This window comes from Euleptes europaea, chromosome 1, assembly GCF_029931775.1.
Source record: "Euleptes europaea isolate rEulEur1 chromosome 1, rEulEur1.hap1, whole genome shotgun sequence".
NCBI lineage: Eukaryota > Metazoa > Chordata > Lepidosauria > Squamata > Sphaerodactylidae > Euleptes > Euleptes europaea.
The window spans coordinates 72,686,097-72,830,275 of record NC_079312.1 but is presented as its reverse complement, the minus strand read 5'-3'; the positions used below and the strand labels follow the sequence as shown (position 1 = coordinate 72,830,275).

General features: G+C 44.2%; 3 protein-coding genes across 4 annotated transcripts; 2 read left to right on the top strand and 1 right to left on the bottom strand.

The window, feature by feature from the left end:
- Nucleotides 1–31,022: 31,022 nt before the first annotated feature.
- On the top strand, nt 31,023–87,599 carry GRM2 (glutamate metabotropic receptor 2). Of its 2 annotated transcripts, XM_056865759.1 has the most exons (6): nt 31,023–31,604; nt 70,756–71,593; nt 74,313–75,379; nt 83,129–83,297; nt 85,219–85,312; nt 87,539–87,599. In XM_056865759.1, the coding sequence occupies exons 1-5, from the start codon at nt 31,110–31,112 to the stop codon at nt 85,290–85,292; spliced, it is 2,643 nt and encodes an 880-aa protein (XP_056721737.1). In that variant the 5' UTR covers nt 31,023–31,109; the 3' UTR covers nt 85,293–85,312; nt 87,539–87,599. The 2 variants fall into 2 exon arrangements, with proteins under 2 accessions (XP_056721737.1, XP_056721729.1); XM_056865751.1 differs by lacking the exon at nt 87,539–87,599 and having other exon boundaries at nt 85,219–85,371.
- Nucleotides 87,600–95,080: 7,481 nt separating this feature from the next.
- On the bottom strand, nt 95,081–109,748 carry RRP9 (ribosomal RNA processing 9, U3 small nucleolar RNA binding protein). The gene is made up of 15 exons (XM_056865783.1): nt 109,668–109,748; nt 108,467–108,549; nt 107,738–107,844; nt 106,966–107,033; nt 105,437–105,478; nt 104,391–104,517; nt 103,206–103,327; nt 102,858–102,950; nt 101,995–102,095; nt 100,939–101,073; nt 99,446–99,508; nt 99,201–99,346; nt 97,667–97,746; nt 96,672–96,745; nt 95,081–95,229 (listed from the first exon to the last, which is right to left on the bottom strand). Exons 1-15 carry the CDS (start codon nt 109,746–109,748, stop codon nt 95,127–95,129), a joined length of 1,425 nt encoding a protein of 474 aa, XP_056721761.1. The 3' UTR covers nt 95,081–95,126.
- Nucleotides 109,749–111,303: 1,555 nt separating this feature from the next.
- On the top strand, nt 111,304–140,580 carry PARP3 (poly(ADP-ribose) polymerase family member 3). The gene is made up of 11 exons (XM_056865770.1): nt 111,304–111,315; nt 116,003–116,214; nt 117,239–117,364; nt 131,650–131,841; nt 132,743–132,878; nt 133,351–133,577; nt 136,419–136,586; nt 137,333–137,419; nt 138,250–138,427; nt 139,727–139,873; nt 140,375–140,580. The coding sequence occupies exons 2-11, from the start codon at nt 116,026–116,028 to the stop codon at nt 140,542–140,544; spliced, it is 1,620 nt and encodes a 539-aa protein (XP_056721748.1). The 5' UTR covers nt 111,304–111,315; nt 116,003–116,025; the 3' UTR covers nt 140,545–140,580.
- The last annotated feature ends 3,599 nt before the right edge of the window (nt 140,581–144,179 follow it).

The window sequence follows — 144,179 nt, the reverse complement described above, 5'->3', positions numbered from 1 at the left end:
ACTCTAAGGCATTTTTATTTATACTGGTATTTCAAGTTTTTTTGTGTTTGTTTTTTTATTGTATTGGTTTCTTGGATGCACAAGATGTTTATTTACTTCAGCACACTATTAGACTTATATTTAACCTCATGAGGCAGACTGACACAGTCAAAATTTTCCTTCGTTATGGTTCTTTCAGATAATGCTAGTTACCCTGCTAGTGAAGCCCCTTTACTAAAATCATAGACTGAAGCCCTCACAGGTTGTGTGACTGAATTATATACAAGGGGATGCCAGTTGCAAGGGCTTAATTTGAATTCTGAGCCAAGCTGGTTAAGCAGCTTGCAAGTGGGAACTCTCCATGAAACCAAGACTACAGAAGAGAACTATATGATGATGAGGACAGACTCTGAAGTCTCACCATATTTTCTGTCCCTTTAGGTGCCCGTATAAGGCCAGAAAATGAATGGACAAAAGTAACAAATAAACGCCCCCAGCAAAGCCAAGTAAAGAGAGTTCTTAATTTGATTGCTCTAATAAGATAGAAAGTTGTTGTCACATTAACAGCCAATGGAGAGAGATGTGCCCTTCATTTTGCAAATATTCTAGTTAGGACCGCTTGTCTGGAATGATTTTGTCAAAGTTCCTTTTGTCAGAGCCTGATTAGACACAAACATGAAAGCATTGTTAACAGAATTGTCCAAAGCTGTTACCCTCAATGACAGGGCATCTAGAGGTCAGAAATTTACCAAATGACTTGTGTTTTAGCCTAATTTAAATGGTCAAAGCCAGAAGATTCTTTCCTGCAACCTGATCCATTATGGCTAAAACTAATTTTTGGATTACAGAAATCAGCGGAACAAGCACTAGGTCAGAGAGAGTCAATTAATGAATGGAATGGTTGTCATACGACCAGCGGCTTGACAGTCACAGGATATATATATATATATGTTGCAGGGAATTTTTATAAAATATATTGCTATAGCAGGGATGAGTGGAAGAAGCCTCGGGGCAAAGGAGGTTCATCACTAAGGGGCTGAGGTGCTCATTTATTAAAAAAACAAAATGGAAAGTGAAAGCAATGGGAGCTAAACCCTGCTCTGCCCTGCCTTTATCGCCCCCATGAGCAGGAAATCGGATCAGAGCTTAAGTACATAGCTGCGATCCCTTCACTAATACCCCAGAAGGTCTATGCATCCTTTTTTATTTTTTTCCTCTTAATTTGGCCTCCACCAATGTTTGGAATAGTAGACTGGAATGTATTTCTCTAATCTGGGGGCAGAAGGAAAACACTGCATAGCAAATCCCACCACTTCAAAGACAAGATGTAATACTATTACCTCCATGCTTGGGGAAGAACAAATGGGAGCGAGCTCACTCCCTCTTCCCCCCATTCAAAGGTAATAACAGTGTCTCCATTAATTACATTCAGCATTCCACACACTAGGGTTACCAGGTCCCTCTTCGCCACCGGTGGGAGGTTTTTGGGGTGGAGCCTGAGGAAGGCAGGGTTTGGGGAGGGGAGGGACTTCAATGCCATAGAGTTCAATTGCCAAAGCAGCCATTTTTCTCCAGGCGATCTGATCTCTATCGGCTGGAGTTCAGTTGAATTAGCAGGAGATTTCCTGCTACTACCTGGCAGTTGGCAACCCTTCCACACACACTAACAGGATCTGTCCCTGAATTAGGAATGACACATTAACTCATCAGCCTCTGATTCTGATATGTTTATTTCCTTCGTTGTGTTTTCCCTGGAATTCAGTCCAAACAAATGGTGACCATATAACAAAAGCTTATTGTTCCATTTGGACAATAAACTTAAATCCAAGAAGTAACCGATGTCCCCAATTTCCCTCTCCTTGTATCTTACTGAACTACCAATGAGCTTTGAAACTTTTGGCTCCAACCGAATCAGATTTAAGAAGCATCTTATTTCCCCCTATATCTTCACACTTTGGGGGCATATAAATTTAGCCCTCAAAATCCCAGCTTTTGTGTTCCAGCCATTGTGTTCCAGCCACCTTGTCCTCTCCTACACCACTTTCTCCTTCCTCTGACCAACCCTACAGGACTTAACTCACCAGCATAGGCTATTATATCTTTCATTCTCTCTCCCCCCCTCCCCATTTCTCTTTAGACTGTCTTTAAATTCATACTACTTGTTTAGGTTAGGATTCAGTAGAAATTAGGATTTGTATAACATTTCTTCAGTGTGTGTGTGTGCATGCGTGCACATATGTCTCAAACTCTATATTCAGTTTGCTAATTCCCTTTGCTATTATTCTTTTTTTAATAAATCCTTAACTTTAAACCAATACTTGTTTATTCTAAGAATCTCCACACCTGAACCTTGTTATACATCAGGCAAGAAGGTCCCAATAATATTTGCCCTAAGCACAGGTGTGTATAGGCTTCTGGCTCCTTAGAAGGACTGGATGGAGTAAGATGGAAGATGGGCCAGAGTTTTGTTTCCTGAAAGCATTTGTATTGGGTGAAAGGTACAGCTGCTTAATCCTGTTACATTCAATTACAGATGTTGAGAGATCTCATTTCCTGAATCAGATGTTCATCTGCGTGGCTTCTATGCAGTCCCACATTGGGGACTGCGCAGGCACAGGCCAGCCACGGATAAGATTTGTCAGCTTCTAGCAAAATCTAAAAAGAAAGTGCTCCCCCTCCCCTTGGGGCATGCAATCTCCCCGCCCACTGGTCACATGACCCAAGGGGGAGGGAGCACTCTTCCCTCCAGTTCTCTTTCTGCCGCCACGGAGAGAGAACGTGTTAGCTTCGTTTCTAGCCATGGAGCCCAAGAAAGCTCCACTTTTCAAAAAATGTACCTCTTGTGGTACTAAGATGGGGAAGACTGATCCTCACCTTGAATGTCTCCTTTGTTTGGGAGAAGGCCACATTCCTGCAACTTGAAAAAGTTGCTCCAAACTCACCAACAAGGCCCTGAGTGTTCGGTCGACTCGCCTGCTCTCTCACCTCTACAAAGAGTCTCTGCGTCCGTGGGGTCAATCTGCTGAGCCTGGTACTTCGACCGGTAAGCCTCAGTCCGAAGCGGGACCCCCAACAAAGAAACCCAAGAAGGGTGGCCCTTCTAAGAAGCCCTCGTCGGTCATTGTTTGCCGGCAAAGTTTACTGCTCTGGATTTCCAAGATGGCCATGGCCGTGGCTCTTCGCGCCATGCTTCCAGCTCCAGATCACCTTGGCGCCGATCGCCTTCGCGTTCGCTGAAGTCTCTTCGACGCCGATCACCCTCATCATCTCCTCAACGCCGATCTAAAGCCAAGTTGTCTCATCCTTCGGCGTCGATCGCCTCTGAAGTAGCTGCACAGCAGCCCATTACTATCGAGGATTCGCCTCCTCATTCCCTGGCTACCCCCTCGGTTCCGTGTCCGAGCAGGGCCCAGGAAGACTCGGCTGAGTTCAAACAGCACCTCCTTCATCTCTACAAAGATGTGCCTCTGGTGCTTACAAAGTCCCCACAGCCTGGTGATAAGGGGCCTCAGCCAGAATCTGCAGAGCTCCAGGAAGGTGCCATTCAGCCACCCCCTCCTGTGAGCATCCAACGAGACTCTCAACGGTCAGTCGAAAAGACCCAAGTAGAGTCGCCGAAGGGTTCGTCCCATCTCGAACCTGGTCAACGGCCTCGGCGTCGATCGACTTCTCGACGCCATTCTTGAAGTCCGGCTTCGTCCAGATCCAGTTGGCGTCGGTCTACTTCGCACCATCGCAGCCCTACCCGTCGGAGCCGATCCTCTTCTCGGCGTTGTTCTGCCCGTCGGAGTCAATCTGTCTCCTGCAGACGCCAGTCGTCCTCTCGTTGGAGCCATTCTTCTTGTCGGAGCCGTTCTTCTAGTCAAAGCCGATCCCATTGTCAGAGCCGATCCTCGCGTTGGAGCCTTTTGTCTTGTCGGAGCCGATCCTATTGCCGAAGCCGATCAGTTCATCGTTGGCGCCGATCTACTTCTCGCCGCTCCCAATCTCGCTGTTCTTCATCCAAACAGTCAATCTCCGGACATAGTCGTTCACTTCACTCACATGGGCCAGATGTTCACACTCGTCATTCATCATCCAAGCAGTTAATCACCGGACATAGCCGTTCACTTCATTCATGCAGCCCTGTCATTCGGAGGCACCGTTCCTCCTCTAGGAGCCAGTCTCCCTCCCATTGGCGCCGGGATGTTTCTCGACGCCGATACCCGACTCCATCAGTTTACTTGGGTTCTTCGGTCGACCGTCGTCGTCACCATCGCTCCCGTTCACGCTTGCCTTCCGGGTGCTCTCGTCGGCATCGACACACACCGTCTCTCCATCATGATGACAGATCCAAAGATTCCGTCCTTCCAAGGCAAGCGCCACTTCGCAAGCCTCCTCTATCCAGGTCTCCTTTCAGGTCAAGGGACACTGATCATTCCGAGTATGACGCCTCCTTCTCTCCTGATTCGGATGAGGATGAGGAATCCTGCGCTTCAGTTCCCTCACCCGAGGACACTGTCAGGGACTCTAAACCGGTTTCTCCTACGGGAGATGTTTGCTTATACGTGGAACAACTAATCAGCATGGCGAAGGCTCTTAAAATTGAGTTTAAACTGGAGGATTCTGGTCCGATAGATGATATTATGGATATCCTCCATAGCCCTGATGTAGGCCCTGTGGCCCTCCCCATGATAAAAAACATTCTCGAAGTGGTCCGTACCAACTGGGCCAAGCATGCCTCAGTCCCCTTGTCCACCAAAAGAGTAGAGAATCTCTATAAGATTCGCAGGGAAGGTGGAGAGTTCCTTTATCAGCACCCTCCACCTAATTCCATCATAGTGGAGGCCTTGCCTGGTAAATATAGGTCAGGAGCACATTCCTCTCCGCAGGATAGAGAAGGTCGTAAACTGGATACCCTTGCTAGAAAAATTTACACTTCTAGTGCGGTAGGCCTCCGCATTTCCAACTTCCTTGCTGTCATGGCCAGATATCAATACTCCCTTTGGGATCGCGTATCCCCTCAAATTTCCATCCTTCCTGATGACCAGCGTCCTTCGGTGGTAGCCATTCAGTCAGAAGGCATGTCTTTAGCAAGACAGCAGCTCACGGCTGCACGCCACATGGCGGATTCGTCCAGAAAATCCATTGCATCCGCCATAGTTATTCGCAGACACGCTTGGTTACGTCAATCTGCGCTCCCCTATGATACTAGATCATGTATCGAGGACCTTCCGTTTGAAGGGATGTCCTTGTTCAGCAACCAAACGGATACCTTCCTGGATCACTTGAAAAAGAATAAAACAAATGCAAAGTCCCTAGGGATTACCCCTCAGGCGCCCGACTTTAAGCAGCGTTACTTTGGCCGCCACCGTTTTCAGGGTTCTTTCACACAACCTTCCTTTCGCCCATCCTTTCCTCGCCCTCAAAACGAAAGGAAGTTCCAAAACAAACCTAGGGTCCGCAAAGGCCCAAGAGGGTCTCCGGCCCGTTTTAATAAGCCAAAACAGGCATGACTAGATGTGTCCGTTTGCTTTCTTGATCGCCTGTCTGCTTTTTTCCATGCTTGGTTTTCGATTACCAACGATGTCTGGGTTCTGAAAATAATAAATGTCGGTTACTTCATAGAGTTTGATATGTTACCTCCATATAGACGGTTGGGCCGCGCTCCAACACCGGCCCCTGACCTACTTGTTCAAGAGGTTGACACTCCTCTCCAAGGGGGCTATTGCAGAGGTTCCATCTTCCTACCAGAACCGCGGGTTTTACTCCCGCTTTTTTCTTGTGGATAAAAAGGGGGGGGAAAGTGCCCTATCCTGGATCTCCAGGACCTTAATGCCTTTATTAGGACCAGAAAATTCCATATGCTCACACTCCCGGAAGTGCTTCCCCTCCTGGACAGGCATATGTGGTTCGTAGTGCTAGATCTCCACGATGCTTACTTCCACATCGCGATTCACACAGTGTCACCAATACCTGAGATTTGAATGTAACGGAAAATGTTACCAGTACAATGTGTTACCATTCGGGTTGTCTACAAAGTGCCTTGCGGTTGTGGTGGCTCACCTTGCCCTGAAGGGTTGTGTAATATTTCCCTACCTCGACGATTGGTTAATCATGGGTCCATCTCAGTTGGAGTTGGCCATTCAAGTCAATTTAGTCCTTTCAGTCCTTAACAACCTTTTAGTTAATTTCTCCAAGTCCAAACTTGTCCCTGCACAAGTGCAGACCTTCATTGGAGTGTGTTTGGATGCTGAGCAAGCCAGGGCTTTCCTCCCTGTACAAAGAGGTCACGCCATTCAAAAACTGGTGGCTAGGTTCACTAGGAAACGTTTTCAAACAGCCTATCATATACAACAGTTGTTAGGCCTCATGGCCTCTACCACGGCTGTGGTAGAGTATGCTCATGTCCGTATGCGCCCGCTCCAAAATTGGTTCCTGCTGGCATTTAGGCTCAATGTAGATCCCCAGCACAAACGCCTATCTATCCCCAGATAAGTCATTTCCTCCCTACAATGGTGGGCACATGATGTCAATATCCTCTCAGACGTCCCCTTTCATTGTTCTTCCCCTGAGAGGCACCTGTTCACAGATGCTTCCCTTTCTGGATGGGGGGCTCATTGTGGTAACCTTACGTCACGAGGTACATGGTCGCACCTAGAATCCCAGTTGCACATAAATTTATTAGAACTTCGTGCCATCCGTCTTGCTCTATCTTCATTCACAGGGCACCTGGACGGACATCACATTCAGATCGCTATGGACAGCTCCACCACCCAGTATTATATAAGCAAGCAGGGCGGCACAGGGTCCGTTTCACTCTCCAAAGAGGCCAGCGACATTTGGGAATGGGCCATAACGCACCACACTACTCTCATCACGATTCGCATCGCAGGCAAGAGCAACACGTTAGCAGACGCTCTGAGTCGCCTTCCCAATCAGACGCATGAGCTCACCTTGAGCAACGACTGTCTCCACCAAATATTCCTACAGTGGGGTTACCAGCAAATAGACCTCTTTGCCTCACACCTCAACTCCGTGTGTCACAGGTTTTATTCAAGGGCGGGAGCCAGCCCGGGCTCACTGGGGGATGCCTTTCAAGCAATTTGGAACGGGGCTCTCTTTTATTTCTTTCTCCCATTCCCTCTACTTCACAAGGTTCTGGCCAAATTGAACCACGACAAGACAGATGCCATCATTGTCACTCCGTTTTGGCCCAGGAGGTCGTGGTTCGCAGTGCTCGTGTCACTTGCGCAAGGGAACTACATCCTTCTTCCGAAGGATCCCTCCCACTTCCCCCCCCAGACCTACAACTCGCTGCCTGGAGGGTGTGGCCCCAGGGCAGTGGTCTGACAGGGTAGCTAAGGTTTTACTACACTCCCTGAAGTCCCCCACACGGTGGTCCTATGACGCTAAATGGAGACATTTTTCTAATTGGGCTAAGGTCAAAGATGTTTCGCCAATTACTTGCCCGTTATCTACTGTGTTTGATTGTGTCATGGAAAGGGCTAAAGCTGAGTTCACATCTAAGTAGAGCTTTCAACTGGAGATATCCAGGCTCACATTGTTCACACTAAGTAGCCCAGTCAATGTTCTGGCTTCAGTTATACACATGCTTGGCAGAAACATGCTTTAACATTGGAACAGGTGCACAGCTACTGTCCAGATCAGTTTTATACAATCCTCGGTGCCATTTTGGTTTAAGACCAGTCTTATGGTGGTTTGACATCATGGCCTGATCTAGTTTGGGGGGGAAACTGGCCTGCGTGCCTCTTTTTCCCACATGGAGGATCCCACTAAGGGATTTTGGGGGAAGCCTGAGGGGGACATGCCTAAGCCGGGGGCTGCCAGCGACAAACCCAGCTTGGGAGCTGTCAGGGGGGCAGATGCCTGCTGTGGGTTTTCAGAATGGCCTCCCACCAAGTGGCAGGGGACCACACAACTGGCCACCATCCTTGTGGGTCCCAGGCTCTGCCATCTCATTTCGGTCCCAGCAGTCAGGCTGGGAGTACCGCGTCAGCCTGTAGTCAGGCAGGTCAATGGTAAGGATAATGCCCCTATGCCATGCCAATGCCTTGCTGCTTCAATCAATAAAGTTGTGGCCATTTTCATCCAACTTCTGTTGTTGTGTAGTTACCTGCATGCTTTAAGAATAGTTACACAGGGTGACACCAAGTTATGGGTCAAGGTGGGCAGCTCAGGAGCACCCTCACACAATTAGGCACTAGGCTGGCAAACATGCTTTAACATTGGAACAGGTGCATAGCTACTGTCCAGATCAGTTTTATACAATCCTCGGTGCCATTTTGGTTTAAGAGAGAAGGAGAAAGAGGTGGTTGGTCGTCTGATATGGCCCACTTCGCTGGGCAGAGAGGCTGTTTAGCATACAGGACTGCTAGATGCCGTTTACTTTGAAGAGATCGCTCGTTTCAGAACCCCCTATGTCTGCAAAGAACAAACACCACTCATTTCCACAATGTCCCTTTTTCTTTGGAAAATGTTGATATGGAAACCCCATTGTGGCACACTGCAGCAAGACAAGAGAAACTAGTATATCTGTACAACATACAGCAAAACAGGGCAAACTAGGCCAAGAGCCGCAAGTTAACAATAGTTTTTCACTATAAGATTGTAACAGAGCGACACACCGGGGAGCTGTAATTAGGTAGCTTTGCTAGAGAGAAGAAAGGTCAGAGTTCCTTCCTATAGGAGGTTTTATCATCCTGTCTCCTATCTACCTCTTTGTACATTCATGCGTTTTATAAAGAAATGATAGGAGTCGTAGACATTCAATAAAATTGAGAGGCTGACGTCAGCTATTCTCATGATCCAGAAATAAGATTAAATCGTTTTGTATCTTTTTAAATGCCTACAAAGCTAACTGTCTGAGGGTCAGACTCCCTGTGATGCTGGAGATCCATCACTGGGTTGGCTAATGTGTAATTTAGGTGCAAAAAGCAGCCACAGGGGCATGATCTGGATCGGGGCTGCAGCACCAGCAAAGGAGGGGTAACTCTTCCCCTCCATGCTGTTTACCTGCTTGAAATGTCCCCTGGCTGCATTTAGCCCGCTGGTAAAAAGACAGGCAATCACAATAAGCACACATTTTTCCCTTCCAGGGTTTAAGCAGTCGGGAGGGGTCACTTTCCACCAGGGAAATGGCATGAGGGAAAGAATTAAAGCCAGCAATACTATAGCCCCTCTCAGGCCTGCCTGCGGGTACTTCTGCAGTTACGTTGTATATTAGCGGATCCATTCCAGATATCCGACATCATGAGTAGTTTGGCTTTGACTGCCTTGCAGCCTATCTTTATAACTCATTATCTTCTGCATTGTTGGCTTCTATCGAACTTTAGCGTGGGAATTTCCCGTCAGGCGCACTACCTTTCACTCCCATCAGCAACAAGAGTGTATGTTTTTCTCGTTATATATTAAGATCAGTGAAACCATGTTCCTTTGTGCAAACCTTGATGTACATTTTTGTGTTCTACTCTCTATGTATCTAGTAAACAAGTGCCATCCCTCTCTACATTGGGTCTCCTTCATACAGGCATGTCCATCAATTTGTCACCCAAGACTTGATGAATGCAGAAATGAATTCTTTTGAAAAGCATTGTGCCTTTGATCATAGGAAGTCATATGAAAGCCTTCAATACCGTATTCCAGCCCAAACATCACTGGTGCTAAGAACAAAACAGCACTATTAATTCCTGTGTCATTCATTCCTACAAAAAACAGGAAGAAAAGGGGGAAGAAGAAACCCAACCTTAAAAAACCAAGGTTGGGTGGAAAAGATAAAATAATAATAGAGAAATATATTTTATTTTAAGGTGCTATATCAGGATTAAAAACATTAAAAATGATAAAACACGGCACAATGGCATCTTATGATGATAGTCCTAGACCAGATGTGTTTTGGCCCTCAGGCCTTCATCAGTGATCAATTTTTTTAAAAAAGACTGCTTTGCCAGATTGATCCTTGCAGACACTTTCTGTATGGGAGACCAATGCAGCCCAGTACAGAACAACTTGAAGGCACTCCAACTAGAGGGCTTTATAATTTGAAATTTATTTAATACCCTTCATGCATGCCTAGGCTGGTATATAGTTGTCTGCATATGTTGAGATATTTGTATATACTTATGTATGCATTGTATGGGTTTTATTTGACCACTGATGAAGGCCTGAGGGCCGAAACACGTCTGGTCTAGGTCTATCAACCTTATAAGATGACATTGTACCATGTTATATCATTTTTGATGTTTTGATCCTGATATAGCTCCTTAAAATAAAATATATTTCTCTATTATTATTTTATCTTTTCTACCCAACCTTGGGTATTCAGCTTTTCATTCATTCATACATACATACATACATACATACATACATACATACATACATACATACACAGAAGATCTCTACCAATGGCCATTTAGAAGAGTCCTAGAAGTCCCTTCCCTTACTTCTGACTGGACACTGAGCAGTCAAAAAAACTGTCTTGGTTTTGGGGCTCCTAAAGGCCACTGTGAGACATCTATCCTCCCTTTGGTGTCTGCACTGTTAACAGGAGTCCAGTTCTCAATCAGTGCCTCTTCATTGGTCAATGTAGTTAGTGCCAAAGCCTCAGAAACAAATAGGAATTGCAATGTCACTGGAGAAGCTATCTGGCTGGGATCAATCAAATTTCCTTGCTGAATTACATGTTGTTTTCTTAAGGGAAAATCCATTTGACTATCTTATAACTCAATAAGACTTACCTGTTAAAAGATGCCTAACATCACCACTGAAGTCCATGACTTTAGAAAGGTATAACTGCTTAGGATGGTACTACAAATGATAGGAAAGTAGCTCTCAGAAAATAATTTGTGAAACCCACTGACTTAAGTGAATATGAGCCATTTGCAGCGCTGGCTTGCAAGAACTTCTGGAACAGAGATAGAACACAATCTGCTTGGAAATTATTCTGTGTAGGTCCCATTGAATGAATAGGAGCCATGCAAGAGCGGTCCAAAGTGGGCTTGTGCCAGAAGATTTCCCTACAGATTATGCCCATTGTCTGCAAACAACAGAGGAAGATTGTCACCTACATGAACTCCAGAAGCATCTGGGTGTTAGAAGCAGAATGTTGATTCAGCAATACAGTTCCTATGTCAATTACCTTCAGAGGGTTCAGGCCCTGTCACCTCTGAGAAAGGCAATTTCAGCCTCCACCAGAAGCTGAGGTGTCTGTGCAGTGTTATCAAAAGGACAGAGTATAATCTCTCCTCATTTCATCCTCCTTCCCTCCATCTGTCCATCTTTTCTTGTTTATGCTAATGAGGACTAGAACTCCCCCCCATGTGTTATAAAAATATCTATTGCATTTATTCTATGGGGAGAGAGAAAAAAACAGTACAGTTGTCTTGAGAGGAAATCTTTATTTCAAAGGCAGCTTTAAAACATTTCTTTTGTTTGGGAAAAAGACAAGCAATCTCTAAGGAAACTTTATTGCCATTAAAAAAAAGATCTAGAGTGTTGCCAAAGCTTTTGATTCCCCTATAGCCCCTGCACTCATTTGTACAGAGACAGTGTGTTGTGTGTTTAATCCGATATCATTTAATTTTGGAGAAATTAGTGTTTAAAAATTTAAAAAGGAATCAATACATAATCTGGGAAGGCCTTGGGAATGATGAAAGGAAAAGAAAAGAAAGTGATAAAATTGGCCTTGAAAATAAGAACTAAACAAAAAAATCTTTCCACTTCTGTTATTCTGAAATAATTATGTTTGAAATGTAAAAATGTAAAATATGCATGTGATAAACAGGTGTTAAGGAATGTGTGCAATACAGAAACATTCATCTATCAATCAGCATGGGCTATGGCTCCATGGAATATATGTTTGTGAGTAAACCTCACTTGGATGCTGTGTAATGTGAGAAATGGTCACAAACACCGGCCCTTCCCGGGCTGTGTTATAACATAATAATGAGGCCTCCCTCTATACAATAAAAATAACAACTTGGTGGGCTACAGTGGCCACAGGCTTAGGCAGGGGGTGAATTCATTTCCCCCCCCCTTATTTAAGGGCCTCTCATATTGTGAGACCCTAAGACAAAGTACACCAACGTGGGTGCCATGGTACCCGTGAACACCTTTCCTGGCACCCAACAAAGTGTTTTTAGAAAGTGGACTGGGCTGGGTGGGGCTTTTGCCCAGCAAAGCTTCTGATTATCTATTGATCTGACTGGCTGTGCAGACTTTTAAGACGTTGCTTTGGCAGCAGCTGCCAGCACAATACAAAGATCTTCAGTTTATGCTGAAGATAAGCCGTGTGCATGCAAGACAATTTTTTAAAGCAACATGTTAATTTTAAAAGGCATCCTGTTAAGCAGTGCTTCTGAATGAAATGTTGAAGAGCTACTGTTAGAGATGCTGAGGAGTTACTATTGTCCCAGACATTTTGTGGTTGGCTCCCCCTCTTGTGGCAGCCCTTTTGTGCTTGCGCCCCTCCACTGTCAGAATTTCAAAGGTGCCCCCGCAAGCTCAAAAATCCTTGCCCTAAGATGTATTTTATTTTGCTGATCCCTAAATACTAAATACTGCCTCTGCACGACTGCTATTGGATGTGGCAACAAAACAGCTACAAAGATCATTTCTAAACTTTGCATCATTTGGTATTAATACTGACACGACAAAGACATGAACAGTCCATTCCTTCTAGATCACCATTGACTGCCACCTCAGAGTCACAATTACTTCCTGCATTGCCTTCCTTCGTCTCCATCACTGACAGAAGTACATCTTTCGTTATGCAGAATTTAACTCTTGGAGTGATGTAGACAGTGACACGGCCACTTATTCCCACTATTTTCAGTTGAAGTCAACTGTTGTGTGTGTGCGCTTCCGATTCATGGCGACCTTATGAATCAGTGTCCTCCAAAATATCCTAACATTAACAGCCTTGCTCGGGTCTTGCAAACTGAGGGTCGTGGCTTCCTTTATAGAGTCAATCCATTTCATGTTGGCACTTCCTATTTTCCTGCTGCCTCCAACTTTTCCTAGCATTATTGTCTTTTCCAATGACTCTTGTCTTCTCATAATGTGACCAAAGTACAATAGCCTCAGTTCAGTTATTTGAGCTTCTAGGGACAATTCAGACTTGATTTGATCTAGAACTTATTTGCCTTTTTGGTGGACCATGGTAACTGTAAAACTCTACTCCAACATCACATTTCAAACTGATCAACTTTCTTCCTGTCAGCTTTCTTCATTATCCAACTTTCATACCTATACATGGAATAGGGAATACTATAGCATGCATTAACTTGATCTTTGTTGCCAGTGACAAATCCTCACATTTAAGAATCTATATTCACAGAAAGCACCTCATCTGTCACCCTTTAGATGAAGTTAGTAGTGATTAATATATAACATAACCATCATTTTTTATGTTTGGTCCTGGATTCACTCTACTACGTTCTATCTCAATCCATTAATCAAGCCTGTATTAGACTGAAAAAGTCCTGATGTTTCTCCAGCACAAAGATTTTAGACATAAAATGTGAACAAGAATAGGGGAGAATTAGCCTCTGCTAAGGGCAAATTTTTGCAATCATTGTCTTTTCTCTGGCTGGATTTCTAGAGCAGGGGTATGTTCAAATGTGAATGTTTTTCTTCTGCTGTGTAAGATATGTTGTGGTGTAATGCTTGTAATATTTATAAACTGTCATTATGTGGTACTATACTGTCGTCTGCAGCGGTAGAGCATTAATTAAAACAAGGAGATCTTCCTTAGCAACTTCCTGTCTTTCTGCCATTCTTTATGGTAGAGTGTGAGAAACTACTTGTCGACTGTGGTAAGAGACTCCTTGTTTCATAGAAATAAACAGCCAAAATAGTACTTACGTGAGAGGACTTTTCAGAATCAGTGCAGAAAGAAGTATTTTTACTCCCGTGAATTGTAACATTCGTAATGAAAAAGCCATGCGGGATGCTGAGAAGTTGAAATGAATCTATAAGATACTGGTCACCTTACTGATTACTACTAAGCACACTGATAAAGAGACTTCTTCAAGAGACTTCTTGGTCTCCTTCAAAGTCTAGGGATGCCATCAGTTGCTGCTTGCACACAAATTATGGCAGGGTTGTTTCCCCCACATCGTACATTTTTGTGCCTTTGTGAATTATTCATTTCATTGTTTGAGGTCATGCTATACAGTAAATGGAAGACACAAATTCTGGCTTTAACTAACAGCCCTTTCCTGAGCTGACGGCGTACGCAGACGGCGGGGAAGAGGCGCAGCCGTGCCTCCTCCTAAGCCATTTCGCGTACACCGTTAAACAACAACAACAAAAAAGCCGTTTCGCAGCTTTTTTTGTTTAACCGGGGCCTTTCACCCCATAGGGAACAACGAGGCTGCGCCTGCTGGAAAGCTGGCGCAGCATCACCGTTCCTGGTGTCGGTGTACCGGGCCGAACCGGGATAGGAAGCCGCCTAACTGGCAGCTCCTCCCCCTGGCCTGCCCCGGGAATGCCCCCCTGCACCGGTGCGGCCACTGTACACCGTGGCCTGCGCCACAGAGAGGCCGTTCCAGCGGAGGGGCAAGGAGGGGCAAGGCGCGGCTCCACGGCGCTTGGGCACCGGCAGAACCGCCCTTCCCATCAGCATAAGTGCGTGTAATTGCGTGATTACAGGCACTTATGCTGGCAGGCAGGTCACGTCGCCTCCTATTGAGATTCGGCATGAATCTCGGGTATGGGCTGTAAGTCTAATTTATAGATATATAGATGCACAGAGTGATTTTTGCTGATGGTACAGTACAAGTTGCATGCTATAGGAAAGATATGAGTATACATCCATTTTATATTACTCCCTCTCTGTTGAAATGCCATTTAGAGCTGGCTACTAACATAATACATACATGTTGGGTTGCATTAGTTGCTCTGAAGTAACCAACTTAAGGAGTGCATACATGAGCCTTCCTGATACCTGACCATATTCTGTTCCCATCACACCCATGGCTCCCACATTATAGCCATATAAAGTCACTGGGGAATGGTTTTTGCACAGCCAATACACACACAATTGCACAATGTACAGTGTTACATAGCCATAGTTTGGTCCTTAACTCAACAACAGAGTAACCTGCTTTACATGCAAAAAATCCCAGGTTCAGTTTGTGTTATCTCCAATTCGAAGGACCATAGGAATCAGGGCTGGGAAGCTTCTGCCTGAGACCCTGGAGAACTGCAGCCAGTTAGGGGAAAATGTACTAGATGAACCAATGGTTGGGCTCGTTGTAAGATAGCTTTCTGAGATGATATTTAGTAATTTTTTGCTTCCAGGTCATCTGTGCTTCTTCACACTGCCAAAGAGGTCACAGAATCTCCTTGAGTCAAGAGGAAAAGTGGAGTATAAATATTGTAATAAATAAAAGAACGGGTCCTGGGGGGGGGGCACCTGGGCAGACAGGCCTTGTCGTTTTGCTGTTCATCTTGCTTTTTCACATCTGCTTCAAGCAGAGGCCTTTTGAGGCTGGATTGCATTTTATTTCATTTTACAAGTTAAGAGTTATACTTTATTCATTGACCAAGTCTGCCAAACCCTGTATTTCACAATGCCTTGGTGTGAAATTGACTAGGAGCAGTGAGCAAAGTCGTCCCTGCTTGAAGTGCTTCTTCCCTTTCAGCTTGCTTTACATTTCTCCCTGCAGGCCTGGTTGCTTCTTTGTTCTCATCCCTGTCAGAGGGTCAGGCAAATTGATGCTGATCATTATTGTATTCATTCCACTGCTATAAACAGAAGTGCTTTCCTCTTAATGGAGATTTAATTATAGAATTAAACAATTATTATATCATTTTCTTCTACTGATCCTATTAGCAGCAAGGAGACAAAACAGTTCAATCTCACAGGCAGAAAGAAGTGCGCAAGCCTACGCATCTTATTCAGGCAAAGCCACAGGAATACATTCGCCCCCTCACCACAAAGGCACAGAAGTCTGAATGCAAACACAGACAGTCCTGCCTATGTACAGACCTACCATGTAGATGACTATGCATATATACCCAAACCTGTGCATGCAGCAACACGGAAACTGTCGGCATGGATTGACATAAACATACTCAGTGTGCATGAATCCCCTTTGACAAAAATCTGTGCAATGGTGAGAAACACACATGCAAAAATTCATTCCTTTAGATATATTTTATTGGTCTGTTTATTTGGGCTTTTGCCCCAAATAAAGGCTCAGAATGGGTCACATACTGCAATTAATGCAACCCTCATAGCATCACATAAAACATTACAATTTTTGGCCAAAGAAAGGGGATAATATTTTTAATAGCCTCCAGAATCATCTTTACCTTGATCATCATACCAGTCCTTCAAATGAAAACCTCACAATGCTTCTCTCTTCTGGGCACTGGTAGTAAATAAGTATAAAGACTAACACAGCACATTTCAAGCATTAAAGGGAAGGAGCTTCCCAAATGTGGAGTGCTGCTTCATGCATTAACCCTCTCTTATGCTGAAGGTGCTTCCTCATAGGTAATGACCTATATCCAACCACACATTTCAAAGACTTACGGTACAGTCCGATGTAGAGTTAGTCCAGTCCAAGCCCTCTCCTTAGGATTGCACTGGTACAGACATATAAGATTTCTTAAGAGAGGCAGAAATTTCCACAGCACTTCTCCTCTCCTGGCAGACCCCCACGTTGCCTCCTGCGCTGCTGCTGAGGGTCTGCTGATCCCCAGCAACAAAATTCAGGGTCGGGATGCTTTGTGGGCTGCAGTGGGAAAGGTGAGTTGGTGGAAATTGCTGCCTCCTCTTAAGAAAGCTTACCCTTAAGTCCTAGAAACTGCTTGGTTGGATACAGACCAGTAGAACTGTGTGCGAATTATCACATCCTATGGTGGCGCTTAATGCATGCACATGGCTACCCACTGGTGGGTACACACAGAAAAATAAGCACAAGTGATTCTCATATGCGACTGTTTACCTACAGATTTCATGCTGTTTCATGCATAGAATTTATTTATTAATTATTTCCATTTATTACCCCGCTCTCCCCAGCCAAAAACTGGGCTCAGAGCAGCTTACAAGAATATAGATATCTTATTAAATCAGTAAAAGCATTAAATCATTTAAAATAGCCCTATACAATCACATAAACATTATCCTAGTTTACCTAAGGCGCCTCTAAAGTGTAAAGCACAAAACACAAACTTCAACCAGGTGAGCAGGTAGAATAAATACCAGATTGAATTGGGAAAGATATTACCACGGTGGGGGTTAGGGAGGCCAGTCTTTATATGCATAGGAACCGTAGCTGGCCTCAACCATAAGCCTGGCAGAATACCTCTGTCTTACAGGCCCTGCGGAACTCTTTGAGGTCCCTCAGGGCCCTGGTCTCACTAGAGAGGCTATTCCACCAGGCAGGGGTCAGGGCTGAAAAAGCCCTGGTCCTGGTCGAGGCCAGCAGGACACCCCTCGGGCCAGGAGATCCCTCTCTGCAGAGCTCACTAGGGTGGAGGCTTGCAACTTTTTCAACTGAAAAGGTGCTCTTAGTCATCGCCATAATGTGAGGCTGTGAGTGATTTCCAGTCTAGGTGCATTTGAAAACAGAATGCTCAAGACAGGCTGACATCTCTCTCAGAGGAGAGAACCAACCATTGCTCACTTTGCATGATGTCTTAATACATTAAAAATGCATGCGCCCGGCTTTTCTGCCTTCTACATTTATTCGGAGAGAACTAGCTAGGACAGGAATCTCAAACTGCTCCCAAACAGCTGAGAGAGATGCTAAACTTCAGCGCTTGATTGCAGGCAGACTGCAGGGCAACCTCTCCATTGGGTTAGTGTAATAATAGGGAAATTGCAACAATTTGTGAGACGTTAATCTCAAATCTGATTTTTTTTGTTGGCAAAGTTTGATGGTCAGGGTCCGCCTCAGCTCACAAGCACTGGCAAAGTGAAACAGGAAAAGAGGGGGAATGCAAGGACAATTAACAGATACTTAGGGCTATAGGGGAATTCCTCAATCAGCCCAACATGTTGAAATTGGTAGTGCTTCTCCCCTGCTTTGTTTCCCAGGCAGGCTGAAAGCCGAGGAAATCCAAGGATGTTTCCCCTTAATAGTCAAGCAGATTGGTTTCATCTCTCCCTACCACCCCCCATGACAAGATCTGCCAAGCTGTGAAAGACACCCTGGCATCAGGTGGGTGGGAGAAGGTAATCTATCCACAATGCCTTGGACATGACTTGGGAACTCTCGCAATGCCATGAGACAAGGTTGGATAAGCTTGTCATCCTTGGCTGATAATGCAGATTTTTTTAAAAAACTTGCAAATAGCAACAAAAACGGGAGCAGAAAGGCAGGCAAACAACCTCTCCTCTTTATCCTCACATTTGGAGCACTCTTCCCTCCTTGGAGTACTTACAGTTTGCAAAGTGCTTTATTCTTCTCTGCTTCCCGGGAATGTTTTCTCAAGCCCCAATCGCTCTGAAAACAGAAATGTAAGCAGGCTTTAGACCTGTGCCCAGTATTTGCTAGCCAGTGCTCAAGGCCTGCCTGGAGAACAAACTTGATGTCTCAAATGACACTGAGGGATTTTTAGAGGAACACACAAAAGTATTTATTTATTTAGAACATTTCTATGCCATCTTTCCACCCATATAGGGTCTCCAAGGCAGCAAACATCAAAACATTTCAACATTTAAAACATCAGTACATTAAAACAGCATTAAACAATTCAATAAAAACATATACATAACGCAGCACACATACCACAACCAGGGAGAAGGGCCAATAACAGTTACTAGGGATATGCCAAACAAAGCAAAAAAAAAAAAAAGTCTTCACCGACTGGTGGAAAACAATGGTTGAGAGAAACAGATGAATCTCTCTGGGGAGGGAGTTCCAAAGTTTTGGTGCCACAACCAAGAAGGCCCTTTCTCGGGTTGCCACCTGTCTAGCCTCAACCAGTGGGAGCCTGTAGCAGGGCCTCCAAAGATGACCTGAGTAGATGGGTAGGCTTATATGGGATAAAGCAGTCCTTCAAAGTATGTTGGTCCCAAACCAGTTAAGGCTTTAAATGTCAATAGCAGCACTTTGATTTGGGCCCTGAACCAAATTGGAAGCCAGTGTAGATTAAATAAGACTGGGGTGATAATGGTCCCTATGACCTACTCCATTCCACAGTCTGGCTGCAGCATTCTGTACCAACTGTAGCTTCTGGACAGTCTTCAAGAGCAGCCCCACATAGAGCATACTGCAGTCATCTAATCCCGATGTAACCAGGGCATGCACCACAGTGGCAAGATGGGTTATAGCTGGCTCACCAGCCAAAGGTGGTGAAAAGCACCCCTGCTCACTGCTACCAGCTGCTTATCCAGCAGAAGGTTCAGGTCCAGGATCCCACCCCCCAAACTATGTACCATGGTACAGTGGACCCTAGTGGTCAACAAGAGCCCCTGCTCTCTCTCCTCTCCTCTCCTCTCCTCTCCTCTCCTCTCCTCTTGGTTAAGAGCGGTGGTTTGGAGTGGTGGACTCTGATCTGGTGAACTGGATTTGTTTCCCTACTCCTACACACAAAGCCAGTTGGGTGACCTTGGGTAAGTTACAGCTCTCTTAGAGCTCTGTCAGCCCCACTTACCTCACAGGGTGTCTGTTGTGGAGAAGGAAAGGTGATTGTAAGCCGGTTTGAGTCTCCCTTAAGTGGTAGAGAAAGTCGGCATATAAAAACCAACTCTTCTTCTTCTCTTCTCTCCCATCCCTGGGAAAGCACTGCCCTGTTTTGGCAGCTTGGAAAGGTGTTGGTTATACCTTTGTAAGATGCTGCTAGAATGTACACTTTCTGCTTTCAGCCTCCCCTCCCAGGACTCTAGATGTTAACATGAATTTGGTGCACATGTATGCACACATGTGCACACTCACATACACAAAATACTAGTGTGTTGCTTCCTGTCATATCCCCAGTAAGGCACCCTATAGTCTGGCCCAGTCAGTTGCCATAACTGACTGATCAGGACTGACAGCCAGAGCCTGGATCAACTTAAGAGCTGTCCAAGGTAAATGTAAATTGGGTCAGACAATCGGGAGCTAAGCACTACTAGACAGCAGAGGAGCTGTCTGGACAGGTCTTCTAAAAGCAAAGGCGAGTCTGGAAAAATGTTGCATCAGTGTCTGTAAAGGCACAACCGGAACTCTTCATAGTTTGCCTGGCTGCTGCACCCGTCCTGCTGTACTGACGAGGGTCCCTGATCCTGCCTAGACCAAGTGCTCAGTCTCTTCCTCCTGGGCAAAGCTGTCAGAGGGTATCAGGACCTCGTACCTTTAGAAGGCAGTGAATTGCAAAAGGTACAGTCTGTTTATTCAGTCTATGACATTTCAATGCAACGCTCAGCTGGGCACAAGGCAAGCACAAAAACCATTCACGGTAGCAATTATAGGCCGATGATCACAAAATTTTCCCAGTCACAAAATCAGACTAGATATTTCTCTCCTCTACTCATTTGCACGCGATACCCCTGGCTGAAGGAATGTTCCTTTCAGGGAACAAACATACATACAAATCAAGCGAGTAGATGCAGAAGTAGATGGTTACTTCCAGAGTAGGTTGGACTATGTTATTTTTACACTATGCAATTTTACTTTTCAGTAGCTGGAAACTGCAATTGTGGGAACATTAACACTGATTTGATTCAAGCTGGGAATTGTTCTGTAATGCTTGTAAAGTATAAATTGACATTTTTAATTGTAGGCTATCAGCTGGCATGTTAAGAAGACGTGACAGCAGTTATTTAAACTTCCCAGCACACACCTGGTGTGCTGCACTTAAACAGGTGTTTGGGTGCTTTTGACTTAAGCCTGAGGGTATATTTAATATATATATCTTCTACTATAGATCGGAGACTGCTTATTCTCATGAAGTGTACGTATGAGAACAATCATTTGGCAGTGAGATGTAACATTCATGGCCATTTATCACACAAGATACCAGTTAAAAGAGAAGTGAAGCAAGGATGTATTTTAGCTCCACTGTTCTTTAACTTTTATGTAAACTCTATGGTACGATGCTTATCTAACCCTAATTTCCATCCACCCAACATGGCAAACAGACCAATCTCCACACTCTTGTATGCGGATGACACGGTAATCTTAGCGCATACAGAGGTAGGACTTAGAAGAGCCCTTAGAGCTCTGGCGTTTTACTGCAAAGAGGAGCACTTATTAATTTTACTAAGACCAAAATCATGGTTTTCTCTCACAAGACCAGAAAACATAAGTGGCAGATAGACGGCCATGAGATCGACCAAGTCAAGATGTTTAGATACCTTGGCATAACATTTCAAGCCTCTGGCTCATGGTCAGCTCAGCTGTCCCAAGTGTCTGAGACATCCCAGAGGACTGCCATGGCAACTTTGAGATTCTCCCTTACAAAAGGGGGTGCCCATATACCTTCTGCCATGAAAGTCTTCCAGGGGAAAGTGATCCCTCAACTCACGTTTGGGTCACAGATATGCCTCTATAACTGTTTTCACAAATTAGAAGTAGTCCAGTCAAAATTTCTCAGATCCTTATTCGGTGTCCCTCAATGTATTTCAAATGCACTGATTAGACTGGAAGCTGGGATGGTACCATTAGAAACACGAGCCTGGTACCATGCCATTTCTTATTGGTTAAAGATTAAATTATCCTCATCTGGTTTAATTCCCCTAATCTTTGCAGATAATTTCTCCTCAAGATGGATTAATCTAACCGAGGACAAACTCCAACATTTAGGTTTATCAAGTACAACTCTCCTAAATCTTGGCTATCAAGGAGCAAAAACAATAGTCAAACAGAGGCTTTGGGACATTGCCCTTCAAGATGACAGATCAAGGGCTTACTCGGTCCCAGTAGTGGAGAACCGTAAAAAATGTTCGGCCACTCCAAATTATCTCAATACCTTAGAACACCCTAAACATCGGAGAGCCTTCACCTTAGCACGTTTTAATGCCCTTCCATCTGCTCTTCTTGACGGGAGGTATGCCAGCCTCCCTTACAAATTCCGCCTCCATGCCAATCTGGAATGGTGGAAATGGTTGAACATGTGCTATTACACTGTCCATTTTATCAAGACATACGCAAAACGCTCATTGATCCAATTTTGTCTAGCTTCCCAGATAGAGACACAGTTCGCTGTATCACTTTACTATTAGATGATTCTGTTAAAGATATTACCTATCAGGTTGCAAGATTCTGTGATAGGGCATGTGCAATAAGGCAGAAGAAGCTGTTAAAATGACTTTTACGTCAGACTATTTTACCAAGAGCTGTTGTAACTAAATTTACGATTTATTGAGCAAATATCAGACATTCTGTTTTAATTATTATGATATCTCTTTTTGTAAAAACTGGTCTTTGACCATAATAAACAAATGAATGAATGAATGAAAATGAATGAATATATATATATTTTAAAAAAGAATGCTCGTTGCATTTAAAATTCAGTTCAAGGATATCTCTAAGTTATATTTTCCTTATTTTTGGTAAGAAACTGCCCCAAATTGCATTAGCTCTTTTGCTTTTGTTGGTGTGCTCTCAGAGCTTTACTTGAATCAGGGCCATGGACCTTGCTTTCAATGCTCTTGAACATATGAAGTAATAAAGGAGAACAGCACATCTGAGCGTGGACATAGTACATTTTATCCTTGGCAGTGAGTAAACTCACCGTGCTTCTTCTCACACATACTGTGAGACCAGTATTGATAACCCCTAAACATAGTTTCTTGCGGGTCTTTACAGTTTTTGCAATACGTAGAAAACCTCACATTTGTCTTCTTCATGGTCGGGATATCTTGCATGTGTGGTTGAGCAGGCAGTACTTGATGTGTGCTACCATGGGTCTTTGATGGTTAGTAGGGAAGCTGCAAATTTTGCCACAAATGTGTATGACAGCTGAACTTACTGTGTTCAGACATGGCAGTCAGGTGGGAACTGATCACCCAGCCTGTTCTGTACATGCCGAACAGCTACAAATGCCTGCTAAAAAGGCTTCCATCAGGTTATTGCAAAACTGTGCATGCACAAAGATGCTGCCATTACGGTTGCTATGGACTACTTAGGCAAACACCAAAGGGTAGGATTTTATTAAAACACAGCCTTTATTTATGACTGATTGGTATGATTTTTAACTTATCAAATTGTCTAAAAAATTGCCTACTGAGAGGAGCAGTTACATATAGGGCTGTAAAAAAAAAATTCGGTACAGTTCGGATTCTGCCGAATTTGGCCCTTGTGGGTTCGGTACATGCCGAAGTCCGAACTCCCCCACTTCGGATCCGTTCAATTCGGCGGGAATTCAAAGTTCGGAAACAAATTCGGCCGAATAAAGCCATTAAAAACACAACCGCGCCTTTCCGCGGCTCGGGGGGGGGGCATTTTTGGGCTTAGAGGTCCCAATCTTTGGCAGAGCTTCAAAGGACGTTTATTGAAAGACTCCCCAAGTTTTGTAAAGATTGGGTCAGGGGGGGCTGAGATATGGACCCTGAAAGGGGTCCCCCCCACCCTTAATGTTGTGCATCTCTCAGCAGAGCTTGCCGCCCACGCACAAAGCTCCCAGCCCGACAACAGTGGAGAAATTAGCAAAACAACTGCAAACACAACCTTGTTAAACAACACCTTTGCAACACACAACTGAAACCTCCCCCCTCAAACCAGGGAGCGAGAGACTCGAGGGGGAACACACATCCCAGGCAGAACCGACGAAAGCCCCCTTTGGCTTCCCCCCCACCCACAGAAACTGCTCCCTCCCCACACACACACAGACTCTGCTTTCCCCCACACACACACACATACACAGGAGAAAAATTATAGATTGAAGCCCCCAAAGGGGTCTTACTGTGGCTGTCTTCTGTTCCATCAGGACGGGCTGTAATCCAAGATGATTCCAATTAGGCACGGAACGTTTTGCTCTGGAGAGATGCACACAGGATCGGATCGGCTGCCCCATTCATCCCAATAGGGGATAGGGGAAAGGGTAAAGCCCATATCTCGGGACCCCCTGACCCAATGTTCACAAAACTTGGGGGGTTCCTTAAGAAGCTTAATCTAAAGTTCCAGTGAAAGTTTTGTGTCTGCACCCCCAAAAATGTGCCCCCTGCAGCCATGGAAAGAGAAAAGGGGGGAGGCGATATTTCTGCCCCCACTGAACCCATCTTTACAAAACTTGGGTAGTATCTTAAGAATAATTCACTGAAGCTATGCTAAAAGTTTGGGGGCTATATCCCCAAAAAAGCGCCCCCTGCAGCCACATAAATGGAAAAGGGGGGAGGGAAAAGGGGGAGAGCCCATATCTCGAGACCCCCTGACCCAATGTTTACAAAACTTGGGGGGTATCTTAAGAACACTGGTCTGAAACTCCGCTCAAAGTTTGGGATTTGTACCCCCAAAAGTGCGCCCCCCTGCAGCCATGGAAAGAAAAAGGGGGGGAGCCCATATCTCGGGACCCCCTGACCCAATGTTTACAAAACTTGGGGGGTACCTTAAGAAGCTTCATCTGAAGTTCCAGTGAAAGTTTTGTGTGTGCACCCCAAAAAATGCGCCCCCTGCAGCCACAGAAAGGAGCGAATGTGCACAAGCACCCCACACACACACACGAGGATTTCGCTCTCTCTCTCTCTCTCCCTGGCCGGGCCGCACATCAGCTGATTCCTCCAGTACTCAATCCTGACTGATTGGCCAGAAGAAGACCCAGCTTGCCCACCGATTGGCTGGGGGAGGAGAATGCTGCTTACTGACGGTTATGCTGCTTACTGACGGCCGAATTGGCCGAATTTATTCACGAACTCCCGAACTCGCTGAATTCGTCCCCCCCCCGGTTGCCCGCCAGTTTTGAGTTCGGATCCGTCCGAACAGAAAAGCAACGAATCGGGAAATTCGGTTGATTTTCAGTTCAGACCGAACCGAATTGACAGCCCTAGTTACATATCAAAGAGGAGTATGGTAGAATTCAACTGGGCTGTGTGAGAACACTCTTGTGCAAAAAGGCAGTTGCACTGTACTGCACTGTTAGGAAGGAATACATTGAACCAACCTGCTGAACATGTGTGTGTGTGTGTGTGTGTGAAGTTCTGTCAAGTCGCAGCCGACTTATGGCGACCCCTTTTTGGGGTTTTCATGGCAAGAGACTAACAGAGGTGGTTTGCCGAGCCTTCCTCTGCACAGCAACCCTGGTATTCCTTGGTGGTCTCCCATCCAAATACCAACCAGGGCTGACTCTGCTTAGCTTCTGAGATCTGACGAGATCAGGCTAGCCTGGGCCATCCAGGCTGAACATATACAAATGGGTTAATGAACAGTTGAACTGACCAACAAAAACCAGTTCTTTGTTCATGACTGGTGAACAAGATGTGAGTGGAACTGACGTGTATTTAAGTATCTAATGGTTAGAAGTAACTATAATAGGTACTGGGCAACCTCAGCTCAATCTCCATATGTGTGGTTGGAAGTTCCCATGTTATAGATACACAGAGCTGAATCTGGCCTGTCTAATTAATCACTATTTTATATTAGCTTAACTAGGGAGTTGAGAAGGTATTCAGCATAACTGTTAATCCAGTTCAGTTGTAAAGGACTGGGTCATACTTTGAGGATCATGTTTTAAAGCAGTGCCTTTTTTATATAGAAAATGCTCAACCCACTCTTATCCACACATTTTGAACATGTCATTATCCATTAAAATAATTGTTGTGGTGGCAGCATTTTAAAACTAATTATAGCTGACTTTGCTTTCAAACATCTGCAAGTTTGATTGACTGATTAAAGCAAGAATGAAAACACAGAAATACTCCCTGCTATTTACAACTCATGCCGTGTACTTTGAGTAGAAGTCCTTAGCAACGTCCTTAGTAGTGAACTATATTCTTTAGTTTTACATGAAGATGGGTTCTTACTCTGACAAGCTGAAGCTATGAATGTTTAATCAAAAACATTTATGAAAAACACCTTTATGCAGCATTAGAAAAAAAAACCTGAGTACTAATTTTGAAGATTAATTGTTTTATATTGGTTCACATCAGTTCTGCATCTGACTGGTTTCTGTTGAAGACTACGTACTTCCAAGCATGCAGAGTTCTATCTAGTAACATGTGCTAAGTACCACTATTAAATATATTGCAGCCATAAATGAAGGGCGCATTTAAGCAAGCACTTGCATTCAGGCCAGTGTGGGAACAACGGGGGTTACCATCCTGTGCTAACAGCAACTATACCTGTTTCTGAGCTCTGCTTGCTTATGACCCTGGATTCTGATTATTCTCTTGGATCATGTTTTGCTACCTGTTTCTGAACTTTTTGTGCTTATGACCCTGGACTGAACTCTGACTATTCTCTTGGACTATGTTTACTACTTGATACCAAACTCTGCAGGTAACCTGGCCTTGATTTCAGATTGCTCTTGACTCTGCCTCCCTGCCTGGGCCCTGACATGACCCTTCCTTCCCCCATTGTTTTCTCTCTCGCTTTACTCTGGACAAGGGTCTTGGCAATGCTAGTGGTTGGAAGCAAGCAATAGTTCTCCAGTGGGGACAAGATTCCAGAATAGGAAAAGAATGGATCTACAAGAATGGATCTACAATTCACCGCCTCTGTAGTCAGTGACTCACAGGCATGCGCACACTGGACTGTGTGCATCACCACCTAGAGCAGCTGCACATAGACGGGGGACTGGTCAGAGTCAACACCAGGCTTCAACAGCAGCAAGAAGAATCACTGTGTGCAGGGAGGGAGGCACTGTCCTGAAGACAGGGGGGCAGTGAATGGATGAATAGTGGCAACTACTCCTTTGCATTGTTGCTGTTCACTGGGTCACCTGGACAGTGGCTGATGAACAAGCATTAGCAGCTAGAAGCAACCACATTGCTGCTCGCTCACTCATCCCACATTCAGGGCAGCACTACTTTGTGCCTGCTCTCGAGTGGGTTGGGGAGACTGGTTGGCCTACGAAGGATCCCCAACGTCGTAGACATGGCTCTGCAATTGTTCCCCAGCCTTCCCAAATTGGCACCCGTGATTGCTAGTTCTCTCTTTCTCCTCACACCTCTCTGAACACCAAGGTAATAAACCAATGGCAAGCCTGTTACTTCATCCTGATTAGGTTATTATTCCAGGAGTGCTCTTCTGGGTACTTGGTGTGTCCTCGTGGCTTTAGCTAATTTCCTTGTTTTATGTTTAGAGTGTGTCCCTCTAGAGTTTCTGTGGTTTGGATTTGATTTCACACTATGCTTGGGGAGACAGGAGAAGAGAAAGAAAGGAGAAAAGACAGAGGAAGGGGGGAAAGGCAGGGTCTGTAGAAAAAGACAACATAGTGTATGAAGGGTTTTTTCTGCCTAATATGTCCTTCTAATCAAGAAAAAATCTCAGAACTGATGCCGTGTCTTCCTCCAGGGAGGTTTGCTTATGAGCGATGGAGGAGTAGAATGTGGTATGAATTTGACAGGAACCCCCCACCCGGCTGCCTTTGTTTTTCCTTTAGCAGCAGGATCACTCAAACAGCGGGTGCAGTGGCAGTGGGCGAGTATGAGAAATTCTGTCCAGACTGCCTTAGAGTTAAAGCCCCAAGGAACATCACAAGGCACTAAGCTTGGCAACTTTGACACAACTCACAGTTCAAAACATAAAGAAAGGGGACGGGCAGACTAACAGGCTGGCAGGCTTTCCCTGGTGAGAATGCTCAGGGGGAAGGTGTGTGTTATACACACATACCACCAGCCTTAAATATTTTGGAGCCCTGGGTGGAAAGTTAAAATTGCAATTCCCACACCATGCAGATCTTTCAGGCAGAAACTCATAAAGAATACAGACCAATTCAATAGTAGTAGATAAATTTTGTGTTACTCGTCACCATACCTCCTGCAAAGAGCCTCTTGCAAATTTTGCAAAGAAAGTGTTACCCACTGAACTGTGTTGCCCTAGGAAGCCACTTACAGCTGCCTAATGATAGAGCTGGCCCTTCACGCATGTATACATACACAAGCATCTCCCTACCTATCTCTCTCCTGGTTTCTATGGTGACAAGGAATCCTAGAAAACTGCAACCCAGAAGTATCTTCCTTTGAAGCAAGGGTGGCAAGATCAACATCCTTAAAAATACGGAGTAATATGAAGATGTGGACTTGGGAAATTCTGTAATAAGCCATTCATTATGGGTGAGGGGAAGCAGAGCTGCTTGCCTAAAACCCCTGGTTAAGTTTGTTGGTGAGGCGATATTTGAACCTGTGACTTCTGAATCTGAACTCATTCAGCCACTCTGTCACACCAGTCCTTACCAGAACATCATGGATTGTATCACGTTAGTGCTATTTATAGTACATCCCTAAGGAGAGTTACTCCAGTCTAAGCCTATTCATTTCAATGGGCTTAGACTGGAGTAACTCTCCTTAGGAATGCACTGTTAATTCTTCAAGATGGTTTGTACAAGATGTGCACATTTTTCAGCACTTTTTTTTCCTTGACAGGATAAAATGTCTTATCGCAATACTGCAGAATCTGGCCATGGTTCACAGGCCACGAGCCTGTAATCTTGTTTTCTGGATCACCTTCAACTGGATTTAAAGTTACCAGAGGGCTAGAAAAGAAGGATGTAATTAAAAAAAAAACCAAGAGGGGAGAAGGGAGAAATTATTTTGTCAGCAAGGGAGAAAGGGGAGGCAAAGGCAGAAAGGATTTTGGGGGGAGGGAGTGTTGGGTTGCTACCATGTAGCATGAAGAGTGGGCACGCATTTTTAAATCTCCTGGCAGCTGGGGTCATTAGCTTCCACTCCTCCCTGTTTCCTCCACAGTTATGTTCTCCCCCTGCCTTTCCTTCTGATGTAAGCAGGATTCCAGGTGCACAGACAAGGGAGAGTACAGATGACAGGACTGGGGGAGGCAGGGACAGGAAGAGCAACAACTAGAATTTTTTCCTTCTGAGGTATGTATTTGGACTGCCAGCCATCAAGCCTGTTTTAATACTCCTTTGGGATTCTTTTCCTTCCACACAATGGCAACTTTCCAGCAGCTTTAGGGGTATTAGATCAAAATCTGAAAACTAAGGGAAAACTTGGGCTAAATGTGTCATCCTCTGAGCTCTGTGACACTGCGGGGGTTCTGAAGAATGCCCATTAAGTTCCATGCCACAATACATTCTGGAACAAAAGGCAATACTTTGAAATAACCCATGAAAATAAGGGACATCTGGTATCCGCTCTCTACCAGCCTGTAGGAACAGAATGCAAATGACTCAGATATTCATTGCCTGCGTTCTAGTTGTACCTGAGAGGCATATTCCCTGAGGCCATCCCTTGCACACCAGAAAGCCTACCCTAAATGAATACCATTTTCTGTTTTGTTGACAGTGATTTTAATATCTAAGTGCTGGAGAGTGATTTATTTAGGGATTCCCCAATAGGAGTGATAATATCTGTAGAATCCTACAGGTCATCATAAGGGCACTGATCCAGAGCATGAAGACATCTTTTGTCAAGTCCTCTTATGGATTGAGAGCTGGCTGAAAAATAGGAAGCAGAGTAGGAATCAATGGTAAATTCTCACAATGGAAGGATGTGAGCAGTGGGGTCCCTCATGGATCTGTGTTGGGACCAGTGCTTTTCAACCTGTTCATCAATGACCTGGAATTGGGGTTGAACAGTGAAGTAGCCAGGTTTGCAGATGACACCAAATTATGTAGGGTGGTTAAAACAAAATCGGACTGTGAAGAGCTCCAGAAGGATCTCTTCAAACTGGAGGAATGGGCATTCAAATGGCAAATAAGATTCAATGTGAGCAAGTGTAAAGTGATGCATATTGGGGCAAAAAATCCCTACTTCACATATACACTGATGGGATCTGTGCTGGCAGCGACAGACCAAGAAAGGGATCTTGGGGTGGTCGTAGATCACTTGATGAAGATGTCAACCCAGTGTGCGGCTGCTGTAAAAAAGGCACATTCCATGCTGGCCATAATTAGACGAAGAATAGAGAATAAAACTGCTGATATCATACTGCCCTTGTACACATCTGTGGTGAGACCACACTTGGAATATTGTGTACAGTTCTGGTCAACAAACCTAAAAAAGAAGGAGCAGAAAAGAGCAGCCAAAATGATTGGGGACTAGAGAAACTGCCCTATGAGGAACAGTTAAAATGCTTAGGGCTGTTTAGCTTGGAAAGAATCCAGTTAAGGGGAGACTTGATAGAGGTCTATAAAATTATGCATGGTTTGGAGAGAGTGGACAGGGAGAAGTTTTTCTCCCTCTCCCATAATACTAGAACGTGGGGTCATCTGCTGATGCTGGAGGGTAAGAGATTCAAAACAGATAAAGGAAGTATTTTTTCACACATCACATAATTAAATTGTGGAACTCCCTGCCTCAAAATGTGGTGATGGCTGCCAACTTGGAAGGCTTTAAGAGGGGAGTGGACATGTTCATGGAGGTGAGGGGTATTCATGGCTACTAGTTAAAATGGATACTAAATAAAGGAATAATAAAGGAAGCCACAGCCCTCAATTTGCAAGATCTGAGCAAGGCTGTCAAAGATAGGACATTTTGCAGGACTTTCATTCATAGGGTCACCATGAGTCTGAAGCGACTTGACGGCACTTAACACACACAGTTAAAATGGATACTAGTCATGATGCATACCTATTCTCTCCAGGATCAGAGGAGCATGCTGAATATATTAGGTACTGTGGAACACAGGCAGGATGGTGCTGCTGCAGTTGTCTTGTTTGTGGGCTTCCTGGAAGCACATGGTTGGCCGCTGTGTGAACAGACTGCTGGACTTGATGGGCCTTGGTCTGATCCAGCAGGGCTTTTCTTATGTTCTTATGTGTCCTGGCTGTTATATACTATAACAAACTAACAAACTGTCTCCCTGTCTCCCCCTCCCCCGCTCCCGTTCTCACAGGTGCTGTAAGTTTCCTTCTGCAGAGGGGCTGGTAAAAGTGCAGCCACTATCAATACCAATGATTGCTTTCACTGGGATACACCTGAGGATGAATGTTCCACAGGCCACCACTGAGCCAAAGGTGATATTTCCACGAGGTGCCAACTAGAACTGTCTCTCTGGCTCAAGTGCCCACAGCAAATGGTAGGTCAACAGAGACCTTTGCTCTGACTAGGGTGACCTGGTGGTTCAGAGATCCTTATGTTGCCCCCGTCAGGCAACGCAATGGCATTCTCTGCCACCATATGGATTCTGCTGGTCTACCCTCTAGCATGTCTCACCAACAGCCAGAATCCCAACTTCAATGTGGCAGCCAAGAAGGAGATCAGCTTGGAAGGTGACCTTGTTATTGGGGGCCTCTTTCCAGTTCATGAGAAAGGTAACCCCACAGAGGAGTGCGGCAAGATCAATGAACATCGTGGCATCCAACGTCTTGAAGCTATGCTGTTTGCCCTAGATGAGATCAACAAAGACCAACGCCTTCTTCCAGGCATCACACTAGGGGCCCACATCCTAGACACCTGTTCCAAGGACACATATGCCCTAGAACAGTCGCTAGATTTCGTCCGTGCCTCACTCACCAGAGTGGACGGCTCTGAACACATCTGTCCCGACGGATCCTACGCCATCCATGATGATGTGCCCACGGCTATCACAGGGGTTATCGGGGGCTCTTACAGTGACGTCTCCATCCAGGTATTGTGAACAAGATCTAGTGGAGAGGCAGAGTGGGGTGTTTAAAACCAGAAAGCATTATGGTCAAGGTCTTATGATACTTATCATAAGCGTGATGTAGTGGTTAAGAGTGGTGGTTTGGAGCAGTGGACTCTAATCTGGAGAACAAGGTTTGATTCCCCACTCCTCCACATGAGTGGCAGACACTAATCTGGTGAACCGGGTTGGTTTCCCCACTCCTACACATGAAGCCAGCTGGGTGACCTTGGGCTAGTCACACTCTCTCCGCCCCACCTACCTCACAGGGTGTCTGTTGTGGGGAGGCAAAAGGAAGGTGATTGTAAGTTGGTTTGATTCTTCCTTAAGTGGTAGAGAAAGTCGGCATATGAAAACCAACTCTTCTTCTTATATCTCACCCATCATTAGAGTTAAGGCAGCATGTATAACATTTCCTGGAGGTGTCCAGTCCAGGCACTGACCAGACCCAGAGCTACTAGCTTCACTGAGGTTGCCAGATCACATGCCTTCCAACCACATCCTGAGGTTAGCCATGCTGGGGATCTCAAAGAACAGTGCTCTGCCTACGAACCTGGCATGGTGATATGGGAATGCAACAGTGAAACCAGACAGAAAGCATTACATTAGTTCGTTTCAACGGGTTGTAAACTGTAAACAAATTTAAATCTATGTCCATCTGTGAACTTACTAGGTGGCATTAGGCAAGGTATTATCTCTCTTGTAGCCACCACCCCAGTCTATGTAATGGCGATAACACTGTGGCATACTTACAGGGATGTTCTGAGGATTTCTTTTAAAAATATATATTTGATTTGATTTTTCAGGGTATGGGGGGGAAAGAATAGGGAAAAAGGGGAGAGATTATATTTCTGTGTCCAAGTTTAATTAGTACACTGCAAACATACATCCGAAATCAATTTAACTTGAAGTACACCCTGCAATTTCTCTTTTTTACAATAAGATATGTTATATTTCATTTTTATAGACACTTCATAAGTACGTGCTAATAATTTCCCTAGTAATAATATAGATATCCTCTGTTAAAAACTAAAGCTACATATATCATCTTTGTATTTTATGTTTCTAGTTAATACTCTAAAAAGTTGACAGAATTTGGTGATGTAGCATATTTATCATATAGTGGTTGCCAACTTATTAGATGGCATTAGGCAAGGTATTATCTTTCTCTTAGCCACCACCCCAGTCTATGTAATGGGGATAAAACTGTGGCATACTTACAGGGATGTTCTGAGGATTTCTTTGGTGGTGGATGGAAGGATTGTTGCTTATTCCAGTGCATCGCAGCTTCTGTAAACCGTAAAAGAGTCCCCTATTTCAGATTTTACATCTCTAGTATATTGCTAATTTTGGAATTTTGTTCTGTAAACCTAAACTGCCTCCATAAGTGCCCAAAGGTCACCTTGACACTGTGTAGTCTTTTCATGGGAATTTAAGCCCTACAGATTTCAAAGGATTGCAAGCTTTCCCACACTACTAAACAGAAGAGATTTATGGCAAGATGAGGGATTAGGGCAAAGCAGTGTGGGCTATGCCTGAAACGTTCATGGGAAGGGGCTGTGGACGGGTGAACACCTTTGACAGTGATAATGTAAGATGATCAGGTGTATTTGTGAAAATATAGCAGACAGTCATTGAGGATGGTAGCATATGATTTAGGATATGCTGGGAAGAGATCTATTCACATGTAGTGAATGAGTCGAGTGCCTTTTTTTTTTTTTTTGCCTAGGGTCTATGGGTATTTCTCAATGTCCTGACTTAGCTTTACTGACATTTCCTGAGATGCAGTGAATACGATAATCATAGCCTGAGTCACGTACCTGTAGAAGAGCTGAAAACCCTTTTTATAGCCTTCTCTGACCGCCACCTCTGCCTTTTGGTCCATCCCTCCCAACAAACGCTTAGTGGGATGTGAGGCAGGCTAACGCAGGGACCATGTCCCAGAACATTCATATGACAGAGTAATTAGCTGCTGCTCCTGAGAAGCCCCAAGGATGTATTAATGCTATAATTAATGCAAATTAATATATCATTATCACGTACAGAGCCCGTTGCTGAGAGAGAGGATGGAAAGCCGCTGTCTTGCTTGCAAAAAACAAGGCAGAGCCTGTTTCCAGGACTTTGCTGTTAGATCTCTGGCCCACTTCCCCAAACCACAGCATGATAGCACGGCTATTTCTTCCCATTTGGGATTTAACCTTCCAGGGAGACTCATTCATTCAAGAGAGAGGATGTGCGAGGGAGGCCTGCCTCAGCAACCCCAATCCTAAGAAAGAAAGAAAGAAAGAAAGAAAGAAAGAAAGAAAGAAAGAAAGAAAGAAAGAAAGAAAGAAAGAAAGAAAGAAAGAAAGAAAGAAAGAAAGAAAGAAAGAAAGAAAGAAAGAAAGAAAGAAAGAAAGATGCCACCCTTGTGCTGTTCAGGCCATTCAGCTGTGTCTCCTTGAGCTGTGTTTGCTTCAGTCTCAGATTTGACCCGGATTCCTTGGGCAGGAAGGCCACAGGATCCCTTTGAAGACACCTGCGACCAGAGCCATCTGTCACTTCATTTCCTACAGACTCACCAGGCTAAACTCCTCCTCTTCCCCTGCCCTTAATGAAATGCCACTACTGTGCACAAAAGACAGGCTGCCGGAGCCAGCCTTTTGTGATGGGAACAGACAAGCCAGGGGCAGGGCGAGAAGAAAGAAAGCTTCCGTTGTGAGGAAGGATGATGCTGTCTGACTCTCAAAGCAAGTCCTCACAAGTCTTTTATGCATGGCTGTTTCCCCCACGGTCACCCCTCCCACAGCTTCGGGTCTTTGTTTGGATTATGCATTGCCATATCCGACCGGCAGAGCTCGCCTCACTCTTCCCCGGCGTTTCCCTGTATTTTCAAGGACCTGTTTTATCTCAAATTTGAAAACGCCGGGGAAAAGCGGGGAAAAGCAGGGGGAGAGGGAGGCAACCTCTGACGGTTGGAAACAGCATGCATAATCAAAACGAAGACCTGAAGTCATTGGAGAGGTGATTGCAAGGGAAACAGCCATGCATAAAAGGCCACAAGTCTTTTTGTTGGATGATAATTCACAGTGGGTAGCCGTGTTAGTCTGTCTGCAGTAGTAGAAAAGGGCAAGAGTCCAGTAGCACCTTAAAGACTAACAAAAATATTTTCTGGTAGGGTATGAACTTTCGTGAGCCACAGCTCGCTTCTTCAGGTATCTGAAGAAGTGAGCTGTCGCTCACAAAAGCTCATACCCTACCAGAAAATATTTTTGTTAGTCTTTAAGGTGCTACTGGACTCTTACCCTTTTCTACTTTTGTTGGATGGTTTATGCGCCGGCTTTATACACCACATATAGCTGCCTTGTGCTCTTGAGCAGAGGATCCAGATGGTGAAAGGGTCTGAATGCAGCTACACTGGGCTTGAACTGTGCAATGTGGCAGGGTTGGGCTCTGCAGTGGCCCTGCTGGGCCATGATATGAGGGCAGCATCAGCAGAATGCCCTTCCAGGTCCTGCTAGGGTTGCCAACCTCCAGGTACTAGCTGGAGATCTCCCACTATTACAACTGATTTCCAGCCGACTGAGATCAGTTCACCTGGAGAAAATGGCCACTTTGGCATAAGAGTATAAGAAATGCCCTGCTGGATCAGACCAAGGCCCATCAAGTCCAGCAGTCTGTTCACACAGTGGCCAACCAGGTGCCTCTAGGAAGGCCACAAACAAGACGACTGCAGCAGCACCAGCCTGCCTGTGTTCACAGCACCTAAGATAACAGGCATGCTGCTCTGATCCTGGAGAGAATTGGACTCTATGGCATCGAAGTCCCTCCCCAAGCCCTGCCCTCCTCAGGCTTTGCCCCAAAAACCTCCCGTCGGTGGCGAAGAGGGACTTGGCAACCCTAGGTCCTGCCCTTCCTCTTCCCCTCCCTTTCAAATGTAAAGTTGCACACGACTCTTTTCACTGCTGGCTACTTAGGGTCAAACTGCATGTGATGCTGGGAATCTCTGATGAGGTTCTCCCTTTCCTATGGGTCATTTAACTGGAAAGCAGCTGGGGAAGGGTGGGGAAGGGGAAATTAAATACCCCTTTGTTGTTTCCTGATTGAAAATGCTCCCTCCAAGGCTGCTTGAAGCCTCAGGTGTGAAAAAAGGCAGGTTCTCAAATTGACTCCCCAACCCCAACGGCTTATAGCAGTGATGGCAAACCTTTTAGAGACCGAGTGCCCAAACTGCAATCCAAAACCCACTTACAGTGAGGGAAAAAAGTATTTGATCCCCTGCTGAATTTGCCCGTTTGCCCTCTGACGAAGAAATTACCAGTCCATAATTTTAATGGTAGGTCTATTGTAGCTGTGAGAGACAGAATAACAACAGGAAAAACCCCTGAAACCCAGAAGACAAAAGTCAGAGATTGATGTGCATTATAATGAGTGAAATAAGTATTTGATCCCTTTGCAAAAGATGACTTAGTCCTTGGTGGCAAAACCCTTGTTGACAATTACAGAGGTCAAACGTTTCTTGTAGGTGGCCACCAGGTTTGCACACATCTCAGGAGGGATTTTGTCCCACTCCTCTTTGCAGATCTTCTCCAAGATTTCGAGGCTGATGTGTAGCTACTCGAACCTTCAGCTCCCTCCACAGGTTTTCGATGGGATTAAGGTCTGGAGACTGGCTAGGCCACTCCAGGACCTTAATGTGCTTCTTCTTGAGCCACTCCTTTGTTGCCTTGGCCGTGTGTTTTGGGTCATTGTCATGCTGGAATACCCATCCTCGACCCATTTTCAATGCCCTGGCTGAGGGAAGGAGGTGCTCACCCAAGATTTGACGATACATGGTCCCGTCCATCGTCCCTTCGATGCCGTGAAGGTGTCCTGTCCCCTTAGCAGAAAAACACCCCCAAAGCATAATATGTCCCCTTCCATGTTTGACGGTGGGGATGGTGTTCTTGGGGTCGTAGGCAGCATTCCTCCTCCTCCAAACATGGTGAGTTGAGTTGATGCCAAAGAGCTCGATTTTGGTCTCATCTGACCACAACACTTTCACCCAGTTCTCCTCTGGGTCATTCAGATGTGCATTGGCAAACTGCAGACGGGCCTGTACATGTGCTGTCTTGAGCAAGGGGACCTTGCGGGCTCTGCAAGATCTCAGTCCTTCACGGCATAGTGTGTTACCAACTATTTTCATGTTGACTATGGTCCCAGCTGCCCTGAGATCATTGACAAGTTCCCCCAGTATAGTTCTGGGCTGCTTCATCACCGTTCTCATGATCATTGCAACTCCATGAGATGAGATCTTGCATGGAGCCCCAGACTGAGGGAGGTTGACAGTTAGGGTTAGGGTTGTCACCTTCTCACCAAGCTGCTTGGCAATAGTCTTGTAGCCCAGTCCAGCCTTGTGCAGGTCTACAATCTTGTCCCTGACATCCTTGGACAGCTCTTTGGTCTTGGTCATGGTGGCTAGTTTGGAATCTGATGGATTGATTGCTTCTGTCGACAGCCGAACCATAACCCTAACCCTAATCTGGCTGGTTGATAGGGGATCAAATACTTATTTCACTCATTATAATGCACATCAATCTCTGACTTTTGTCTTCTGGGTTTCTGGGGGTTTTCCTGTTGTTATTCTGTCTCTCACAGCTACAATAAACCTACCATTTAAATTATGGACTGGTCATTTCTTCGTCAGAGGGCAAACGGGCAAATTTAGCAGGGGGTCAAATACTTTTTTCCCTCACTGTATTTATCACAAAGTGCCAACACGGCAATTTAACCTGAATACTGTTTTAGTTTAGAAAAAACAACTCATACATTAAAATCCCCACTTCATCCCATTCTAGTGGAGTCGCTCTACACAGGATCGCGCGCCCAGACGGTCTCCAGGAGGCATGCCCCTCACCTTATAGAGCGCGTAGTGCAGGTACAGGTAAGGGGTGCATCGCTGGAAGTCGTGCAGGGTCTTGGCCGGCGAGTAGCGGAGCTGGAAGACGGGCAGGCCACGCTTGCAGCATCGCAGGCAGGAGGTGCGCCGCAGGATGTGCCCGAAGAGCTCCAGCTCAGCCAGCCGCTCGTCCGGCGTGGCGCCAGGACCTGGCTCTCCTAAGGCTGGCTCCCTGAGCCAGGGCTCCCCCGGCACCTCGCTGCCGCACTCCTGGTGGCAGTGCGCCTTACTGTTGTGCAGCAGGCGGTGGAGGCACAGGCTGGCCTCCAGGGCGCGGACACTCTCCTTCCTGCCCTTGACCTCATACTGCTCCAGCGCATAGGCATAGGCGCACTGCAGCGGCAGCATCTCAGCCGCCGGGAAGCCGTGGAAGCTGTACTTCTTGTACTGCACACTGGCCAGGGCGGCCAGTAGCAGTGGCGGCAGCAGCCCCCGGCTTCGCCACTCCATGCTCGTCCTGCTGCCGCTGCCTGCTACTGCTGTGGAGCCGCTTGGCCGCTTGGAAGCCCATTGGGAGGCTCCAGGAAGCAGGGGGGAAAGGTAGGCGGGAGGCAGGCGGATCCCGCAGGGTCTTAGCGTGGCCGGCGGGTGAGGGGAGGGACCAAATGGCCAAAACGCGCTCTCTAGATGTGCTGGGGCGATGGCGCGCCTGCCCACAGAGAGGGCTCTACGTGCTCCTTCTGGCAAGAGTGCCATAGGTTCGCCACCACTGGCTTATAGCTATCTACGGCAACATTGCCCCCTGCTACAGGGCCATGGCCCTAGTCAGTTGGGCAGCTCAGTTACAGACTGGGGCATCTGATAACAGATCTCCAGCATCAAATGTAGTTTGGCCTTCAGAAGTGGCAAGGGAGGGAAGAGTAGACCCAGAACTGACATACTTCCTTGGTCCTCCTATGGGACTCCACCCAATAAATTTTTCCCTTCAAATGTTCCTCCCTATAGGGTCTATTGGTTCCATTCTGAAATCCGTTACCAAAGAACTGGGGCAGAGTTCCCCACACACACTTTAAAAGCCGTGTGCCACTGAGCTATAAAGAGGAACTCAAGAAAAAACACCTCTTTTTAAAGAGGTTACAGGTTAGGTAGAAGAATGTTGATGGTAAATGAAAAAGAACAAAGAAGAGGGACGATTTCAAACAGTGGAGGGAAAGGAATGTAGTGGCAAAGACTGGATGAAAGCTTAAAACGAGGGAAAGTTAACTGGGAAAGGGAGCAAGAAATAGAAAAAGAAAGGGGGGAAAGAAAGGAGAGACAGGAGGGGAAATACGAAGAGACAGAATGGAACTGATTATCAGCAGTGAAATCTGTTTGAAATATCCACAGTGAAAACAAAAAGGTCACCTTGTTTTTCCACTTTGATGGTGCTTGCGGGCAGGCGAAGTGAAGCAAGCAAGACCCCAACACAGAGGGGTAGAAAAGCCCAAAAGAGAGCTGTTTAAATCAAGGAATTATACGCTAAATTAACAGCCCAAAAGGTGGGTAAATACAAAGCAGTGCCGGGAGTCATACAAAGTGAGAGGGGGGCCAGGCTGGCAAGATAATTAGACAGCTTATTAAAAAGATAAGCAGATAAATTGGCTACAGCGGCAGTCCCTCTCCACTGAGCTCTGCCGTGGTGGCACTACAACACAAAGACATTTATTAATAAATCCGGGCTCCTTTCCCTCACCGCTGTCCCCTGTGCTGCGCATCCCCTCCAGGCTGGAAGAAACCAGAGTGCCCTCTGTCTCTGGTTCTCTCCTGCGATCCCCCCTGGGGCTGGCAGAGAAAGCTACAGATTTGATCCAGCTGAGACAACACGTTTCTAAACAGCGCAGTGGATTAACACCTTCCTGCTTCCCTCTCCGCTCCCCCAAGAACGGTGCAGCGGAGGATGTGTGGAAAGGAGAGGCTTGCTAGCAACGGTGGCGCGCTGCATAAATGTATAAGCCCGCACATTTGTCCTCCCTTCCCTTTGCCCGATGGAGCTAATTAAACTAACGAGGTGACTCCAACCTCCTTCTCAAGCAAGCTGCGATTCTTCAGGGCCGCAAAAGGAGCAGAGTTCAGGGTCATGGGAGGACACGGATCATGGTTTTGCACGCACCGCCTGGCTTTTGTTCTGATTCCCATAAATGTTTGCATGTTTAAAAGTTTTGTGAGAATCATTCATCCACACAATGAAAATTAGAGTCATCCAATCTCAGCTGAAGAGATTTTCCGTAAGTACACGGTATGTGGATGACCCATTTAAACAATTTCACACATCTTGGCTCAGGGAAGCATTTCAAGAGCTGGTCATGGGGAGCAAAGTAGCATCATAGTTATGTAATGAGATACCTTGCTCTTGTAAGCAACCACTTGCTCGTTCATCTGTGGTGAATGAGAATCGCCCTCCAGGTGACTAAGTCGGGAAACCTTTAAAGTGTTGGTGCTTCTTTTATTTTAGGCCACAAATGGTTCACATAAGCCAGGCAAACTAGTACAAATTGTTGTGGGGCTGGTAACGTTTCAAGGCTGAACTATAAACCAAAGGGTTAAAGATATTGAGCGACAAGCAGATTTAGCAAGAGTGCCTCTATTTATGGCTCCCCCCCCACTCCAAATTTATCCTTGCACCAGCAGCCTATCCCCGGTTCTTAGAGTTAAACAAATATAGGAGGGCTTTTACCTTGGCTAGGTGCGCAGCATTACCCTCTGCTATGTTAGAGGGGAAATTTAAGAAGATACCCAGGGCGGAGAGACTCTGCCCCTGTAAATCCGGGGATTTAGAAACCACTGAACATGTTCTCCTGAATTGTAACTTTTACACAATACCTCGTTCTAAGTTTATTGAGCCCCTCATACTGAGGATGGGACCTGACAGGGAAAGAGAAAAGATTGAAAAGCTCCTACATGGAGTTAATCCTTCAATCACCTCTCAGGTAGCAAAGTTTTGTATGGCAGCAATGACAATTTGTTGCCATAGAGTAGTCTCTTACTCCAAATGGCAGATGTAACTTGGATGTTATTTATTTTACTATTTTTTTTTAAGTGATTTAAGACTCAGACTGTAAACCTTTGTCTGTAAGACTATTCTAGTCCATGTATTTTGTTTTATCTGGCCAAGGGCCGTAAATAAACAATCTAAAAATCTAAAATCAAGGCTGAACTATTTTGCATAGGATAATTTTGAGATGGTGAGGTGCAGTTTGATCTTTTCTCCTCGGGAATGTGATGGAATTATCATTGTTCTGTACGTCCCATGCTATGGCTCTAGAGGGCGCTCATACATGTGCATGTATGGATCTGTGTTTTAGTTCCAACCACTAGCAAATGATACATTATTAAATGATACATTAGCAAATGTATCATTTAATAATCAATCAATATCCCAGTGCTATGTCTGTCTTCAGCATCCACCAATGAAGCTAGCAGACTTAGGTTCAAGCCTAGACCCTAATTTTTATCCTTCTGCTGGAAGCCCTTTGCTAGCCCCATGCACAGGGACTGGAGAAGGTGTGTGTGTGGGGGGGGGGGTGGCTACTGTTCAACCACAGATCCAGAGCAGGAAAATGTTCAGCTGCATCTGGTCAACCCACAAGTTTAAAATAGCTATTTGTGAATCACTCCTCTGTGTTGCACAAGTCTGGACTGACTCAGAGCAAACCTCGGTTGACTCAGATTCCACCCATTACTTTGAGCTGTTGCCTGACCCCCATGTGTTAATTAGAAGCCACATTTGAGAAAGAGGAAGGAAATGATAAAAACGTGTTTATTTTACCAACTGGGGTTTGTCTCCAAGAACAGACTTTTCTACCTTCAGTGCAGAGTATCGTTACCCAATGATAATTTCAATGTTCAAATTTACACCATGGGTTGGGTTGCTGCTCGAAAGTTTTCTAACTTGTCTCAGGTAGGTGTAGTACCGCCAGTTGTTTTGGATTATTAGGGCTGCCTGCCGATACTTCTTGTACCGGGTTTTCTTGAGCCACATCTTAAATATAGACTGCAGGAGGACGGCAGACTTCTGAGGCCAAATGTACATCACCAATGCCCTTATCCTTCGCCTTTCCTGGAGCCTGCAGAAAACACGGGCCCACCACTTCTGGATGCACCACACACAGATGACAGCATGCTTCAGAGTGCGCCGGACTAGCTGGCCACGCCACCAGGCCTGGAGAGTGACAGCAGACTGGAAGAGAAGTTAAAGGGGGGGGGAGAATGTCACTTTGGGCTATGAAATGGGGAATAAACTGGTTGTCACTATAACACAAGCAAAAAGGCAAACAAAAATGTTTTCCTGATAGATCAAAGAATCAGTGATGTCTCAATGAAGGCCAAGGTAACGAACCGACACCAAGAGGGCATTAAAAATAGGAGAGTCCCAGTCTTGCCATCTGAGATGAACAATTTGGCCACAGCCTTACATTTGAATTAATAAACAATATATATCTGCCATCGTTGCAACCACAGTGTAGACCTGCAGAACTCTTTGGGGGGGAGGGTCAGGTTCTGGTTCTGGCCTGTGGGAAGAGGTAGACTGCTTTGATGGTTTGCTATGATGAGTTTGCTCAGCTCTTTACAGATAAAATTGCCCACATCTGTTCCACCTTGGACTCTGTATTAGCAGTTAAAAGGATTGGATGGTCCCAGGGTGCTGACTTGTATAGTTGTATAGGATACCTTTCAGGATGTGAACAGAATTCTTGGAGGTTTCAGGCCTATCTCCTGCTTGTATGACCTTTGCCCCCCCTGCCCCCGGCTACTTAAATCTCCGAGAAGAGGCTGGCAGACTGGGTCCAGGAAACAGTAGATGCCTCCTTGAGAGAGGGGGTAGTTGCCCCTGTCTTGAAGCAGGCAATGGTGCATCCACTCCTAAATAACTTACTCTCAATCCAGAAGAGTTGAATAAGTACTGTCCAGTCTCAAATGTACCATTCTTGAGCAAGGTGATGGAATGAGTGGCGGCTTCATTCAGCGATTCCTGAATGAAGCAGGTGGTTTGGATCCTTTCCAGTTTGGCTTCAGATCTCATTATGGGACTGAAACAGCCTTGGTCACCCTGGCAGATTACCCACTCCAGGAAATGGACAGGGGTAGTGCAACCCTGTTAATTCTTCTGGACCTCTCAGCAGCTTTTGATATCATTGATCATGGTATCCTTTGGGATTGTCTTATGGGTTTGGGACTAGGAGGCACCATTTTGTGGTGGCTTTGGTCTACCTCAAAGGTAGGTTTCTGAGTGTAGTGCTAGGGGACTACTTGGCTTCCTGGCCACTGCTGTTGCTACCAATATGCAGATGGCACCCAGCTCTATCTTGTACTTCCATCAGATCCCAGGGAGGCTGTGGAAACTGCAAACAGGTGCCTAGAGAAAGTTTTGGAATGGATGAGGACTAACAAGGTTGCACTGTACAAAATGCACTGTTTGCAAACTTATGTGGATACATTATTTAGGACTGTGGTCTATACTGCTGTGTATAGCTTATTTTGAGTAGGGTCCTATGATGTAATTTCTGGCTCGCTTAATCTGTCGTGTTAATAGTTATTAACTATTAGCCTCTTTCTGGTGTTTCCAGGCTTCTAAAATCTTAATGTGTTGTTTATTGAATGTCCCATTCTGTTGATTGTACCAACTTACTTTGTGTAATTCACCATGAGTCCTTGTGAGAAAGGTGGACTATAAATAACACAAATAAAATAAATAAAAGTTAATCCAGACAAAACAGAGGTACTACTGGGGGCGGGGAGTTTGAGCCAGGAATTGGGATGTCTCCCGTTGTGGATAGGGTAGCACTCCCCCTAAAGGAGCAGGTTCGTAGCTTGGGAGTGCTTCTGGACTCAGGCCTCCCATTGGATAAACAAATAGAAGCAGTGCCCAGGAGTACCTTTCACCAGGTTTTGCTGGTGAGTCAGCTGTGGCCCTTCCAAAGCAAAAAGGTTTCTGCCACTGCGTTGCATGCCTAAGTATCTTCTAGATTAGACTACTGCAGTGTGTTCTACATGGGGCTGCCCTTGAATATTGTCTGGAAGCTAGAGTGGTACAAGATGCTGCAGCCAGAAAGCTGACTGGAGTGGGCCATAAGGACCATATCACTCCAGCCTTGTTCCATCTACACTGGCTTGCAATTTCCTTCAGGCCCCAATTCAAAGTACTGGTATTGACCTTTAAAGCTTTATATGGTTAAGGACTAGTATGTTTTATATATATTTGTAGGTTAAATAATATTTTAATGTTGAAAGGTTTTAGTGTTTGGAATATTTTAATGTTTGTCACCTTGGGGACCCTGAGCTAGGTGGAAAGCGGCATAAAATGTTTTTAATTAATTAATTAATTAATGCCCCCATTGAAAACCTGGTAGCAGCAGAGATGGTGGCTGTGGAGGAAAAGTCTGTCCAAGATGGCTCCTGCCAGGCTTCCCTAGTTCATTCCCTCTGGGCTCCCTCCAGAACAGCAAACCATTGTAGAAAGCCTACTCGATGATACCCTATAGCACTGGTTCCCAACTTTTTTGAACCCCTGGGCACCTTAAGAATTGTGACACAGGGTGGTGGGTGTAGTCACAAAATGGCAGCTGTGGGAGGTGGATCCATACACAAAGCCAGAGAAATTGCATGAAAGAAGAAGGGTAACTGAAGCAATACTCTGGAAAAGAGGAGTAAGAGACAGAATAAAAAACAACACTGTGGGGGCAGCTGCTGCTGAAGCAATGTTATTTTAATCTGAACGGCCAATCGGATCTTCAATGGCCAATCAGAAGCCATGATGGGTTAGCGCCCCTCCTGGCCCCACCCACTTTCTGAAAACACTCGGCAGGCACCAGGAAAAGGGCTGGTGTGCACCGTGGTGCCCACAAGTACTTTGTTGTGGACCCCTGCCCTAGAGAACTTTGCCTCTATGGTGTCATTATAAATATTTCAGGGGTAGCATATTTTCTCATTTGAAATGGTAAAAAATGTGTCACTCCAGAAAGCTGCTGCCTGCAGCCAAAATATGTTTCACAGTGGTGTTAGTTTTGGCTCTGCACACTGGTACTTCCTCCTATTTTTAGTTTTCACCTTTTTGACTTGGTTTACTATCCAGTATACTTCTGGCCCAGGCTAGCCTGATCTCGTCAGATCTCAGAAGCTAAGCAGGGTCAGCCCTGGTTAGTATTTGGATGGGAGACCACCAACGAATACCAGGGTTGCTATGCAGAGGAAGGAACTGGCAAACCACCTCTGTTAGTCTCTTGCCATGAAACCCTCCAAAAAGGGGTCGCCATAAGTCGGCTGCGACTTGACGGCACTTTACACACACACACATACTTCAGATCTAGACAGCCTAACCTGGATAGCCCAGGATAGCCCAATCTTGTCAGATCTTGGAAGTTAGGCAGGGTCACCCCTGGTTAGTATTTGGATGGGAGACCACCAAGAAAGTCGCAACGCAGAGGCAGGCAACAGCAAACCACCTCTGAACGTCCCTTGCCTTGAAAACCCTATGGGGTTGCTCTAAGTCAGCTATAATGACAGCAACCCCCACAAAAAAACCTTCAGACCACGTGTCAATCATTTTTTTCAGATCAATGGCAGACCTTCTTTAGTGCTATTGTTTTTCTAGCCCCAGTCATGGATCCGCATATTGATAACTACATATTTTTTGAAAGAGGGGAGGGGTCATACTTATGGAAGTGTGAGAAATAGCCTTGCTGCCTTGTTCACTCTCTTTTTGTAATTTACAAAAAGCCCTAAAGATGTAAAGTGCTTGGATAAAGGTCATCTGAAGCAGCAGATACTTTCCCTTTATCCCCCCAGAAAGGGGGGGGGAAGGGGGGAATAAAAGTCATTAAAATCTATTTAAAAATATATGTAACATGTCCCTTAGATTAGCCTCTGTAACAGAGGACTGGAGAATGACCAATGTTAACACCCATCTATAAAAAAGGTTCCGGGGGGACCCAGGGAATTACAGGCCAGTTAGCTTAACGTCTGTTCCAGGTAAATTGATGGAAAGCATTATTAAAGATGGAATCATCAAGCATATGGAAGGGCAAGCCCTGAAGAGCAAAACCCAACATGGCTTCTGTAAAGGTCGGTCCTGTTCTCACTAACCTTATAGAGTTTTTGAAAGTGTCAATAAGCACGTGGACAGGAATGAGCCAGTGGACATTGTGTACTTGGATTTCCAAAAGGCTTTTGACAAAGTCCCCCACCAAAGATTGCTAAGCAAACTTCATAGTCATGGGATAAGAGGAAAAGTCCTCTTATGGATTGAGAACTGGCTGAACAATAGGAAGCAGAGTGTAGAAATCAATGGTCGGTTCTCACAATGGAGGGATGTGAGCAGTGGGGTGCCTCAGGATCTGTGTTGGGACCGGAGCTTTTCAACCTTTTCATCAATGACCTGGAGTTGGGGGTGAACACCAAATTTTTTAGGGTGGTTAAAACAAAATCAGACTGTGAAGAGCTCCAAAAGGATCTCTTCAAACTGCAGGAATGGGCATTAATGGGCATTAAAATGGCAAATGAGATTCAATGTGAGCAACTTCACATATACACTGATGGGATCTGTTCTGGCAGCGACAGACCAAGAAAGGGATCTTTGGGTAGTAGTGGATAGCTCAATGAAGACGTCAGCCCAGTGTGCGACTGCTGTGAAAAAGGCAAATCCCACGCTGGCCATAATTAGACAAGGAATAGAGAATAAAACTGCTGCTATCATACTGTCCTTGTACAAATCTATGGAATACTGTGTACAGTTCTGGTCACCACACCTTTAAAAGGATATTGCAGAGCTTGAGAAGGATCAGGGGACTAGCGCAACGGCCCTAGGGGAGCAGTTAAAACACTTAGGGCTGTTTAGCTTAGAAAGAAGGTGGTTAAGGGGAGACATGATAGAGGTCTATGAAATTATTAATGGTATGGAGAGAGTGGACAGGGAGAAGCTTTTCTTCCTCTCTCATACTAGAATGAGGGGTCATCTGCTGAGAGAGAGAGAGAGAGAGAGAGAGAGAGAGAGAGAGAGATGTATCAAAGACCTAGGCAGTTGTGCATATTTACGTCTGTGTTGATGTTATAGATCAGGGGTGTCGAACACAATTGTTACGAGGGCCAGATATGACATACCGTATTTTTTGCTCCATAAGACACACATTTTCATAAGACGCACCTAGTTTTTAGAGGTCTAAAAACTTGTCCTATGGAGTGAATGCCCTGGGAGGCGGGCAGGGCCGCACAGAGCGAGCCGGTACACGCCCCCCGTCTCCCAGCTGGGAGACGGGAGGGCGCACAGAGCCGGCTCGCGTCATTCCAGGGCACCAAGCCGGCTCTGTGCGCCCGCCCGCCTCGCCAAGCCAGCTCTGTGCTCCCCCCCCCCCGCTTCCCAGCTGGGAGGCTGGCGGGCACACAGAGCGGGCTGGGAGGCGGGCGGGCGCACAGAGCCGGCTCGCGTTGTTCCAGCGCGCCAAGCCGGCTCTGTGCTCCCCCCCTGCTTCCCAGCTGGGAGGCGGGCAGGCGCACAGAGCCGGCTGGGCGGGCGCACAGAGCCGGCTGGGCACGCTGGAACGGAGCGAGGCAGCTTTACCCTGCCGCCTCCCAGCACGCCCAGCAAGCTCTGTGCGCACATTCGCTCTATAAGACGCTCAGACATTTCTCCTCACTTTTGAGGAGGAAAAAAGTGCGTCTTATGGAGCGAAAAACACAGTAAATGTCACTTGGTCAGGCCGGGCCATGCCTCGCCAGCCCAGATCGAAAGTGGGGGATGGTGGCTGCCTCGGCTGGCTCGCGGGCCGGATAAGGGCTCTCAAGGGGCCAGATCCGGCCCTCGGGCCTTATGTTTGACACCCCTGTTATAGATGCTGGTTATTCATTAGCTAGTTTGGTGCCTTGCCTTCTCTCCAACCATTGGGAAGGAAGGGAAAGCAATGACAGCCAAACACCTTTTGGTACCTGAAGCACAAAATCCAAATGGGACCCCCTGCTCCATTTGTTAACATGGGGTGCTTTCTAAAAGGAATGTGCACGCTTCACTGAAAAGTGCAAGAGCTGCTTAAAAGCATGACTGTGCTCTTGGCAGCTCCTGCACATTTCAGTGAGGCTGATGTAAGAAAACGTTCCACAAAAGTATTCTTTTTTGCCCCCAAGTTGCAGCTGACTTATGGTGACCCTGTAGGATTTTCAAGGCAAGGGACATTCAGAGGTGGTTTGACATTGCCTACCTCTGCGTAGCGACCATGGACTCCCTTAGTGATGATCACTCATCAAAGTTCTGACCAGGGCCAACCCTACTTTGCTTATGGGATATGACCATATCGGGCTAGCCTGGTCAGGACCCAGGTCAGGGCCCACAAAGGCATACAATTAAATAAATTTTGTTAGTCTTTAAGGTACTACTTGACTCCTGGGTAATTTCCCCAATAGATTCCCTGGGGCGGGGGGTCTCCCTTTAATGGCACCCCAAATCTGTCCTGTAAGACAATTCTGCCTCAGCTTGCCCTATTAGAAGATTATATCTGAGGGAAAGTAGGAAACAGAACATCCTGCATTGAGGTGGATTCTTGCTTTTGCCCTGCTTTATATTTCAAGGCCTTTAAAAATCACAATATGTGGCGATCAATTTATTGGCCTTTTGACTGCTGACCCATTTGAGCTATTAAAGCCAGTCAAACATGAATAACCCTAAGCTTTCCTGATTGGAGGTTTTCAGTGGAATCAAAGACTGACTGCTCAAATCCTGACTCTCATTTGTCATGTGCCTGAGGCATAAATTCCACATAGCGTCCAGAGCTTGTCTGTCTTTTTTTTTTTTTAAGTGCATCACAGGATGTACTATGGATCTATTCTACTTTTGATTAAATGTACACAGCATCCTTGATAAGCACCCATGATAGCTGAGGAAATGCATTCCTAAGCAATCTGTGTCTGGGGACTGGAGGGTGGTGTAGTGGTTAAGTGTGGTGGTTTGGAGCGGTGGACTCTAATCTGGAGAACCGGATTTGATACTCCACTCCTCCACATGAACGGCGGATGCTAATCTGGTGAACTGGGTTGGTTTCTCCACTCCTACACCCAGCTGGGTGACCTTGGGCTAGTCACAGCTCTCTTAGAGCTCTCTCAGCCTCACCTACCTCACAGGGTGTCTGTTGTGGGGAGGGGAAGGGAAGGAGATTGTAAGATGGTTTGATTCTTGCTTAAGCAGTAGAGAAAGTCGGCATATAAAAACCAACTCCTACTCCTACTACTCCTCTTCCTCTTCTTCCTCCTCTTCCTCCTCTTCGTCTTCTATTTGCCACTAGCATTGCCACAATTAAGGAGAAACATAATCACCTCCCATTCTGCACAGGTTTTCATTTGTGTGTGTGACAGTTTAAAGCCACTGCCTGACAAAGAGCGGGAATGTTCAAAGGACAATGAGAATGACCACATAACTGAGTACAACCAGCTTACTGCTGGCCACATACAAGCCTGGTACGTACCTTTATTGCCATGTACAGAGGTGGTATTGGTTCAGGATAAGCTGGTTGCTCATTAGCAAAACTTCTTGGATACTTGACACCCAAAGGAAAAGAGAAAAAAACATGGTAAATGTAGAGAAGAGCTTAAGGCTTAAATAGTGAGAACATCCCAAATGAGCCCCATACTACAAGAACTCTGAAGCGGTTAACACATAACAAGACTTCCCCTGTGATTCTGCCATGTACATAAGTTGGATGCAAAGACTTGGAAGAGCGATTGACTAGGCTATGCCACGCTATTAGGTATACTCTGTTCTTCCATTCTAAAAAATGCTCCAGCATTTCAGACTTGTCTAGAAACCACAGCCTTAGTTCAAACTTTCTAATTCCAGACATGTGTGGGGAGCCTTTGGCTACTCAGTGAAGACTGAAATGCACTCTGTATAGGCTGAGAAATTTCCCATGATTACTTCATGTGTTCTGGTTAGAGCTGTGCTCCAACATTCCAACATTAATTCTTTAACTAGACTTCTGTGAGCTTTACTGTGGAGGCATCCAGATTAGCCAAAAGGATCACACAAAAGAAGGATACAGAGGTGGTGGCAGCAATCAATAAAGAGCATCTCATGTACATTTAGGCAGATGCAAAACAACAACTGATGCTCCTAGAAATGCACAAAAGCCAAATTGGGCTTTCCAATGTTCTTTATGAATGATTGCCACAAAACAAAACAGTTTTGCATTAAAAAAGGATGTAGCATGACACACCTTAATGGCGCACCTTGCCCCAGAATGCTTGCTGCAATCCTAGTAGTAAAACTATTTGGGAAATCGAATGTGCAAATGCATTGCCTGTGTCCAATGTATTGATTCTGATTTTTAGGAGGCCTTTATTCCATTTATATTAGGTATAAAGTTGATTACAGTTCATGTTGGCATACTTAGAAATTCTGCAGTTAGAATACAAGAGTACTTGACCATATAAGAAGCTCACCAGCTAATGATTTTCATTTCCCTCTGTTTCTGGTGGGATACATTAAGGACCTGTCATTAGTAAGACACACTGAATAATAACCATAACCAACATAAGTGATTATTATTTTGTTGCCTGAAAAAGCTCACGTTTCTGGGAAAACTGAGGTCAGGAGGGAGGAACACAAAAGAGAATAGTCATTGTTGTCTTCTTAACCTCTCGGTTAGTTCTGTAAAAGATTTCTCCTGGTGGAAATAAATTCAAAGCAAAGCCTGCCAGCAATTAAATCCAATGCTTGACTTTTCCCTCAGGCATGTTCAGGACACTGTTGTTCCATCTCTGGTCTGCATTACTTTTTCTTGAAAAAAAAATGTATGATGGGTTCTTTGTGCTATGTGCTAGAGTTCTCTTTTCATTGCTGTAGTTCCTTCAAAGTTCCCATGACTTTTTTCCTAAGTAGTTCTAGCTCTTTTCAGACGACCAGAAAGTGTGGAACTGAACATATTGGGGGGAAGGTTTGCATTCACCACACCCCCAAGCTCAAACTTTCATACTTTGATCAAATCGGTGCGCAAAGAGCCTACGTATATACAAATTGTATGCTGAGTGTGTACCCTACATTTTACAGGATGCCAAATCACATGGAGAGAGTGTCTCACCTGTATATGTACATAAGCTCTGTACACACAGAGCCAACCAAAGTATGGGGATCAGGGCGGGCTTGCTGCCATAATCCTGATCCTCTTTCCATCTGTTCTTTCTTCAGAAAAGGCTTCTGCCTGCCCTGTATAGATGCAAGGACAACCAGACAGAAGAGAGTCTATTTCTAAGTATGTAATTTCCACAACAAACAGCTATAATACCACTGTACAATCTGCAGTGCTGTAACTAACAGTGCAATCCTATGCAGAGTTACTCCAGTCTAAGCCTGTTTAAATCAATGGGCTTAGATGGGGGTAACTCTTCTTAGGATTGCATTGTAAAAGTGTAAATGCTACTTACACAACATGAGCTTATTGGTTCTCCTGAACAACATGCCCCCATAGTGGACTTTCATTCAGGAATGGCCCATGTTTCAAGGAAAGGTGATATTTGACTTCCAGCAGGTGAAGTGCTCTTAGAACTTGGGTTGTACACTCTGATGTCATAATGAATATGCTGACATCCCCACTCAGAGCCTGACCACCACTATCACTGGTCTAGTTAAGGATGGGTCTGTCCTTAACGACAGTCTGTTGTTGCTAATTGGCTGGACTAGAGAGGAGTCACTCCTGTGTGTGCATGTGCCATGGAAACGGACTGAGGTTTCTTCCTTGTGGAGCAAGTTTCTTAATCAATGGCGAGGCAGTGGAGGCAGAGAGGGAGGCGAGATGCAGGCAAAACCTTAATAGCTTTAGACAGATGTTCATCCAAGCAAGTGATTGCATCTGCCAATAGATGGCATGTTCGCCATTCCTTTCTCCTTCGTGCCTAACTGTGATTAACGGCACATATGGCCGGATATTGTTTTCTTTGACAAATTCATGGCAAACTTCTCCTGTGATTCACGGTATGCAAACACACTACTGGCATTTCCTGAGATTCTGAAAACCACACGCATTGCTTAATCGGCAGCCCCACCGCACATAAAGGTAAAGGTACAGGTAGTCCCCTGTGCAAGTACCGGGTCATTATTGACCCATGGGGTGACACCACATCACAATATTTACTAGGCAGACTATGTTTATGGGGTGGTTTGCCATTGCCTTCCCCAGCTGTCTACACTGGGTAGCCAGGTAGCAAGCTGGATACACATTTTACCGACCTCAGAGGGATGGAAGACTGAGTCAACCGTGAGCCAGCTACCTGAAACCGACTTCTGTTGGAACTCAGATCAGGAGCAGAGCTTTGACTGCAGTACTGCAGCTTACCACTCTGTGCCACTGTGCCCTTCCCATAGCACATGGGAAACTCCTTTTGAAACTGAGGGGTGTTTCTAATGCAGTTTCTGATGTGGCATGGGCAGTATTGCCAACTCATGAAATAAAAGTTCTAGAAAGTGAAAGGGCTGGTGGCAGAGCACCCTGAGACGGCCAGCAAAGAACAAAACGCCTTCAGGGTTTGAACCTCATGGATTTTGACAGGTTCAGAAGTGGAGGCCACTGTAAAAACTATGTATTCCTAAAACATACAGTTAAAAGACATGACTGAGAAGAGGGAATGGTTTTGCTCCTGGCTTTTCTAGTAACCGATCCAAATGCAAAAAAATAAGGCTCAGACACATGCTGGTGTACGTCTGCTGTTAAAAAATAAAAAAAGTTCAATACTTCCACACAAGCCCTCTGTGCACCCCTAAGAATCTTTTTGGATTCCACAGGTTAATTTAACGGCAGAAATGTATCTGAAAAGGAACATAATTGGGCCTCCTCTAAGTAGCTCCTTTCTTTGCCGAGATAACCCTTTTTTCTTTATATCTCCGCAAGGGAAGGGGCGAGAAACTTTCTTAAAAGATGAAAGCTGAGAATTCAGAGAACCTCCTAAGCCTATTGTTGCAGTGCTCAAGTGATATATCGATATTTTAGTGCCGTTTAAAAAGAAATCAGTTGTCTTCGAGGGGGGAGAGGGAGAAGAGTGGTGTGACCATGACATTGAACAGTGGGCTGGTGGGTGGGAGTGGGCAGGACAAAGAAAACCGACAGAAATATTACTCATGAGGGAAAAGCTGGCTCAAATCGGCTCAAAACTTACAGTGAAAAGTAAAGGCACAAAAATACATGTGGAAATCAGGAGATAAACTGAAGCAATATGAGGCCAGAAGAAAACCCCATGCAGAAAAGCCCTAAGTGGGGGAGATCTGGGGTGAAATGCAATCATCTGGAGCCAAAAAAGTCATTTGTGGGAATTACAGCCCACTTGAGTCTATCATATATCATTAGATCCCTTCTAGTTCAAGGTTTTGCTATCCAATTCTACCACTGGGCACAGGAATTTCTAGTGACTACAACCCTTTGAAGACAAATGCACATAAAATGTCTTACCCCGCTAACCAAATGCCTATGGTGCAGTTACTTTGCATTTTGGGAATGTGTCTAAGTGGAATCCCATGATGCATTTGCTTTGAATGAACTCTGATATTCTGTATGAGCAGTGTGATTTGGAGACATTATTCTACCACTGTGATAGTTATCTGGTTTTTTAATACTGATCAGAAATGGATCACTTAGCCTTTAGGTCTCATAAACACACACACACACAAACGCTGTCAGTAAAGAAAGTTATCTCTGAGGAGCCTGGTTAGATTTCAAAGCTGTATTTTGAACAGGAAGACTTCTTCCATCATAAGCATGTCTGTACTTAAAAGTGGTAGATTAAACAATGACTGCAGGAGACCCATTAACAGATTTCCACAGTGGTTTTTAAAGGGAAATAGTAGACATATTGTCAATCCATATGAAGAACATATCATAAAGAAAGCTGGATTAGTTTTAGATGAAGGTGGAGTAAAAATTGGTGGAAGGAACATTAACGGTTTAAGATATGCAGCTGACACCATATAACAGCTGAAAACAGTGAAGACTTGAAACAACTACTGATGAAGGTTAAAGCAGGAAGTGCCAAAGCAGGATTATAGCTGAACATCAAGAAGCCAAAAGTAATGCCTACTGGGGAATTAATCAACTTTAAGGTTGACAATGAGGAAATTGAAATTGTTCAAGACTTTCTATTCCTTGGCTCCATCATCAACCAAAAGGGAGACTGCAGCCAAGAAACCAGAAGGAGATTCAGACTGGGAAGGGCAACCATGAAGGAGATAGAAAAGGTCATTATGTGTAAGGATGTGTTACTGGAGACCAAGATCAAGACAATTCATAATATTGTATTCCCTATTATTATGTATGGATTTGAAAGATGGACAATGAAAAAAGCTGACAGGAAGAAAGTTGATTCATTTGGAATATATATAAAATTTATTGGAAGCGCTATGTCTAGATTAAAAGAGCTTGAGTACCCAGCTCTCATACTTTGGCCACATTATGAGAAGAGTCACTGGAACAGACAATAGTGTGAAGAAAAGTTGAAGACAGCAGGAAAAGAAGAAGACCCAACATGAGATGCATTGACTCTATAAAAGAAGCCATGGCCCTCACTTTGCAAGACCTGATGAGGACATTTTGGAGGTCATTAATTCATAGGGTTGCCGTTAAGTCAGAAGTGACTTGGTGGCACTTAACACACGCACACAGCCATATTGGGTTCTGATTCAGAGTAGAGCTGCAGTAGGCGGGAAAGAGTTTAACCTTCCTCCACCCATGCAATTTAGCCAATTAAAATTTATCTCCTTCTCCACTGAGCTGCTATTAGACTTGGAAGGGGGGGAAAGATGAACAAAGAGTGAGATCCCATCTTTTCCCCTTCTGGGTCTACTACAAGCCAAAGGAGAGAAAGATTGGTATTGATCAGTGAAACCACACTGGGGGGGAATTAAGCAACTTCTCCCCATGATGTCGCAGCCCCAAATTACTATTGCCCTTTAAAGAACACTGGAGAGATCCATTAACAGATCTTCCAGAATCTTAGTGCCCACAAGCTTAAAACAAGAATTAGTTTAATTATCACAAATAATCTCAAAGTACAGGCCCCCGTTTTCCAGAAAGTACTGATTAATGCAATGTGAATATGACATCTGCCTCTTCCAAAGGTACTCATTCACCTGATTGGAGCTTTCCCCAGGATAATAGCTGCTAATGACTGGTTGATGACAAGAGAGAGAATTCTCCTTGCTAAACAAATCCTATTTCATAACTTGCTTTACCTGAACAGATCATTTTACGTTTGAACAAAAGAGTTCGCTTAGTTCTACCAGCTGTTACTGAAACTATCTACCTCAATTGTAATTATGGTGGTTAAATAAACAATGGCCCATTAACAATAGAGAAATGGCTGCATTATTACCGGGGAATTTAAATGGCCTTGAGTGTTACTTGGATTCTTTTAAAACTACACTTTGTGGGCTTTATAAATGACAACATCACACTAATAATTCAGAAATAAGGCCTGACAGGTGTGAAAGATTGTTCCCGTTTCTCATCGCATGTATGGTTAAACATGAGACTAAAGGTCAAATGCCCTTGACATGGCCTGTGGGGAGTCATTGAAGAGTAATTTGCAGTCCCTGGTGCCTTATTGCTGTTATAGAATGTAATTTTCTGCTTAAAATGTTTTTGTGCATGTTAATTATGCAGCAAGGTTTTGACACATCCTGAGCTGTGAAGTGTGTTCTGGCTCTCGACTCGGAAGAGCCTATTGGATTGCAGGGCCTTTCTCTATCCTGCCTCTTTTGTAGTCTTTATTTTTAACAAGCTCATTAGTGGGGATTTTTCTCCTTTGAAGATAATGAGCATTACTGCGGAGCATCTGGAATGAGTGGACAATTTGAGCTGCGGATTGCAGCGGTACCATCCGTCGCTCCGGTGCACATTTTAACTGCTGGCCATTCAATCTGACTTCTCTGCTCGTCAGTTCTTCCTCTGCTGTCAGGGCTCCTATGCCATTAACAGCTGTGCAGCAGACAGAAAGGCAACAGGTGAAGCTTTTCCCCATCATGGTATTTGCATACTGGGGAAAGCTCGAGCTGTGCAATTATGACTTGTGCGCAGCTATGAAATGCACAAAGAGTGTGTCAAGAAAGTGGCAGCAATCTCCTTTATGCTGCCTCTGATATGAATTATATTATAGCACCCGTAGTAGTTGTGATCACTCTGCTTTTTCTGATGTGGTTCTGTTTCAAAATGTAACAAACTGCTGCCTTATTTCTAAGTAAACTAGCATATTTTGCCCTATCCTTAATCAAATAGATTTTAATGCTGTGCTTTATACATTAATGCTATGCGGGGGAGGGGGTGCTTTTGCCAATACCTTCTGGCAGCATGCCACAAATTCCTCTTATTTCTATCATGCCTTATATCATTAAACAGAATATTTTTGGAGTGGTTTGTTCCTGTTGGTACGAAGAGGTAGCTGATGGTCCGAATCTTATTGGCTTTAAAAAAAAACTTTACTCTGAGCACATGATTGCTGGACTGCAGAGCAAGCTAAGTGCAGACAAAGCAGAGCAGCAAACCAAAGAGCCAGAGTCCAACAGAGGAACATCTGGATTTTCTAAAGCGCTTGGGGTAATATGTGACATACATTATGCTGTGCCTGGATCTGTTCTATGCAGATAATTCAATTGTCCCTAGAACACTTTTGTCAGCTAATTTATGACCCCTTCTACTGACACAGCCATGGTTGGTTGCATTAGGATCATGTAGGTTGAAGTGCCAAAGCAGGACTACAGCTGAACATCAAGAAGACAAAAGTAATGACTACAAGAGGATTACACAACTTTAAGGTTGACAATGAGGAAATTGAAATAGTTGAAGACTTTCTATTCCTTGGCTCCACCATCAACCAAAAGGGAGACTGCAGCCAAGAAATCAGAAGGAGATTGAGACTGGGAAGGGCAGCCATGAAGGAGCTAGAAAAGATTCTGAAGTGTAAGGATGTGTCACTGGCCACCAAGACTAGATTAATTCATGCCATCATATTCCCTATTACTATGTATGGGTGTGAAAGCTGGACAATGAAGAAAGCTGACAGGAAGAAAGTAGACTCCTTTGAAATGTGGTGTTGGAGGAGAGTGTTACGGATACCGTGGACTGCCAAAAAAACAAATCAGTGGGTTATAGATCAAACCAAGCCTGAACTCACCCTAGAAGTTAAAATGACTAAACTGAGGCTATCATATTTTGGTCACATTATGAGAAGGCAAGAGTCACTAGAAAAGACAGTCATGCTAGGAAAAGTTGAGGGCAGCAGGAAAAGAGGAAGACCCAACAAGAGATGGATTGACTATATAAAGGAAGCCACAGCCCTCGATTTGCAAGACCTAAGCAAGGCTGTCAAAGATAGGACATTTTGGAGGATGTTGATTCATTGGGTCGCCATAAGTCGGAAGAGACTTGACGGCACTTAACACACAGGTTGAATTTAGGGTTGCCAACCTCCAGGTACTAGCTGGAGATCTCCCACTATTAGAACTGATCTCCAGCTGAAAGAGATAAGTTCACCTGGAGAAAATGGCCGCCTTGGCAGTTGGACTCTATGGCATTGAACTCCCTCCCCTCCCCCAAACCTTGCCCTCCTCAGGCTCCACCCCAAAAACCTCCTGCTGGTTGTGAAGAGGGACCTGGCAACCCTAGTTGAATTCCATTGATGGATTGGAAAGTCAAAGCAACAAGATGAGCTCCAGTGGCACTAGAAACACCCCAGGGGCTGATTGGCTCAGACCCAACCAACAGCAGTACTGAAGAGGACAGGGAGGAAGCACATGCCCAGTGCCACAGCCACAAAGGTTCTACAGGGGCTTGGCTCAGCTTGCTTCTGGTCACCAGTGGCCCTGCAAGACTTTTGTGATAAACTGATCCACTAGGGTTGCCAACCTCCAGGTGGATCTGGAGATCTCCTACCATTACAACGGATCCCTGGACTACAAAGATCAGTTTCCCTGGAGAAAATGGCTGCTTTGGAGGCTGGAGTCTATGTAGGCTTGCCAGGCCCCATAGCTCCACCGGCGGGAGCTTTGCACGGCCATGGCTAAGTTGCGCAATGAGTGAGTGCGCCTGGCACGCACACACACCCCACGTGACACGTCTACATCACTTTCGGGTTTACCCGGAAGTGACGTGGATGCTCTAGCAATCTCAGCGGAGTTTGTTGGAGCATCCGCGTCGCTTCCTGGTAAACCCGAAAGCTGCGTGTGTGCACGCATTGCACGCTTGTCATCAGATGGTCGGTGGGCAGCCTGGTGGATGGGCAGGATTTTACCCGCCACCACCGAGCACTTGGCAACCCTACTCTATGGCATGATTGTACCCTGCTGAGGTTCCTCTCCTCCCCAAACCCCACACTCCCCAGGCTCCATCCCTAAAATCTCCAGGTATTCCCCAACACTGCTGGCAACCCTGCGATCCACCCCTGCTGCATTCAGGCTTCACAAGAAGCCCCAATTAAGCTGAGACAGTGTAACCCTGGTGGTCCCTTCCAACTCTATGATTCTTTTTTTTTTTTTTTTTTTTTTTATTAAATTTTACAATATAAAAAAAAGAAAAGAAAAAAGAAACAAGAAAAAAAAATACATATATAGATATAAAAGGGTATTCACATAACATATTGAATACATTTCATTTTTTAATACATTCATCAAAAGAAAAATACCCTTTCCCCCCACCCACCAAAAGTGACCCATCACCATGACTTCCATAGAAGTGTCCGGTAGCTTTATTTATTTATCTAAATTCTAATATTGCTTAAAGAATAATTTTCTATAGCTCACTAAATAACAAAGTAAAATCCATTTTTGCCAACTTATCCCAATATGAGGTAGCCTTAAACCATGTTAACTTAAATTCTTCCAAATCATTTCCATGCAGAATTTCTGTTAATCTAGCCATCCTCATATATAACCACACTTTCTCTCTCCATTCTGTAATTGAGGGTTTACTTGTTTGTTTCCATACTCTCGCTATCACAATCCTTGCAGCAGCAAAACTATATTGACAAATAATCCTATCCCGATCATGAATATCGTTTGTGGGTATTCCCAATAAACAAAATAATGGTTTTCTTTTCACTTTACTATTAATCAAATTATTTGTTTCTTTTATTATTTTTTTCCAAAAATTTTTGATTTTTTTACAAGTCCACCAGACATGCATATAAGTTCCTCTTTCTTTTCCACATTTCCAACAGATTCCTTTATCTTGACTGTTCATTTTAGATATCATAAATGGGGTTATATGCCATCTATAAAACATTTTATAGAGATTTTCTCTAATTTCATTAGTTATTGTAAATTTAAACTCCCTCTTCCATAAATTTTCCCATTTATCCAAGTCTATATTGAATCCTAAATCCTGCATCCATTTGATCATGACTGGTTTAATTCTTTCTTGTTCTAAATTAATAGTCATCAATAATTTATACATCCTACCAATCAATCCTTTATTTCCTTTATCTAATATCTTTTCTAACTCGGATTTATTTTTACTGAATCCAAGTTTACTATCTTTATTAAAAATATCTTGTAGTTTATAATATAAAAACCAGTCTTTTATATTTAATTCTTCCCTGCTTTTTAAAGCCCATTTACTCTCCTTCCATTCAATAATACCCCTATATATCTCTATATCTAAGTTTAATTGTTTTCCCCTCTTCATATAAGCTTCTATTGGATTAATCCACCCCGGGGTCGTATTTTCTAAAGTCTTCTTATATTTTGTCCAAATTTGAAATAACCCAGCTCTAATAATATGAATTTTAAAATCTCTGTTTACCTTTTCCTTTTCATACCACAGATATGCATGCCAGCCATATCGAAGATTATACCCTTCTAACTCTAATAATCGATAATTTTCTAATTTAATCCAGGTTTTTAACCAGAGAAAGCAGGAAGCCTCATAATATTGTTGCAAGTCAGGTAAACCTAATCCTCCTGTTTCTCTTAATTGAATCAAATTTTTATACGCTATTCTATGTTTTCCTTTTCCCCACAAAAATTTTTGAATATCCTTCTTCCAAATTTTAAAAACTTTGAACCCCTTAATAATCGGTAAATTTTGAAATAAAAAAAGCATCCTGGGTAATACCATCATTTTAATCACCGATACTCTACCCCACAATGATAAGGGTATTTTTTCCCAATTTGTCAAATCGGTATTTATTTGTTGCCATGTTTTTTCATAATTATTTTTAAATAGGTTAAAATTGTTAGGAGTTAACCATATTCCCAGATATTTTACTTTATGTTCTATACCAAAACCTGTTACTCTCGCTAATTCCTGCTGCTGCAAGAGTGTAATATTTTTAACCAATATTTTAGTTTTATTTTTGTTTATTTTAAAGCCTGCAAGTTTTCCGTAAACCTCAATCATTTTGCTCCATTCAGCTATCTGAGTAATAGGATCAGTTAAAAAACACACTAAATCATCTGCATATGCCTTAACTTTATAATGATTTCTCCCTATTTTATAACCTACAATCTCTGCATTCATTCTAATTTTTCTCATCAATACCTCTAAAATAATAATAAACAACAGTGGTGAAAGGGGGCACCCTTGTCTGGTGCCCTTTTGTATTTCAAATTGTGATGATAATTCTCCATTAATTATTAGCTTAGCAGTTTGACAAGTATAAATATTTCCAATAACCTTTTGAAATTTATCACCAAAACCCATATATTCTAACACTTTCCTCATAAAATTCCAATTTACATTGTCAAACGCTTTTTCTGCATCTAAAAATATCATTGCAAAAGGTGTATTATCAAATTCTGCATATTCTAGTAAGTCTAACACAACTCTAACATTTTGATTGATTAACCTCCCCGGAAGGAATCCTGCTTGGTCTTCATGTATAATACTATTAAGAATTTTCTTCAATCTATTCGCTAAAATCATCACAAACATTTTATAATCATTGTTTAATAATGATATTGGTCTATAGTTTTTAACTTCCATTAAATCAGCGTTTGGTTTAGGTATTAAAACTATATTTGCTTTCTTCCAGGTATTTGGAATGGATCCTCCCTGTATACAATTATTCATAACTCTCAATAAATTTGGTGATAGTTGATCCATAAAAGTTTTGTAATAAAGATTTGTGAAGCCATCTTCTCCTGGTGCTTTGTTTAATTTACTTTTCTTTATTACTGATTTTAACTCCTCTAATGTTATTTCTGCATCTAATAATTCTTTCTGTTCCTGTGAGATTTTATCCCATACAAATTGTGTTAAATATTTTTCTATCTCTTTTTCTAAAACTATTCCCTGTGTATAAAGATTAGAATAATAATCTATAAAAGTTTCTGTAATTTTTTGTTTATCTAATAAAATTTTTCCATCCTTCCTTATTTTCAATATTGGCTTTCTCCTCTCTTTATGTTTAAGTTGCCATGCTAACATTTTGCCTGGTTTATTTGAATGTTCAAAAAATCTTTGTCTATTATATAATATTTTTCTTTCTATATCGGTAGTTAATAAAATCTCATATTGTTGTTGCCAAGTTTTTATTTTATCAATCTGTTCTTGTTTAAGTAATTTGGTTTGTGCTTTTCTTAACTGTATTTCCGCCTGTTTAATTTCCTCCAGTATTTTTTTCTTTTTTGACTCTCTTTCTCTAAACCACCGCGAGTTTTGTTGTATTAAAATGCCTCTTATCACTGCTTTCCCCGCATCCCAGACAACATCTTCAGATGTGCCTTTATTTATGTTATCTTAAAAATAATGTTGTATTTCTACTTTTATTTTGTCTGTAATTTTCTTATTTTTTAATAAATATTCATTAATATGCCAAGATTTGTTTTTCTTAATTCCCAAATTCATTTGCAACAACAGTGCATTATGATCTGAAAGAACCTTCGGTAAAATTTCAAGGTCATCTAGTTTGCATATAATATCTTTAGATAGCCAAATCATATCTATTCTAGAGTGAGAGTTATGTCTTGAAGAGTAAAAAGTATATCCCTTTTTATTACCTTTTTTCATTCTCCACGCATCAAACATTTCCCATTGTTCTGTTAAATGATCAAAAATACCAGGTATTTTACCTTCAAATTTCCCCTGTTTTTTTTTTGCTGATCTATCTAAACGAGGATCTGTTACTCCATTGAAATCACCCATCCATAACATATTTTCCGTAGCATATTCAGCCAATGTCGATATTAGATCCATATAAAATAATTTTTGGTTATTATTAGGTGCATATATACCGACTAATACTATTTTTTGGTAACCACACAGAACCTCTACCATCAAAATCCTCCCTTCCCTGTCTTTATACAACATCTTTGGTTCAAATATTAAAGGAATGTACATAGCTATTCCATTAACCTTTTTCTTATCATTACATGAAGTAAACAGTTTACCTAATTTATTTTGTTCTAATCTTAAAACCTCTTTTGTTAAAATATGTGTCTCCTGTAAACAAAAAATGTTAGCTTTTGATTTCTGTAGATGATAGAATATTTTTCTCCTCTTATTTGGAGAGTTTAAACCATTAACATTCCATGATAGTATCTTCATCATTTGTTGGTTAGTAACTCAAATTTTCCCCCAGGTATAATACCCCTTCCCCCCCTCCTCCCCCAATAGTATCCCCATCTCCTTCTCATAAATCCTCAGACCCTAATTCAGTCTGTGTCCTCTTCTTCCGTCAGAGATTTTCCTCCTGAAGCTTCTGCAGCCTTCTCATTCTCTGTAAGATTCTTTTCAACCAGTTCTTTAATTGGTTGTTGTGGTGGTTTACTTAATTCTCCTTCATATCTCCGAAAGAACTGATCAACTTTAGCCATGTCAGTAAGTTTGAACCTCTTTGTTTTGAATATAAATGAGACTCCTTGAGGGTATTCCCATCTATGTTGTATTCCATTATATCTCAGCCTTGCCACCAATTCTGCAAACTCCTTTCTTTTTCTCAGTAGTCTCCCTGGTATCTCCTTCATTAGTCTCACTGGTTGACCTTCTATTGTTAAAGGATTGTTGTAATGTTTATTTAGTATCAGGTCCCGGTGAGATCTTGAAAAAAGCTGTACCAAGCAATCCCTTGGAACTTTGTTTCTGGCTGCATAAGCAGAGTTGACTCTATAAGCTGTAATTATCATCCCTTCCACTATTGCTTCTTCTTCTTGCAAAAAATCAGCCAGGAGCACTTTCAAATATTCTTTCAGGTCAGAACCTTCAGTCCGTTCTTTAAATCCGCGAATACACTCCTCCATCCTTCACCCTCCCTTCAACCAAGGATTCCTGGTTTGAAACAAATTCTGGTTCCCCATGATGTACAAATGCAGGTGCCTGGGTGAACTGGAGTTTGTTTAGTCCTCACAATATGGGACTTTGAACCACAGCACAATCCTGGTGCTTTTACTCAGCAAATGCCTTCTGTAAACAAGAGATAGCCTCCTTTCCACTAGAATTATTGGAAGGATCTCAGACAGAGCAAAGAATATACAGAGGCTCAGTTCCGCAAATCCACTCAGCAAGAAAGAGTTTGTAGTTTTAAAGCTTCTCCATCACCAGAAGCCTAGCAGGATCTGGCCTTTGAATGCTTCCATGATTGTGCAGGGAATGCTTAATTGGGTCTTGCCGTGAAGCCTGAATGCAGCAGGCCATGCTTTAGCACAGCCAAACATTCCCTTCCCACACCATTTGCTGCTGTGGAAAGACACGCGTCGTTACACTGCACTCCTGTGAGGCAAGGGTTTATTTCTAAAGAATAAAAGCACACCATTAATCTATAAAATATAGCTTCATAACAACTAGGAGAATGGCTTCAGTCCACAAGGGAAATAATGACAGGGGGAAATTATGACCAAGATCAACTTATTTCAGCCGTTGGTCATTAATGCTCCAGAGAGAGAACCCAGGCCTTGGTCATTACGGCTTGTTTTAAGCAATCTTTACTGCACTAGCTAATGGATTTGCGTTTCTTCGCACTGAGATATTTTTGACCAGTAATTTTATCGATTTCTTAAAAACATATAATGAGTATGACAAGCTGCAGAAAAATAAAGATACCTAAATGTTTACTGGTTGAGAGAAAAACAAAGAGTAATAAGTGTTCAAATATTCACTGGATGGGTGGGTGGGAGCCAAGATGGTGACTGGCTGAAAGTGCATTTATTATGTGCTTTCATGCTTCTCCTACATCAAGGGCATTCATTGCCAGGCAAGGGTGAAAATAACCCCAGCCCCCTTTTGTATTATTAGAAGGGCTCCAGTGACCAGTGTGGGGAAGAGCAGAGGATTCCTCTGTCTCCTGAAACACTGAAAACACAGAGATTGAAGTGGGAAAATGCCAGCGAGATCCATAGTAAGATCTGCTGTTGTTTAAGTCTGCTGGCTCCAATTAACTGTACTATATATGATATGAAACTTACTTTTACTTTATCTGAAAATTTCAGCTAATAACTTTGAGTAACATTGAACTGTGTTTTGACCTTCATCTTTCCGGTATTATAAAGGGACCAACAGTGCATTCCTAAGGAGAGTTACTCCAGTCTCAGCACATTCATTTCAATGGGCTTAGACTGGAGTAACTCTCCTTAGGAATGCACTGTTAAGTCTGCCAACTTCACCATAGACATCTCCAGTTGACGTTTACTGTGATAACAGCACAAAGAAAAAATTGATTATATAATTTATGAGAATATGATGCACAATGTAGGAAAAATAAAACCCTGGCAAATAGTCAAAGGTGAAGGAAAGAATATTCCATGGTTATTATATCAAATGGTATTGAAATCGAGAGAACTAGCCAAAAAGGCAATCAGTTAAGAAGGGAGACAACTTTTGAACAATTAATCACTGGAGACTCAAGACATTTACTAGGAAAATTTTATAAAATGTTATTGCAATATGATACTGAAACAGAGCAAGTAAAAGATTGCATGATAAAATGGATGCAAAATTTTGGAGAAAACGTACACGAGTCAATGGGAAAATCTTTGGGCTGAAGAAATTAAGTTTACAGAATATCAAATATTAAGAGAGAATGGGTATAAAATGTTTTTTCAGATGGTATATCACACCTAAAGATACAGCAAAAGCTAACAAAGACCATTTATGCAGGGCTATTTCCCTTGCAGTCACCCCACTGACTGCTTTGGGGCTTCCTTTTGATTATGCATGCCTTTCCCAACCGCCTCGCTCTTCGCTTGCATTTCTGTGGGTTTTTCCCGTGTTTTCCAGATGCTATTTTAGCCAGAATCCGCAAAATGCAGGCAAAACACACAGAAAGGCATGCGGAGCATGAAGTGACCTCTGACGGTCAGGAAAGGCTTGGATAATCAAAAGGAACCCCCAAAGCAATCAGCTGCCAATGACTGCAGGGAAACAGCCAATGATTATAATGGGAAGTCTTGCAAATGTCCTTTTATCATATGTGGTGGACATGCAAGAAAGCAAGAAAATATTGGATAGAGATACATGATAAAACGCAAAAGATATTAAAATGTATGTTTGAAATGAATCTGAAAAATATGCTACTAAACAACTTCTTACTAAGTAATATTCCAAAAATATATAGTGAATTATTCAAGTACATGGTGTACAGCAAGAGTAACATATGCAGGAAAATAGAAGGCAGAGAAATACCCAGATTTGAATGGATGAGTAAATTAACTGAATACGTGATTATGGCAAAACTAACATCCTTTATACATAATAGATCAATTTCAGAATTTCAAGAAAAATCCACATCTTTTTAAATTTTATAGTTGAAAATTAAGCATAAAGTTAAATCAAAACAGAATAAGAAAGGTTTAGGTAATATATGCTTCACAATAAATATGTTATTCGATATGAAGATATATTGAAAAGATATAGTAATGTAATTCAAAAAAAGGATATTTCAATAGTAAGCGCCATACAAATTATATGAATGTTCATGCTTTATGTGTATGTTTGTTTTGGGTACTGAAATAAAACTTTTAAAACTTAAAAACATGTTCACTAGATAGGTACCTGTTCTTCAAATAAAGTAAGTGCACAGGACAGCACTTTTTTGGGGGGGGGGAAGGAAAGTACGGGAGAGTCAGTAGATCATCCACATAGTAGTCTGAATATTAGATGGCTGAATTGGAACATCAAACCTCAATTTTGGGGAGGAGTACATATTAAAGATTGTCACTTTTGCGCTGAAAACTTTCACAACAGGTACCAGATTGCAAGGGAAACATGAAAGGCACAATGTCCTGAATATTAAAGTGTTCCCAGCCCCCACCCCCCCGTTTCCACAGAAAGACTCCAGTACCTACCTTCATATGCTGCATTCCCATGCAATGTAAAGCTTTATGGCAGATTCCTGCAGATCAAGCTGTTGTTAAATCGTGAGAGTTTCCCCTGATTTTGGCAACTCTAACCATCCCTGTCTTTCCAGCTTGCTTTGACATGTTTATGACTTTGTGTTTGCTCTTCCTTTCCAGGAAGGTCTTCCTTTTCTGTCCCTGTTCCATGGGTACCCCAGTCCTCATTAGGATACACTTCTTTCTTCCTTATCTCTCTCAGTTTTTGTTGTAGTAGAAAAGAGCAAGAGTCCAGTAGCACCTTCAAGACTAACAAAATTTCTGGGAGCTTTCGTGAGTCACAGCTCACTTCTTCAGTTTATGTTTTGTTGCCGTTCCTTTACAGCTATGGTCTGACCTTTTTTTAAAAACGTTGAATTAACTAATTCCTTATAACACAGTTGAACTGGGAAGTACGCTGCTCAGATCAGCAAATGGCAAGCTGAATAGACACCTGAAGGCCATAGCTTAAAAAATAATAGAGGGGAAAGCAGCCGCCTCACCCTTTGCTTTTCTTGGAACTTACCCCAAAGCAAAACAAAACCTCCTTAATACCAATGTTTCCTGGCCAGTTGTCAACAACAGGTAGGGGTCGGACTCTTTTCAGATTAATGGCAGTTCAGATCTTGACTCTAATGAAACCTGGAATATTATATCCGTTTCATATATTTGTTTTTGTTTTTATTTATATTTCTGCTTATTGATGGGAATATATTGCAAAGTGAGACTTCTTCCTTTCCCGCATTTAAGATCAAATAGGGATTGTATTCCTCACCTCCTTTTCAGGAAAACGTGTAAACAACATGTAAACTACATGTAAACAACAATCAGGCAGAACCTTTGCAGCAGGAACATGTAATGCTGATTGCTACTTTGGAGTAATGAAGGAATTTTCCTCCAGGCCAGATTTGCCGGAGATCCTGGAGGTTTTTTGCCTTCCCCTGGGCACAGAGCAGGGGCACTGGGGGAGTGGGTGGGGGGAAATAGTTGTGAATTTCCTGCATTGTGCAGGGGGTTGGACTAGATGTATATAGCTTGGAATTGGAGGGGGGGCGTGAATTTGCTGGGCATTTTTATAGCATTCTGTAGACAATATTCTAGGTATCCATAAAGGAGAGGAAAAGATTTTACTGGAAGGGAATGAGTCACAGCAAAGTTCAAAAGCCTGTTCTTAGCTGGATTTATGATTGAAATTGAAAAAAAGATTTCATAATAGACACGTATATTTGGGCTTCTGAGGAATAACTGAAAAAACAAATGGAGATGAGGAGAGGAAGATGCCCTCCCTAAATGGTCTCCCTGCCATAATGAAAATTCAAACCGACTACTTAACTGGCATTCTAATTGGGTTGTCAGATTTCTATCAACATTTGGTTTGTTTTAAACAACATGCTTTCTTTGGACAATTCCTGCAAATGTTATGGACATTTGTGCCAATTATGCGCGCAAATAGCCAGAAAGACAGTCCACAGGATGCCATATGCATACATTTACATTTATGCATGTGCAGCCGGGATTAGAAGCGTGACTGTTTATGCCAATTCAGTCTTGAGGCGTGTCTATTTGCCAAGCAAGAGGATTTTACAAATCTAGGCCTAGACAGAAAAAACTGAGAATTGCTTCCAGTGAGGAAGGGTCTATTTTTTGAAACGAGTGCCTGATTCGGCCCAGAGAGTGCAACACAAAACAGATCTGGGTTTGTTTGTCCACTGCAGAAGCTTGGTGTCATTTGTCTAGCTACATACTTGAGGACCCCTTTGCAGTTAAAGAATCAGATATAGGTCAAAAGATACAATGGCGTCATGTCAGAATTTTTATGAGGCCACTATCTTTTATTTGCCACTTTGAAAGTGCAATCCACCTCCCGCAGAGGTGAGCAGCAAAGTGCCTATTGATTTGACCTGAGTTAAACCTCAGGATTTTAGCTGTTAGCAAGGCAGCAAAAATTTCCCAAAATGTCATCCAAGTGCCTGAGTTCACATCAGTTTGAATGAGACTGCAAGATGCCTGTAATAACAGCCTCCGCTAAATACCCTGTTCATCTCAGTGTGGGGTTAATTTGGATGGCCTGTGAAGATAATGTAGGTCATTCCTACACCACAGGCGATTCTGTTGTATCTTGCTTAGATTTATGGTGTCTACACAGCATGTGCCTAAGTCAGCTACTTTGTGGACTCCTGCATATCAGGGACATTTTCTTTTCTGCCCATGGGCTGTATGTTTCAGCGAAGGCTTGTCCTGTCGTTCCCAGATGGCACTTTAACTGTTTTTCACACTTCTAAATCAGCCTTTCGTATTTTTAATACATACCAAGAGTGGAGCCATTGTGTAATGTCAAGCATTGCAATTTTGCATCAACCTTCCCCACCCTACATTCATTCATTTATTTATTCGTTTATTTATTTATTTATTATTTCAACTTACTACCCCACGCTCCTGAGAAATTAGAAAAAATGTTTTTAAAAATGAACCAGGTAAAGAAGGACATAAGATTGACTCCGCTGGATGGTAACACTGCAAAGGGGTTCTACCTGCACTAACTTTAGTGCGTAGCAAGTTGAAGTAGGGAAGCATGCCCCTCTTCAAAACAAAAGCCATTTTTGCACAGTGATGACCCACCCAAAATGTCCAGATGTTTTCTTTCAGACAATACAGCTCAGATGTGTATCACTGATGCTTCAGCATTGCTTTAATGTGCTCTGTAAATCATTCACTCAGACAAGGCCAATTGATGCCAGCTGTGTTATTTGTTAACCTAATTCCCTTTTTAAGAAAGTGAAATGGATTACACATCTGATTAAGAATTCACTTTCAACAGCAAAGAACCTCAATTATATGTTTTTAATATTAGATTGCCAGAATGTCACTCAATGTGCGCTTTTCAGACTTCACAACTGCATCACAGAGTATTGGGCATTCCTCTAAAACTCACAGCTTAAAAAAAATTCTAATTCTCAAAATCACAAAGAAAATTTTGAAAAGTGTCTGCTGAAGGTTCAGCTGCTGGCTTACGTAAAATCACTAGGGAGTAGAGTTCCTATGTCCTTCTCAGCCTTTCAACAGCATCTCATGAAGCAAGATACATTTAAAGACTTGTGGTCAGTGAGCTTTTGTTTAGAATTTAGGCTTAATTCAGACTTTGGTTTGTGCTAAGCATAGTTCAGAGTTCAAGCCATAGTCTGAGTTTCCAAATGTACAACAAGCAAACCATGAATTTATTCTTTTATTTACTTTATTTATCACCCACCTTTCCCACTGAGACTGAAGGTGGATTACACAGTGTAAGACAACGCAATCCAATAGCATGGGCCATCCAACAAGCAATGCAATTGGACTAGAATCACAAAAATTAGCAACAATGAAAAAAGTGTCAGACATGATATGTTATTAACATGGCAGAAATGAAATCACAAAAGTTTAAAACACTGCAGTAAGATAAATGCACACAACAAACAGTGAAACAGAGCTGCTCTGAGCCTGGTCTCAGCCAGGGAGGGCGGGGTATTAAACTGAAATAATAGATAGTTGATAGACAGATAGACAGATAGACAGATAGATAGATAGATAGATAGATAGATAGATAGATAGATAGATAGATAGATTCCTATCCTTGTCTGTGTTTATTCCCCAGCCTCTCAGCCTTTAGCTTTGTAAGTTCATAAATTCACTCCCAGTTCTATGGTGCAGCTGCCTCTAAAGGCAGAGCAATAGTCATAATACTGGCAGGTCCATTCAGATAGCTTGACAAATCAAAGTTATTATCAATCAAGATTTCCCAGACCACTTTAACCATGATTTTAATTTCTGATTAGTCAATGCAAACTCTAAGGATTATCAACGCAAAACTCTAGTTAAGCTTCCTAACCTTGGTTTGGTCTGAAAAACATAGAGCTGAATTGTTTCAGTTAGGAATTAGAGCGGTAGTTTCATTACTGGCACTCTTCCTCCTTTGTGAGAAGCCAACAAGACGTCCTGCCAGGACAATGCATTTAAATGGTAACATTCTAAGACCATAAGAAAGGCCCTGCTGGATCAGACCAAGGTCCATCAAATCCAGCAGTCTGTTCACACAGTGGCCAACCAGGTGCCTCTAGGAAGCCCACAAACAAGATGACTACAGCAGATAGTCAAGATGATTACTTTGCCTTGCCTGTGTTCCAAAGCACCTAATATAATAGGCATGCTCCTCTCATCCTGGAAAGAATAGGTATGCATCATGACTAGTATCAATTTTGGCAAGTAGCCATGAATAGCCCCCCCCCCTCCATGAACATGTCCACTTCCCTCTTAAAGCCTTCCAAGTTGGCAGCCATCACCACATCCTGGGGCAGGGGGTTCCACAATTTAACTATGCGTTGTGTGAAGAAATACTTCCTTTTATCAGTTTTGAATCCCTCACCCTACAGCTTCAGCAGATGACCCCGTGTTCTAGTATTATGAGAGAGGGAGAAAAGCTTCTCCCTGTCCACTCTCTCCACACCATGCATACTTTTATAGACCTCTATCAAGTCTCCCCTTAACCGCATTCTTTCCAAACTAAACAGCCCTAAGCATTTTAACTGCTCCTCATAGGGCAGTTACTCTAGTCCCCTGATCATTTGGGTTGCTCTTTTCTGTGCCTTCTCAAGCTCTGCAATATCCTTTTTTAGGTCTGGTGACCAGAACTGTACACATTCTCATCTTCATAGTGGTCAGAATAGAGAGCCAATGTAGTGTAGTGCATGAAATGTTGGACTGGCACTGGGGAGATATGGGTTAAAATACCCACACTCTTGAAACTCACTGGGTGAATCTGGGCAGCCTAATCTACCTCACAGATTTGTTGCGAGGATAAAATGGAGGAGAGGAGAACAATGTTCTGTGTGTGCCTGGGGGGCTTGGAGGAAGAATGGGAGAAAAACAGTACATAGAGAGAACAGTCTCCCTTGCCTCTTCTCTGTACCGTATTGCTGCTGCTCTGTTGCTGATCAAGTCCCTTTTTTCCCCCTCAGGTGGCTAACCTCCTGCGACTGTTCCAGATCCCCCAGATCAGCTATGCCTCCACCAGTGCCAAACTCAGTGACAAATCCCGCTACGATTACTTTGCTCGCACTGTCCCCCCAGACTTCTTCCAGGCCAAGGCCATGTCTGAGATCCTACGCTTCTTTAACTGGACCTATGTTTCCACAGTGGCCTCAGAAGGTGACTATGGCGAAACAGGCATTGAAGCTTTCGAGCAGCAAGCTCGAGCCCGCAACATCTGCATCGCCACCTCGGAGAAAGTGGGGCGCTCCATGCACAAGAACACCTTTGAGGGAGTGATCAAGGCGCTGCTGCAGAAGCCCAGTGCCAGGGTGGTGGTGCTGTTCACCCGGAGCGAAGATGCTCGGGAGCTGTTGGCAGCTGCCCATAGGATCAATGTGTCCTTCACGTGGGTGGCCAGTGATGGCTGGGGTGCCCTGGAGAGCGTGGTGGCTGGGAGTGAGTCCATAGCTGAAGGAGCGATCACTATTGAACTGGCCTCCTACCCAGTACAGGAGTTTGCGGTGTACTTTCGGAACCTCGACCCCTACAACAACAGTAGAAACCCCTGGTTCCGGGAGTTCTGGGAACATAAATTCCAGTGCAGCTTTCACAACCAAAACTGCAGTCGCCATTCCCTGAAGACAGGCAAGTTTGAGCAGGAATCCAAGATCATGTTTGTAGTCAATGCCGTCTATGCTATGGCTCATGCTCTTCATAACATGTACCAGGCACTATGTCCTAACACCACCAAGCTCTGTGATTCCATGAAGCCGGTGAATGGCAAGAGGTTCTACAAGGAATTCATGCTCAATGTAACATTTGATGGTAAGCCAATTTGTGCTGTGGAAAACAAGGACTTAGTATATAGTAGAGAAGAAACTGCAGGGGGAAATAAGATTTGAGTCTAATTCTATAGCAGTCAGTGAGATCTCAAGATCATTTCTCATGTTACGTTGGGGAGACATGTATTTTCCTTGATGGGTGCATGCAACATAAAGCTGTGATCAACTGCGAGTTCCCTGCTGGGAAACTTTTCCAGCATGCAGCTTCATCTGTTGAATTTCCTCCTATTCAACAGCTAGTTTCAGTCCCTCCCCCCATTTTTAAGAACCTGTACAAATAAAGTGAACTGTACTTCAATCTAGAGATCTGACTGGCCATAATTTGCCTTTCATTTGTTCAGCTTTCATGTTGCTGTGAAGATTATGTAGGTATAAGAAAAGCCCATTTGAAGCAGGAACGGGATTTTATTGTAAGGAGGTTCCATGGCCTCTAACCTGAACACATTCTAAATCACTTCCCAGGTGTATATTATGGAGGAGGATTCTCAGGCTCATTTTCTGGAGCCCAGTTATATTTAGGTCCCAATGTCAGAGGTGCTACAGAAGACAGGGTGATTTCATATCTAAAGTAATTAAGAGTTAGGCATTATCTAAAGTAATTAAGAGTGCAATCCTAAACCCAGTTACACCCTTTTAAGTCCACTGAAGTCAACAGACATTAGTAGGTTGTAAGGACTATCTAGGATTGTGCTGTAAACTTTATAGTTTGTCACTGGGAAGATTAAATTGTCCTCTGGCTAAATCAAACATGAATGTGTTCCTGTGCAGGACAGAAGCTATCATGATTTTTCATGGACTGACACCAGTCTTTCATTTGGTATATCTTCCAGAGCAGAAGGCCCCCAATTCTTGGAGGCTGAAATACAGCAATTGTTTTCTCATCCCATTTAGCTGGACCAGGCATGAAATTTCCGTCTTTCCAATAGTTAATTTATAAAAGGATAGGAAGAATTAGGCACTTTCAAGTGCCATTGATTTCAATGGAAAAGTTAAATGCTAAAACCTCTAACATTAGTATCTATCATACTCAACGGTGGTTAATTTTGTTTGACTGTGCCCATTGGGTGCTCCATGAACACTGAACTGAATCTTATATGCAAGTATGTGTAACCATTCACAATGGCCCTCTCCCTCACTTTCTTTCTAGAAAAAGCAACAGGGTAGAGGTATAACAATAAGGTTTTTTTTAAAAAGTCCAAGTTTATTCTGGCCATAGAATTTAAGGTTTTTAAGTGAAGAATATGAGTGATGCCTGAAAATACTATCTGCATTTTTTGCTTTCTTGGGTACTGAAATGTAGGTAAGTGAAATATGTTGAAAGAATTTAAAATCTGATAAATACTTGAATTATAATTTATGATTCTGTGGTCCACTCCCAGAAAAATATATTTATTTGAATGAATTGCTATAATTTTCACAGCTAAAGTCAGAAATTATGTCACATGTATGCTATATCTTATGAAATGTGGTAGCTGTGCTTAAGGAAGTAACCAGCATTTAATAAGTGGTATACTTTGGAATGCATCCTGCACATCGAAAGCAATTCTGCACAACCTCATACCAGGTTGTTGTTGGCACATACCAGACACAGGGGTCCAGGGCTGCATAATTTGTCCCCACCCTGCCAACAGAAAATAGATCCTATGGTATATATGCAGCAAAACATCAGAGGGGTCCCCTCTGAGTGAGCAGTGCTTTTCTGTTAATGCAAATGTCATTGTGCAAGTGGTAGCACTAAACATTGCAAATGCTTGCACAATTGTGAATGCTTACTCTATCCCACCCTGAAAATGCTTTCTTTTACAGCAATATTAAATTATAAATTTTAATTATTGCAGAATCATATATTTAGACTAACATTCTGTGCAAGCGCTAATCGTCCAACAAATGGAAATAGGATTTTGGATACAATGAAGTTTTCTGAGCACAACAGCTTTCCATGACTTAAAAAAAATTGCCCACACAATGGCCTTTACATTAGTGTAGGTGGACTGTAGGGTACATGACTTTGAGAATATTCAGAACGAATTTCCTTACAGACATTGATCTGCTGTTGCAAGGATGCAAAGGCTCAGTATTACCTTCTCCTAGAGCAACTGATCCCTGCTATCAGAAGCTTGGGTAAAAGTACTCCCCCACACTGCAGTTCCATTTGAGGGTCTCTACATGCTTGCTGAGGATATGTCAGTAAAGCTCATATGGTACAGGCAACAGGCATGTATTTTTAAACACCCATCTGGGATGATGTATTGTGTATTATCAAAACAAGTACCCAAAATAGAAAATGAAAACATGTTCAGGGTAAGGCATGATAAAACAAAAGATTATGACTTTTGGAACTGAAATAATATGGTCACAACAGACAATGAACGACATTTGCCTTGCATTCATTTTTGCAAATGTTGGACATAAATATTAATATTGACTTAAAAAAAAAACAAAATCAAATATTTGTTAAAAATGCATTCTATTGAAACCACATTTTCTGCTGGAATATTTGTTGTTGTGAAACGTTTTGGTCAATGCTAAGAAACAAAAGCAGATATATTTCAAAGACTCTGTGTAGTTAATTTTTTGCAGACATCACTCTAAGAAGAAGAGTGACGGGTGCGTGCAGAGCTGGATTCAATTAAATGCGGAAATCCGGTTTTGTAACGATTTAGTTTTGTCTATAATTTGCATTAGATTTTCCTATTCCGCAGCTCCATTTCGACCACCATTAGACACCAAAAGCACTGTCCGATTTGACCACTGTGGGGACGGGATTGGCCGTTACAACATCTTCAACTACCACAAAGTTAATGGGAGGTATCGCTATCAGAAAGTGGGTTACTGGGCAGAAGGGCTCACCCTAAACATCTCCCTCATCCCATGGGTGAAGTCCTCAATTCCTGTTTCCCAGTGCAGCGACCCCTGCAAGAAGAACGAGATGAAGAGCATGCAACCAGGAGACATGTGCTGCTGGATATGCATCCCGTGCCAGCCTTATGAATATCTTCTGGATGAATTCTCTTGCAGGGACTGTGGTCTTGGGTACTGGCCTAATGAGACATTAAATGGATGCTATGAGTTACCCCAAGAGTACATCCACTGGAAGGACGTCTGGGCTATCGGACCAGTCACCATTTCTTGCCTAGGTTTCATCGCCACTCTGTTTGTTTTTGGGGTCTTTGTTAAAAATAACGACACTCCCATTGTGAAAGCTTCTGGACGTGAACTCTGCTACATTCTCCTTACGGGTGTGTTGATGTGCTACAGCATGACATTCATCTTCATTGCCAAGCCCTCCACTGTGGTCTGCACCTTGCGGCGGCTGGGGCTCGGAACCTCCTTTGCCGTCTGCTACTCTGCTCTGTTGACCAAGACAAACCGGATTGCTCGAATCTTCAGTGGGGTGAAGGAGGGCGTGCAGCGCCCACGGTTCATCAGCCCCACATCACAAGTGGTCATCTGCCTGGCTCTTATTTCCTGCCAGCTAATTATTGTCGTCATTTGGCTCATGGTGGAGACTCCAGGGACGCGGAAGGAGACAGAGTCTGACAAAAGGTACATTGTCATCCTCAAGTGCAACAACCGAGACTCGAGTATGCTAATTTCACTCACCTACAATGTCCTCTTGATCGTCTTATGTACAGTCTATGCCTTCAAGACCAGGAAATGTCCTGAAAACTTCAATGAGGCTAAGTTCATTGGGTTCACCATGTATACCACATGCATCATCTGGCTGGCATTCCTGCCCATCTTCTATGTCACTTCCAGTGATTACCGGGTAAGTGATCGCATGCTGTGAATGAATGGGACCAGAACCTAGTAGTTTGCTAGAAGACCAGAATCTCAGTTCTTCATGTTGGGTTGGATCCAGACTAAATTTTCTGCTCACGGAAGGCTCTTCTGTCAGTGAAACAGAAGCTTTCTGCCTCCACCCCCCTCCTATTGCAGTCCCCCCCCCCAGTCTCTCTGATATGTTGCTCCTGGGGGAGAGGAGACCCTCAGGAGTACCATGAAGGGCAAATCATGGGTCAGCATCAGGAAGAGAGAACTGGCACCTTGCCTTGCATTAGTGGAATAGATAGTCTGGATCCAGCCCATTGTTACAGTCCTCATAGGTTAATTAAAATGCAGGCATCAAGAACTTATAAAGTTTAATGTCAAGTTTAAGTGTAGATCACTGTGGGTAGCCCTGTTAGTCTGTCACTAGCAGTAGAAAAGAGTAGGAGTCCAGTAGCACCTTAAAGACTAACAAAATTTCTGGCAGGGTATGAGCTTTCATGAGCCACAGCTCATTTTTTCAGATACAGCTAAAATGTGAGGTTTAAGTGTAGTTTTGGAAATAGCTGTTGGGACTTGCAGTGAGAAAGTAAAGAATATAAAAACCACAGAAAGCTAACACAAACATGTCCTCAATTTCTGCTGATCCAGCATCACTTAGCTATATTAATGATTCTTTCATCCTGATCAGTAGTCCCATCTCCTTATGCTGTATGTGAACATGGAAATCCTACGCACATTTACATGACTTACTTTTAGGCAAATGTGCGCAGGATGTTCTGTGTCAGTGGCAGGGATATATGAATCTGACAAGTGGCCTTTCTACATTGGTCAGTTATCAGATGTGATTCACCTTTCTGCATCTCTTGCACAACCACATTCCACAGAACACAGCAGTTAGGGTTGCCAACCTCCAGGTGGTGGCTGGAGATCTGGGGTTACACCTGATCTCCAGGTGACAGAGATCAGTTCACCTGGAGAAAGTGGCTACTTTGGAAGGTGGACTCTATGGCACTATAACCCATTCAAGCCCCTCCCCTCCCTAAACTCCACCCTCCTCAGGCTCCACCCCCAAAATCTCCAGGTATTTCCCAACCCAGAGCTGGCAACCTTAACAATAGTTATCACGCTTTTAGATTAGCAAGTCAGTGGAATCTAGAAGAAAGGCTCGTTTTTGGAAGCACATTATCATTGCAATGCAAATACAACGAATCAGCTATTTGGGGGCTGTGGGCCCACACTTTTTTGCCCTGGCTATGCAGCTACTTTATGTAAGACCTCATAGATTGGGTCAAAAATAGAAAAATCTCATTGTTTTCTAGCATCAGGAGGGAATGTATTTTGCTGGCAACAGCACAAAAGATGATCTGCAACTGAGTAATTAGGAGCTGGGAAATAATTACTTCCTGGACCTTCAGGCAATCTCAAAAATAAGCATTTATACGGTTCTCCCCTTCTACTACCTGGGCCACTCTGGACCTGACTTCACCCTTCCCTGCCATATATTCTTTCTCTAGGTAAACAGCGTCACCTGGTGGCCATTACCAAGCTGTGCAACTCTTACAGGTGTTTCAGTCTGAAGCAGAGTTCACTAATACTGCAAGAATGTTAAATTATTAATGATATATGGGAAATAATGGGGTGCTAGGGTTAGATCCAAAACCGCTACTCCACCACTTATGCTAGCAAAACTCCGTTGGTGGAGGAGTGGGCCAGTTTTGTTTATTTCCCCCTCTCGCTGCAAACCCCTGCTTCTCGTCTATGCTCCTGAGGGTCCCCTGACTCCAGAGGAACAGAATGGGAAGAAGGAAGTTCAGTGGGCTGCAGCATGGAGCATGAGGAGGTGGGAAAGTCCTGTTCTGTGAGCTTCATTCTACTCACAGGACTTTGCATCCAACCCCTAGAATTTAGATCCTGATGCTTAGCCAAAAGAAACCTGGTTGTCTCAAATGACTCAGTAAACGACTCTAGGCATGTAACAGGGCATATGATTTTTCATCTACCGGGTGGGCATGGAGGCAGCTTATACTACTCTCCGGCCACTTCCCACCCCTATCCCTACCCTGTTTAATGTTGCAACACAACAGTTGAAACCCAGAAAATATGGAGCTGAAAGTAATGTGGGGGGGTTTGCTGTGACTGCAGCTAGGATTGCCAGCTTTGGGTTGAGAAATATCTGGAGATTTTGGGGGCAGAGCCTGAGGAGGGCAGGGTTTGGAGAGGGGAGTCCAATTGCCAAAGCAGCCATTTTCTCCAGGTGAATTTATCATCTGGAGATCAGTTGTAATATCAGGAGATCTCCAGTCACCACCTGGAGGTTGGCAACCCTAACTGTAGCTAATTATTACAAGGTCACTTGCACTGATCCCACTAGGCCATTTGCCTTGTGGATAAGGGACACATGGAATTAATGTGACTGACAGACCTGTATCTGTGCACTGCAAAGTTGCTGATAGTTTAAAATACCTTGTACATTTGGAGGATTTCCCCCTCCCCCCCGCCCGCTATAGATATGGGTCCTGGTCTTTGGGGAGACATTTGACTGGAGCTGAGGCAATGCCAGCGTGGTGTAGTGGTTAAGAGTGGTGATTTGGAGCGGTGGAGTCTGATCTGGAGAACCGGGTTTGATTCCCCACTCCTCCACATGAGCGGTCGAGGCTAATCTGGTGAGCTGGACTTGTTTCCCCACTCCTACGCACGAAGCCAGCTGGGTGACCTTGGGCAAGTCACTCTCTCTCAGCCTCACCTACCTCACAGGGTGTCTGTTGTGGGGAGGGGAAGGGAAGGTGATTGTAAGCCGGTTTGATTCTGCCTTAAGTGGCAGAGGAAGTCGGCATATAAAAACCAACTCTTCTTCATTCAGGCCTTCAGTGAGTGGCCCTTGTCACTTTAGGGAGGATTGGAATGGCTTTGAGGGGCTCTGAGGAGGTTGTTCACAGGGTGCTGCGAGCAACTTTAGACATATGACTATGAGAAATTTTGCACAAGGGAAGCTTTGTTAGTGCTGTAAGAAGGCTGAGTATGTGGTATTTAGGGAATATGCTGCAAAACTCCCACTACAGTCACCTGGAAGCCACAAATTCCTCCATGAGATGTAGCAACCAGAGCCGTGATTTGATTTGGCCAAGGGAACAATCCTGCTTAGGCTGTTGTCTTCTGAAGTGCTGAGGGACAGGCTCCCCTGTGCCCTCAGCTCCCAGGGCGACTTTAGATGCCCGAGCTAAAGACACTCCAAAGCTGTTTAAACAGGGCTGGTTTTATTCCCCCTCCTTAATTTCTGGTGAGAGGCCAGCTCAGCCTGAAAACATGAGCAGCAGCAGCCTGGGTACGTATCATGGGACTACTACAAAGCTGGCACGCTGTAGGCTTTTCCATTTTGAAAACCTCTATCTGTATCGCTGCACACAAAAAAGTGCCATGATTTTTGCCAACCCCCCCCCCACAGACCTCCAGCTCTCCCCTCATTACGTTCCTGGGGGTTTCCTGGTGTTCCTGGAGTAGCATTTCAAGCATAGTTTGGGGCTACAGCAGGAGGGGGAAGGTAAGAAAGTCCTATGCCACTTATGGGAATCTCTTCTGTCAGCAGAGGTTTACCACAAATCCAAGCCTTAGGATGCAAATATTATTTTGATCACTTCTAATGATGTAGAACCTTAAAAAGAAAAAGAAAAACCCTACATCGTGTACAAAATTATGACACTATATATACTGTGCCAATTTCCACCCAAAATTTTAAAACTAGAATAATGCAAAGAGCGCAAGAGAGGAGTTCCTAAATATTTATGGGCAAAGGTATTTTTGATGTAGTAAGGGGAGTGTCACAAGCTGACAGGCAAACTGTTGGCTGCGATCCAGTTACGTTGGTGGGAAATGCAGGGTATAAATATTTTACGAAATAAAGGGGAGGAAATCTGTAATAAACAATAACGTACCACACTATGAAAAGATGACATTGCTTCCATGCTTCTGGAAGTATAAGGGAAACCTCTACAAAATGCAGATTTTATGTCAGTGAATTTGGGGGTGGGGTGAGGTTTCACAGTGTAGAAGGAACCCCATTTTTGAAAGCCTCCGTCAATTTCGAGTGGGATCTGAGCCTGACTAAATTGTGGTATGCACCTGCTCCCTCCACTCCACTGTGATCCAGCCTTCTCTATCACTCCCCCTGCCCCCACACACAGCTTTTAAAGTAACATACCCTTACCTTTTTGAGAGGGGAGGGAGTAGGGTTGCCAACCTCCAGGTACTAGCTTGAGATCTGCTATTACAGCTGAACTCCAGCTGACAGATTATTTCACCTGGAGAAAATGGCTGCTTTGGCAATTGGACTCTATAGCCTTGAACATATGAAGCTGCCTGATACTGAATCAGACCCTTGGTCCATCAAAGTCAGTATTGTCTACTCAAACCGGCAGTGGCTCTCCAGTGTCTCAGGCAGAGGTCTTTCACATCACCTACTTGCCTAGTCCCTTTAACTGGAGATGCCAGGGATTGAACCTGGGACCTTCTGCATGCCAAGCAGATGCTCTACCACTGAGCCATGGCCCTTCCCTCCCCAAAACCCTCCCTCCCCAGGCTCCACCCCAACAATCTCCAGGTATTTCCCAACCCGAAGCTGGCAACCCCAGGAGGGAGACACCGGAGAGAAGAGCTCAGTAAACACAGCAAAGGGCCTCTCCATCTTGCAGTTACAACGCCTATCTTCCCTTCTGGGGATGATGATCTTTGTGGTTTCTTCTGGCTTCTGAATGGATTCAGAGTAGAAAGAAAACTACAAATCCAATCTCCTTGCCAGAAATTGACCAGGAAAAATGTAATTGCCTACCTCCTGTGTTTATGAAAAAGAAGAGTTGGCTTTTATAGCCCACTTTTCTCTACCTTTTAAGGAGTCCCAAAGTGGCTTACAATCACCTTCTCCTCCCTATAACAGACACCTTGTGGGGTAGGTGGGACTGAGAGAGTTCTGAAAAATTGTGACTAGTTCAAGGTCACCCAGCAGGTTTCATGTGGGGAAACAAACCCAGTTCTCCAGATTATAGTCTTAACCACTATACCGTTCTTAACCACTATACCACGCTGCCTCTTTTTAAAAAATGCTTTTATTTGTTTTTTTTATCAAAGTAAGAGCCACAGATAGCATGTCAAAGAACCACATATGGCTCTTAAGAATATCACTATTATATGGTGTTTAACATAGAGTCGAGGAAAGAACCAAGCTCTGTAGTGGGTACAGAGAGTGGATGCACTAAAATCACTGCTTTTTCCTATGGTACCCCATGATAGATACTGCAGTTTTGCAAAATTAAAAATGAGTCCAGGCTGAAGATTCTTTCAAGAAGTAAAACCTTTACTTAACTTTCCAAACACACAGAACGGATAACTAAATAGGTACAGTACAGAGCTCTATCCTGGTTTGTAGCAGATCCAGCAAGCATAATAGGAGTGAAAGAGCAAAACAGAACCAAAAGAAGAAAGTTCTAGGCCCCAGTTAGTTACTAGGCAACATCAGCCCATCTTTCTATTGAATAACTTTGCAATTGAATTAACCCTGTAATTACCTCTCCACTTTCGTAGTGTGCAATCCATTATTATTGCTATCACAATAGAGCAGAGGTCCCCAACATGTAGGGTTGCCAACCTACAGGTAGCAGCAGGAGATCTCCTGCTATTTCAACTGATCTCCAGCCAATAGAGATCCGCTCACCTGGAGCAAATGGCCATTTTGGCAATTGGACTCTCTGGCATTGAAGTCCCTCCCCTCCACAAACCCTGCCCTCCTCAGGCTCCGCCCCCAAAACCTCCCACCAGTTGCGAAGAGGAACCTGGCAACCCTAGTGATACCAAGTGATTGGACAATCTTGTCATAAATCAGTGACTTTTAAGGATATATACATGTGTCTCAGGAGAGGATTCAACTGGTAGATGACAGCATTGGCTTTCTGTTACTGAGGCTGGCTTTTTTCTTTCCACCCACAGATCCTTGGTAAAGTTATCACCGAGATATATTAATTATTCGGTCTATTGAAAGATTTAAAAAACACTGTGCTGTATATTCATGAAGTTAGCTACATTTCTTGACAGCTACTGAGTCTTTGTTGTGATAACTTTCACCTATGGCACTGTATATATCTTTGAATTGTTTTTTATCAGTATTGGAGAATGTATGCTTGAGGGCAAAACAGTACAAAAATAAGTACGTTGGTGGGATGATATTAGTTTCCTTAGTAATTCAAGAACAGAAGCAATCAACACCCCCAACTCACCCCAGACAGTACTGGAAAGGAAACCAATATGTTATTTTATCTTTTCCTAACCACCCACTTCTTTACATCTTTGTCTTTAAACACTTGTTCCAATTACCCAGCTGTTATTTTCAAGTATTTATTAAGCAGCTGTTCTCTAATACCATAATTTTAGGAGCAAGTACAAAAAAAAAAAATTCAGTTCAGTCTTGGTCCATGGCAGTTTTAAGTTTTTTTTAAAAAAAACACACACATTATATTATAGTATTATAGTTCATTTTCTTTATTATATTATTTCCTTATTCCCACTGTTTCGCCCCTTCCAAACATGGAATCCTGTGCACCTCACCCAAGAGATCCTCACTGCCAACATCTAAGCAGATAGGAGAAAGTACCCCATTGTATAGGCAATTAACATTGGTAGGCATTGTGAGAGTCTATCTCTAAATAAAAATAGAGTGCTTGAATGAAAGGAGATACCACCCCCCATCTTATTTGGTTTGCCCAGTTCCTAAGGGAGAAAAACGCTGAAATCAGCTTTGCAGCAAATCAGGAGATGAAGGGTAAGGGGCGCTGGGTCAGGTTTTTATATCTCCTCACCTTCATGTTTTGTTGTTGCTTACATATAGATGCCCTATCCTTGCCTGAGAATCTCATGCAAGAAAAACTAACATGATGGAGAAGGGAGCAGCAGGGATTGGATTCCTTATCTATATTGCTTTGTTTTCAGTTAATAGTAGACCCCCTCCTTCCCTTCTTGAGGCTCCTGGGAACGAAGAAAAACTCATTCACGTGCCAATATTGGCACTTCTCTCTAATCACCTATTAACTAAGATTTGGTGACTAGTACTGTACATACTATTCCAAGTGTGGTGCACCATAGATCTATACAAGGCCATTAAAATACTGGCTACTTTGTTTTCAACCCCTTTCCTAATGATCACTAGCAGAGAATTTATCTTTTTCGCTAGGCTGAACACTGAGCTGACGTTTTCATTAGGCTTTCCACCACAGCCCCATGATCTCTTTAATGGTTAGTCACCCCCAGTTCAAACTCCTGCAACTCTGTACAGTGCCATGCACATCGAAATGCAGTGCTTACATAACTAAGTAACAAAACAACGAACGTTCTCAGCAATTACTTAGTAGCATATTACTTTTGCCTCCATAGTATAGAAGTCACACCCAGAAAACTGTTTTTCAGATGCACACATATACATCTAAAACTAAGGAAACAGAAGATTTTGAGCCAAGTACAGCCAGGGGCTAGGAATTCTTAATTTTTTAAGTTGCTGGGATGCATAGCCTGTAGGCCTACATTGTTTTGAAGAATGTACTCATAGAAGAAGCTTATGTTTTTTGGCCTAGAGTGACATGCTCCTTGCGCCTTCCTCCACCAGCTAGCAATGTAGCCTGTGCTAGGGTAGTTTTTAGTATGTGTGTACATATATATACATTCCCATTCCTGTCCTTGCCTGCAGCATTGACGTTCTTATTCTTGACCGTAGGTCCAGACCACCACTATGTGCATCTCAGTTAGTCTCAGTGGCACTGTGGTCCTTGGCTGCCTCTTTACACCCAAGCTTCATATCATCCTCTTCCAGCCCCAGAAGAATGTAGCCAGTCTTCGGGTCTCCACTAACCGTTTTAGTGTGACCGCTGCAAGTTCATCGCATGGTGAGTTACAGGGCACATTGTGTTCATTCTCAATGTGATTGACAGGGGCTGAAATTTATTTAACCTGCAGCTGAACTACAGTACCCACACTGAAAAAAGAACTACACATTGGTGAGGGTACTACTACAAATTGTACACCTGGGTAAGGTTGAAGTGTTTTGAAAAAGGGCAAATGTTTTCTGATAAAAATAAAAGTACAAATATGGGTAATGACGGTAATGACAGCCAGGAGATTCAACTTTAGCTCTGTTCAGTTGTTACACTTTTGGCAATCTAACCATCCATCAGGGGAAATAATACCTGCCCAATCCTTTTGATGCACAAAGTCACCATTTTGAGTTAATGGGGCAGCACACATATTTTTAGGGTTTCCAGCTCCAGGTTGGGAAATACCTGGAGATTTTGGGGGTGGAGCCTGAGGAAGTGGGGTTTGGGGAGGGGAGGGGCTTTAGTGGGGTATAATGCCCTTGAGTCCACCTTCCAAAGCAGCCATTTTCTCCAGGTGAACTGATCTCTGTCGCCTGGAGATTAGTTGTAATAGCCTACATATTTTCCAACTCTGATAAACATCATTGAAAACCCGGATTTTTGAGGATACATATTTGCATGTACCAAAGCTGTGTGCAGTTGGATTACCAAAAGTATAACAACTGAACAAGTCTTAAGTTTCTTAATCATCAGGACTGCCATATCAAGGCCATGTTCATGTTCATTTCCCCTGCTGCCTTGTCCGTTTTGAAAAAGGGACAAAAAGTTATCAGACGTTTAAGCATAAGACCCTCACTGGCTCCAAACCAAGCCCAGCAGAGGTTTCCCAGGTGCAGTGATAAAGGTTCAGAGATAATACCCTTCTAAGCCTATTGAGTTCAATGGCTTTAGAAGGATTTTACTCGTCTTAGGATGGCAATGGTAGTGCATGACATCAGGCCACCTTAAGTAAAGGCAGAGCTGTGTCTATTTTGTGATTAAAGAAAAAAAGCAAATTCAAAATTTTGAACACAGGCAACTCAAACTGTATATCCAAATATGGATACATACATTATGTTCATCCCAGCCTGGAAGGCCCGGTTTAAAGTGATCTCATCAGATCTCAGAAGCTAAGCAGGGTTGGCCTTGGTAAGTACTTGGATGGGAGACCATCAAGGAAGTCCAGGATCATTATGCAGAAGCAGGCCACTTCTGACTGTTTCAAAATAACTACTGTATATGGTACTAAAGCCTGCCACCCTTCATTAGCAATCCTGCCCAGATTCCCACCAAGCTTCTGAAAGCTGAGGTTCTCAGGATCCTGAATCCTGTGCTGTGTACTAAATCCACATACTTCTGGATAAAGTATGCAGGCAATGCTGATGTAGTATAAAAGGCAGTGTGAGAGACGTAGAGGTTGTTGTAAGACTACTACAGAATGTGTGGTAGAATGGATTGCAAAATTTCAGACAGCTGGTGAGAAATCACATTTTTAACTGATGTCTGAAGTCCCTGCAAACAGAAAACCAGTGCAATGGACCAGTGACTTGATTAGAGCCTTCCTCCCTGATGTGCTAGTTTTCTATTTGATAGGAATATTTTAATGAATTCATACTAGTATCCCTCTGCCTGCAGTCTGAAGCGACACTGTCCATTCAGCATTCTACTACCTCATCCTGCTGCCCATAGCCTTTGTCAATATACAAAACACACTAGGAACAATTTTGAAAAAATATGGCATTGTTAACAGTAAATGGTAACCCACAGCATAATCCTAAATGGAGCTGCACCCTTCTAAGTCCATTGAAGTCAATGGGCTTAGAAGGTTGTTGATGGCACTATTAACCTCACCAGGTGTGTTAGGTTTGCAGATGGTGATGTTTGTGGCATGTAAGCATGGGATTTTCAACAGCTACTGTTCTTCTAAACCTCCCTCCATTTCTGTGTCCCACAGGGTCATCTTCTCAGTATGTCCCCACAGTGTGCAATGGTCGTGAAGTGGTAGATTCCACAACATCCTCCTTGTGAATGCCCTGTGTGTTCTGCCAGTGAGCGTATGCTGTCTTTGTGCAGACCTCCTATGAACACATGCCTTTTTCTTTCCTAATGGGCCTTTTAAATTCTTTCCATTTTAAACAAAGCTAAGCTGCATATGGTCCTTGGACAATCTTCTCCCGAGAAAAAGAATACTGACACATGAGAACTGAGAACAAACCTATACTCCCAAAGTCCACTGTCATTTCAGAGGTGCAGGAAAACTTTAGGATGCTTGAATGCGCACCTGTAAAAAGTTTCCTTTATAAGACAGAGACACTACTGAACAAGTTGAATTCAGTATCCGATCCCTTGGGAGACATGACAGCTTTCTACAAAGAATGGATATTCGTATTCACCTTCTTCTCTTACCCACAAGCTACTGTACTATTGAACTATCCCATCCTTAAAACTTTCCTTAAAAAAAAGTACAATACTTCTGCTATTAGAAGAGGGGGGAAGGAGAAACAACTGCCACAAACTTGGCAAGACCACTAGGTGCTACAGATTGAAGAGATGGGACAGAATCTAATTGCACAGTACGTACAAAGAACTAGGGAGACACACAGACTTTGGGTAAACAACCCCAAATTTAAATAGATGTGACCTTATTCCCCCCTGTTGATTGGCAAAGGTAATTGCTTAACAAAGAGGGGAGCTTCCTGAAAGTAATGAAAAAGGTGCTGCTAGTGTCTGAGAAGGAAATTTGGGGAGTAGAAGAAGAACATAAGAAGAGCCCCTGATCAACGTTAATGTCTGCCTAATCCAACAGGGTGTTTCCCACAGATGTCCGTAGATGGCCCACAATCAGGACATGAAGGCAATAGCTTCTCCTGCTGTTCTCCCCAGCAACTAATATTCAGGGGCATTCTGCCTCGAAATATGAAGGTTCCATTTCACCACCATGGAACAGAACCAGTCCTGGTTGATCACAGGCTGATGTATGCTGCTCTGCTTAAAAAAACAACAAAAATCAACACGTGGGGCCAGGAAGAAAAAGTAACCAGAAGACCTAAATGTTCGGTCTAGTAATGCTAATACGGAGTGACAGAGAATCATTGGCAACGATAGCAAACTGAAGAAAGAGCTCACAGAGTTTGACCAGCAAGGAGATGTCCACATTCCTCTATAAGTGTGCAATGGTTTGGACCAAACACCCAGGAAGTCTTCCTATTACACCAAGCCGCCTAGGATGTAGAAAGTGGAGAGCTCCAGTACATACAGAAGGCAGTTTGAAATGAGAGCTCCTGAGGGAACAGGAGAGAGATAACCTAAGTACAAAATAAGGCTAAATTAAAGAAGAAATACAAGCAACTTACACCCACCAGATCAAGTACCTCTGCTTCTCTGCATTTCAGTAGGGCTCATTTTTAATCTGTGCAGGAGATTAGGACCTTGTTCTAGAACCTGGATGTGGGCTGCAGACAGAAAGAAAGGAGGACCTTGTCTCTGTGCAGGTTGGGTTGAGGGCTGTTTACAATGAAGTTGAGTAAGGACTGCTGATGCTGACATTGTTCTCAGACCTGCACACTAAAGCAGAGCCCTGCCATTTCTGAATACTGTTAAAGGGCCGTGCTATTTTGCCCCTGGAAATGGCAGGTAAGTTGTAGTTGTTGGGGGTTTTTTTGGTGCCAATTCTCCAAACAGGAGGTATATCCTGGACCCCAAAGGTTGCTGGGTTTCTAAAGACACAGCTGTTATAGAACCTCTGTGATCAATCAGCTCAATGATCTGGCAGGGAGACGCACCCATTTCTCTGAAGACTCTGAGCATTTATGTGTAGCTTGGCTCTAAGCTGCTCTAGCCTGTCAGGGTTTTTAAAAACAAGCACTTCTCATCTTCTTGGTATCCTCCTCATAGAAAACACCTGACCTGCCTCCCTGCTCCTCCTCCACCCCACCCCACTGCAGAAGCAGGGCTATCTTTTGAGGCCTGGCACTTATCCATGCAAGCATAGAAGAGGCACACTGTCTGCTCACGGTGCAGCCAGCGCAGAGCATGACCTTGTGCTAGATCTGGTTTCTGTGCTCCAAGCAACTCGGCCCTGTCACCTCATTCATAGTAGCATTTGTGATTGTGAGGTTTTTTCCTCGAACTGTAAACAGGGGCCTAGTTGTTTAATTAAGATACACAAAAGCTTAAAAAAGACACTCTTCCACATTCAGTACCACAAACATTTGCTGTGATGGGAAGATTTTTTTATCACTGAATGATTATATTTATCAGTCCCATTCATACAGCACCTGTATTAAAGCTCCTGACTTATTCTGGACGTGTTGCTCCGTGGAGGCCCATCAAGATCTCTGAGAACAAGGAGAAGGTGTCATAGATGCTGGAGGACTTCTGTGGAAATCTTCATGCTTAAAAGCTGAAAATGGTGCTGAACATTTTGGTACACTCACATTATCCATGGCTATTGATAATGCTGCTGTCTGGTATAAGCAACTATAGTAAGCTGTGTAGCCTACGTGCTGACTGCACTATAATATCCAGTTTGGGGGCACTAAACTCAGTGTCATTCTTGAAACTTTTCCAGACCTCATTGTGCTGTCAATCAAATTCACTTCTATTCATTTGAAACAATGAGGGGTTGAGGCAAGACTTCCAATTAACAGCCCCCAGAAGACTGCCATAAGGGAAAGAGTAGGAAGTGACAAATGGGACTTTAGCTTGAGTAAGACAAACAAGGTGAGCACAGTTAATAAGAAGCACAGTCCAGCAATGAGGTGGAGGTGAGGGATGAGTGCTAACACAAAAAACCCCTGCAATTAAATATTTTCTCCATAGAATCATAGGAGTTGGAAGGGACCACCAGGGTCATCTAGTCCAACCCCCTGCACAATGCAGGGAATTCACAACTACCTCCCCCCAACACCCCCAGTGACCCCTACTCCATGCCCAGAAGATGGCCAAGATGCCCTCCCTCTCATCATCTGCTTAAGGTCATAGAATCAGCATTGCTGACAGATGGCCATCTAGCCGCTGCTTAAAAACCTCCAGGGAAGGAGAGCCCACCACCTCCCGAGGAAGCCTGTTCCACTGAGGAACCGCTCTGTTAGAAAGTTCTTCCTAATGTCCACTATATCATCAACATAGAAAACAGTCCTGTGTGTACCCATTCTTAGGAAAAGGAAACCATGAAAGGTACAGAATTAAGAAGTTCTCTTCAAGGCTGGGTCTAGATTTTTAAGGATCTTTACACTCCTTGGCCTAGGAGAGCCCCATAAACATATCAGGGAAGGAAAGTAGTGATCTGGCTGGTGAGCATGGTCCCTGAGTTCCCTGCACCATCACATGGAAGTTTGTGTAGCATTCTTACTTTTCCAGGAGCTTGGTAAGGTTGAAAGCAATACTTAGCAGCACAGACCTGGTTTGTCCTTGTGCTATGTACAGAGTTGCCAACCTCCAGGTGCGGGCTGGAGTTCTCCCAATATTATAACTGATCTCCAGACTATAAAAGATCAGTTCTCCTGGGGGGGGGGGTTTGGCAGCTTTGGAGGGTGGACAGTATCCCTGATGAGCTCCTTCTCCTCCCCAAACTTTGCCCTCAAATCTCAAGAACTCTCCCAACTCAGAGCTGCCAGCTCTAGCTGTGCGTGATCCAAAAAGTTAGCACCATTTCTTGACAAGGTGGACCCCCTTGTCAGTTGCCAGGGCTGACCTGTTAAATCCCAGCAATCCCTGGCACTATCACGGGTGCCCTTATTTTACTTCTTTCCGAGGTTTAAAGAAACCCAGCGAGTTTTGAATATCACATTCTGTTACAGGTAGAAATAAGTGATGCCTGTCCTCGTTTGCTGGAGGACTGCTAAGGCTGGGGTAGACCTGTTTTTAATCAAGCTTTTTCATGCATTGATGTTCTTGTGAAACATCTCTGTTCGATTCTGATGCCTGACAATCACTTTGGAGGAACCTTCTCTTTGTGAATGCTTTAACACCTGTGTCCTAACCGGTGAAGAGAACAGCAAGCCTCCCATGTAAGTCTCATAGAAATAGGGACATCATGACTGCTATTGCAGTAAATTATCAAATATGTTCAGAAAAAAAAGCACAGCACATAGGGTCATGAAGGAGAATACTTCAAGTCCTTAGTCATTCATGAGAAAAGAAAGCTAAAACCAGTGTTAGAAGCACAATTTTGCTGCTATAAAGCAATTCAGTAATAAAACAATTCTGTATAGTTTTGCTATGTGGCTTCTAAAACCAGTACAAAGCATGAAGCTTAGGGAACAATTCCCAGCATGCAGGCAGCCACCTCTTGCCTCTGAATAATTCTCCTCCCCAGTTTTGGAGAGGGAAGGTGGAGCTACCTCACAATCCCCAGAAAACCATTGTTTCCAGAGACAGGATTTTTTGAGGGGGGGGGGCAGTCGATGCTTGTGAACCTGTGAAGTGCTGCAAAACTGACTCAGAGGCTGACCCACCTTGCCCGCCTCTCCAAGGCCGTTGCCAGCCTGAACTTCCTGCTGAGAGCTGTCAATGAAATGGCAACCACAGTATTCAATGGTGACTTGGGTGTGTCTACAAAGTGTTTACAATTTGCAGTATTTTCTATGTAACCATATACGTGTTTGAAACTGACAATGTATTCTAATGTGTTGTGGCAGAGTTTTTTATGTTTATTTAAAGGCAAGACTTAAGAATACCATTAAAATGTTGTGTCAGTGCCACTTTTTTTGTTTTTTTTGCAGTAGGCCTGTGGGCTGTACTAGATTTCTGTCACAAGTGAGTATCTGAGGCATCTACAGTATAATATGCATCTGCCTCACCTGCGCCATCCATATTGGAAACGTATGTGAAATGGTGCATGTGCCTCCCTGCCAGGGCACGCATGTACCGTAGCAGCATGTTGAATCCTTCCCTACCCTGAGATAGGGCATCTACATAGTTTCAGAGGGTAGCAATGTTGGTCTGCAGTAGAACAGCTAGATTAGAGTCCATTAGTACCTTAGAGACCAACAAGATTTTCAGGGTGTGAGCTTTCCAGAGTCAAAGCATCTGAGAAAGGGAGCTTTGACTCTCAAAAGCTCCTACCCTGAAAATCTTGTTGGTTCAGAGGTGTTGCTGGACTTGAATCCAGGTATTTACACAAATACCCCATTACTACAACACCCAAGCTCGCTTTTTTTTTTAATTCAGAGATGGGCAGGATCCCTCTCCCCCTTTTCAAGATTAGCATTGTGCACACAAATTCAGCACCATGAGCTTGACATGACAAGAAATTTAAGGACACAGAAACAGAGATAATTAATTTTTGGAACATAAAGCTTTTCCATTTTAATAATGGAAAATGCAGCCACGATACTCAGGAGAAAGATAAGGAACAGAATGTACAGCTAGTGTCCCCAATGTAACCTGGTCACAGGATGAAATTGCAGTTTTGAAATATTCAGATTAATATCGGAATAGCATTTCGCCTATTGTCGTGAACTAAATATCCATTCAAACATCAAGGTTACTGGCTGTATTACTGTGTCCTGGGGCATCAGTTTGCAAATCAAGGGGCCGGGGCCGGCTTCCTAACTGCTAATCTGGTACTTAGTATTAGTATCCTCTTCTACCAGCATGGCCCCTTCTTATTATCTTGAAGCACAGAAATTCATTTTCACTTAATGCAGGGGTGGGGAACCTTTTTCATGCCAAGGGCCATTTGCACATTTATGACATCATTCAGGGGCCATACCAGGTGTAGATCTCCCAGTGGGGGGGAGAGGCTAGGGTTGCCAGGTCTCCAGCCACCACCTGGAAGTTGGCAACCCCAGGGGAGGCCACACAGAGAAGGCCTGCAGGGCGCCCCTGCTCCCCCCCTCCCAGGCGGGAGAACAGCCAGCGGCGGCCCAAGCAAACAAAGTGCCAGGGGGGCACAGCCCAGAGTCAATCGGCAAAGGAGGAAGGGAGGAAGGAAAACAGAGAAAGAGGGAAAGGGTGGGAGGGAGAAAGAAAGAGAAAGGGAGAAAGAAATGGAGAGAGGGTGAGAAAGAAAGAAAAGGACGGAGGGAAAGAATGAAAAGGACGGAGGGAGACAAAGAAAGAGACAGAAAAAGAGGGAGAAAGAGGGAGAGAAAGGAGAAAGAGGGACAGAAAAAGAGGAAGAGAGAAAAGCCTTCCCATACACACACACCCGCGCACGCCGGCCCCAAGCAACTGGGGCCCAGCCTCCCCGCCTCCCCTGCCCCCCCCACACACACGGCAGTGCACAGAGCCCCACGCGACCGGGCCCCAGTCTCCATACTCTTCTCCCCACAGTCCACAAAAGCCCCTTCCCCCCGAAGCCCGATCGGCTCCTGCATGCATGCTCTGCCACTGGGAGCCGCTGGCCTCTTCCCCTCCCTCTTGTTGCTCAACAGCCGACAGGCAGCGAGAGGGGCTTACAATGTGCTGCGGCATTCCTGCACGCCACGGCTGTAGGGGGCAGCCTTGGGGGAAGGGTCCCTCCCCCTCCCCTCTCCTCTCGCCAACCAACCGCTGACAGTCAGCAAGAGGAGGTCCAAAGGGCGCCGCAGCGCCCCTGTAAGCCACTGTCCCAGGAATACCTTTGGGGAGGGTTGCCCTGCACCCCGCCTCCGCGGCAGGGCCCGGAGCTCCCAAGGGCCACAAAAAATGTCCTCGGGGGCCGCATACGGCCCCCGGGCCTGAGGTTCCCCATCCCTGACTTAATGCATTCATTTTCACTTCCTGCCTTCTCATAATATGCATATTAATGTTGCAGTAAGGGGTGTTAGATAGAAGGGGCCTGAAAAAAACTACTGAAGTTGGGGATAGTCTTTTCAGCGATTGGGGAAGAATATCAGCAAACTTGCCAGGATGTTACCTTGACAAAAAAATTTTTGCTATGTTTTCAGTAATATTTATGAGAGCCAGTGTGGTGTAATGGTTAAAGTGTTGGACTAGGATCTGGGAAACACAGGTTTGAATCTCCACTCATGCCATGGAAGCTTGCTGGGTGACCTTGGGCCAGTATTTGGATGGGAGACCTCCAAGGAGTACCAGGGTTGCGGCGCAGAGGCAGCCAATGGCAAACATCTCTGAACATTCCTTGCCTTGAAAACCCTACAGGGTCACCATAAATCACCTGTGACTTGACGGCAAAAACAATTTTTTAAAAAAATCAATAGTAATTAAGTGCTGCCATGTCTGAACCAGCTTTGGATGATCCCTCATGGGGTTTTCAAGGCAAAGGATGAACAGATGTGGGTTCCTATTGCCTTCCTCTGGGCTTCCTTGTCTCCTTTTTTTGCCATAAAGTCACAGATGTATGGGAACCCCATGGGATTTTCATGGCAAGAGGCATTCAGAAGTGGTTTGCCACTGCCTGCCTCTGCGTCACAACCCTGGTATTCCTTGGAGGTCTCCCATCCAAACACTACCCAGGGTCGACCCTGCATAGCCTCTGAGAGCTGATGAGACCAGGTTAGCCTCTAGCTTGTCTAGGGTATTCGGGCTGCTTGGTAATATTTATGTTACCCAAATCAGTAATATTTACAGTACCATAACCTGTAGAATTGTTAGGCTACACACACACAATCTAACTCCATAGCCTTTCACAGCAGGCTGCCAGGTACAACTTTAATCCAAGACGCTTTTTCCACACTTGTTTGTGCCAAGAGTTTCATCTTCTACTTTTACAATATTGAGTTGTTGTTACAGAGACTTAAGAGGGAGCCAGTAAATCTGAGTTCTAAATCCAGACCTGAATAGAGCCAATCCAGCTGTGGTCACTGTAGGACAGGTGTGAATGCCTAACACCAGGTACAAAGGATTAAAACTGATGTTCCCTGATGGAACAGTGTGATCCAGCTTAGCTCAGTTGCAGGCAAAAGAAGCATTTAGCCTGCAGCTTTGAAAATACAGAACATGATAAAAACAGAATTTCTGTACACAATTACAGCTGTTCTACCTCCAAACCAAACATTCCAGAAGCTAGCCACTGGACTTTTCCTTCTACATTGTCTCAATTTCCAGTCCTCCAAGAAACCCTGGGAAAAGATGCATTTCTAGTCTGTTTTCTAAGATCTGAGACAGGGGGGTGGAGCCCAGTGCATTTCAGGATTTTTTTTTGTGTTAGTGTATTAGTAGGAATGTACTTCAAAAGATGAATTGTAGGGCTACTGTATTAGAAAATCAGAAAAGTATCCAGAGTACTACAAGGTGCTTTGTTGCACAACTGAAATACGACTGTTGTAGTTCCTCATAGGAAAAAGCATATGAGGTGCAGAAAAGTTCTTCCTATTTCATTTTTCGTGAGCACATTTGTGCCAGACTAAGCTCTCAGACTGCCTATCACACTTTGTGTAAAAATGACTACTTAACCATTCACGGTTTCTTTTGCCCCTATAATGGAAAAACATTGCCAACAACCGTGAGAAAACATGAAAGGTTTTTTGGGACCAAATGACAGAAAGGGAAGTCTAACTATGTATCTTTTGGTATTTTTAAATTTTATGTACTTACAAAACAAGGGAATGGGGGGCGGGAGTGGGGAGGGACGGGACAGTGCTGCTACAAAAAATAATGGCTCCAAAACAGAATGTGAATTTTGTTTGAACTAAAAAGTGTTACTGTGATACGTTATTTTAAAAGGGTGATTTTTTTTCTGTGAACAAGTTTGTGATCTTTTTTTGTAATTTATGTAAATAAAATGCTTTTTATTATTTGAGTCTTTATGGTAATCAAAAAGCATCTCATCTGACTTGGAGGCCAGTTGTGCCCCTGTGAAATAAAGGAGGTAGAGTTGGTTGAGCCTGTCATAATTAGTCTGCACTCAGATTCTAGCTAGGTACTCAGAGTAGGCCATTAACAAGTGTCCTGCCACCTAAACATAGTGGCACAAAAAAGAGCTCTTAAGGGAAAAGAACAAGCAGCCCTGTGCCTTCTGAGAAACCAATGACTTTATAGTGGCATAAGGGCAAGAAGGACAAGAAAAATGAGTAGCAAGACAAAAGACATTGGGAGAACATACTCATCTCCCGATACGTACTGCAGCTGACCTTGGAGTCATCTTCCTTCAACAAAAAGATTTCTAATGGTAGTCATTGCAGGCTCAGGGGTTGGAGGGGGGTATCTTCCTTGTTGTAGAAATAATAATAACTTTAGATCTTAAATTAGTGTAGCAAGAAAAAAAGAAAAAAGAGAGTAATGGGTGCAGTGACTGCTGAATGCCAGGCTCCTATGACAGCAGAGCTGTCACCATGTTAGAGTTTTCACCACCATTATTATTTTAGGCCATGAAGGGAAGAAAACTGGAATATAGCTACTTGGGCACTAGAATCCTGTAAGCAAGCATCCTGCCTGGACTCAAGATGGGCACGAAAAGAGGACAGGGAGAAGAAATGCAACAGGATACATTACCTTCCTTTTTTTAGATAGTCACACACTGGGCCCCAAGAGAGCTCAAGAAGGCCAACCGTGGCCAGTGGAGGAGACTACAGTTTACAGGTTTGATTGACGGCCCTGGTTCGGCCCAGGTAATGGGTTTGAAGTACCATATATTCCATTTCTGAAACCAAACAGATCTGGGCCCAGTTACTACTAGAGTTAAGCATAACCCCACCCTGACATTTTGTGGTCGGCTCTGCCTTCTGAGGCAGCGGTTTTGGGGCTGCATCCACCACCCGTGTCAGAATTGCAAAGGTGCTCATAGGCTCAAAAAAGCTCTGCCATGGAACATAATGGTCGTTCTTTATTTCAGGAAGCACAGCTCCCCTGTTGTTGATATTCTAATTGACATCTGAGAGGATAACAAACTTCCACTACTCTTTTACAAAAAAGAAGGTAGTTTTTAATATACAGGTTAATTTAAGAGTGTCCTTCAAAGGAAGTGGACAAACATTAGGAACCTTCCACAGGTATTTCTGTGTTGCCTGCTGCTGTCTTGAGTGGAATAATGCAGATGCTATTCTTGGCCTCTTTGATCCTCCACCAACGACCCAATCTGTAAAACAAACCCAAAACAGAGATGCTACTCATCACTGGAGCTAAAGCAATTAATGTGACCTAGTAAACCTTTCGGGCCCTTTCCATGGCTTTACAAAATAATTCACAACTCCCACACATGGCAAGATGTTGTCATCAATGCACATGAATAAAACCAAGACAACAATGTACTGTCAACAGGCCATAATGCAAGACAGTGGTAAAGCAAGTGCTAGACTGAGAAGACTTTGTTCCTTACATGCTTTGTCCAGTTAACCAAGAAGAAAAACAATTTGGTTCAGAACAGAAGGCTGTCCGGTTGTCTTCTGCTTTCCATGCCTCATCTTCATGCCATTCCTTGTTCTTCAGCATGTTCCCCTATCCCACCCACACCCCAATAGCTTAAAAACATTAACAGCACAATACTAAGAGTGGTTTGGAGCTTCTAACAGTGCATTCCTGAGCGGAATGCCTGTGCCGGGCTTAGGCGGCAACGCGGCCGAAACCTCTTCCTGGCACAAAAAATCCGTGCAACCCTCATAGGGTTGCACGGATTTTTTGTGCCAGGAAGAGGTTTCGGCCGCGTTGCCGCCTAAGCCCGGCACAGGCATTCCGCTCAGAAATTGCATAGGGTTGCACGGGAGATACACCTCACAAAACCCTCATAGGGTTGCACGGAAGATACACCTCACAAAAAATTAAAAAGGGGCGTTCCCAGGCTGAAACGGCTTTGGAGGCTGCCTAAAGGCGGCACAGCCCCCAGTCCGGTGCCGCAACACCCCGGGATCGCCTTCCAGGATGCTGTTATGCCCTAGGAATGCCTCCCAGGATGTCGGTACGGCCTTTGCCAGCATTCGGACGCTGGTGGAAAGTTCTGCCAGCGTCCTGGGCTGGCGCTGCCGTGGCCCACAACCAGAGTCCGGGCCTTCCCACCGATGTATGGGCTGCTTACGCCAGCGTTAGCTGCCAGGATGTCGGTGCACCACCTTCCTGGCCTCCTAAGGGCTTTTGCCCTGGAGGCTCAGGAATGCGCTGTAAATCCACTGAAATCATAGTCTTTGAAGCATGTAACTCCGCTTAGGATTAGTCAAACAGGATTTAATGGTGGTTTGTTACTGCTGTTGCACAGCAAGCTTTCCAATGATATAAATATGGATGCTGCCCATAATCAGTCTAGCATGCTAAACTTGGAATGACCTCCATGTAGCTGGGGGGTGGGGGACAAAAGTGGTCACTTAACAGAATCTATGTGCATCTGCATGTTAAAGACTTTTGACAGGAGTCACTGTCTGGAGTTCTACCCTAAGGATGCTAAGAATTTTGTAAGAGAACCCTATACTGCCATCAAACCCAAGGCAGTTTTAATCAAGGTTTAGAGTTGGTAGCTCGTATACACCTTATGCTGCCACCCCTAGAAACCAAGTACAGGGCATAATAAAATGGAAAAGACGGCTGGAATACCTGTGTTCTTGTCCTATTCCAGCAACTAGAAAATTTCCAGTGTTTGAGAATTTCAAACTATTAACAAAGCCAACCTAGGAGGGAAAAATAGACCAAGTTAGGCACTAGACACTGGTCAGCAATTTAGCCACCAACATGTGACAGCACCGGAGTCCTTAGACATCTGTACACGTCCCCTTTGTCACTTCTAGGCTGCAAGAGCCAAACAGCAGAAAGGTATCAGCTGAACCAGTCACACACCCTGCATGCCATCCCAATTCAAAGTGTGAAAATGATCCAACTGCTGGCTGGATTTAAGATGCATATGAGGCACACAGAAGTACTCAACATATTCCAGGTTCCTCCAATTTTTTTATTCAAACTAGGTCATTACTTCTAGTGCAACTTTACTTACACTCAAACTTCGTCTTGCCCTGTGTCCCCACTTATGCATTATAAGCCATCGTTTCTCTTGTCAAGCTACCAGAGTTTTCTAGATTTTTCTACAGCTGCAATCCTGGCTACTATCCCAAAGCTGGTCTCACATTTGAAATTGTGATCAGTCAGCTCTACTCCCGAAGCATCTCGATAAAGAAAGTTAAGCCACCAGCATTTCACAAACATGAAGAGGTGCCATTTTTATTGTAAGGTTAGAAGTCCTGAGATTTGGGAAATTTTACCAGGACACTGGTTTGGTACAGAGTAGAATGACCATGTTTTCAATATCTGTAAAAATTAATCGGAAGAGATTCTATGTTGCAGCTTAACACAACAGTTAATCTAGTTTTTATGAATTGCTTTGAGGAAAATGCAGCTGCACAAAAAACAAGCATTTACGTAGTATTTTACAGCAGTGCGAGGGTCAGGGAGATGCAGGTTCAAATTCCCACTCTGCCATGGATGCTTGAAGGTAGATCTTGGGCCAGTCACTCACTCTCAGCCTAACCAACCTATGTCTACGGGGAAAAAAACACATTTCCACAAGGAGCCACGCTCCACCAATGTTCTTTTCTCACCAAGGGAATATCAAAAAGAGGTTCCAGCCTCCGGAATCCTGCTCCACACTTCCACAACTTCACACTGGCATTGTGAGAACCTGGTGAAGAAAAAGCATGTGAGGGCTTGGTTTCATTTCTGGATCCAAAGAAAGAAAAGTTTTTTTTCCTAGGTGAGCTTTACGTTCTAGGGTGCAAAGTTAACTTGTAATCTGTCAGCCACCTCACTTGAGTCAATGAAAAGGTTATTCCTTGTTATAGCCCCACCCTGGCTTGGCATAATTTGTTCATTCCTGTGCTGTGCTTGGACTCATCTTTGATAGATGTAATATGGGCAAGTCTGTAAACTGTTGACTATAACTGGAAATCTAAAACAGAATCTGGATCCTAATTAAGAAGTTATCATTTGGACATCTTACACATATTAAAAAACCCTTGCCATAAATACAGCAACATTTGCTATTTAACTCAGCAAAAGTTGCCCACAAATATCAGGATTTAAAACCTATGGTTTCTCCAAAGCAGCCAATTGCATCCTCTGCCATTGCAAGCAGCAATATCAGACTTAGAATCATAAAGTTGGAAGGGACCACCAGGGTCATCTAGTCCAACCCCCAGCACAATGCAGGAAATTCACAACAACTTCCCTCCCACACCCCCAATGACCCCTATTCTGTGCCCAGAAAATGGCAAAAAAAAAAAAAAGGTTTCCAGTATCCCTGGCCAATCTGGCCTGGAGGAAAACTGTTTCCTGACCCCAAAGTGGCGATCGGCATTACCCTGAGCATGTAAGAAAGGTCCACAAGAGCCAAACATTGGCGGAACCCTTCCTGCCCTCCCTCTCATAATCTGCCTAAGTTCACAGACTCAGCCTTGCTGACAGATGACCATCCAGCCTCTGTTTAAAAACCTCCAAAGAAGGAGAGCCCACCACTTCCCAAGGAAGCTGTTCCACTGAGGAACTGCTCTTAAATAGCTGATTCATTTGAAAGTATAACAAAGGTTCCCTCCTCCATCAGAAGCCCAACACAGCTAATTGGTGCGGTAACAGTAAGAGAATGAGGAAGACCATTTGGAGAATATTTGCATCTTAACAAGAATTTTGAAACCAACATTACAGATATCAGGTGGGATCCAGAGTAAATTTTCCATCTGCTGAATGGAATTTTCCAGACGCCCCCTTCCTACTGCAGCCCATTGACCGCCATGAAATTCCACTCTTGCTGAATAGATAATCCTGAGGAACAACATGGGGGGGTGCAGCATGAAAGGGGAATTTGAGGAAATTGCCCATCCCAACCGTGGAAAGTTTAGTCTGAGTCCAACCCGCTAACTTGTCTCCAAATCAGCACCTGTGAGGTCAGAATTACCTCACAGACAAATCAGTGTGGAAGACAGTTTTATACACATCCTTTTCACACAACCATGTGTACCACAAGGACAGAATCATACATGTCTAGTTTCCATGACATGCCTTAAAATAAAGGCCCATCCACCTTCCCTCTAGCCCCCCACAAGAAAAAGGACAAGGCAAGAGTCTCACAGCACGAGGCACCTGTGGCTACAATGTCACTGTTGAGCAAGGCAGCAACAGAAGTGATCCAATATGGCTGTTCCAGGCCTTGTGCACCCTGGAAACCATGGGCCCGCTTCACTGTGCTTAGTGGTTTCTTTTTTGAGAGACCCCAGAGGGCTATTGACCTTCAATAGGAGAAGAAAACAGGTGGTTACATCACACAGAAGAGCCATTGGGCAAAACAATGGTGATGTGGCAGGATCAACCTTTCAGGCTTTACTCACCCATCATCTGCCCCAGATACCATATGCTCCTCATTGATCAGCTGGATACAGTCAATGGAACCCCTAATACAAAAGAGGAGCAGACTGCTGTTGTATGTACTTGTTTTCAAAAGAAGCAACCTGAAGAATTTCGCAGGCAGCAGAAAATACTGCATAATTCCATGACCAATACTTGCAAAATTTAGGAAAAAATTAAGAAGAAGAGTTGGTTTTTATATGCCGACTTTCTCTACCACCTAAGGAAGAATCAAACCAGCTTACAGTCACCTTCTTTTCCCCACAACAGACACCCTGTGAGGTAGATGAGGCTGAGAGAACTCTAAGAGAGCTGTGACTAGCCCAAGGTCACCCAGCTGGCTTCATGTGCAGGAGTGGGGAAACTATCCCGGTTCACCAGATTAGCCTCCACCACTTGTGTGCAGGAGTGGGGAATCAAGCCCGGTTCTCCAGATCGGAGTCCACCGCTCCAAACCACCGCTTTTAACCACTACACCATGCTTGCTCCCTAGTTAACCTAGTTTCAGAAGGTAGCCACATTGGTATGCAATAGAAGAGCTAGGTTTGAGTCCTGTAAGCACCTTAGAGACCAACAATATTTTGGGGGTATGAACTTTCAATATTGGGTATCTGATGAAGGGAGTTTTGAGTCTCGAAAGTTCATACCCCAGAAATCTTGTTGGGCTCTAAGATGCTACTGGACTTGAATCTAATTTTAACCTAATGTATATAAATGCAGGACAAGAACAGACAGACATCTCAGTACCATTTTTACTGAAACAAGAGACTTATTTACCCAAATTATTATGTGAAGAGTCACAAGAATACAAGTTTAATTGGTCAACCTGATGGGAAGATCTTCCCGTGAAGAAGTCCAAACATATTAGGTGGTGTCCTCAATAAGGCTTAGACTAAGAATATCATTCTCCGCAACTGCAGAGTTACGCCACCCAGTTAACCTGCACTGGATGCTGTTTTGTTGCTAGCAATTGTCAATGCAATCCTAAAAAGTGTTAACCTCCTTCTAACCCCAATAACTTTAACTGATGTAGAAGGTGATAATTCTGCTTAGGATGTAACTGTGTTCTCCAAAAGCAGCAAGCTCATGGATGTCACATGCCTCAGATGATGCATTTATTTAAACCTTAGCATCAGACTTTCAACTTAACAATCCAATCACTAGATTGTGGATACAAATAACTACTCCTGCATCCAGGCTAACAAGACAGGATTAGAAAAAGGTGCAAGTTCAAAGGCAGAGCCCCAAAGAAAATTTGAGCAGTTAAATGAGGCAGCCTTTTGCTCCAGCATAGAACTTAGCCACCAAGAGCCAACAGCAAATATATTTAGTTGCAAATGATGGCAGGGCTGCAGTGCAAAATGTGGCAAAGGCTTGTAAGGCATAACTCATTGTGCTGAAAGCATAGGGGTCTCCCTTCCTACTCCGTATAGCCTGTGTAAATAAATTCCTGGACAGGGACTGCTCTTGTACCTACTGGTGCCCGTAGAACACAAGTTGGGATTCATCAGGGATCTTCCAGACTCTGACAGTGCCATCCCTCCCCCCTGATGTGACACAGCACTCCCGGCTCAGGCTGTCCAGTCCCGTGATCACATCCTGATGGCCAAACCTAAAAAGCAAGAGAGCAAAGGAGATTCCACATGGAGCTGCGTGCATTTAAAGAGCCAGCATTTCTTCTGGAAACATTTAAAGCATCTCCTAATGTACAACTCCTCAATTGTAAGACTGAACACAGTTTGCTTTATGTGGCCAGACTAGCAACTGGCATTCAGAAAATGAAAGGTTTGCCCTGAGAGTTTGCACACTCAACAGGAATCCAGGCTCCTCCGCTTTTCAGTTCTGAAAGAAAATAGTGGCGACACAAACACACCCACCACAAAATACAGTGATGGTAAAAGCATCCAGGGATCTCCATGCATCCCTGACATGCCTGCCAGTCTGCTTCTGACATACAATGACCTGGATCAAGTGGGGCTAACCCGCTAGGAAAGGCCAGTAGTTGAAGACAGGGTGGTTGTATGAAGACATTGTTTCTCTTGGTGTAGACAATTACAGTTGATGAAATCAACAGCCTTCAGAGGCAGCCAGGCAGATTCTTTGCTTTTCACTCCATCTTTGCATCTCAATAAGCAAAGGTCACACTGTAAAGCCATTAGGACCGGGGTTCTAATGCAAGCACTTTATACAATTGTGCACAGCAGCAGCAGCCACACAGTATTTGCATCTCAATAAGCAAAGGTCACACTATAAAGCAATTAGGAATGGGGTTCTAATGCAAGCACTTTATACAACTGTGCACAGCTGCAGCAGCCAAACATACATAATTTGGAAGCTGTTGGCCAATTATTCAAGAAACACAGTAGCCATAAAGAACACCACGGATTATGGAGGCCCACCTACCCCATCCCCATGAGCAGTGCCATAACCTGCAGAGGGGTATGTGACATTGACAGTTCCAACATATGTTAAGTACACTCCTTAGTGCTGTTGCCCTAATCTAATGAATACACCCAGAATGAACGCAACTTACAAGGTTTCCACGTAGGCATTCTCTGCCACATTCCACACTTTGACTGATCGATCGTGTGAGGCACTGTACAACTGGTGTGTGCCTTTCCGGAAAGACAGGCCCTGAACAAAGGAATAGGAAGAGATTCGGTGCAGGAAGGAGACTGTGGAATGAATAATATTTACAGGAAGAGACAGACTGGTGGATCGGTGCTCTACTCCACATTTACCTCTGTACTACTGAATGGGCTACACAAAAATGTCACAGATGGGGCAAAAAGAGCTTATGCTCCTTCAAGAATCCTATGGCACTTTATTATAGAAGAAAGGCTGAAAGATATTGTTTTGCAGTATTTTTCACATTCAAAGTACAAGACTTGGTTTTTTAAAATTATTTTTAATGGCTTGTTTTTAATATTGTGACACTGGTTTAATTGTAAGCTGCCTTGAACAGGATGCTGAAGATGCGGCATAGAAAAATCCCAAACATAGAAATAAATACATTCTGAGGAAAAGGATCTCAGAAACAAACATCCCTGCATAGATGTAACAAACATCCATTCCCATATTTTGAGCTAGCCTTCCAAAACATAATTAGACAACTCAAACCAAAAACATTTTGAAAAATCTGTATTAACCATCAAATCAATACAGCTAGCAGTAGCACTGATTTTATTAGCCACAGTGCAGTCCAGTGAAGATCCAATTGCAGCAGGCTGACTAAGCCCAGGATATTTCTACCCCCAAGCTTATATTGAATTGTTCGTATAATACTTCATATCAGGAAACAGCATTAAATGGTCCTATAAAATCCTATGCTGTTGTCAAAGCCTGCAAGCACCAAATCTACAACGTAACTCTTTCTGCCAAGTTCAAATCACTCACCGACACAGCATCACGATGACCTGTGAACTTATACAGGTGCTGGCAGGTGGCAGCTTCCCAGATCATAATGAGTTTGTTCTTATCTCCTGTAGCCTAGTGGAGACATACAAGGGAAGACGCTTGTATCAAATACCCTCAGTAGCAACGGCTGGTACTAAAAGTCATCAGGCGACTCAGTCAAGAACAATTCACGAGGATGGATGGGCTCCTCCGTCATTACTTGGTCCCTTCAGATCAGGAGACTGCTGACACCCAGAGATGCTACAAGCCAGGGTGGTGGCAGAAGCTCTGCTTTGTGTAATGTTAGTAGGATGTATCTCAGAAAGGGTGATGGGTAGGTTCTCTTACCAGGTATTTACCATCTGAGGAGACAGCCATGGACAGGATGTGCGCCGTATGGCCATGACTTCCCTCTGTAACCTTCTTGCCTCCATGGATCACATGCAGCTTCTTCCCACTTTCCACATCCCCTAAGATACAAGGTTCTACTGAGCTCTTAGCTGGACAAAGCCCCAAATCACACTGGTTTTAAACCACTTCAGTTGCTGCTTGGGAATCTTTCCTTGCACCGTCAACCCAGTGCTCTGCAAACCAGGCTTGCTGCACTAGAAGCCGTGGCTCGGGAATCCAGCCCACTCTCTCTCCTCACCTGACCTATCTCCCAGAGTGCTGTGAGGATAAAAGGGGAAGTGGGGTGGAGAACTGTGCATGCTGATCTGAGTTCCTTAGAGGGAGTGGTGTGGGTTAAAAATGGACAGGGTTGGGGGAGGGTCCTTCTAGTAGTGAACAAAGAGCAACTTCCAGTCTGGGATTAAAGTTTAAAACGTAAAAAGCAAATTGCCCAATGTTCACAGCTCTGCAGGAAAAAACAATGGGCAGAGGCCAAAAAAAAGTCCTTTAGACAAATCTCATCTGTTCACAGGTGGCACAAAAGCTCCATTAAACGTGGTAATCCCGAACAGAATTACTCCAGTCTAAACCCAATGAAGTCAAAAGACTTATACTGGAGCCGCTCTGCAAAGGAGTGCAATGAACCATGTCGCAGCCCTATTTCCGCATCAGGCACCTTGTAGCAACGTGTGCCACTTGGAATATAAACTATTTGTCAGAATATTTGGTCAAGTCTTAGCAGAACAAGTAGAATTTCCAGGGCCAAGAATACAAAATTCACCATAAAGGGCAAGGCAGAAAGTGCTCAGAATAAAACTAAACAACAAAGTGGTGGGGGGGGAGAGAGAGAACAGAATTGAGCAAGTGTAAAAACCGAGATGGGTGGAGGGAGACTGTAACCAAATTAGGCTCTATTTTGCTGTTACTAAGAGTGGTCCTTTCACACATGTCCCAAGATGCACAAAGAAAAAGTGGTATCTCAATATCTGGTACCATTCCGATTAGCTGAGCCCTACCACTCCTAAGGGTGGGACCCAAGGAACATGCAGCAGTGCTTTCTCTCTCTGGCCTCCTCTTCCACACTCTGCCAATAACACCCTCCTTAGAAAGAAGCTCTCCCCTTTGGTAGAAAACAAGACTCACATTTGATGATGGAACAGTCTTTGGCAGCAGAAAAAATGTATTTATCGTCTGGTGATATGACTAGACAAGTGATGGGCAGCCGGTGTCCTCGTAGTACCTGGATGTCAGCTTGATTTGGAAGCTGCAGCTGTTCAGAGAACCAGTTAAATCAGCATTCAGTGGTAACTCTGCAATGACAGCTTGCCATGTTCACAGCAGAGGCAAATATTAGGATCACTAGACTTCTGGTAATAGTGGCTCTTGTGGACACCGTGTCCTAGCTAATAATGTTTTAATTGGCTCACTAAAGCAGTAATTGCATAACAATTAACTACCCCATGCACAAAATAACACCCACCTCACAACATCCAATGCTTACTTTTCATATACCGCTCTGATACACAAGAGAGCATCCACATAAAAAGATAAAGGCCGAAATAAACCTGCTTCTTAGTTGTTTTCATCAAGCCTACTGTGGTTCCTTCAACCCTACAATTCCCTCATAACAGGCCAAGTGAATGCAGGGTGGCACTTTGAGGATAGGCACTGCCCTCATTGCAGACTAAGCAGCCCCCAAAGCCTAAACTATAAAAATAAGTGAATAAAACAAACAAACAAAAATAAGTTTGTAGGGTGTGAAACTCAAGCACCTAGTTACTAGGGTCAGGAGATGTGGTGTTGTTACACTCCCCAATATCAGTCACAAGACTATTCCCATCCCCCACACTACAACAGACTAAAAAGGCAATATGGACAACTGTGAATAAAAAGACCAGGCCAGAAATTTCAACATGGATCATCTACCCACCCAACTATGCAAATTCTTGGAAATATAAGCATTTACAGTTAGTTTCTACACAAAACCACCACATCTTTTCCATTTGACCAGATCAAAACAATGCCCAGTAAGAAGGGAGAACAATTTTATTTGAAACCAGACAATATCAATAACAAGTTCAAGAAGTCTCAAGCAGAAGAGGAGCATTGATAGAGAAAACAGTTATCTTCTGCTTCAAGAAATAGCAATAACTCCTCTCAGGTACTGCAGGGAAGTGATTTCTACTTACACTTTTGGCAATTTGTCGCTGTAATTTCCCTTTTTGCTCAAGCTGCAGGAGAAAGAGGAAATAAAAATCAGAATGATCACTGCAACTCTCTTCTCCCACTTGTCCCTTCAAGCAACCTAGGAATAAGCAAGGATGAACAAAGCATAGGGAAAAATACCTGCACATGACTCAACATTTATATACTGCTAAAAGCCATCAAAATCCTCCTCATCTGTTGCAAAGCACCCACAAATCTCCAGGAATTTCTCAACGTGGAGCAGGCAACCCTAAGGGAGAACTGATCTCTGCAGCTAGGAACTCTGTTGTGATTTCAGGAGACATCCAGTCCCCGCCTGGAGATTGGCAACTCCAGAAGGAAGCAGGAAAAGGGGAGAAGCCATGGGGGCTTTCAGGAAAGGGAAAGAGGAAATAGCGGGGAGGGGGAAATGCCTCCCGTGTGGGTTCCCACTAGTGTATTATAATGGCCACAATAGATATCTGAAGGGTAAAATCATGTAAAACTCAGTTGCACAGCATATGTTTTGCACACGAAAGGTCCATCTGATCCCTTCAATCTCTAGTTAAAAAGATATCTGCTATGTGTGCTTGCATCCTTTTCTACCTGCAATCCTGAAAAGCCACTTCCAGTAGACCATACTGAGCAAGATGGATCAATGATCTGACTTGGTTAAGGATAGCTTTAGGCATTCATCAACAAATATTCTACAAATTACCACATAAAGAAATTCATACTCAGACTATACAAATGCTACACATCCAGGGTCCTTAAATCTTGTTGAGCCTGTGGACTGCAGGGAACCATGGCACTCAGGAGATACCACAATGAAGATTATTGGCCTAGAATGCTGTAATTGCCCATGCTTGTCCATGTATCTGAAGAAGTGAGCTGTGGCTCACGAAAGCGCATAGAAATTTTGTTAGTCTTTAAGATGCTACTGGACTCTTGCTCTTTTCTATTGCCCATACTCTGTAACCTCGACACAAGTTAGTAGTATCTCTGTGACTCATTTACAGTAACACCACAGCAGAACAGGAGGGCACACTTAGTGCTTCAGGTTTGTGAGGATGCTCAGCTTTCACCAGGTTGCTAAAAAGGTGAATTTGAGTTTTATTTAAGGATCCACATTAGATGCTATCACTTTGCATAATCAATTGGATTGAAATAACGAGAGGACACTTACATCAAGCAAGAAAATCTCAGCTATGCAATAGAAGGGAACAATTTCTTAATTCACTTGCACTTTCTTCCTGGAAACTAAGTCTGACCAGGCAAAAAGGACTGCTTGTTCTGTGTATTCACAAAGAGCACCTTAGTCATGTTATTCTCATAAACCTTGCCCATGCAGCAGCAAGAGCTGAGCCCACTCAGTCGTCGTATGGTAGGAATTTCTGTTTAACCCACTAAAAAGATTCATTCTCTTCTTTAAGGAAAAACCAGAAGATTGGTCCCTTCCTTTCTTATGCCCGCATCCATGAGTGAGAGGTTCAGGGCGGTTCTTCTTCAACCCCTCCCGAAGTATCCTACTCACCACATCTTCCTTCAGTCGACCAGCAACCAGATCCCTTTGTAAGGCCTCTTCTTCCGCCTTTTCTTCTTCTGCCCAAGCCAAAAAACAAACCACACATGAGGTACATGGCTCAGAAAGAGATCAGCATTAACAATGGGGAGGGGAAGCTGGGGCACGGATGGATCCATAAATGCAGCTTCTGCTAGTCACGTAGCAGGCCCCCCGCTCCCACCCCCGGTCACAGACATCAGCCAGCACACTAGTGGCCAATTAACACATGTCAAGCATCAGGTTACTATTTGATGGTGTGTGCCCGCCAGCTCTCTGCCACGATCACATTAGTACATGCAGTAGTTCAGTGCACAGAATAATGCTGCTTTTAGCTTTGTGCAATCATGTGAGTTTAATTCCAACGTTTTATCATAAGTTTAGAAAACTTTCATAAGACACAATACTTATCAGCTGTTTCCTTGTCCAGTACATAGTATGAATGTTCTTGAAAAGTACTTTTCTATCCGTACACCCGAGAGTTGGGCGTTTGATACCAGTATAAGGTATAGATCATCAGTACAACATATGCTTTGCATGTACAAAATACCAGGTTCGACTAAGACTCTGGAAAGTCACTGCCTGTCCGTGCTGACAATGCTGAACTAGATATAGCAGTGGTCTAACAATGTCCATATATGCTTATGCATAGTCAAGTGCCTGATTTCCAGCCAATTAGATGACCAATTTTTTTTTTTTAATTCCCTGGCAGCCTGAACATACTAAACTGAAGCCCATTCTTCACCTTGTTGTCGAAGCTGCTCCAGATATAGTTTTGCTAATCTCAACTTCTTCTCTTGTGGAGTCTCTTCAATCTCCTCTTCTGCTTCATTGTTCTTTTTCTTTGCAGGGCTATGAGAAGAAGGCACAGAGAAAGAGACAATAATCTTCATGGAAGGATCTTACCCTCTGATAACCATCAATCAACATCATAGAATACTAAACAAAATGTATTTGGAATGAAAGCACAGTTGTATGCCACCCTAAAAATACCCTTAAGCATAATATGGGGATTTACAACTATAGAAATCACATATCTTTATATTATATGATTGATAAGAGCTAATGGAACACTCTTCCTTGCTAAGCAAAAATGTTTCAATATTATTAGGACAGAGAAAAAACCTCAGCTGCTTTTTTGAAACACGGGGCGGGGGGAATATCTCTATGTGCTGTTATAGCCACTTGAAGTGGACTACATTCATACACCAAATGTGTACATTTCAAGAAGGAAGTGTGATAATATTATTGCCCAAACTCCTTTATGAACATCCCAAGAGGATATCAAATTTTATTTTACTGAGGTGACAATTCTGTTTAAGAACATATAACAACTGCCCTGATAGGCTAGGGAAGATACCAAATGGGTGCTTTCATAAGAGCAGCCCTGCTGGTCAGCCCACTGGTCCATCTAGTCCAGCAACCCCTAGCCCATTGTGGCCAAATAGATATCCACGTTTGGGCACATCATTACCTATCTGGCTCAGAGTCACTGGAGATCTCCTCATTCAGTTTGGAGCCAGCTTTCTGCCAAGATTTCTCCTCTGCCGCTGGAAGCTAGAAAATAAGAGATGCTTTCAAAACATAGCCACAATTCTCCTAGATAAAACTACCACTCAATACCATAATGCTCTTCCTCTGGTATTGCAGAAAAGTAGGAAAGATAGCAAACAACCAGTAGCTGGATGAAAACTGGGAAACTCCTGCAGCCAAAAGTAATTTTACATATAGAAGAATATTTATCAGCAATTCTACCAAACAGAGAATGTCCGACTATTTATACACACAAGGCATAAACTACAAGATTGTGACTCAAGATCAATTTGGAGTTTTCAGTTTCTCAGATGATTTTAAATGATCATTACTCCTTCCTTAAGCAATCACTAAAGTCGACAAGACTGACACCATTCTACAGACAAGCAAGATTGCTTCCCGAGGCTACCCCGCTAAGCATATTAATCAGGGAATAGGTCCCTTATTGAGGGCAGCAGGAAAAGAGGAAGACCCAACAAGAGATGGACTGACTCAATCAAGGAAGCCACAGCCCTCAGTTTGCAAGATCTGAGCAAGGCTGTCAAAGATAGGACATTTCGGAGGACTTTCATTCATAGGGTTGCCATGAGTCGGAAGCGACTTGACAGCACTTAACACACACACAGAGGTCCCTTAACCTCAGCAAGTCTAACTTCTGGCTCAGAATTTATCACGCAATCCCCACAATATGTCGATTTCATTTCTGTCCCACCTTGCTACCAGCGCGCTCTGAAAAACATACAGTTCCCTCCTCACTGCCCGCCTGCCCCCCACATTAGACAGAGGGGCCGTGGCTCAGTGGTAGAGCATCCGCTTGGCATGCAGAAGGTCCCAGGTTCAATCCCCGGCATCTCCAGTTCAAGGGACTAGGCAAGTAGGTGATGGGAAAGACCTCCTCTTCCTGAGACCCTGGAGAGCCGCTGCTGGTCTGAGTAGACAATACTGACTTTGATGGACTGATTCAGTAGAAGGCAGCTTCATGTGTTCAACTATGCGTTGGATTAAACGACCCACACTAGGTAACCCCGGAGTGTGGACTCTACGCACCCACCCTACGCATGGCCAGATCAGCCTCAGGATACCACGATCCCCGCCCCCTTGCCTTGTCTCACCTTTCATTTCCCCACAATCTCCCTGCTCACCTTTCGCCTCTTGCGTCCGGCCGTGGTAGAAGAAACATCTCGCAGCCTTTGCTTTCTTCTGTTCATGCCCACAGCCGCCATGCTGCTGCTACGGCCGCCACAGCGCTTCCTGCACGTGGCTCTCTGAACCCATCCCCCCGGCCTTTCCCATAAGACAGAAGCCACCCCGGCCTGCCCCCAGTGGCTGAAACGCTTCTGAAAACCCCGCCTCCTTCAGAAGTAGAGTGGCTGTGGCCCTCCGGACGGAAACCCCACTTTATTCTCATTGGTCTATACTTTTAGATAAACTCCGCTGGTGGTCCCGCCTCCATTCTCTCACTGGTCCTTTTAAGCTGCCCGTCGTGCCAATATTGGGCATGCGCACTTTATTATTTTTGGGGGGGGGAGATCAGCGAGTACGACGCCCCTGTAGTGCGCGTCGTGCACCAGTTGGGGGCAGCCTTGAGCAAGAGTTGCTGTATGGGCGAAAACGCGCGGTCGCTTGAGCCTCATTTCTTCCCTGTTCCAGCCAGGATTCAGCCAGGATCGAACGCACGGACGTTCTGCCCTGTTCCAGCCAGGATCGAATGCGCGAACGTTCCAGGATCGAACGCACGAACGTTCTTCCCTGTTCCAGCCAGGATTCAGCCAGGATCGAACGCACGGACGTTCTGCCCTGTTGCAGCCAGGATCGAACGCACGAACGTTCCAGGATCGAACGCACGAACGTTCTTCCCACGTGCGTTCGATCCTGGCTGAATCCCGGCTGGAACAGGGAAGAACGTTCGTGCGTTCGATCCTGGCTGGAACAGGGAAGAAAGGAGGCTCAAGCGACCGTGCGTTTTCGCCCTTAATATCCTCGGGGCGACGCCGGGTTTAAAGCCCCGGGGGGAGGAAACTGGCGAGGAGGGTTCGCGGCTGCTGTTGAGTCACTCCCCTAAATGCAGAGAAGGGAAGCAATGTTGGCCGGCGGGGCGTGGCCTTGGAGGCTGTCAAAGACAGGGCATTTTGGAGGACTTTGATTCATAGTATGCGTTTTGGTAATTTCTTCATGATTTTGTTGAGTTCTCGCTGGCGTTCCTGAGTGGGGTCTGTGGATGACAGCCTGTAGAAAGCTCACACCCTGCCAGAAAATATTCTTGGGAGTCTTTCAGGTGCTCCTGGACTCTTGCCCTTTTCTACTGCTGCAGACAGACTAACACGGCCACCCACTGGGAATTTGATTCATAGGGTCGCCGTGAGCAGGAAGCGACTGGACGGCGCTGGACACCCCCTTGCGGGACCCTAGGCGAGCGGGTGGACATGGCTCTGTGCCATCAACTGTCCTGCGCGGGATGCCCCCAAATGCCAGCCCCGCCCGCTGGGCACCAGCGCCCCTTCCGCTCGGATTGCCCGGATCCCTTCGGGAGGATCTGGAAGGAGCGTCGGTCCGAGCTGTCCCACTCGTTGCCTTCGGGCTGGGCCAGCGCCATTCCCAGGGAGGAGGCGGGTTGCTGCTGCACTGTTATGTAGGCAGGCTGAGGTCACCAGGAGGGAGCAAGAGAAAGCGCAGGCTGGCTGGCTGGCTGCAGCGCGGACCGCCTTGCCCAAACTTGCCCGGCTGCCGGCCTTTCCTCTAGCGGCGCCGACGGCGGACGCCCCCCACCCCACCCCCGGCCACCCTTCCCCGGTAAGTTTGCTACTCCAGGGATGAAGGGGTCAAGGGATAGGGCAGTGGTGGCTGCTCTGAAAGGATGTTGGTTTCTGTATTGTGATCAACAAACAAGGGTCGATATCCTGGGGCTGATCTCTAAAGACAGAAAAAAGTCGGGGACGTTCCCAAGGACCGAAGGCTTGGCGGCTGTTGCATTTCTTCCGGACCAGAGCCAATAACGCACAGGCCAGTACAGCCGGAGTCAGTAAAGGCGCGCCTTACTGGGCGACTGGAAAGACTTCCCTCTCGGAGGCCTGCCGGTTGCTGACCTTCTTTGATTGCTTGCCTGTTTACAAGCCTAATCGAACCAGGAAGTTTTGTAAACTACACAAGAGGTATCTGAAGCAGTGAGCTGTGGCTCACGAAAGCTCCTACCCTACCAGAAAATATTTTTGTGAGTCTTTAAGGTGCTACTGGGCTCTTGCCCTTTTCCACTACACAAGAGGTGGTTTGGATTGGCCAGTGGTTTGGATTGGCCGGATGAGGCCGGCGATATGCAGCGAGATTAATTTAAGCGTAGGTGGGCAAGGAGGCGAGTCACGGTTCTTATGGGCTAGTAACGTTTGTGGGCCGCAGATCTTTACTATTGGGATAAGCAGCACAGCCAGTGAAAGAGCAAGATTCGAGTCCAGTGGAACCTTAAAGGCCAACAAAATTTCCACGGTATAAGCTTTTGAGAGTCAGGATGCAAAGGTACCAATGCAGAATGTAATCAGCTTGATTAGAGTAGGGAAGAAATCCTTAGGGGCAGAACATTAGCATCTGTAGTGAGATAAGCATCCTGAGGTCTTTCCATGCTCTTCAGATACACACCAACACCTGAAACTATATCCAGGGCACTTTCTGTGGCCCAACTCCATTTGGAAGCTAGAAGTACAAGGAGCCATTGGAAAATAAGACCAGCATAATATCACAATTTTCTGTCTATTCACAGAGTGTATCCATTCCATTCTTGGAGGATGTTTTCTTCTTTTTGCTCTGGCTCAAGGTTTTGTTAATGACCATGTATAGAGTCAGGAAGGATTTCCCTCCAGATCAGATTAGCTACTGATTCTGGATTTTTAAACTTTTCTCTGCAAGGAGTGGTTTGGTTTACTTATATGAGTAATCTGAAAAATATTTACTGTGCAAACTGCTTTTTGAAGCAGATCTGCTAAGTTGTCTATTATAGTATCATTTGGATTGGAAGCTGGTGTAGCACAATGGCTAATAGAATGATCTGTGAGATCCTGGCTCAAATCTTGCCTGTGCCACTAGGTAACCTTAAACAAGCCATTCTCCACCCCACCCCACAATATGAGGATAATAATGCTGACTGTCCTTATAGGAATTGCTAAAATAATAAACATTAAATGCTTAATTACAAAAGTGCCATGTGTTGTAAATTGGATTAATTGTTGTTAAGAAGCTAGTCCTATCTCATATTGAGGGTTGATTTGGAGTACCATTTATTTATTTACTTCATTTATGCCCTGCCTTTTCCCCCAATGGGCATCCAAAGCATTCTCCTCCATTTTATTCTCACAACCACCTTGTAAGGTAGGCTAGGCTGAGAGAGAGCAATTGGCCCACCGTCACCCAGCAAGCTTCTATGGTACAGTAGGAATTTGAACCCAGGTGTTCCAGATCCTAGCCAATCACTGTAAACACTACATCACAGTGGCTTTTAGCTTTGTGATGCTGAGTAGCTGTGCTCAATGGCCAGAGCTACCAATTCAAAGTGAAAATAACATTCTTCAGTTTAGGTAAACTTCAGGGAGAAAGCAAGTTACCCATTCTTGATTTGGTATGGTGAACAGAGCAAGGAGGCATATGGTTTGTTTTCTGTTGGGTCTGTTGGGAGTGTTACTGAATTTGAAAACAGCAAATGTGTCTCTCTGCATTTAATGTAAAGTCCAAACAGACAGTAGACAGATGCAGAAGTCCTAATAGAGTCTATTAGGTGCCATAGCACAGAGAAACTTGCTGTGTGGGTTTGGTGAGCCGGGGCCTTGCCAAGACTGAACAGTCTTCTCCTTGGTCTGATTTTGCAAGGAATCTGAAAGCTGCTGTATGTTATGGAGTCTCTGTTGGACGTGCACTTACTTGCTGCACATCTAGTCTCTGTGATTTGTGTCATTTATGTACAGATGTGATCCGACCTTGTCTTATGTTCCTGTATGTACTATATGGAAGAGAGTGAAATGGTTATATTGGGAATTCAGATGTAGACATTTCCTGTTCACCATTGTCAAAGCCTTGCAGTATAGCATCGATTTAAAAGTTCATTAGAAACTTATTTCCTGTGTGGGCCTAAATTGCTCACACCATAGAAAGGAAACTAGGAGAATCCTTTGGTCAGTATTTCCTTTTGCTCTGACACCATTTGATAGCATGTTGATTTGCGATTAGACATGCCAGTAGAGTTAAATGAAGACCACTTTCACTGTTATGTACTCTGAAAGCAATTCCCAAGTACAAAATGAATATACGTAACATTGTTTATGATACACATATGATACAAATTGTTTATGATACACAAAATGAATATAAGTAACATTGTTTATGATACACACAAAATGCAATCACTACAACAAAGAAATGCAGAGCCTGGTGGCCTGAATGAAACAACATAATGAGAAGTACTGTTTATGTAGAAAACTGTGATTTAAATATAGTCTTACTGACTAGTGATTTAAATCAAATCCACCCTGATCTGATTCATTCTCCAAACTGATGCAAAGATGGACTCTCGGAATCATTTTGCTATAGAACTATATAAAAAAAAAACTTTTTCCCTAAGGGAAAAGGTTTTAAGTGGTGAGACTGAGCACCAAACTGTGTGCTGCACAGATCTGTGATTGGATCTCCTGATGTTGTCTTAATTAAACAGGAGCCTAGTGACACCTCAAGGACCAACAAATTTTATTCCTGCATAAGCTCTTGTGAGTCAGAGCTCACTTTATCAGACACATCTAATTAATTAGCTGTGTGATGATGTGAGCTCTGATTCACAAAAGCTTATGCTGGGATACATTTTTGCAAGGCCTTAAGGTGCTATTGGGCTCCTGATCCACTCTGCTACAACGGAAGAATATGGCTACCCCTCTGAAATCTTTTGTTAATGAAATGAGATAGGGAGTGGGGAGGTGCCTGGTTGATCAGAACGTGGAGGAAGGTAGATAACTAATCCCCTCGTGATGGTTTCTGACTGAATACCTCCCTGCTCCTGTTTCTTTTTTTTGGGGGGGGGGGAGAGATCGTTACTGGCTTGGTTTCCCTTATAGGGCCAGCAGCAGTTCAGGGGAAGGAGATTTCTATTAGGAAAACACATCTCTGCACCTAGTGTTGCTGCTGCAATCAGATTGGCAGCTCCATGCAGCTGCATTTCATTTAACAAAGGGAAAGTATCAAGAGTCCCTGTTACAAAGTTCCTGCATAATGTAGCGTTTGGTCCTGAGCTGAAGAGGAGGAACCAAATAGTTTAGGCCCCTGTGTAACCTGGGGGGATAACTGAGAACGGGACCTAAAAATGGTGTTTGGCTATGAACGCTGCAGAAGCTAGCGTTGTTTGCCTGGGGCGTAGGTTTCAGCCTCTGGCTTAGTGGTCATGTTAATGGTAGCATGTCTGAATAAAGAGGCAGCAAAACTGGTTCCGTTGGGAACTTGTCAGGCTATTTTAGAGCGATACATAAACACAAAAGCTTTGGATCAATTGAAACCAAACAAGTTGGCAAGAGAATGAGGCTCAGCTAGCACAGCAGCAGTGCAGGGGTGTGGTTTCCCAATATGATTCCTATGGCAGACTCTTGCTCTTTTTTGCTTTGGGTGGACAACAGGCTCTGAGCTCACTAATGTTCCTGAACAACACATCCCCAGGAATGCAGGATTGAGACTCTCTCTTTTTTTTCTTGCAGTACACAACCCTATGAGTACTTCTCTGGGAGTAAGCCCCATTGAATATAGTGTGACTTGCTTATGAGTAAACCTGTATAAATGTGTGTGGTCACAGGCACTGAGTAATACTATCCAAAGAGTATCTTAAACATATAGTTTGCATATTCAGATTGTCAGTGAACTGCTGCCCAGCACGGGCTTTCCTGGCATCTCTGCTGTTATAAAGCACAATTTCCAGTCCCCCAGCAATGTACCATGAACACCGAGCCAGCCTTTCTGAAATCTGTGCTTCTTTGGTGTTAAGGGGGTCTAACCAGTGGACAAAGGAACCACTTTAGTGTTTTGTGCATTGTGGTCTGATGGTTGCTATGTCAGAGCTTCTAAGGTAGCTCTCCTGCTAACCAGTGGAACAATGATGTCACAGAAGACCCACTTTATAGTTTGGTCTCAGACTTTTCATTCTTTGAGGTATTGCTCTAGCATGCAAGTCCTCTTAGGGCCTCTTAAAACTCCTTTTTGATTTGGAAATTGATGCCCTCGCAATGCTGTTCTAAGTAGAGGGCCGCCATTCTACGTCTACTGACTTCAGTGGACTTGGCAGAGTGTAACTGTGCTTAGGGTAGCACTGATATTATCCTACTTTATTGGTTGAGATTCTCTGGCCTGTTGTTGGCTAAGGATTTAATACAGTGTGTGTAAAGAATTACCTTGCTTTCCACTGTTTATTCAGCTGCATAAAATAAGTGATTCTAATCAGGTGTTCTGATTTTGTGTGTGGTGGAAATAGGCTGAGAGACTCCTGAGGAAATCATGCCCCCAAAACGCAAGGCCCCTGCCCAAACCAAGGCAGCAGTCAAGGGCAAGAAGGTAAAAAAGGAGCCTGAACCAGAAGAAGACAGCTTCCGCTCCACTGTGGAAGCACTGAAGGCAGCTCCCAAGGAGAAGCTCAAAGCTAAAATCGATGCTGCCTGCCAGCTGTGTAATACCAGCGATGCCAAGGTAAGGTTGAAGCTCTGACAGAAGTGCGACTTGTTCCCAGTCTGCATTGGGCACAGTGGAGGGAAGAGGACACTTCCCATTTTTCCTGACTTCGGGACAGGATTGTGCAATGTAAAGGGAGGCTACTATCTCCTGAGCACCTGTGAATGGAATTAAAATGAATATTCATTGGATCTTGAGCTTTCTTTCATCTTGAAGCTCTTTCTATTGAGACCTTGTGACTTTGGTTAAGTGGCCTGTTTGCTCCTTTCTAAGTCACATTTCATGTGTATGTAGAAGAAAAATTGACTGAGTCATGAGCATGCTTTCCCTGCCAGCTCATTAGCTAATGGGGATTTCCCAGTGCAGGTTTGGAATATATTCCTTCCTTCAGGACATCCTCTGGTAACTGGATACTGTTATCTTTCTGGGTGATGATGGTTGCAGGCTTCAAGGAGGTTCCAACACAATTATTATAATCATAGAAGGAATTATCATAGAATCATAGAGTTGGAAGGGGCCGTACAGGCCGTCTAGTCCAGCCCCTCCTCAAGGCAGGATCAGCTGAAAGCATCCCTATCAAGTGTCTGTCCAACCCATTCTTGAAGACTGCCTGTGAGGCGGAGCTCACCCACCTCCCTGGGCACCTTCCACCGCTGAACAACTCTTGCTGTAAAAAAAAATTATAGAATCATAGAGTTGGAATTCATCAGTCTCTGACATGGGCTCCATTAGTTGCCTAAGATAATATTGATATAGTACTGGGGGTTCCTGTCTTAAGGTATTTCACAGTAACATTTTTATGGTCCTTGCCTTCTTTGCACTTGCAGTATTCCTGAGCCATTTTTAAAAATGTCGAAGACTAAGATGTAGAGGTTGACTCGGTGCCATCCAATCGGCTGAATGGGTCAAAGTGCAGAACGTGGTCCACTGGTACACACTGATTTATCCCTCTCTGGCATAAATGCAACATGGTTGTGAGTGTCTTAAAGGAGGTGTGCTCATATTCCCTGTGTACAATAGATGCCTCTCTTTATTCTTGTAGATCTATGAGGACTATGACTGCATGCTGAACCAAACCAACATTGGGCACAACAACAACAAATTTTACATTATCCAACTCATAGAGCACAATGGAAGTTACAGCTGTTGGAACCGCTGGGGCCGGGTGGTGAGTATCTTTTGGGCAGTATGACTGCTGGGGCTCAAGAATGCTTCTTTTTTTGATCCAGGTGGTGGGTCAAAATCTCTGAAAATTCTATAAATGTGGCCGCTGAGGTCTATCCTGAGACAATTTTAGCCAATATAAGGATTTCTTATGTGTCCTGCAGTAATGTTTCCCAAACTGTAGTTTGCAGAACTATAATGCAGGTAGACTAGGGCTGCCAGGTTCCCCCTTTCCTCCAACAGGAGCTTTGGGGGCAGAGTTCAAGTGAATGCTTATGCGTGCGCTTAACTTCCGGTTTACAACCAGAAGTGCCGCCTTGCAAGGGGCCTTATGCCACTCAAACTCTTTGTTTGAGTGGTAAAGGGCCGCTTGTGATGTGGCACTTCTGGGTGTAAAAGCATTGCAAGAGTTTGAGTGGCATAAGACCCCTCGCGAGGCGGCACTTCTGGTTGTAAACCAGATGTGACATGCACGCAGTGTGTACGCACACGTGCACATTCGCCCGCAGACCCTCGGGTGGTTGGGGGGCAGAAGGGTGAATTGTCGGGGGTTTGCCTGCCACCACCGGGCACCTAGCAACCCTAAGGTAGGCCCTGAGGAACTGCTCACAAGCAGCGTTCCCTGAACTTGTTCATTGCTGGTTCACTGCAATGTGCTTCCACAGCTAGTTAGATAGGATCTGGTGTTGTGTATGTGGTCAGGAAGACTCACAAGTATTAGATGTCCATCTGTGAATGAGGCACACTTTCTAGTTTGGTACAAATTCATGCTGGGAAAACCAAGTGTACTCCTATTCATAGAAGGCCTGAATTTTACATCCAGCGTATAACAGATGACATGCACACAAATACCAAGGGGTCATTTTGGCTAAGTAACAAGGTCCCTTATGTGAGCTTGAAAGAAAGCACTGAGACTTGAATACACTGAAAAGCAAGGACAGTTTTTATTGAGAAGAATAATACTCATGCAGTCAGATTAATATAGTACAGAGTGTTATGTAACACCAAAAACTACAATGCCCTTGTTGAGAAGAAAGTATTCCAAGAATTACATGTCCTTTTGTGTGATGTGTACCACCCAAGGAAGGGAAGTGGGGAACTTAAGACAGAGCAGGAGGGGAGAGCAGAAGCTTAAAGTCCACTGCCTACCTTTGTCCTGAGTGGAGATTATTCATGGGAGATTCCCAAGTTTCTAGTCACCCAGTAACCCAGAAAGGAACCTCAGCACTATGCAAACCAGGAAGGTTTGGAGCCATCCAGAGAGATGCATGCTGGGGTCAGAGGCAGAGGTTCAAGTAAACAAAATCCAGGTCGAGATCCAAGGGGAAGAGAGAACAAGAAGGCGTGTGGAATCTGCTATGTAAGACAGGACTGAGTACAGCAAGGGAGCCAAAACTCAGGGTACCCAGCAGGACCAGGTAGTTGGAGCAAAGCAGAACTTGGGGAAGAACTCTGCATCAGTTATAGGACTCAGAATTGAACAGGATATAAAAGGTTTGATTTTCACAGGCTTGGAAAGGGGAAGAGAATCTAGGTGAACTCAAAGAGGAACTCCTTGATTGGCAGGATTTATTTATTGATTAAAACATTTATATCCCAACCTTGGGCTTCAAGGCAGCTTACAATAATAGTTAAAGGACGTTTTCAGTTTAAAAGCAAAAAAGAAAGTAACCCTCAAATCTCTCCCCTCCTCTAAAAGATGCCTGCCAATTCAGACTGTCTCAAAAGCCCTGACAAACCAGCCGGCCTTGCAGCACCTCCTGAAGATCTCCAAGAAGGGGGTCCCCCTCACCTCTTCAGGGAGCCCATTCCACAAAGCTGGAGCCACAGTGGAGAAGGCCCAGGCTCTGGTCTATGCCAGACAGGCCACCCTAAGTGGTGGGATAGCGCACAGATGGATACCTGATGACTGTAGTTGGCACCCAAGGACAAGGGATGTAGGACTAAAGAAGTTCTCATGTTGCAGGAACCTCTCTGGTTTAGATAAAGAAAGGAAGTCTTGGTGTAGGGTGAGCTCTTGGGTTATGCAACCAAGGCCACCTCCAAATAGGTGGTCTTGGTTACATAACCCAAGAGGGAATATGGGAAGTAGAGGCCAACTGTCCAGTCATGTGAGGAGCAAACTCTGTTGTGCCAAGATGCACTTTGATTAAATGCCAAGAAGTTCTGATTGTTAGTGTAAAAGCCTTGGTGTTTAGAGGTGTCAATATCTCCCTGGATTTGTCTCATTTCTAGCAAGTTGTGATATGATCAGCCTAATTGTACTCTGGTCAGGCCTCCATTTCATCCTGTTCTCACCCTTTATGCTGCAAATGGCCAAAAATGTGTTTTGTAGATTTCATGTGGGTGTGACGCTAGCTGGTCATGGAACAAGGTAGAGGGGAAGAGAGAGGGGAGTCAACATAATGGCGGCTTGATGGCGACACTGGATGGTGAAAGCCATAAAACTGGGCTGCTCATAAAGTAGGATTCTCTGCATACTTGGGGGATTCTCTGGCTATGCAGAAAGATATGACCTTATAATTAATCAGAAGAGGGGAAACTTAAAATGGCTGGAGGATCAAAAATGCTCCAAAAGGATCAAATGTTATGAGCAGCTGAGCAACATGTAAAGGAAAAGGAGGAACAGGAGGAGAAATAGCCTGCTCAGGTTCCTGGAAGTGGGAGGTGTGGATATGGGATTGTCCCTCCCCAGCTTGTAGTAAAACTGCCTACAAGACTGTAAACACTTTGAAGAAGAAGAAGAGTTGGTTTTTATATGCCGACTTTCTCTACCACTTAAAGAAGAATCAAACTGGCTTACAGTCTCCTTCCCTTCCCCACAACAGACACCCTGTGAGGAAGATGAGGCTGAGAGAGCTCTAAGAGAGCTGTGACTAGCTCAAGGTCACCCAGCTGGCTTCATGTGGAGGAGTGCGGAAACCAACCCGGTTCACCAGATTAGCCTCCGCCGCTCATGTTGAGAAGTGGGGAATCAAACCTGGTTCTCCAGATCAGAATCCACCACTCCAAACCACTGCTCTTAACCACTACACCATGCTGGCTCTACATTATGCTGAAGTCAGTCATGCTTGCAAATAGATAGAAAGCCCAATTGAACAGAGAGTCTGCCCATGTGGAAAGGCAAAGACAGAAACACCTATTTTTTATTCATTTGTGATTTATATTCTTCTATAAGATCTTCTCTTATAACTCCATGGATTTCATCCTTTCCTGTTTGTTCTCATGACTATCATTTAATCTGTCTGCTGTCTGTTAAAGGTAAGGCTGTTACTCTATCGGTAGTTTATTTAACGTCCGCTTTGAGGAAACACCGAAAGTTATAAGCAGGTTACGCCTAAATGCTTATTTGCACACAGGCGCTCTTTTTGCTCTGGCGCTGGAACTAGTTTACAGATACGTAAACACTCTCTGGGTGTTTACCTGCCGCTGTGTATCCAGCACAGGTGTTAGCAGAGGCACGGTCTTGTAGGTTCCCATGATAATACTTATTCAAAATAGTTGCTCCAGACCTGTATACTCTCTTCAGGTCAACAGGTTTATAGTCACAGTGTGGAAATACCTGACTTTGTGGGTGATTGGGTTTTTTAACTAATGTAAAGCAACACATTTCTCCCTTCTGTTGGCCATGAATTCTATTAATACAAAATCTACACAGCCACCAGGGCAGAATGTAGAGCACCAATATTCACTGGACAAATATTTTTTTAAAGGTATGTTTTGATGGTCTGCATTATCTGCAGCCACATATTTTCCTCCTTATGAGAAGGCAGGCAGAGATTTCCAAGGGTATAGATGAATGTGGGTAATTGATTCTCCAAGATGAAGTCCTTTGAAGAAAGGTGACAATTTCTGCCAGAGCAGATAACACAAAATCACCCGTCTGTTTACCAGTTGTATATTAAAGGTACATGGCATGCTTAAAGAAAACACTGAACTCTGAGACCAGTTCCTGCATCCTCATAGACATTTTCCCCCTCCTTAGCTTCCAAACTGTAGCAGGATTTTTTTTTTTTTTTTGGACAGGGAAGCGGAGGAGGAAGCATCCACACATCATCTTCTAATTGTCCATTTTCCTGGAATTCCCTGAGTTCACAATGCTATCTCAAACCTGGTTTGATATGATTGTTCCACAAAGAACGCAGTCAAAGAGCATTAGCAAGCCATCTTGATGGGAAGACTCACATTTTAGAAAGTCCTGCCCACATTCACTCCATTTTCCTTGCTCCACATCCCCACTCCCGCAGCACCAGAGGGCTTTTAAAAAAAATGGCAATTGCTATTGCACTATATTGCAATGAAGCTATAATGATCTATTGCCACAATCTGCTAGTTCCTCTGAATCCCCAGCTTTCATTTAAAAAAACCCTCAATGCATAAGTGTTTAGCATAAGCCTCATGTATAAGTCTCATTGCGCAGATATAAGGAGAAAGGCAGTTGAGGAATTTTCCCTTATATCTCTGCAATGAAAAAAGAGACTGATTTTTTAAAAAAAATGTAAGCCGGGAATTCAGGGAAATGAGTAGGTCCTAGCAAAGATTGTTTAACTTCATTACAATCTAGTCCAATAGCAATGACTGACTTTAGAAAAAGCCATCAAAAAGCCCACCAGTGGCAAGGAAAAAATGCAGGGGAAATGGCAGCTGACGGACCACAAAACTCCTGTGCAAACACTCCATTGCCAGGGTGGATGCCTCTCTATTTGTGGCAGCGATGACGGAAACAGAGAACGTTTGCCATGTGGATGCAGCCAATTACTAGCAAATAGTTTTGATAGAGTAGCAAGCACACTCTTGAACAAATGGCCAGTCCCATGGAGACCACATACATGGGATGATTTGGTAGAAAGGTTCAGAGGCAAGAGGCCTCATAATAGTCCTAATAGCTTTATCAGTAGCAGCTCCTGTGTTCTGAGGCTTTCCAGGAAATAGATTGCTTAGCAATCGGTTTCAAAACCTCCCTATAGATGCTGAGCCTGGATCATTGGAACAAAGGTTCAGTGCCCAGTCCTCTCTGGTCTCTCAGGTCCCTGTGGATGACAGGACTCAAACCTCTGCTCCCCAATGTAGGAATAGGCAACTGTCGGTTATTGGGGATTCCCTACTGAGAGGGGTGGAGGGTAAAGTGTGTCGACCTGACTTGTTGTCTCGAGAGGTGCGTTGTCTGCCGGGAGCACATATCCGGGATGTGACGAAAAGTCTGGATAGAGTTGTTAGACCCACGGATCATTATCCCTTCCTCCTTATTCATGTGGGAACAAACAATAGTGCCTGGCACAGCCCAGAAAGTATTAAAAGGGACTATACAGCTTTGGATAAAAAGGTGAAGGAACTGGGAGCCCAGGTTGTGTTTTCCTCGGTTCTTCCTGTAGTAGGCCATGGATTGGGACGAGAACGAAAAATTCTGGAAATAAATGAGTGGCTGAGTCGATGGTGTCGCCAGGAAAGGTTTGGTTTTTTGGACCATGGCTTACGCTACCTGGATAATGCTCTTCTATCGGGAGATGGTTTACACCTCTCAAAGGTGGGTAAAAGTGTGTTTGGCCACAGCCTTGCAAGCCTGATAAGGAGGGCTTTAAACTAAATCTTCCGGGGGAGCAAGACGTAAATTTAAAGCCTCAAGTGAGGACAATAACTGCACATATAGATATGAACGATTTGCAGAGGGTAGCACATATGCAAGGAAAGACAGTTCAAAAACGTAACAATAGGAGGGAGACAATCTTAAATGAGCTGCCAAGAAGAAAGACCTGTGGTCTAAGGTGTCTCTACACTAATGCACAGAGCATGGGAAATAAGCAAGATGAACTTGAACGTTTAATAGCAAAAAGCAAATATATAATAGGCATTACAGAAACCTGGTGGGATGAGTCTCATGATTGGAATGTATTCATTGAAGGGTATAACCTATTTCAGAGAAATAGACCAAATCGGAAGGGGGGAGGGGTAGCATTATACGTTAGAGATGATTACACCTGCAAGATCCAGGACTTAAAGACTGGAACCCAGCTTGAAACCATCTGGGTAAAAATTAAGGGAGAGAAAAATAGTGATGCCATTGTGGGGGGTATATTATAGTCCCCCAAGCCAAACTGAAGAGTTGGATGATGCTTTCCTGGAAAAGATGTCCAAACATTCAAAAAAGAAAGATGTAGTAGTAATGGGAGATTTCAATTATCCTGACATCTGTTGGAAGGCTAACTCTGCCAAAACAACTAGGTCTGACAAATTCCTCACTTCCCTTGCAGACAACTTTATAGTCCAAAAAGGGGAAGAAGCGACAAGGGGAACAGCCATTTTGGATCTGATCTTAACCAATAATGATGACTTGGTTTATGGGGTAGAAGGAGTGGGATCTTTAGGTGTGAGTGACCATGTTCTCCTGAGGTTTGTTATACAGCAGAAAGGAGAAGCAAGAAATAGTCAAACATGTACTCTAGACTTTAAGAAAGCTGATTTCAATAAATTTAGGGAACTACTGGGTGCGATCCCGTGGGTGAGAATATTGAATAAAAAGGGAGTACATGAAGGATGGGAAATTCTTAAAAGGAAGATATTAAAGGCACAATTTCAATCAATTCCCACGAGGAGGAAAAAAGGTAGAGGTTTGAAGAAACCAGGGTGGATGATTAAAGAACTTTTGGTTGAGATAGGATTTAAGAAGGGCATGTACAAGAAATGTAAAAAGGGAGAAATCAACAAAGAGGAATTCAAACAAGTAGCCAGCACATGCAGGGAGAAAGTCAGGAAGGCTAAAGCTCAGAATGAACTCCGGTTAGCCAGGGAAGTTAAAAACAACAAAAAAGGGTTTTTTGGTCATGTCCATAACAAAAGGAAGATCAAGGTACCGATCGGGTCATTGCGTGAAGAGGATGGTGAGTTATTAACAGGGGAGGCAGAAAAGGCAGAATTACTTAACTCCTTTTTTGTATCAGTCATCTCCCAAAAGGGGAATAGTGCTCAACCTGGGAATAATGGAGCAGCGGATGCAATAGGGGAATTACAGCATAGTATAGATACTGAGATAGTACGGGAATACCTGGCTACTCTTAATGAATTCAAGTCTCCAGGGCCGGACGAACTGCATCCAAGGGTGTTAAAAGAACTGGCTGAAGTGATTTCAGAACCACTGGCAATAATCTTTGAGAATTCATGGAGAACAGGAGAAGTTCCAGCTGACTGGAGGAGGGCAAATGTGGTCCCCATCTTTAAAAAGGGGGGGGGGAAGAAATCCCAAACAATTATCACCCAGTCAACCTGACATCAATACCAGGTAAAATACTAGAGCAGATAATTAAACCGACGGTCTGTAAGCACTTAGAAAGAAATGCCGTGATCACTTAACAGTCAACATGGGTTTCTCAAAAACAGGTCATGCCAAACTAATCTCATATCTTTTTTTGAAAGAGTGACAAGTATGGTAGATGAAGGGAATGCTGTAGATGTAATGTACCTTGATTTCAGTAAAGCCTTTGATAAAGTCCCCCATGATCTTCTTGAAACAAAGCTAGTAAAATGTGGGCTGGACACTGCTACTGTTAGGTGGATTGGTAATTGGTTGACCAACCAAACCCAAAGGGTGCTCATTAATGGCACAACTTCATCCTGGAGAGGAGTGACCAGTGGGGTGCCACAGGGGTCTGTCCTGGGACCGGTACTATTCAATATTTTTATAAATGACTTGGATGATGGAATAGAGAGCATGCTAATCAAATTTGCAGATGACACCAAGTTAGGAGGGGTAGTTAATACCCCGGAGGGTAGGGTCAGCGTTCAGAATGACCTCGATAGACTGGAGAGCTGGACCGTAAGCAATAAAATGGATTTCAATAGGAAGAAGTATAAAGTACTTCACTTAGGCAGAAACAACATAAGGCACAGGTACAGGATGGGAGATAGTTGGCTTGATAACAGTACATGTGAAAGAGATCTGGGAGTCTTAGTGGACCACAAACTGAACATGACTCAACAGTGTGATATGGTGGCTAAGACGGCCAATGCAATTCTGGGCTGCATCAATTGGAGTATTGTGTCTAGATCAAGGGAAGTAATACTACCACTGTATTCTGCATTGGTCAGACCTCACTTGGAATACTGTGTCCAGTTTTGGGCTCCACAATTTAAGAAGGATATTGACAAGTTGGAGCGTGTCCAGAGGAGGGCGACCAGAATGGTCAAAGGTCTGGAATTCATGCCCTATAAGGAGAGACTTAGGGAGTTGGGTTTGTTTAGTTTGGAGAAGAGAAGGTTGAGGGGAGACATGATAGCCATGTTTAAATATTTGAAGGGATGTCATGTTGATGAGGGAACTAGCTTGTTCTCTGTTGCTCCAGAGACTAGGACACGGAGTAATGAATTTAAACTAATAGAAAAGCGATTCCACCTAAACATTAGGAAGAACTTCCTGACGGTGGGGGCTGTTCGATGGTGAAATGTGCTGCCTCAGAGGGTGGTGGATTCCCCATCTTTGGAGGTCTTTAAGCAGAGGCTGGATGGCCATCTGTCGGGAGTGCTTTGATTATGGAATCCTGCATTGGGGGGGAAGTTGGGGTCACTGGGGATGTGGGGGGAGGTAGTTGTTAATTTCCTGCATTGTGCAGGGGGTTGGACTAGATGACCCTGGTGGTCCCTTCCAACTCTATGATTCTATGAGATCAGTTTCTTGTAAGTAATTTTACCATTTGTAACCAGAACAACGGTGTTCCTGGGGGGCATAAGATAATGGGCGCTTTCACACATCCTGAATAATGCGCTTTCAATCCGCTTTCAATGCACTTTGCAGCAGGAGTTTACTCTGTGAAATGGCAACATCCACTTGCAAACGTTAAAATACATTGAAAGTGGATCGAAAGTGCATTATTCAGGATGTGTGAAAGCGCCCAACAACAAACTGTGTCTCCTTTGGGAAATCTGTGAAAAAATGTATACAAATTGTATTGGGGTGCATTCAATTCCCCAAGCCCAGTTCAAAATTCCAGTTGTCTTTGTCTAAGTGTCTAAGGCAGCACAATTCAGTGCTTCACAATACCTGGACTTTGAACTCAAGATGTTAGAAAGCCAACGTATATGTCTGTCATCTGTTGCTAACACTGTTGGTATTTCTCTTTGTGTTAAAGTAAATGTTCTCCTGCGAAAGCCTGTTGCTTGCTCTAGCCTGTGGACTGCTGTAATACTTCACTTCAATGCTTCCTTCCATCAGTTGTCCTTTGCAAAAACTCAAGGGACTTTAAAATCCAAATATGTTGTATTAACTGGGGACTTTTAAATCCAAATACATTATATTGACTGGGTTAAAAAAAAAAAGCACCCCAATGACAAAATCTACAATAGATTTCTGAGGTTGTTTTATTTGTCACCTGCACATGACTAAGCAATGTCCTGGTAGCTCATGGGCAGGTGACAGGTGTCCTTAAAGTACAAAGTTGTTGAGCTATCTCCCAGTGAAGTGATTCTTTTCTTAAACTGTGGCATGTGCTAGGTACAGCTCTATCAAGTGCATAGTGCGCTTACCTTTTCTTCTACCCCAGAAACTCACATGCTTGTTTCCCCAGAAACTATCTGCATTACACACTTGTGTGATTGTACAATATTCCAGACAAGGGCTTGGATTTGGACCTTTTGTTTGCCTGCATGAGCCATGTTGCTTGGTTGTTTGCACTGTGTATCTTGATGCTTGAGGGGATGGAAAATTTCAGTCCTGGCTGATGTTCTGGCTGCTTATTTCCAGATGGTTTAATTTGTCGACTTGGCTTTCCTTTGCGTCTAACTGCAAAGAGAACCCTCAATTTAGGATAGTTTGTGCTCTGCTCAATCGGCACTGGCTTGGGAGGGGCTTTTTGAAGCATTGTCTGTGGCACGGCTGCAGCTCTAACCTTATCCTTTCTTCTTGTGATGGTCTGGGTTCACCTCAGGTCAGTCTAGGATGGTAGCTAGTGTCTGCCAGTTGTCTTCCTCCTCCAAGGCTCGAGTTTCATAAGGCGTTTGTTTCCTGGAATACTTTGTCATACCCTGGCAGGATCTTTAAATTTGAGAAAGTAGACTGTGAACGCCACTGAACCATCAGCTGCAATATGCCCTTTCTTCTCTTTCCCTCACCAGTATATGCTCTGTGTGGTTCCCTCCCTCCTTGTTTGGAGTAATGGTTTTGCACTCCTGTACCACTGCTGTATCTGTGCATTCTTTCAGGCGTGTGTGTGTGTGTGTGTGGGGGGGGTGTTTCAAGTTCTTCCACACTCCACAGGCCAGGGCAAGGAGCTGAAGTTTCCAGGTAGCTTTCCCTTACTTCAAGCAAAAGGCTGCTGACAGTTCTAGTATGTCAGTTGCAATTCATTCATTACCTGCCGCTCATTGTGGGAGGAGATCTAATGAGAATCCTGAGCTCATTCTGAGTTTGAGCAGTATATTCTGTTATTTAGCACACAGTTGGACTAGTCTGTGTGTTTTCTTTCACATGATATTCCCGGAATTCTCAAACACAGAGCTATTTATCTAATCAACTCGGTGTTTAAAATGCCAGGAAGCAAGCTTTTGGGTTATACAGAATGCTTTTTTGGGTGTCCAGGGCTAAAGCAAAATGGAGGGGGGACTGGTGTTCAGGTTGCTATTAACCAGGCAGCAATGATTTCTCTCTAAATCAAAGAAGCCTTGGATCAAGTAGAGGCTGTGCGAAGAACTTCATGGTTTGGCCTCCTGGAGAAGACAGTCTGATTACAGAACCCCATGGTTTTCTGGAAAACTGGGCTCCCACTAAAGGAAGGATTCTCTTCTTGCCTGTTAGACTTCTTTATTTGCTGGTCAGCAGCTAGTTGACCTGAGGAGCCACTTTTTGGGCTGTCTTCATGAGGGTTTTCTTGTCTATACTTTCTCAGATCAACTTAAAAAAAAATTTCTCACTAGATGTGCCCTGTTACCTTTACCAGAACAGATATACCTTTTTTAAAACTGTGCATCAGATTTATTTGGCTAAACATGTACATAAGGGTTGAATTCTCTTAAATGGAATAATGTTGGACCAGGCAAAGAGACACTGGGTATAAGGGAAGGGCATAAAATCCCCATTGGTTTCACTGCTTGTGACCGTTATAGCAGTGGCTATACTATCGGTGAATGCACACTTCCTGTCCACATAGATTTTGTAGGGAGGAACCAGAACCCACATTCTACTGGTCAATAAATTGTGCACCAGTCCAGAGGGCTGAGCATCAGTGTTGTATTCCAAAGAGCCCGTCTAACTTGTTGAAGTCCTGGCAGTTTGAGGATCTTTGGAGAATGACTTTTCAGACTTCAAGAGGAGGGCTTCACCTAAATTGGGAGATGTAGAGGGCTCCGTATGACCCCATCCTTCATCTCCCTTCTCATTACAAACCACCTCCCTATCTATTAAAGGGTTAAAGCTGTGGGACAATGCATAAACAGGATGGGATTTTGAGTAAAGTTGGAAGTTAAAAGCTTTTGAAGTGATTATCAGAAGGAAAACTGAGTGTTCAGAAATATCCACTTCAAGAAGACCTATGCGTAATTGACTTCAGTGGACTTAGAAGGGTATAATTCTGCTTAGAAGTGCAGAGGGTGCCTTCAAACTGAAAAAAGACAACTATTCCACAGAAGCTCACACCAAGCCTTAACTTATGAAATTAAGTGAACTGTCAGAGCAAAGCAAAAATCACACCGAAAAGTTGAAGAGTGATAATAGATGCATGTTGGAACATGTTCACAGGCTAAAAACATCAAAGATAATATGGGTGAGCTGGTGTGCATGATAGTGGAATGGGATATTTTTACCCCCAGTTTGACATTACTGTGTCAAAGAAGATGCAGAATCTAATAGTGAGACATGTAATAGGAAAACAAATGCAGGGTTACCTGGCGGGATTCATGGATCCTTTTTGCAATGAGTGTGGCTCTTCCCCACTTGCCCCTAACCCTAGCAAGTCCCTTTCTACCCTGAGAAAGTTGATTCCTGGGTCGGTAGGACCCACATGAAGTAATAGCAACATAGGTCAGTGAGCTCTGGTGAGGAACAGGATGATGAAAGATGCAGCAAATGTAATTTTGCACCTGCTCTCTGATGACTGCAACCACAACTCTGCGTGGCTGTAACTCCACACAAGTATGCAACCCTGTAAATAAACTTTCCTGGTGTCAGAAGGGACTGTTTGTGGGAGGAGAAAGTGGGAAGATGCAGCTGAGAGTTACTTTCTTTGATGTACTGCTGGATCCAGCCAATCATCTGTAGCAATTCCAGACCAAAAGTGTTAAGGGTGTGCTATTGTGGCACATGATACAACCACTGTGTTGCACTAATCAGGTCTGAGTTATTTGTAGTGCACCTTTGAAATACTTGTTTCAAAACCCCTCTCTGAGACATCTGTGTGATAAATATGTGTACTGCAGAACCCTGTTGCTAAGGATCTAAATTAATTTTCCTGTCCACAAGCACTTTGTATTTTACAATTAATATTTGCTCAAACATGAAGAGAACTCACTTGTGCATAACTTTTAACTTACTGAAATTTAGCTGTTCCAGGAGGGGAATTGGTAAGGAAGAACTGGTTTTAATTCCCCAAAACTGATGGGGTGGGGAGGAGATACAAATCAAATTACGGGCCAGTAGGTTGCAAGGGAGTTGTACTTCATCTTCAAAGTCAGGAGTCATTATTTCAGGGAGGGTCTTGCCTAGTACTACAGTCAGTGTGAGAGTCTTTCAGGGTGTATGATTATTAGGGCAGATGCTTGTGATCCAGGACTTTGCATTTTCATATAAAAACCTAAGTTCTTTGATTTTGTAACTAAGACAAAATCTACCCTACTCCAGTGTGTATACAGGTTACTTGCTTCTATCTCTTTCAGTCAATCGACCTTTATTGGCATATACTATGGTGTCAGTTTGTTTTTCAATAAACAGTTTTCCATTTTTAAGCAGACTTTGTTCTGGGATTTCAGCAAATCCCCCCCACACACACACACGCTTCTTGATTGAGTCCGTTTCATGCTTGGGGTTGACAGCTGGTAGCCTAAAGGGCTCTGAAAAGAGAAGGACATTGGAGTGTTCAGCGGTTCAGTCATAGTCTGTGTCTTTTGCCAGGTCTTTTGAGTGCCTGAGCACATAGGCTTTGGTGGTGGCAGCATAACTTCCATTCAGAGCAACAGATGGAGACCCTCTATTGGTTTTCAGCTTCTAAGAGTGGCCTTGCAACAGGCCCAGAGATACCCTTGAGACCGTACTGATTGATACGGAGATGTAACTTGATGTGGAGTTCTGGAAGTTAATGCTTCTGAAGTGAAAGAGAACTTTAGACCTTTGGCTGCATTCAAACATTGAGTGGGTGGGGGATAGATAATGTCCATTCAAGAGAGATGATGCACTCATATTTTATTTATAACATGTAGAAGCAGGCCTTCCCCTCAAACAACTTCAGAACAAGTGCAACAAAATCCATGGAAGGACAGAATTCTAAAAACAGCAGAATTAAAATATCCAGAAGGGGAGAAAACCTCATAAAATTCAACAGAGGTCAGTGTTGGAATCGCAGGTCTAATAGCAGTGATTTGAGTAAGTCAGATAAAGCTGGGGAAGGTTGTATGGTGAGTGGTAACCACCACTGAACACTCACATTCAGGTTCAGGTAGCTGCAGTCAGAGGTTGAATATTGGGATACTAGGCAGCTCGCGCAGGGAGGCACCATGCTTTGGTTCAGTGGTAGAGTCCCTGCTTTAAATTCAGATTGTTTTAAGTTAAATGGGTATTTCAGTTTAATGATCTCAGATAGCAAAGGGGTGGAGAAAGACCCTTCTCATCCTGAGCCCCTGGAAAGCTGCTTCTAGTCAGAGACAACAATGCTAAGTTAGGTGGACACTTTACTTGGCATATGTTTTCATGAATGATGGTTGGCTATTAGATATCTACACGGACTTGCGTCATGTTGACTGGCATCTTTCTGTCTGAGTGTCCAGCCTATGAGCTCTGTGATGATGCCTTTGAAAGCAGCCTGGAGATTAATGAGGGTGTGCTTCCTACTTGGATATTGTGGCCCCTATCAGCATTCAAGAGCAGCGGGATGTCTTCCTAACGTGGCAAATTGCACGCTGGGATGTAAAGCTCTCTGTAGGCCACCCTGCTGTGGCAGGCAAAAATAGCCTTAGCCATAAAGAAAATCAAGAGCGCTGCCAATCTGCATGCTCGCTTTTTTGTTGTAGAAGAAGACGCTGAAGCAATGAGACACACAAAAGATAGGAATGAGTTACAGCATACTTAGTGGTCTGTTTTTTATTTCCCACTGCTGGTTTTAGGGGGAGCCAGGCCAGTCAAAACTCAGCAGCTTTCCTTCCTTGGAAGCTGCCAAGAAGGACTTTGAGAAGAAATTTCGAGATAAGACGAAGAACAGTTGGGCGGGCCGGGAGGCCTTTGTAGCCCATGCTGGCAAGTACACCTTGATCGAAGTGCAACAAGGGGATGAAGAGGAACAAGAGGTGACAGTGAAGGTAAATGACCAAGGAACACACCTGGGACAGAAGTCTGCTAAGGAAGAAAGGGCATCACAAGGCAGACTAGCAAAATATATGTAATCTAATGGGTATAAATCTCAATTACTTAATGCATTGTATAATTTTAATAAAAGTAAAATAAATACATAACTCATGGTCAGTCATCCCTGTGCCTTGGCATTCAGTGTCCAGAATGATCTAAGCCAGGAAATTTACCTCTCAAAGAACAATTGGGTAGAGTACTGTACATTTTCCCATGTATCTTTAGAAGTAAATGTGCTGTAACCTTTTTTTTTTAATGAAAGGGAATAAGAGGGACCTGAAGCATCCCAGTGGGAGTCCAGAGCCCTACCAGTGTACACACATACACACCATGGCTATGTAGAGTTTATTCTTGTGAGTGGAGGTGTGTGGGCGTCATTTGGAAGGTCAGCTGGCTGGCCTTGTGTGGGTAGATTTGATTGAGCAGCTGGCTTTGAACAGTTTAGGTCTTGTTGTGTTTAAGTACCAGCGCGATCTCCAAGGAGTCAGTTGAGTTTAGCTGGTTACCATGCAGTGCCCTAAATCTTCTCTCGAGGATTTGGAGGATTCTTCTCCTTTGGCTATGACATGATCACTGCAGAAAGCCTTTAGGAGGTCTCCTGCTGGTTTCTGAACTCCACATGCATGTGGAGTTCACAAATGCAAATTGAACCATGATTTGTGAAATGGATGGGAGCCAGGATATACAGTCCTATGCTTATGTACTTATGTACTCAGAAGGGTTTGGCGGGGCTTGCTAGCAGATAAGTGTGCATAAGACTTTGCCTCTAAGGTTGCAATCCTGCCCCAGTTGGAAGGAGTGACACAGTTCTTGTGTGTGAATTCAAGCTCAGACCAGCTGTTTCTTGTCTCCAAGGTGGATGCTGTAGATGGAGTGAAGGTATCCAAACAAAAGATACGACCCTGCACACTGAACAAGCCTACCCAGGAACTGGTCTCACTCATCTTTAGCAATGACATGTTTAAAGAAGCCATGCAGACCATGAATCTAGGTAAAGGATGGTTGGGGTTTGTCTGTTTATTCAGATGAAACAGAGGGCACCATGTCCCTACATCACCTGGCCTTGGTATCAGGCCAAGGCCAGCTGGTCATTCAGGATTATCTGCTTCATGGAGTTTCTGCATTCACTATTTTGCTAACCATAGGGCTGTTGCAGAATTGTGGGCTGTACAGTTGCAGTGGGGTCAAGCCAAAGTAACTGATAGCAGGGAAGTTCAGGAGGTGAGTGGTTCAAGACACTCGCAGTGGTGAATTTGGTTCTTCAATCCTCTGTTGCAAGTACAGACAGTTTGCTTAGGCCTGAGAATAGCAAGGAGAGTTTCAGTTGGAGAGTGAAGGGCTGTAGTAGACAGTGGCCCGAAGTGGCCCGAAGCCATTGATTTGTAGACACCTTGAAGTTCATCCAAGCCAAAGTAGATCAATCCGTTCCATGTACCCTTGTGTTTCATTTTGCTTCCTGTCAGATGTGAAGAAGATGCCCCTGGGGAAGCTGAGCAAGCAGCAGATTGCCAAAGGCTTCGAAGCTCTGGAGGCCATCGAGACAGCTATGCAGAAACAGACTCCCTCCCAGAAGGAACTGGAGGAGCTCTCCTCTCGTTTCTACACCATCATCCCTCACAACTTTGGCCGTGCTCGACCTCCATCCATCACCACCCAGGAAGTCATCCAAGCCAAGAAGGACATGCTGTTGGTAAGGAGTCTTGAGAACTGACTAAGGCTTAGTATAAATGCACCCAGGGGGACTTTGGACTCATACAACGTGTCTCATTCAAAGAGCTATGCATTCTCAGTTTGGATGCCAATACAATTCTCCACAAGGCAAGGTGATAGGAAAGACCTCCTCTACCTGAGACCCTGGAGAGCCACTGCTGGTCTGAGTAGACAATACTGACTTTGATGGACCAAGGGCTCAGTAGAAGGCAGCTTCATGTGTTCATGTGTGTTCACAAGGGCTATGGATCTCAGGCATGCAAAAGAAGCACAGCTGCTTTGCATGGCTAAATGAGGTGCTGAGCTTGTGCAAAGTCACAAGAGGAAGCTCCTTGCCAGTCATACATTGAATTAAAATTGGGCTTCCATTCACCGTTCAAGTGCCAAGAAACCTCAGTGCCAAGAAACGTGCTGTCAGAATTTTTTAAGGCTAAACATCGATCCTATCTGCTCATTAGTGAAAGTGCTCTTACATTAGAGAGCTGTGCTGTGCCCTGGAAAGCCAAGTTTTATTTGGGCTCCCAAAGATGTTCAGTGGTCCTGGGAAGAAGAAAGAGGATGGCAGGCATCAGGGGCCTGTTTCTGGTGTGGTTTAGGGCCCTTTAAATAGTCTTTTGGGAAGGAGACCCAGTGGGCTTACTGAGCCCCACTTCCCTTGTCTTTTTCTACTTGTGCTGTCATACCTGTCACAAGCTGGGCAGTAACCTACACAGTGAAAGGGAGGGAGGGAAGGCATGCCCAAACAGCTTCTGCAATCCTTTGGACTCCTGCCCTCCATGGGCCTTTTAGCACTGCCACTAGATGGAAGTGTGTTCCCCCCCCCCCTCCCAGCTGCCTGCACTCTGCAGCCTTTTCTGCAGAACTTTGAAAGTTTCTTTAGGACCCAACCAACTCACAGCTGCCAGGTAGAGTGGGGTGGCTTTAGATATGCAAGTGGGGGCGAACAAAGCTTCACGGGCCAAAGTGCTTAAGCAACAAACTCAAGTTTTTACTACAGATTTGTTAAAAACATCAACAACATATACTTTAAGAAGCTGTTGAGCAGTATCGGTGTGTAATACATATTACACACGCTGTATATTGCATAACAGCTTATATATGTGTTCATTTGGGGTAAGAAAACAAGAAGGGAAAATACATCTCGCTAAAGCAAATTTGACTGTTATCTGACCTGGCAGATTCTAAAAGAAAGCAATTTATTTCAGCTCAACCTGATTCCTTCAGGTGGTCAGCTCCTTGCCTTCAAAATCTCTGGCAAAGGTTTTTTTCCTCCATTCCCCCCACCTCCCCATGGCATTCTGAAGTCCTTATTTCAGCACTTTCTTCTAGACTTTATATAGTTTCTGTCTGGTATTTCCTCCCAGATTGACCATCTGTGAAGGCATCCCTAGTTTTCAGTTCTCAAGAACTGTCATTTCCCCAGATCCGTAAGAGCCATTATCTTTTGGTTTCCTTTTCCTACTCTGGGGACCCCAGCCTTTTTGAGCCTGCGCACATCTTTGGAATTCTGACACAGGGTGGTGGGCACAACCAGAAAATGGCTGCTGCAAGAGGCGGAGCCTTCCAGAAAATGTCAGGGAATGAGGTCATGCATAACTCTAATAGTAACTTCAACGTTTTAGATCTTCTGTTTGACAGGATGCCTTTAAAAATGAAAATATTTCTTTTTTTCTTTTTTAAAATAGTTTATTCATTAAAATGTATAGTAAACAATAAATATATGCATAAACTAAAAAGAGTCACATAATAACATAAAGTCACATAAAATCCTTTACAACCCTGCAACCGTAGCCCTTTTTCACTTCACCAAAACTATATTTTATTGTAAGATGGACATTTCCAGTCTTTGAATCATTTTTGTCCATAACAGATTTACGCTATTAATATCATTATTTTTTTGGTAAGCAGTTAACTTCACTAAAATATACACCTTTTTATTTTTGAAATCCAATTGAAATCCAATGTTAGGGGAGGTTTTTTGGTTCCACTGCCTAGCAAAGACCATTCTAGTTGCAGTTAACATATGAAAAATGAAAATATTTCTAAGCAGTATGTTCTTGCATATGCACAGCTTACCTTCAGTCCCACAGTGAAGATCCTTTTGCTGTGGTGGCAACTGCTGCTGAGGCAACTTTTTAAAAAAATCTGCTCTGCCAATCAGATCCCCAATGGCCAGTTTGAAGCCCTGCTGGGCAAAAGCTTCACCTGACCCCACCTACTTCCTAAAAACTCTTAGCGCCAGAAAAGGTGTCAGCGCAACGCCATGCTGGGGACCCTTGTCCTGGACTGACCTTATCCACTCTCTCCCTGAAATGGATCAAAATCACTTCTTCCCCTCAAAGGGAACCATTCTAAACACAGAAGGATCCAAATAAAATGGTTGAAGCTGTTCTGTGCCTTCACAGTAGCATGTTAAGTGGAAATCTTTCCAGCAGTTGTGCTGCTTGCACTGTTTACAGCTGTGAGAATAAGAGAACCTGTTATGTTCATAATGAAACTGCTACAGAGAGGAAAGCCAGGCTGACTCAGATTTACAGCCTGAGAGCCATGCCGTTTCTAGGACAAAAACAGCAGCAGTTAGAGGCACTAGTGCTGTCTACCCTTGAGCGCCAGACAGTATCTTTCTTCCTCACCTAAAACATGTTTTAAGGTCCCCCTTGGCTTCCAGGCCAAAAGGGCCAATGAACCTGTCCCAGAATGAGTGGCTTACAAGGTAAGGCAGCTAATAGGTAAGAAACTGGAGTGGCAGATGACTGCCTCCTTGTGCCGCTTCCTTTTTTTTTCTTCCTTACGGCTTATGCAGGTTCTTATTTCTTCCTAGGTGCTGGCAGATATTGAACTGGCCCAGAGCTTGCAGGCCCAGAAGAAGGAGGAGGATGAAAAGGAAGAGGAGATGAAGGTGGAGGAAGTGCCCCACCCACTGGACAAGGACTATGGGCTGTTGAAGTGTGAGCTCGCCCTGGTGGCCCCGTCATCAGAGGATTATAAGGTTTGACATTCCTTCAGAAGGTTACTCTTATTGTTATTAGGGGACCACTTACAATATCCCCGTGTCCCTCATGCGGCCACCCAGAGTCCTACTGACCTTGGAGCTCTGTGCTCGGAACTTAATTTTCAGGAACGCATGGGACCAATTCAGATCAGGACTGTGGCACACCAGGTTGGGGGGGGGGGCGGAGATTAAGCCTCTCCTCAGCCCTGTGCCATTTTCCTGACATGAAATAGCTGTGAAGCTGCTATTGGCTGTCTTGAGGAAGCTTATGTGTATAGCATTCATTTGTATCCTTTTTTTTTTTAAGAAACCGAGTGGTGTACAATCATCAGATTAAAATGTCTAAAAAACGTACTACATGAAAACAGCATATTAATGAGGCAATCAAACAACCCGCAATAGATGGCCAAATAGAATCAGTGCTATAAATAAAAATCTGAACTCCCGCAGGGCAGCTAAAAGACATTTTAACCACCCTGTGGAGCACCAACAGAGAGGCAGCCAGGTAGACTACCACGGAGAGGGTCTTTCAAAGCTCAGGAGTGGCTACTGAAGAAGCCCAGTTTCTCACGGAGGCCAGTCTTACCTTGGAATAAGCCTTTACCTGGAGCTGGGCCTCCTTGGCTGATCTTAAATTAGAGGGACATTTAGAAGAGAGCGGCTGCTCCTTGAGATACGTAGAACTCAACCTTGGCGCAGAAATGTTTGGTGTCCCTCTGAATCTTCTTTTCCTTCCTCGTTAGCTGATTGTTACCTACATAGAGAATACTGGTTGTACATACCGGAAACTCAAGGTCCTGAATATCTGGAAAGTTAACCGAGAGGGTGAGGTAAGGCGAACTGGCATATTGCCCTTTCCTTTGTGCTCTAGTCACTGGTTGTATGCAGCTGTTTTGTCCTGGGGATAGACAGTTCAGAGCTTGTTCATCTGTGGCACCAGATAAACTTTGCCCTGGAGACCAGCAATGAAAGCGTGCCCCTGTCTTGCCGTGCAGCTCTTGGTTTCTTCTAGTTTGGTTCCAGCAGCTCCATGAACCCTTGTGTGAGGTAGGCAGCACGTATCAACTATCCAGGTAGCAACAGGGCTCCCAACAAGCCTAACAGCCATACTGGGTAAGGTTTATGGCCCTGCTGCATTGTTCCAAATGGTAGTAAAGTATAATGAGTAGCGCTGCATGTATCAATGTTGGAAGATGTCTCAGAAATTGTGCAACAGGCCAGTTTAGGTGTCCAGAGCACAGGTTTGTTTTGTGAAGATGGAAGGGACCTTGCAGCCCTTTAGTTCCACCACATCCCCAAAGCAGGACTATTTGCTTCTCAGCCCCCCATGGTTCTAGCCACGAGTCACTCTGTGCAATTGAAGTCAGAATCTGTAAAGCAGTCCAGAATGCCCCTTAGGTGATTAAAAACACTGGCAGGAGCCTGGAGGAGAAACCTTCCTCTCCAGATGAGGTGGGAGGGGGACATATTGTTTGTTGTCTCTACATGACCCATAGATGCCCCTCCAGATCAGATTGTAGTCTTCACTGTGGTATGCAGAAGCCATGCTCAGTTCCCCAGAGAAAGCCGTTTCTGCTCGTGGGCTAGTTGAATGGTCTAGTTGAATGCTAGTTGAATGGGCTCTGCTCACTAACTCTCCTGTTTCTCCCAATGCCAACAGGCCAATCGTTTTGTCACTCACAGCCATTTGGAGAACAGGCGCTTGCTGTGGCACGGCACCAGTGTGGCTGTCATTGCTGCCATCCTGAAGAGTGGCTTGCGTATCATGCCACACTCTGGCGGACGTGTGGGCAAGGGCCTCTACTTTGCTTCTGAAAATAGCAAATCAGCAGGTTATGGTGAGATAACTTTCTGCTCCCTTTGGAAGAGCATTCTGCCCTCACTCTTCAATGGCTTTTTTATGTTATGGGGAAAGGGTTCATGGGGAAAAGGTCTTTGTCCTTCTTTCCAGCTATAGGTGCAGCCAACCTATGTGAAAATACTCTGAAACACTGACCACACTTCTCTTTCTGTATCTCCTAAAGGAATATGAAAAAATGACACGTGTTAACTAATATCCCTATTACTCCGTCCTGGCTTTGGATCTTTCATAGTGCTTCCCACTACCCCTTAAGTTCTTGAAACTTTAGACTGGAAAGGGAGTCATGGATGGTTGAGGGAATAAAAAGCTTTTGGTATGTATACACCAAGGCTATATCCTTAAACTGTAATGGTGACTCTGTTAAGGTTTTGAGGATGGAAGAAGAGTTGGTTTTTATACACCGACTCTCTCTATCACTCAAGGAAGACTCAAACTGGCTTACAATCACTTCCTTTTCCCTCCCCCCAACAGACACCCTGTGAGGTAGGTGGGGCTGAGAGAGTGTGACTAGCCCATGGACACCCAGCTGGCTTCATGTGTACGACTGCAGAAACAAATCCAGTTCACCAGATTAGCATCCGCTGCTCATGTGGAGGAGTGGGGAATCAAATCCGGTTCTCCAGATCAGAGTCCACTGCTCCAAACCACTGCTCCTAACCACTACACCATGCTGTTTTGCTGAAGCTGAATGATTAGGATAGGAATAAAAGACAATAAATGTTTAGTTTACTATTCTATGACCAAATAGAATCCTGATATAAACCAAAAGCATTCTAAAGCCATATGTCCCTGCAGACAGCAATGAGGTTGTCTAGTTAAAGATCAGAGTGGAGTTTCTCTGCACTTGCCAGTTTCATTTGCCTTGTGTTCCTGCAGGGTGTTGCTTGATAGCTGAGCCTGGAACTCACCAGCAAAGGCAAAGTTGGCCGGCCATAATGTTGTGGAGGAGCCCCACGCAAGCTCTTTGCTGTCTTGAATTACCCAGGGCACAAATAAAGCAGAGGGTCCTTTAGAGACAAAAGTCTTAAGTATCTCATTGGTCGGCTGCAGTTCATGCACTCTGCATTGTGTTGGCCATCAGTAGTTGAAGCCATCCCTCTGGCTTACCTGGTCCCACGGGATTTGGACCCCCTTACACAGCAGAATATCAGGAAGAATATGGTACAGTGTGGGTAAGAGACTCGAACACAGGACTGTCAAGGCCTAGATGCTGTGGCAGTAGGATGACAACTGTCCATCATTTTGATCCATGGGGGCTGCCTTTTTTTCCCTACAGTGGGCACCACCTCCAAGCAGGTGGGGATCATGTTCCTGAACGAGGTGGCCCTGGGTAAGGAGTATCGCATCACCTGTGATGATCATTCACTACGCAAGCCCCCAGATGGCTATGACAGTGTCTTGGCCTGCGGTGCAACTGAGCCAGGTAAGCCTGAGGGCAGGTCTGGTGGCTTGCAGCGTGTCAATGTGTCTAATAGTCAATGTGGTCCTATTTACAATACTTTGATCTACAGATTGGAGCCATATTGAGAGAAGGGCAGTTTTCCTCCAAACTTGAGGGGACCCCTTGGTTTGCAGAAAAATCACAAACCGCAAAATTTGGATGGGGGTGTAGAAAGCGTCCCAAAACAGAGAGCACCACAGCGGGGCCAGGGGAGAAGGAACGGGAGGCTCCGTTGCCCCCTCTGGCACTGACGCCCTGGACTTAGCAGAGTGGCCGCTGCTGCCACCACCACAACATGAGCCCAAACGGTGGACAGAGCAGCAAGGGAAGGCTGCAGCCAGGCAGGGAGAGGGGTCACCAGACAGACAAAGCAACGGGGAGGGGCGGGCAAGCTAAACCCCCCTCCAGAAGTCTTATGGGTCCCCTCTTGTCATAAGCTAATCTCTTGTTTCTTTCACCTCTCTCTTGTTTTGTCTTCCCCAGATCCTGCCTGTGATAAAGAGATAATCCTGGATGGGAAAAGAGTGCAGGTAGCACAAGGAAAGCCCATTGCTCTGGCTGCATACAAGTGCTCCAGCTTCAGCCAAAGCGAATACCTGATCTACCAGGAGAGTCAGTGCCGCATCCGCTACCTTATCCAGCTCCAGTTCTGAGATGCATTCTAAAGCTGCTGATCTGCTGGGAGCCACCTATACACTGGGGAGAACCTCCCCTTTCTAGCAGCAAAAGAGGGGTGTGTGAGCAACTGCAACAGTGCTCTGAGAGACTTGGCAGTGTTTCTCTGCTTTCAGTACTCCAGGGTCACAACTGGGCTGCAGGGGGAGAGGTGGAGAAAGAGAGAAACAGCTCTCCAGCTTTTGAGTTCTGTGCAGAACCGCATAACACAGATATTTTGCATTTTGGCAGTATGCTGTTTTATGTTTGCTGGCAAGGAGAAAATGATATTGGCTGGAATTGTAGCCCTAAAAATACCTTGGCAAGGGGTCCTTGGGCACACCCCATTTCTTGAGGCACTTTGGCCCTACCACACCTGTAAATAAATAAATGATTGTATGTTAAGCCCACCCAGTTTCTTCCTGGTTCCTCTTGCTTTCTGCGCATGATCCTGTCTTGCTATATTAGAATATATGATGCATTTTACATTACAGTTGTCCTCTTTATAAGGTATAGAGAGACTAATTGCCTGGGGAAAGATCCTGCCCAAACCAGAGGCTCTCAGGAATGCACACGTGTAAAATGTCCTCAGCCTATGACTTTTTTTCCTTCCCCAAGGAATCCAGCAGCATCATATGATGTGCTATCCACACACACTATTAACTTCCTGTTACCTTCCCTCTTCACATTAACTGACACAGAACATGCAAGTTTTGCTTTATAAGGGCCTTCACTGGCAATGGGAGGGGGATGTGAAAGTGGTGTTTTTTTTTTTTTTGAGGGGGTGTTCCTTCACCTCGTGTGCACTCAAGGAACTGCCACTGCACAGACAATGAGGAGAGAAGAGAGAGAGCTACATACCTGATTCTATGAATTTGGGCAGTTCATGAGAGAGGGGGGGCATCTTGGCCATCTTCGGGCACTGGGTGTGTGGGGGGGAGGTAGTTGTGAGTTTCCTGCATTGTGCAGGAGGTTGGACTAGATGACCCTGGTGGTCCCTTCCAATTCTGATTCTACCTGTCTAGAAGAAAGAGATTGGCCAAATGCGTCAATAAAAGTGGATGCTGAGAAGTTGTAGCCACTTGGTACGGTTATGTTAGTGGCTGAATGATTACCACACATTTAGTGGGAAGCTGCCACTGACACTTCCTGTGTCCAAGGGGTGCTTGCTTTCTTCCCCTTCTTTGTAGCTTGAATGTGTCTGAAAGCTTGAAGAACTTTGGTTTGGATTTATTTTCTTTTTAATAAATGCATATGGCTAGCACATTGTCCTTGAATATTTGTGTGAATGTATACACAACTGTTGTTTCTCTTCTGTACAAAATAACCCCTGGAAGAAAGGCAAAGATGCCAGCGTTGTGGCTTTATCCCTGATGTCTACAGCACTGCTTGTGTTACAAAACCTCACTCTGTGATGAACTTGAGGAAAAAAATCTTTTGCAGATGTTCTGTTTCTTCTGGAAGGACTGCAGAATGGTGAGACTGGAGGAGCCAGACAACGTTCCTCCTCTGTAGAAGAGCTGTCCAACAGCAATCCTGCCTCAAATCATTAGCCTTCCCCTACATAAGTGGATATGGTGCCCTTTCTCCTCAAAAGCAGTCTTCGGCAAATACCGGTAGATACATTTTTTGTTTCCTTTGTATAGCCTGATTTAACCTAGTAGATCTGGACACACAGGGAACTCATGATGCTGCCTTATACTGAATCAGACCCTTGGTCCTTCAAAGTCAGTATTGTCTACTCAGACCAGCAGCAGCTCTCCAGGGCCTCAGGGAGGTTTTTCACATCACCTACTTGCCTTGTCCTTTTTAACTGGAGATGCTGGGGATTGAACCTGGGACCTTCTGCATGCTCTACCGCTGAGCCGCGGCCCCTCCCATTGCCAGTGAAGGGAAACATGAAGTGTCCTTACACTGAATCAGACCATCGGCCCATCAAAGTTGGTATTGTCTACTCAGACTGGCAGTGGCTCTCTAGGGTTACAGAGGTCTTTCACATCACCCGCTGATACTTTTTTGAACTAGAGATGCTGGGGCTTGAACATGGAACCTTCTACCTGCCAAACAGATGCTGTAGCACTAAGCCACACCCCCTGCCCTAATCATTCATTAGAAGATTTTTTTCCCTTGAGCACAACTTTGCTCATGTTTCTACCCATGCTGCTACTTCTCAGGAAAAAAAATCTATTAGGCCTAGAATGCCAAGAGATGTGTCTGACTAGCTGCTCTCCTGCCATGGGGAAATGAGCATGTGTGGGGTGGTGAACACCCGCCAGGTGTCGCTTGCCTTCAATAGATCTACAGAGCTGAGAATCTCTGTACCTACCCCATTGCTTGAGTTTCTTTAACAGGAAATGGTGGATGAGAGTAGGGCAAAGGTCCACATGGCTGTGCAAGTTAGTGTAAACTAAGGTGTGATGTACTCTAAGCGACTCCAGGGTCTGCCTAGTTGGGAGAATGATTGTGGTTTATTGGGAATGATTGTGGTTTACACTCACAATCTCTGCTTATCTAATCTGGGTATTTATAGCTCCCATCACCATAGTGTCACTGCCGCTCACGTATTTACAGAGGGAAATGACAACGACGGCTGTCTTTTTTCCTTTTTTTAAATCCTTTGTATGTTCTCAGCCTGCAGGAGAAATAGCTGCATGAATTTAAAGGCTGCTTTTAATTTATTTGAGTGGGTTCTGTCAAGAATTGTTGGGTGAGGAGAGTTCAATATCAAACCTGGGTACTTCACTTCGGTCAACAAGGCCTCTGTTCTAAGCTCATTACAGGGAGCAATCTAGGAACATAGAAAGCTCCTCTTCCTGAAAAGAGTTAGACTATTGGACTGTCTAACACAGTATTGTCCATTCTAACCAGCAGCTGCTTTCCAAGATCTTGGGCAGTGGTCTTTCTTGGTCCTATTCTTTGAGAACTTTTTTGTACGGGGAGATGTTACTGAGGATTTTCCACATTTCGGCCACTTGGCTTGTGTAGGGTCCCCCCTCCCCAATTTCCACATGATGACAACTTTTGTTCCTGTGCAATAATCCCTGCTTTATATTGAACCTGTAAAAAAAAAAAAACTTCTGATGTTTCCCCAGCAATGTGCTATTGGCATGTTCTTTTCTTGCAACTGAAAAGGAAGGTGTGCCTTATGCTTGAATTAAAGGAAATGCCCCCTTTGTTCATTTTGTTCATCTGCATTTTATCTGTGACCTGCCCTGGAGTTGCTGGTACCAATAATGTTTTAGGCCAGAACAGCATTGTGGTGAAGTTTCAATTTTAGTACTTCCCATTTGGGGGCTTCTGTTCCAGCAGTGAAATGATTCCAGTCCCAAGTGTTTAGTTAATCGATTTCTCTCCTCCCCCCCCATACACACAAGCTGCTGTATATCACTTATCTTCCTCCCCCCCCCTTTTTATTTACTGCTGGAATATTAGAAATGAATGGTGCTGTTGATTTTAGAAGAAGAGTTGGTTTTTATATGCTGACTTTCTCTACCACTTAAGGGAGAATGAAACCAGCTTACAATCACCTTCCCTTCCCCTCTCCACAACAGACACCCTGTGAGGTAGGTGGGTAGGGTTGCCAGGTCCCCCTTCACCACCGGCGAAGGTTTTTGGGGTGGAGCCTGAGGAGGGC

What these genes read in the sequence shown, in the direction of transcription:
- GRM2 (XM_056865759.1), top strand. Translation starts at nt 31,110, where the DNA reads ATGTTGCCCCCGTCAGGCAACGCAATGGCATTCTCTGCCACCATATGG. An exon ending in ACAGTGACGTCTCCATCCAG is followed by an intron (nt 31,605 to 70,755) that starts GTATTGTGAACA and finishes TTTCCCCCTCAG; the next exon opens with GTGGCTAACCTCCTGCGACT. An exon ending in CGCTGCAAGTTCATCGCATG is followed by an intron (nt 83,298 to 85,218) that starts GTGAGTTACAGG and finishes TGTGTCCCACAG; the next exon opens with GGTCATCTTCTCAGTATGTC.
- RRP9 (XM_056865783.1), bottom strand. Translation starts at nt 109,748, where the DNA reads ATGGCGGCTGTGGGCATGAACAGAAGAAAGCAAAGGCTGCGAGATGTT. An exon ending in CCGGACGCAAGAGGCGAAAG is followed by an intron (nt 108,550 to 109,667) that starts GTGAGCAGGGAG and finishes CTTATTTTCTAG; the next exon opens with CTTCCAGCGGCAGAGGAGAA. An exon ending in GGAATAGGACAAGAACACAG is followed by an intron (nt 95,230 to 96,671) that starts GTATTCCAGCCG and finishes TTTGTTTTACAG; the next exon opens with ATTGGGTCGTTGGTGGAGGA.
- PARP3 (XM_056865770.1), top strand. Translation starts at nt 116,026, where the DNA reads ATGCCCCCAAAACGCAAGGCCCCTGCCCAAACCAAGGCAGCAGTCAAG. An exon ending in GTAATACCAGCGATGCCAAG is followed by an intron (nt 116,215 to 117,238) that starts GTAAGGTTGAAG and finishes TTATTCTTGTAG; the next exon opens with ATCTATGAGGACTATGACTG. An exon ending in AAGTTAACCGAGAGGGTGAG is followed by an intron (nt 137,420 to 138,249) that starts GTAAGGCGAACT and finishes CAATGCCAACAG; the next exon opens with GCCAATCGTTTTGTCACTCA.